Consider the following 144,179-nt stretch of genomic DNA (forward strand, 5'->3'; position numbering starts at 1 on the left):
CAAGAAGATTATTACCAGAGGAAGTTTTCCCTACCCAAGGATAAAGCCAGCAATAGGGCATATGGGCCTTGGAGGAAGCCAGACAGGATCTGAGGAAAAGTGCAGCCTGATCTGTAAGTGTTATTTCCTCTGAGTATCTTGCAAAGACTTTGCCTGCCATTTATATGAAGCCTGCCTGTTACCAACATTTTACCTGTAGAACTAATTGAAACCTATACATAGTTGGAGTGTTCAGTAAAAGAAGTTCTGGTTTACTGCAGCTTTGTGTACCTCAATTATTCCTACAATAAATTGGTGTGCCACCGTTACCGGCACTGGCGTCACAAACTATAAGGGATCTTGCCACAGGCACACTAAACCTACAACACCCATGGCACCTCACCTACCACCTGGCCTGGTCCCTATACACAGAGAGTGCCCCAGAGGATCCATGTGCCAGCCTCTCCAACACTGCTGTACGCCTGCCCAGGGTATATAAAAACTGTGAGTACCAAGAGCAACCCTCGGTTTGTTAACTACCCCTCTGACCTCACATTCGCTCACCCTGCAGGACTGCGTACTGCAGAGCCCTAAGAGTTTGTCAGATCAGTCTCTTTACAGAACTAGGACACAGCCACATAGCTGTGCCAGCATAGTGATCAATGTAAATGAAGTAGAGCGAGCCATTGACCTGTAAAGCATTACATTCTATGTTCAACAGATCCAATGTGTGCTTTTTATTTAGCTTGTCTACAACAGAATTGGCATTGATCTTGACTCCAGGCTTGTACCAGCTGACTTAAATGCCTGGTTTCCATGCACAATACAGTGTTACAGAATACTGATGATGTATTATTGTATAGTTTTTGTTTCTCAGCTTGCTACCAGTTTTATTGTTGTGGATATAAGATACTTAAGAAGATGAAGACTGCAAAAGAAACTTTCTTCCTACATCTGCTAATTACATTGTTTGAGATTTCACTCCGGAGCTGCCGTTTGCGGCTATACCCACCACCCTCAGCGGCCAAGGTCTACATAATTTTGAAGGTTCAGAGATTTCGCTGACACGTCGTTTGTGATACACCAACTTGCTGAGTCAGTCTTTGAGTTGATTTTTGGGGGTGCTTGCAATCCGCTACTGAATTTCATCATGCACAACTTCAGCCGTCCTGATCGATGGAGGCCTTGGTTTGTCATGTTTGCAACAGAGCCAGTTTGATGCCATTTCCGAACCAGACTCTGAATACAACGTTTAGCTGGTGGTTTTGTTCATGGGTAATTGTCAGCAAAGGTCTTTTGCGTTACCTTAATCGATCTGCTTGGCACATAGCCTTCCAGAATCACTATTCACTGTTCCTGGGAGAACACCATCTTTCTGACACAATAGGCCACTTTTATCAAACTGAACAATAAATCTGTCTTGCCCATAGCAACCAATCAGAACTCAGGTTTCAGTTCCTACAGGGGTCTGAAAAAATGAAAGATGGCATCTGATTGGTTGCTATGGACAACTAAGACAGATTTACTATTAGGCAGTTTGATTTGGAGATATTGGAAGCGGGCTTCTTTTTCATGAGCCACCCTCTATTTTATATTATTATATATTTTACTTAAAAAAAGAAGAATTCCAAGATTTGATTTAATTTTTTAACTTTTGGAATGCACTAATGAAAGCAAATATATAAAAATTGTCATTGTGCATTGGCTCTACCGGTCAGAAATCCTGGCACCTCCTGGAAAATACACTGGGGAGTGGGGAGCAGCCAACTAAAATTTCAAAATTCTTAACCACTGCTCAGTGGAAGTAAAGCTTACTGCAGCTGGCTTATTGGACTTGAAGGAGCAGAACACCGCCTCCTCAGAGCAGCTTCTGAGTGCAGTGTGTGAAGTGGCATCAGCTGCATCGAGAACCCTAAGATTGCTTCATGAGCCCGTTCTAGGCTTCAACCCTTGCTGATTAGCATTTGTTACTGAAATGGCCCCCATCAGTCCTGCTCTATGGCTCAAGGCTGTGTCTGCCTCTTCCCCTTGGACTTTCCAGGAACACACAACTAGAGTGATACCAGGTGCAGCTCCCCCACTAGCCTTGGACCGCAGTGAGCATCACCTAGGCTGCCTGCCTGTGGGCTCCGGCTGCATCAGCTGCATTCCTTGACTAATGCATGCTGCATTGGGAGGGAGAATAACATTCATGATTAATGCTTAAAGTATTATCCCCACATTGCACCCATCCTCAACTGAGCCCCTGTCACCTTCTGTCATGGGTCGATTGCCCATAGACCCTACATGGAAATTTCCCGGTGGGCCACTCCCCAGAGGGCCGCCCAAGCCATTCTTTTGCCCACCAGCCAAATCTGAAAATCATAAAGATCTGATGCTTTCAGCATTAATTCCTGTAGGATTATCAGGCACTTTTGCACCTGGCCAGTAGCCGCAGGTGCCCTCCTGAATTAAACTGTGTTGCCGTCCTCAGGACAATGATACAGTTTCATACTGTGGTGCGGGTAGCAGTATTTTTTACTGCACTGTGGTATTTGATTCTGCTGGGGCGGTATTTTGTTCTGCACTGTGGTATAGCACCATCTACTTCTGTTGTCTAGCCTTATGTGAATTTGGACTCATTTACATGGGACCACCTTTAGGTTTTTTTCCAGGGCCACTTTAAGTTCCCAGCCCGCCTCTGCCTTCTGTTCTCGTAGTCTGTCACTCCACAGGGCCCATGCGACTTTCTGTTAACCTTTCCCCTTCTTATCCCCAGAGACTCAGTCTCCCTTTTTCTTCCCAACCCCCCCATGGGGCATGACTACTCTGTGTTATAAGGTGTAGCATTGAGGTGTGTATAGTGAGGCGAGGTGTACAGTATGTGGTTCTGAAGCATCTTAGGTGTGTACTATGAGACAATGCAGTAGCTTAGCTATGAAGTATGAGGTTCTTTAGCATCAGAAGTATTTAGTAGGAGTTATGGTAAAGCTGATAGATAGCACTTTAGATAGCTGTCAGACAGCTATTCCTCTTGACTCTCTATATAGAAGTATACTTGGCTGGGTTTTGCTTTGTTGGCCCCACCTGCTGCCAAGTTGGACCCACCTACAACATGAACACAGCTTTACTTTGCATAAACTTTCATCAAGTAAAAATTCTCCAACTTTTTCTTGGTCATCAGAAGATTTTATCATACGTTTGGCAGGCAAACACATTTGGCTCTGCTACATCTGTCACTCTTTCAGCTCTGCTATGCTGACTAAATTAAATAGAAACTTTTCCTCTTCTGCTGTAGGCTGCAACTTAGCTTTCTGTAGTCTGACTGTCTTTATCTTGTTCTGTATCTTTAGCTTTATCTTTATCCAGGGAATCTTTCCTCCTCGCTCTGAAGCTCTTTACTCTTTTTCTTGGGCCTAGCCGTGCAGACAGTGCTCTGCTGGCTGGCACACATCCTTCCCCTTAAAGAAGGTAAGCTGGACACCACCTCTCCTAGAGATGGGGTAGGGAAGACCGACCTTCACTAACACTGAACTCCTCCCTCTCTAGAGAGGGCCGGAATGGAATTGAAGGTTCCATTCCAGGGAAACTAGCTCTGCCAAGATTGCCTCCATCTTCTGGTAGACCAGGTACATTACACTTAAACATAACATTTGCAAGTAAATAGACATACAGTACAGACCAAAAGTTTGGACACACCTTCTCATTCAAAGAGTTTTCTTTATTTTCATGACTATGAAAATTGTAGATTCACACTGAAGGCATCAAAACTATGAATTAACACATGTGGAATTATATACATAACAAACAAGTGTGAAACAACTGAAAATATGTCATATTCTAGGTTCTTCAAAGTAGCCACCTTTTGCTTTGATTACTGCTTTGCACACTCTTGGCATTCTCTTGATGAGCTTCAAGAGGTAGTCCCCTGAAATGGTTTTCACTTCACAGGTGTGCCCTGTCAGGTTTAATAAGTGGGATTTCTTGCCTTATAAATAGGGTTGGGACCATCAGTGGCGTTGAGGAGAAGTCAGGTGGATACACAGCTGATAGTCCTACTGAATAGACTGTTAGAATTTGTATTATGGCAAGACAAAAAGCAGCTAAGTAAAGAAAAACGAGTGGCCATCATTACTTTAAGAAATGAAGGTCAGTCAGTCAGCCGAAAAATTGGGAAAACTTTGAAAGTAAGGGCTATTTGACCATGAAGGAGAGTGATGGGGTGCTGCGCCAGATGACCTGGCCTCCACAGTCACCCGACCTGAACCCAATCGAGATGTTTTGGGGTGAGCTGGACCACAGAGTGAAGGCAAAAGGGCCAACAAGTGCTAAGCATCCCTGGGAACTCCTTCAAGACTGTTGGAAGACCATTTCGGGGGACTACCTCTTGAAGCTCATCAAGAGAATGTCAAGAGTGTGCAAAGCAGTAATAAAAGCAAAAGGTGGCTACTTTGAAGAACCTAGAATATGACATATTTTCAGTTGTTTCACACTTGTTTGTTATGTATATAATTCCACATGTGTTAATTCATAGTTTTGATGCCTTCATAGTCATGAAAATAAAGAAAACTCTTTGAATGAGAAGGTGTGTCCAAACATTTGGTCTGTACTGTACATATTTTGCAGGACATGACAATAAATATGCAGGATGACCATAGGAGATAGTGGGGGTGTGCAAAAAGTAGTAATGCCACTCTGGTTAGAAGCCCAGTTAAGAGAGGCAACTCATATGGCTGCAGGATGACCTGTACATATCAACGACTAGGGGTGACAGCAAAGGCAGGATTAAAACATGATCACGATGCGTCCTCCATACTCAAATATGACTGTTTTTGGATTCCAAACATAATCTTGATTTGTTGTTAAAGTTCAAGTCCACAGCAGTTCAGGTTTCTTGTTTATGACATCACTGCATACGAAAGCAACGGTGGCTGGCTATTAATGACTGGACCCACATAATCAGTGCCATGCACAAAATTTCCTACTGATTGGAAATGGTCCGGGCAGAGACAAGGGTGTGTAATGAAGGTGCCACCCGTGTTTGGATGGTGGACAATGAAACTGTGGGAGCTGCTTATGCTTGATGGTGGATCAAACAATCCTCTCTACTGGTAGTCTGTCCGGAGCCTGTTCACTTTGTGTGTTTGCCCTCATGTAACCACTGTAGCAGAACTAGAAGAACAGGGGACAATCCCAAATTATTTGTCACAATACTAAAAATAATTTATTTTGATCTGTTTTGCAACTGTAACATGGACCTACCCATGAATAAAAGAATAGCCAGTTGTATTAAAGGAATAAAAAAATGTGCACCAGTATACACATTATGATGTGTTGAAGGTGGTAACATTAAAATATCAGGCAGAAGTTACTGCCGTTATGGAAAAACACAGGCGAATAGAAGCATCTATATTGCCTATACTGAAATGGACTAGTATGGATTTTCTTAACATTACATTTTGCATATATTCATTGTTTGAACTGATCCTTTACGGAAAAATCTATTGTTGTAAAAAAAAAAATACAAAAAAACCTTCTGTCTGTGATAAATGATTATCCTGTGCCACCTAGTGCCCACTCTATACAATTACACATTGTTTTTATCTTTTTTTTATTACACTAATGTAATACCTTATACAGTGCCTTGCAAAAGTATTAACCCCCCCAGAACAGAACATACCCACAACTTTGAAGATGTTTTTTTTTTTTTATTGTGACGCAAACAACAAATAGGACAACATAACAGAAAAAGTCAATGTGCATAACTATTCACCCCCCTAAAGTCAATACTTTGTAGAGCCACCTTTTGCGGCAATCACAGCTCCAAGTCGCTTTGGATAAGTCTCTTTGAGCTTGCCACATCTTACCACTGGGATTTTTTCCTATTCCTCCTTGCAAAACTGCTCCAGCTCCTTCAAGTTGGATGGTTTGGGCTTGTGAACATCAATCTTTAAGTCTGACCACAGATTTTCTATTGAATTGAGATCTGGGCTTTGACTAGGCCATTCCAACACATTAACATGTTTCCCCTTAAACCACTCAAGTGTTGCTTTAGCAGTGTGTTTGGGGTCATTGTCCTGCTGGAAGGTTAACCTCCGTCCTAGCCTCAGATCACACACAGAGTGGTGCAGGTTTTGCTGAACATTATCCCTGTATTTAGCACAATCCATCTTTGCCTCAACTCTGACCACTTTCCCAGTCCCGGCTGCTGAAAAACATCCCCACAGCATGATGCCGCCACCACCATGTTTCACTGTGGGGATGGTGTTCTTTGGGTGATGTGATGTGTTGGGTTTGCGACAGACATAGCGTTTTCTTTGATGGACGAAAAGTTCAATTTTAGTCTCATCCGACCAGAGCACCTTCCTCCATACATTTTGGGAGTCTCCCATATGCTGGTTCGCAAACTCACAACGTGCCTTTTTGTTTTTTGCTGAAAGTAATGGCTTTCTTCTGGCCACTCTGCCATAAAGCCCAACTCTATGGAGCGTACGGGTTATTGTTGTCCTATGTACAGATACTCCAGTCTCTGTTATGGAACTCTGCAGCTCCTCCTGGGTTATCTTACATCTCAGTGCTGCCTCTCTGATTAATGCCCTCCTTGCCCAGTCTGTGAGTTTTAGTGGACCGCCGTCTCTTGGCAGGTTTGCTGTTGTGCCATCTTCTTTCCATTTGGTTATGATATATTTCATGGTGCTCCTGGAGATCATCAAAGATGTGGATATTTTTTTTATAACCCTGACTTGTACTTCTCAACAACATTGTCCCTTACGTGTTTGGAGAGTTCCTTGGTCTTCATGGCAGTGTTTGGTTAGTGATGCCTCTTGCTTAGGTATTGCAGCCTCTGGGGACTTTCAAAAAAGGTGTGTATATGTAATGACAGATCATGTGACACTTAGATTGCACACAGGTGGACATCATTTCACTAATTATGTGACTTCTGAAGGTAATTGGTTGCACCAGAGCTCTTTATGGGCTTCCTAACAAAGGGGGTGAATACATACGCACATGCCAATTTTCTGTTTTCTATTTCTAAACAATAGTTTTATTTATATATTTTTCTCATTTCACTTCACCAACTTAGACTATTGTGTTCTGATCCATCACATAAAATTCTAAATAACAAAACATTGACCTTAAGGCTGTAATGTAACAAAACACAAAAAAAGTCAAGGGGGGTGAATACTTTTGCAAGGCACTGTACGTATTTACTTCACCGAGAATAAAAGCAGTTTCCAGAGAAGAATGTAATCACCTCCTTTGGGATTGTTTTGCTTGTTCCTTTGATTTTTTAAATGGACAAAAACAGGTGGTAGAGTAGATGCCATTGTGTCTTTTTATATTTTCTATTTAATTTTTAAAGCCATATGAAATAGAATGTGCCACCATAAAATTATTTTTTAAATTAATTCACTAATGAAAGTTAGTTCACGTTGAGCAGAAATGATGGCTGCCAATGATGTTGGAGAAATCAAGGAGAGTGCTATACATCAGCCACTGTTGTCACCAGACAAATCTTTGGTGGTGGTGTTACAGTGTAGGTAGGTGTGTCTAGTCAATACATCATTAATCCAGTCACTCTGTACCCCAGAACCTCCATAACCTGAGGGCCGCCCTTTAAGAAGAGTGGGATGCCATGCCTTAGTAGAAAATTAGTCGATTTGTGAACAGCATGAGACGTCCTTGTCAAGCTGTAATTAATGCTTAAGGCCACATGACAAGTTATTGAGACATTGTCATTTTTGGGGAATATAGTTACCACTATATATTGTGTGAAGATGCACCATTGTGTCAGATAACCAAAATGTGGTGCTCACAGTTGAATAGTATCACCCATTCTACATAAAATGCAATAAAATAATGACTGGGCACTTACTGACAATGGGGTCAAATAAAAAGCAATTTATTAATACAAGTATAATAAATTAGTGATAGTGATAATGGTACAGTTAAGGTAAAATAATATAACCGGAACTAAGGATAGCAGCAATCCTATGTGGTAACCTCGGATGGTCAGAAAAAAAGGGTCTCTGAAGACCATGCAGTGTATAACTAACAGTAGAATTAAAAAAATTGAATATCCTAAGTTAAATACATAAAATCGATTGTCCCATAAAATCAATTTGAAAATATGTGCAATATAAAGAGATAATAGCAGTCCAATAGTAGTCAGGAACGTTGGACCCTCCAAACTATGTACTTAAAATAGTATGAGTTATATTCGGATCCTTCCAAAAGTACATGAAAATGTCTTCAAAATTCGAGAGTGAACCAATGTTCATATATGGCCATAAATTCGTATAGTTATTGGTATAGTGACGATTATTCATGTGAGTTAGGCTACTTTCACACTAGCGTTCGGAGCGGATCCGTCTGATGTTTCATCAGACGGATCCGCTCCGATAATGCAGACGTTCGCATGCGTCTGCATTAAAACTTAGAAAATTTTCTAAGTGTGAAAGTTGTCTGAGCGGATCCGTTCAGACTTTACATTGAAAGTCAATGGGGAACGGATCCGCTTGAAGATTGAGCCATATGGTGTCATCTTCAAGCGGATCCGTCCCCATTGACTTCCATTATAAGTCTGGACGGATCCGCTCGCCTCCGCACGGCCAGGCGGATGCATTCTCAGTGGATCCGCCTCCACTGAGAATGCATTGGGGCCAGACGGATGCGTTCTGGGCCGCTCGTGAGCCCCTTCAAACGGTGCGCACGAGCGGACACCCGAACGCTAGTGTGAAAGTAGCCTTAGTGACGTCCTGCTACTCTGATTACACAAGCGGCGTCCCGCTTCACAGGAACTTGGTAAGGCTACTTTCACACTAGCGTTCGGAGCGGATCCGTCTGATGTTTCATCAGACGGATCCGCTCCGATAATGCAGACGTTCGCATCCGTTCAGAACGGATCCGTCTGCATTAAAACTTAGAAAATTTTCTAAGTGTGAAAGTAGCCTGAGCGGATCCGTTCAGACTTTACATTGAAAGTCAATGGGGAACGGATCCGCTTGAAGATTGAGCCATATGGTGTCATCTTCAAGCGGATCCGTCCCCATTGACTTCCATTATAAGTCTGGACGGATCCGCTCGCCTCCGCACGGCCAGGCGGATGCATTCTCAGTGGATCCGCCTCCACTGAGAATGCATTGGGGCCAGACGGATGCGTTCTGGGCCGCTCGTGAGCCCCTTCAAACGGTGCGCACGAGCGGACACCCGAACGCTAGTGTGAAAGTAGCCTTAGTGACGTCCTGCTACTCTGATTACACAAGCGGCGTCCCGCTTCACAGGAACTTGGTAAGGCTACTTTCACACTAGCGTTCGGAGCGGATCCGTCTGATGTTTCATCAGACGGATCCGCTCCGATAATGCAGACGTTCGCATCCGTTCAGAACGGATCCGTCTGCATTAAAACTTAGAAAATTTTCTAAGTGTGAAAGTAGCCTGAGCGGATCCGTTCAGACTTTACATTGAAAGTCAATGGGGAACGGATCCGCTTGAAGATTGAGCCACATTGTGTCATCTTCAAGCGGATCCGTCCCCATTGACTTACATTGTAAGTGTGGACGGATCCGCTCGCCTCCGCACGGCCAGGCGGACACCCGAACGCTGCAAGCAGCGTTCAGCTGTCCGCCTGGCCGTGCGGAGGCGAGCGGAGCGGAGGCTGAACGCCGCCAGACTGATGCAGTCTGAGCGGATCCGCATCCATTCAGACTGCATCAGGGCTGGACGGAAGCGTTCTGCTCCGCTCGTGAGCCCCTTCAAACGGAGCTCACGAGCGGACAGCAGAACGCTAGTGTGAAAGTAGCCTAAGGCTACTTTCACACCTGCGTTTGGTGCGGATCCGTCTGGTATCTGCACAGACGGATCCGCACCTATAATGCAAACGCTTGGATCCGTTCAGAACGGATCCGTTTGCATTACCATGAAAAAAAAAAAATAATTTTTTTTTTTTTTGTTCATGATAATGCAAACGGATCCGTTCAGACTTTACATTGAAAGTCAATGGGGGACGGATCCGTTTGAAGATTGAGCCATATTGTGTCCTCTTCAAACGGATCCGTCCCCATTGACTTACATTGTAAGTCTGGACGGATCCGTTTGCCTCCGCACGGCCAGGCGGACACCCGAACGCTGCAGGCAGCGTTCAGGTGTCCGCCTGCTGAGCGGAGCGGAGGACAAACGGTGCCAAACTGATGCATTCTGAGCGGATCCGCATCCACTCAGAATGCATTAGGGCTGGACGGATCCGTTCGGGGCCGCTTGTGAGAGCCTTCAAACGGAACTCACAAGCGGAGCCCCGAACGCTAGTGTGAAAGTAGCCTAAAAGAGACTCTAATTGCTGGTCTTATTCTTGTATATTTTCGAATACAGTCTTAACTAGAATGTCATGCGATCTCTATTAATTTGTGAGAAGTATTACATTTTAGTGCGATTGTTAAACTCACGATTTGGCGTCCTCACCGCTTCTCTCTCCCATGCTGGCTAGCACCACACTCTGGTGCTATGTGGTCTTCTCCTCTCCAGTCCCTATGTATTTTATCAATCGCAGCAAATTTTAGTCCAGATGGGTTCTGATTGTGTGCCAATTTAAAATGGTTGGATAGTTTGAAGACCACTGAACCTCCTATAAATAAGGAGGCATCATGGGAGGAAAACAACCACTGAAGAAGCCGCCGTAGTCCCCGAAACGCGTTTGGTGCAATCCCCCATGAAAGATTAGGAAGACTCTTACTGCCAAATATTGCTGGTCTATCAAAAAGCACAAAAGAACTTCGAAAACCATCCTTACCTCTCAACACAGATTTACCTGCGCGTGAGAAAGCATCGGTCATACATGAACCGACACCAGAACACAGACAGAGGTCAGAGTGTGGTGCTAGCCAGCATGGGAGAGAGAAGCGGTGAGGACGCCAAATCGTGAGTTTAACAATTGTAACACCCCAGAGTGGGGTTGCTAACGCTTTTACCCCGCTACAATCTGCTAAGAGCATTAATATTGTCATCTGATGTGATTTTCCTCATGTCATTCACAACTGTGCATATGAAACCATTTTAAATGTGATATTTCCTTTGTAATGTTTCAGGTCTACCAGCAGGTGGCGGCATCGTTGGTAGGATTAGTTTTAATGTTATGGCCATTCAGAATGGAACATTCCAGTTCTGTTCTGCCGCCCTGCTTAAGGGAAGGGGAGTTTCCCACATCCTGCAGCAAGGGAGGGGAAAAAACAGTTAGAGCCGTTGTGTTCCAGCTCTCCCTGCAAGGGGAAGGCTGTGCAAGTAGGACCTCCCAGAAATAGGGATCCCAACCCAGGATCGAGTCTTGGCTGAGACCAAAGATCTTCATCCCCAGTGTGAGCCCTTCAGCCTCAGATGGTTGACAAGCAAGCAGCACCTCCAGATCTCCAGGAAGAGCCATTCCCTGTGAGCTAACTGTGAGTAACACCCAGAGACCAGGAGAAGCCAAATTCCTCCTCAGCTAGTCAGTCCCATACCAAGCAGAAGATAGACAGAGCAGAAGACAGATTCCTGCCATATTCTCCAGGCATATTATAGATGCAAAAGAGATATTGATCCCTGCCACATATTGCCAATACCTGCTGGGACCCAAGACTATTGCTGTATCTCATGTTGATTAATGCTGCCTCCAGTAAAAACAAGTTGAATTATATTCCAAGTCTGGAACTCATTCATTACTACCCAAACACTCAATTACTCCTACTAGCAACACACTCATTTATTGCAAGTGAGCCAGGATCCAGGAGTCCAGCCATAACCAGGTAGGAGACACCGTTGACACTATACCTACTACCACACAGAGACATTACACCACTCTGGCATTCCTCACCTGGTACGTGAGTTGCAACATCTTAAAGGGCCCTGTGTTAGTACCCTGCGCACGCTGCATTTGGCGTCATGAACAAAACTATAGACTTATATACCCATATCCGGACCCACTGCATAATTTGGCGTCCGTGTAACTGTACCACGGTCCTGCTCATTGCACAATCGCACTAAAGTGTAATACTTCTCACGAATTAATAGAGATCGCATGACATTCTAGTTAAGACTGTATTTGAAATTATACAAGAATAAGACTAGCAATTAGAGTCTCTTTTACCAAGTTCCTGTGAAGCGGGACGCCGCTTGTGTAATCAGAGTAGCGGGACGTCACTAACTCACACGAATAAACGTCACTATACCAATAACTATACGAATTTATGGCCATATATGCACATTGGTTCACTCTCAAATTTTTAAGACATTTTCATGTACTTTTGGAATGATCCGAATATAACTCATACGATTCTAAGTACATGGTTTGGAGGGTCCAACGTTCCTGACTACTATTGGACTGCTATTATCTCTTTGTATTGCACATATTTTCGAATTGATTTTATGGAACAATCGATTTTATGTATTTAACTTAGGATATTCGATTTTTTTAATTCTGCTGTTAGTTATACACTGCATGGTCTTCAGAGACCCTTTTTCCTGACCATTGGATGTTACCACATAGGATTGCTGCTATCCTTAGTTCCGGATATACAATTTTACCTTTTAATTGTACCATTATCACCATCACTATTTTATTATACTTGTATTAATAAATTTCTTTTAATTTGACCCCATTGTCAGTGAGTGCCCAGTCATTATTTTTATATAGCCACCACTGTTTTGTTTCAATAAATTGTTTGAGATGAGGAAATCACCACTGCATGCTTCTACTTAAAGAGGACCTTTCACCAGTCCTGACATGCTTATTTTAATTGATACATGTGTTCCCCATGTCATAACAGTTCTGAAGCATCTAAACTTATGACTCTATGTTGCTCCATTCCTTTATTATTTCTACTAGAAGTTATGAATTAATTGCTATTATCCTTCAGTAAGTGTACAGAGGGGAGGTAACCAGTTGGGGGTGTGTATCTGCACAAAATCATTTTATCCAATCAGTGCTGCCATTTTCAGCCTGTGCAGGTATACCCCCCCCCCTCCCCCAACTGGTTACCTCCCCTCTGTACCCTTACTGAAGGCTAATAGCAATTCAATTATAACTTCTGGTAGAAATAATAGAGGAATTGCACAACATAGAGTCATAAGAATAGATGCTCCAGAATTGTTATTACATGGGGAATGCATGAAGCTATTAAAACATGTCAGGACTGGTGAAAGGTCCTCTTTAAATGCCCTTCTTTCATGATATAATATCACTGTAGCCTGAACTTTTTATGTTTTCCATAAATTTCACCCGAATATCCCTAACTTTTTGTGAGTATTGTATGTCAAGACTTCCTATTCTTCAAGGGCAGTCACAGGGACTATAGACACAATGGACAGGAGAGGATCTTATTGTCCTCCATGGGAGAGCCTTGTAGGCATGATCTGTGACCTGTGCAAAAGTCGGGAGGGAGCAATTAAAGGGGTTGTCCTGGTTCAGAGCTGAACCCGGACATACCCATATTTTCACCCAGGCAGCCCCCCTGATGCTAACATCGGAGCATCTCATGCTCCAATGCGCTCCCTTGTCCTATGCTAGATCGTGCAGGGCACTGGCTTTTTTGTTTACAACACACTGCTGGGCGGAAGCTTCCGCCCGGCAGTGTGTTCGGTGATGTCACCAGCTCTGATAGGCGTGCTTTAGCGCTAAAGCCCGCCCATCATTGCCGGTGATGCCACCGGGCTTCCTGGCAGCCCCATGGAAAGCCCGCTTCGTCACCGGAACTCCTGAAAATGCCTTTGCCCTGCACAATTTAGCGCAGGGCAAAGGAGAACATCGGAGCATGAACTGCTCCAATGCTCAAGTCAGGGGGGCTGCCTAGGTGAAAATGGAGGTATGTCCGGGTTCAGCTCTGAACCCGGACAACCCCTTTAAGCTGTGATATCATATATTGTGAATGCTGAATCCTTTGTTATCTATACAGATTATACATCACTAGTGATGTTTGTCATTTTAATTTTGCCTGTGATGATAATGCGATGGCTGCTGAAAAGTTACCTGTACAGAACCAGAAATCTCAACATAATATTAGGCCTATTGACCAGTGTGAAAACTGCAAAGCTTAAATACCCACTATACTACATTGCGCCATTGAGTCCCGTAGTAATATTAACTGTGAGTAACATAACCTGTGAAAAAGGTGAGGAACAGCCTGACATTGGGGGCTGCCCCATGGTTGCATGTGGAAAAACAAGTGGATGCTTATGCTAAAGTCTGCTAGAGAAGTTCAGTGTGAGGAAGATTGGTTTTAAATGACACATTGGTTTATAACAGGGATGGCCAACCTGAGGCTCTCCAGCTGTTGCAAAACTACAACTCCCAGCAGGCCCAGTCTGCCTACAGCTATCAACCTACAGCAGGGCATGGTGGGAGTTGTAGTTTTGCAACAGCTGGAGAGCCTCAGGTTGGCCATCCCTGGTTTATAAACTAACTTTGCAGCCTGGGACTTGTAAGATCTGAGAACTGTAACTGATGTGCAGCGTTCCGCCCTCCAGGGCCGATCATGTCCCAGGTTTATCGGAGTGGTGTGGTGTGGGTTCAATAGTTTTCTGTGTGTGTCACGGTGCTCCTACATGGATTCCGTTGATCCCCAAGTTTAGGCTCCAAAGAAATAAAAGGGAGAGTAGTGGTGGAAGTGGAGAATAAGTTGAGTCCAGACTTCATAAAGTTCAAGAGCTTTACTTGAATCAACTTGCATCCTGACAGTATGCAGTCTTTTTCTTGGTTCCAGCAGGTTTTAGGGTAAAGTGGCAGACAAACCTGAATATTCTGCTTGCTTTCCCTGCTGTGCTAAACTCTGCTTTAGTCTGGTTTCTGGACTTTAGGACTGTTCTGGTACCTTTGGAATGAGGTGCCTTTGGCTGTTGACCCCCTCACAACACTGTTGGTTAATCTGTAAGGATTCGGGGTAATTCTCCTCTCCCTCCAACTCTAGACTAGACTGCACTCAAGATTGACTTCCCTTGGTAGGAAACAAGACTTACTACAAGGCTGGAGTACCCCTCAGCTACAGGTCTCAGCAGAGGCTAAATAGCCTAAATGGCAACACACACACAGACACACACTGGAAAGGGAATTAACCCTTCCAATACCAACCAGGGGAGTGAAACCACTTAAAGGGAAATACACACACAATAAACCGCGTGCACACCAGACAGGGAAAGTGCACACATACAAAGAGAGGTTGCCAGGTGTAACCGCATGCACTTGACAGCAAGCTGCCTAACAACAGCTCAGGCTGCTATACTGCCAAATACAGTCATGTTGCCGGCAGCAACCACACGTGAGGCAACCACAAGCAGCCCTCACCATGTGGTTGACAATAAAACCAAACCGCAGGCAACTGCATGAGGATCCGGGAGTCATGACCATAAACATGGGCGTGACACCCACTTCGTCCCAAAAGGGGGAGAATGGAATTGTAAGTTCCATTCTATCTAAAGATCTCTCTGCCATATATGCTGCCACCTGCTGGTGAACCAGGCATATAACATGTAATACAACAAATAACAGTTATATAGCAGAACAGTGTAAGAGGACCTGGGATAAATACACAGATTACATTATGGTTAGCCCATAGTAGCAGGGTATAGAGACAGTAGCAGGGTATAGGAATGGTAATACCACTCCTGGGTATTACAGATGTGCTTGAACTTGATCTGCAGTAACCGCCTCCACCACTGCAGGGTATCATGCCTTGCACTTTACAATTCATCTTCACCAAGGGCACCCCAAATAACCATCAGGAAGGAGTAACCACAGAACAAAAGTGTGATTCTTGCTATGATCACTTCTATGCTCTCCACTCACCTCTCCTGGGCTTTCTGCACTATGCCAAGCATATTTTAATATCATGACAGTCATAAATCCTACAAAACCAGAAGCCATGATACTAGTGTGAACAGAACCTTTAATACAGATGCCTTCAGTCCGATCGCACTGACAACACGAATAGCAGGAAGTATGTTCTTCTCCCGGAATGTGGTCCTTCAGGGCATATACTCTTCTCAGAAGTTTTCACTTATATTCCACAGTTTACCACTTTCATAAACCCTTCTCTGCTTTCTAACTTTTTTCTACATTTCTGCCTGTCAGAATGACACTTGAGAATTTTAATTATTACCAAAGGCTGTCATTAAAGAATTTTAAACATCTTAAATCTAGGCAAAGCTGCTTGTGGAGTCAAGGCTATACTTGTTAGATGCAAAAGTTCTTTAGTCTTTTTTCTGCTAGCAAACAAATTTGTAAACTCCCTCTTTCCATTGGTTGTCTGACTTTACAAATCACAGAAAACCACACATAGATAAATACAAAAAGAACATCTTTATTAGTCAATACAACAATGAGTAAAAAATGCAGGGAGTGTTGAATAGTAGAGAAAACAGGCAAACCCCAAAGCAGAGGTAATATGTGGTAATAAATATTTCATAGGTATATAACCATAACTTGAGACATATTGTATCACCAGTTAATCCAACACTGAAAGTACTGATCAATGAGATACAATAAAACAGTAGTGTGGGGATAGCAGGTATTGATAGTGGGGTGACAATGAACATAAATCATCTACCCCATAAATGGATCATCCCTTATCCCAGTGATACAATATGTCTCAAGTTATGGTTATATACCTATGAAATATTTATTACCACATATTACCTCTGCTTTGGGGTTTGCCTGTTTTCTCTACTATTCAACACTCCCTGCATTTTTTACTCATTGTTGTATTGACTAATAAAGATGTTCTTTTTGTATTTATCTACACTCACCTAAAGAATTATTAGGAACACCATACTAATACGGTGTTGGACCCCCTTTTGCCTTCAGAACTGCCTTAATTCTACGTGGCATTGATTTAACAAGGTGCTGATAGCATTCTTTAGTAATGTTGGCCCATATTGATAGGATAGCATCTTGCAGTTGATGGAGATTTGAGGGATGCACATCCAGGGCACGAAGCTCCCGTTCCACCACATCCCAAAGATGCACTATTGGGTTGAGATCTGGTGACTGTGGGGGCCATTTTAGTACAGTGAACTCATTGTCATGTTCAAGAAACCAATTTGAAATGATTCGAGCTTTGTGACATGGTGCATTATCCTGCTGGAAGTAGCCATCAGAGGATGGATACATGTTCTCATTCTGTTTACGCCAAAATCGAGACTCATCAGACCAGGCAACATTTTTCCAGTCTTCAACAGTCCAAATTTGGTGAGCTTGTGCAAATTGTAGCCTCTTTTTCCTATTTGTAGTGGAGATGAGTGGTACCCGGTGGGGTCTTCTGCTGTTGTAGCCCATCCGCCTCAAGGTTGTGCGTGTTGTGGCTTCACAAATGCTTTGCTGCATACCTCGGTTGTAACGAGTGGTTATTTCAGTCAACATTGCTCTTCTATCAGCTTGAATCAGTCGGCCCATTCTCCTCTGACCTCTAGCATCCACAAGGCATTTTTGCCCACAGGACTGCCGCATACTGGATGTTTTTCCCTTTTCACACCATTCTTTGTAAACCCTAGAAATGGTTGTGCGTGAAAATCCCAGTAACTGAGCAGATTGCGAAATACTCAGACCCATCTGTCTGGCACCAACAACCATGCCACGCTCAAAATTGCTTAAATCGCCCTTCTTTCCCATTCTGACATTCAGTTTGGAGTTCAGGAGATTGTCTTGACCAGGACCACACCCCTAAAGGCATTGAAGCAACTGCCATGTGATTGGTTGACTAGATAATTGCATTAATGAGAAATAGAACAGGTGTTCCTAATAATTCTTTAGGTGAGTGTATGTGTGGTTTTGATTACTTTTAGGTTTTCTGATATGATCCCACACATATTTTGTTATATTGTGTATCTATAGATAAATCACAGAAATGGTAGCAGCCAGGCTGCCTAATAAATGGTTATTTGATTATAAAAATAAGTCTAAATACATTTATATTGTATGATAGCAATGTGGACTACAGCCTACATGCAGCCAATTGATTTCAAAATCAATTAACCACTTGTAGACCTGGGGAATTCAACCAAAGACCCCTCCCCCACGACCAAGTGCATTTTCTATTTTTTTCAGTACATGCGACTTTCAAAACCATAACTTTTTTCCTGTTCAGTAATGTAAATAACTTTTGTGCCTTTTTTCTGTCATAAGTAAGGCCCCTTGCAGACGAGCATGTCCGGATTAGGTCCGGATGCGTCCCGGTGCATTGCGGCAAACCCGGGTGAGTAGGAACGCAATTGCAGTCAGTTTTGACTGCCATTGCGTTCCGACGTTCAGTTTTTATTGCGCGGGTGCAATGTGTTCTGCACGCGCGTGATAAAAAACTGACTGTGGTACCCAGACCCGAACTTCTTTACAGAAGTTCAGGTTTGGGTTAGTTGTAGTGTAGATTATATTATTTCCCCTTATAACATGGTTATAAGGGAAAATAATAGCATTCTGAATACAGAATGCTAAGTAAAATAGGGCTGGAGGGGTTAAAAAAAAATATATATATTTTTAACTCACCTTAATCCACTTGTTCGCGCAGCCCGCATCTCTTCTGTCTTCATCTGTGAGCAATAGGACCTTTTTTAATTTTTTTTAACCCCTCCAGCCCTAATTTACTTAGCATTCTGTATTCAGAATGCTATTATTTTCCCTTATAACCATGTTATAAGGGAAAATAATAATGATCGGGTCTCCATCCCGATCGTCACCTAGCAACCGCGCATGAAAATCGCACCGCATCCGCACTTGCTTGCGGATGCTTGCTATTTTCACGCAACCCCATTCATTTCTATGGGGCCTGCGTTACATGAAAAACGCACAAAGAGGAGCATGCTGCGATTTTCACGCAACGCACAAGTGATGCGTGAAAATCACCGCTCGTGTGGGTCCGGATTCAGTGCGGGTGCAATGCGTTCACCTCACGCATTGCACCCGCGCGGAATACTCGCCCGTGTGAAAGGGGCCCAATGTGCAACTAAAATATTTATTTTAAATATGTCCCCTTTCTATGCCGTAATTTTGATATATGCGGTGTATAGGTTATGGTCTCTAGGGGCAGAGCTAGAAGTTGTGGTTCGGCGTGCAGTGGCATTTTTCAGGACATTTAACTTTACTTTTTATTTATTTTTATATTACTGACTTTATTGTCAGGGCCCCCTCAACAGTATTATACAATACATTACAGGTTATACAATGACATGACATACAGTATATACGTGTAGGAAACAGATGGAGCAGCTGCTATGCCTTGCCAGAGAGAGTGACTAGGTACAGAGTGGGGGTTGCATGGTAGAAGGGGGTTGCAAAGAAGTTGCTGGGGGTTAGCCTAAGGCTACTTTCACACTGGCGTTTGGTGCGGATCCGTCATGGATCTGCACAGACGGATCCGTTCAGATAATACAACGGTCTGCAGAACGGATCCGTTTGTATTATCTTTAACATAGCCAAGATGGATCTGTCTTGAACACCACTGAAAGTCAATGGAGGACGGATCCGTTTTCTATTGTGCCAGATTGTGTCATAGAAAACAGATCCGTTCCCATTGACTTACATTGTGTGTCAGGACGGCTCAGTTTCGGCTGTATCTGTTTGGCTCAGTTTCGTCAGACGGACACCAAAACGCTGCAAGCAGGAATGGAGACGGAACGGAGGCAAACTGATGCATTCTGAGCGGATCCTTTTCCATTCAGAATGCATTAGGGCAAAACTGATCCGTTATGGACCGCTTGAGAGAGCCCTGAACGGATCTCAGAAACGGAAACCAAAACGCCAGTGTGAAAGTAGCCTAATTCAAAAATTTGCAGTGGGGCCCAGTCATTTCTAGTTACGCCACTGAGTCTGCCCAAGCACTGAAGATTGAGGATCAGTGTCAGTTCTTTTGTCCCACCAGAGAAAAGCATGATATCTACTTTTAATTCCATTGTACATTTTTTTTTATCTTTTTTTAAGGTACACACTAAATATCAATTCAATAAGGTGTAAGATTATTTGTAAATCCGCTATGTAATAAATTTCATTCAGATCAAGTTGGAGTTGTCATCTGCTGGACCTCTGGGATCCTGTTATATTAGGGAGTGGGGCCCATTATTGAATAAGACTCAGGATTCTCTGATATTCTCATGTACCAGGCGACTCTTCGTTCAGATAACTATGTAAATATGTATATTAATAAACTGAGTGTGCCTTTTTATTTGGAAGTTAAAATGTAACTTTTATTTATTTCTGATAAAATAAATGAGACACTAAATGAAGTATGTGACTGCACTATTTAGAGGGTGAGCAAAGGGATACGGTCACATATATGGCCTGATTCAGTTCCTTGTATCGAGGGGGAATGGCCTAGTAATAAATAATGAGGCGGGTAACTCTCAACCTATGAACTTTCCCTGTATCAACTTGTCTGTGGACAGGGAATCCCTCAATGTCAGCGCTTCTGCTTGCATACACGGCAGTGGCAAAGTATTCACTTACTGGTGTCCTTTTTATGGCGCTAGGCTCCACCTATCAGCTTTACCAGCCAATGGGCATTGTAGGTGTGCCGCACACTGACTACTCCCACTAACCTGCCAACCAATTCCGCACAGAGACGCGCAGTCTTAAGGCGCCGCCTACTGCAGGGCCGGGCTCGCTCCGCTCCGCTGCTTGCCGGAAGTGACGTGGTCAATGGCCGTACATGTTACCATGGGGACCTTTCACCGCATCCCCGGCTGATTCCATAATCTGCAAGTCTTTCATTACGATCGCGTCGTATCAATGTAATTTTTTTCTTTTTTTAGGCAGAGCATAGAGGAAAGGAAAAGGTATTCTAACAGGCTAAGAATAGCCCGTATTTCATTAACCCTGTCTGTCCCGGTAAATAAAACAATTACATAAGAGCAAAAACAGGGTATATTAATGAATCTATATATATATATTCTAGCCAGTTGTTAATTGTTACTATTCATCAGCATCATTTAAAGAATAAATTACTGTTCGATATTAACAGACATATTTTAGATGGCACTGATAATATGTATATATCACAGCACCCAGTTTTTACAATTCAGTGGTATCTTATTACGTATTAGGGATATAGCCCCAAACAAATACACAGAAAAAACTGATGGGGGGTGTATAATTATATGGCGTGCCACGTGCCGTACATTTACCGCATTTGAATGTTCCTAGGGGTTTCCTTGAAAGCCAGTTACCTGGATTCACTGGGGGCTGATAATGGCTATTTATTAGTCTGTCCCGTGCATCCAGAAACGGTAATGATTCACGATGATGCTCAGAGGTAAACTTTAAACCTAGATCATTATTATTAATCACCTCCATAAATTCCATGAATGAATCTTCAGTCCCTCTCCAAAGAACAAAGATATCGTCTTTGAACCTTAGCCAAAGAACTACCATATCCTGCCACTTCTCCAGCATTTCGGATCCAATATAGTTAGCTTCCCACCAGCCCAGGAGTAAATTTGCAAAAGACATCGGCATCTATTTTGACAAACTAATTCGACCCTTTGTGGAATCACTTCCATCATACATACATGATACATCAGACTTGTTATTGAGACTTAATGGCGTATGTATGGATGATATAACAATGTTTGCCTCCATAGATGTCGAGGCTCTATATAGCTCCATAAAACATCATTTGGGTCTGAAGGCAGTGGAGAGTAATCTATCCATGAGGGACAAAAGACGCTCAATATATAATCAGTTTATATTGGATCTATTGAACTTTAGCCTAACTAAGAACTACTTTATCTTTGATGACCGTTACTACCACCAGCTCAGGGGTACCGCGATGGGCAGTTCTTGCGCACCGTCTTACGCAAATTTACTCCTGGGCTGGTGGGGAGCTAACTATATTGGATCCGAAATGCTGGAGAAGTGGCAGGATATGTTAGTTCTTTGGCTAAGGTTCATAGACGATATCTTTGTTCTTTGGAGAGGGACTGAAGATTCATTCATGGAATTTATGGAGGTGATTAACAATAATAATCTAGGTTTAAAGTTTACCTCTGAGCATCATCGTGAATCATTACGGTTTCTGGATGTATGGGACAGACTATTAAATAGCCATTATCAGCCCCCAGTGAATCCAGGTAACTGGCTTTCAAGGAAACCCCTAGAAACATTCAAATGCAGTAAATGTACGGCCTGTAGGCAGGTATTGAAAACTAAGATGTTCACTGGCTCCAATACCAACGGAGAGTATTTTATTCATGATTTTGTGAATTGTCTAACTACAGGTGTAGTGTACCTGGCACAATGTTCTTGCCCCCTTGATTACGTGGGTAAAACTAGGAGAGAGTTTAGGCGCCGCATTAGAGACCATGTAAATGATGTTCAAAATAAAAAAAGATACTTCAGTGTCACGCCATATAATTCAGTGTCACAGTGAGGATATTACTTGTCTTAAGGGCTCTTTCACACTTGCGTTGTCCGGATCCGGCGTGTACTCCACTTGCCGGAATTACACTCCGGATCCGTAAAAACGCAAGTGTACTGAAAGCATTTGAAGACCGAACCGTCTTCAAAATGCTTTCAGTGTTACTATGGCACCCAGGACGCTATTAAAGTCCTGGTTGACATAGTAGTAGTGGGGAGCGGGGGAGCGGTATACTTACAGTCCGTGCGGCTCCCGGGGCGCTCTAGAATGACGTCAGAGTGCCCCATGCGCATGGATGACATGTCCAATGCTTGGGACGCCCTGACGTCACTCTGGAGCGCCCGGGGAGCCGCACGGACTGTAAGTATACCGCTCGCCCGCTCCCCGCTACACTTTACCATGGCTGCCAGGACTTTAGCGTCCCGGCAGCCATGGTAACCATTCAGAAAATGCTCCAAAACTACGTCGAAACTACGTTTAGCTTAAGGCCGGATCAATGCCTTTCAATGGGCATTAATTCCGGATCCGGCCTTGCGGCAAGTCTTCCGGATTTTTGGCCGGAGCAAAAAGCACAGCATGCTGCGGTATTTTCTCCGGCCAAAAAACGTTCCGTTCCGGAACTGAAGACATCCTGATGCATCCTGAACGGATTTCACTCCATTCAGAATGCATGGGGATAATCCTGATCAGGATTCTTCCGGCATAGAGCCCCGACGACGGAACTCTATGCCGGAAGAAAAGAACGCAGGTGTGAAAGAGCCCTAAGTTCATAGGCATTCAACATGTCCCTAAACCAAGGAGAGGTGGAGACTGGGATAAAATGATCCTAAGGGCAGAAACAAAGTGGATACACAGATTGAACTCTGTGACCCCCTAATGGTTTAAATTAATATTTGTCATACAAGCCTTTTTTGTAAATATCCATCCAAAAAGTAAAATGAGTATCTGCAACAATAATACCCCCCCCCCCATCTGTTTTTCCTGTGTATTTGTTTGGGGCTATATCCCTAATACGTAATAAGATAATACTGAATTGTAAAAACTGGGTGCTGTGATATATACATATTATCAGTGCCATCTAAAATATGTCTGTTAATATCGAACAGTACTTGCTTCTTTGAATGATGCTGATGAATAGTAACAATTAGCAACTGGCTAGAATATATATTTATAGATTCATTAATATACCCTGTTTTTCCTCTTATGTAATTGTTTTATTTACCGGGACAGACAGGGTTAATGAAATTTGCAGAGTCTGGAATCAGCTGGGGACGCGGTGAAAGGTCCCCATAGTAACATGTATGCCCATTGACCACGTCACTTCCGGCAAGCAGCGGAGCGTAGTGAGCCCGGCCCTGCAGTAGGCGGCGCCTTGAGACTGTGCATCTCCATGCGGAATTGGTTGGCAGGTTAGTGGGAGTAGTCAGTGTGCGGCACACCTACAATGCCCATTGGCTGGTAAAGCTGATAGGTGGAGCCTAGCGCCATAAAAAGGACACCAGTAAGTGAATACTTTGCCACTGCTGTGTATGCAAGCAGAAGCGCTGCCACTTCTTATAGTGCTTTGCGATACCAACATATCCATGTCCCTGAAGAGCCAATCTTCACTTGGCGAAACACGTCGGATAATGGAACAAGTCTACTAGGAAGGTAAGCGTCTAGGGAACTTTAGCACAGGTCCGAGGTTCCAGAGGCCGGGGCGGGTGCTCCGATCACAGACATTGAGGGATTCTCTGTCCACAGACTAGTGTCACGGCGGACGTGCACAGTATAACAGATAACACACCAACCAGGCTCTGGACGAGAGACAGGGGAAGGGTCACCTCCTAGTATATCCCTGACCTCTTTCCCTGCACTGCTCAGCCCACAGACAAACCTTAAAGGTAGGTTTGCTGTGTCCTCCAGCCTGTACTGACAGAACCTTGAACTCCCTGAGATGGTGAAGTGGGGAGAAAGGAGCAGCCTTCTCGCACAGAACCTGGATGGGATAGATGACATAATCAACCAAACAAGAAATGACACTTATCTGCTGAGAGCAGGAACTGACAGCCAACCTTCCCTCCAAACTTCCCAGACCAAAATGAACAGTATAATCCGCTCAGAGCACTTAGCTGGAGACCATTTAAACTAATGACTTCACCCAGTGCACCTGATGCGAGGCGGATCCAGAACGGCATCAAAACAAAAACTAAACTCGTGCTGCAATTCTGGCTGACCTCCGCACATCGTCAGAGTGGGGCATGACAGTACCCCCCCTTCTACGGGTGACCTCCGGACACCCTGGACCAACCTTATCCGGATAGAACCTATGAAAGGCCCTCACCAGTCGGCTGGCGTTAACATCTGACGCCGGAACCCACATCCTCTCCTCAGGACCGTATCCCCTACAGTGCACCAGGTACTGGAGGGAACACTGCAGAACTCTCGAGTCGAGAATCCTGGAGATCTCGAACTCCAAGTTTCCCTCGACTAGAACAGGAGGGGGAGGCAATGGCGATGGTACCACCGGTTTAACATATTTTTTTAGTAAAGACTTGTGGAAGACATAATGGATCCTCCAAGTCTGCGGCAGATCCAGTCGAAAGCCACAGGATTGATCACCGCAGAAATTTTATACGGACCAACAAATCTTGCACCCAGTTTCCAAGATGGCACTCTCAACTTGATATTCCTAGTGGACAACCACACCAGATCACCCACACACAGGTCCGGACCAGTCACACGTCTCCTGTCAGCCATTCGTTTATACCTCTCACCCATCCTCTCCAAATTCCCTTGAATCCTCTGCCAGATAGAGGATAAGGCAGAAGAGAATCTCTCCTCCTCTGGCATCCCGGAGGAACCAGACCCAGAAAAGGTACCAAACTGAGGATGGAAACCGTATGCGCCAAAAAATGGCGACTTACCCATGGACTCCTGCCTACGGTTATTCAATGCAAATTCTGCTAAGGACAAGAATGAGGACCAGTCCTCCTGATTCTCAGCCACAAAGCACCTCAAGTAGGTCTCCAGGTTTTGATTGGTACGCTCCGTCTGACCATTCGACTGTGGATGAAAAGCCGACGAGAAAGAATGTTGAATGCCAAGTCGAGAGCAGAACGCCCTCCAAAACCTGGAGACAAACTGCGTGCCCCTATCAGAGACCACATCCGAAGGAATACCGTGCAATTTCACAATATTATCCACAAAAATCTGCGCAAGAGTCTTAGCGTTAGGCAGACTTGTTAGTGAGCCATTTTACTGAAACGATCGACTACCACCAAAATCACTGTTCTCCCGGAGGAACTCGGTAGGTCCGTAATAAAGTCCATGGACAAATGCGTCCAAGGACGAGATGGAATAGACAATGGAAGAAGTGAACCAGGCGGTCGAGTATGAGCAACCTTAGACCGAGCGCAGGTTTCACAAGCTGTCACGTAATTCTCAATACTCTTACGCAACCCTGGCCACTAGAACCTCCGGGACACCAGATCACAGGTGGACTTACCACCAGGATGTCCAGCGAGAACAGTATCGTGATGTTCCTTAAACACCTTGTATTGTAGGCCCTCAGGAACAAACAACCTCCCTGGGGGACACGAACCAGGAGCCCCCTCCTGAGCTCCCAACACCTCCATCTCCAATTCAAGGTACAGAGCGGAGACCACCAATCCATCCGCCAAAATCGGCGCTGGATCTTCTGAATCACCTCCCCCAGGGAAGCTGCGAGACAAGGCATTTGCCTTGACGTTCTTGACCCCTGGGCGAAAGGTAACCACGAAATTGAACCTGGTAAAAAACAATGACAATCTGGCCTGTCTAGGGTTCAAACGCTTGGCAGATTGCAGGTAAGCCAAATTCTTATGGTCTGTATACACAGTAACAGGGTGAGAAGCCCCCCCTAACCAGTGACGCCATTCTTCAAAGGCCAACTTGATCGCCAACAACTCCCTATCACCAACATCATAATTCCTCTCGGCGACCGAGAGCTTCCTGGAGAAGAAGGCACACGGGACCCACTTGCCAGGAGAAGGACCCTGCGAAAGCACCGCCCCAACCCCCACCTCTGATGCATCAACCTCGACCACGAATGGCTGAGATACATCCAGCTGCACCAGAATGGGAGCAGACGCAAAACGCTCCTTAATAGCCGACGTACAGGCGTGACCCTCATGTCATTCACTTATAATGGCCTGCCAAATACAGCAGTCCCATATAAGTGAATAGAGTGGTGGTTACACACATGCACCACTGCTCCATTCTCATGGGACACTTTGAAACTTTCGGTCTCATGATCACTGGGGTCCCAGTGGTTGGACTCACAGAAATGAGATACTTATCCTTTATCTTGTGTATATTGAATAAGTATTATTATAGGGATAACCCTTTTAATTTTTATTTGTGCTTATTAATAGCGTCAGGGAGGATATGGGACCATGTCTGCCTGCTGGAGCTTTCTTTTAAAGATCATGCTCTGGTATTAGCATCATTGCACTGCATGTTGCTGTTTGCTTCTAAAATAATCTGTAATACTGTATTTTGAGGCTATACCTGCATTATTATGTACACTTAAATCACAAACTGGATCTCAATGAACGAAAGTAGAAAGTCTTTACTGATATAAATTGTGTAATTTATTAAGAACAAAATGACATGCCAATGGAAACCAAAATTATCAACCAATTGAAAGCTGGTTTCAAAATGACCCAAAAAATCTAAGTAGAAATGTCAAATTACAGGTGGATCCAATTTGCATGAATTTCATCTTGCCAACTCGTAACGTGACTCAGTATTGTGTATGGCCCCTATGTGCAATCCAAACAACATATGGCCATGCTCCTGATGAGATGGGAGAGGGGATCCTCCAAGATGTGGTTTGGGGCATCAGTGAGCTTCTGGACAGTCTGTGGCATTACTTGGTGTAGTGTCAGATGCACTGATGCAGAATTTACAGTCGTGGCCAAAAGTTTTGAGAATTACATAAATACTGGAAATTGGAAAAGTTGCTGCTTAAGTTTTTATAATAGCAAATTGCATATACTCCAGAATGTTATGAAGAGTGATCAGATGAATTGCATAGTCCTTCTTTGCCATGAAAATTAACTTAAATCCCAAAAAAACTTTCCACTGCATTTCATTGCTGTCATTAAAGGACCTGCTGAGATCATTTCAGTAATCGTCTTGTTAACTCAGGTGAGAATGTTGACGAGCACAAGGCTGGAGATCATTATGTCAGGCTGATTGGGTTAAAATGGCAGACTTGACATGTTAAAAGGAGGGTGATGCTTGAAATCATTGTTCTTCCATGGTTAACCATGGTGACCTGCAAAGAAACGCGTGCAGCCATCATTGCATTGCATAAAAATGGCTTCACAGGCAAGGATATTGTGGCTACTAAGATTGCACCTCAATCAACAATTTATAGGATCATCAAGAACTTCAAGGAAAGAGGTTCAATTCTTGTTAAGAAGGCTTCAGGGCGTCCAAGAAAGTCCAGCAAGCGCCAGGATTGTCTCCTAAAGAGGATTCAGCTGTGGGATCGGAGTGCAACCAGTGCAGAGCTTGCTCAGGAATGGCAGCAGGCAGGTGTGAGCGCATCTGCACACACAGTGAGGTGAAGACTTTTGGAAGATGGCCTGGTGTCAAGAAGGGCAGCAAAGAAGCCACTTCTCTCGAACAAAAACATCATGGACAGCTTGATCTTCTGCAGAAAGGTGAATGGACTGCTGAGGACTGGGGAAAAGTCATATTCGCCGATGAAGCCTCTTTCCGATTGTTTGGGGCATCTGGAAAAAGGCTTGTCCGGAGAAGAAAAAGTGAGCGCTACCATCAGTCCTGTGTCATGCCAACAGTAAAGTATCCTGAGACCATTCATGTGTGGGTTTGCTTCTCATCTAAGGTAGTGGGCTCACTCACAATTTTGCCCAAAAACACAGCCATGAATAAAGAATGGTACCAAAACACCCTCCAACAGCAACTTCTTCCAACAATCCCACAACAGTTTGGTGAAGAACAATGCATTTTCCAGCACGATGGAGCACCGTGCCATAGGGCAAAAGTGATAACTAAGTGGCTCGGGGACCAAAACGTTGACATTTTGGGTCCATGTCCTGGAAACTCCCCAGATCTTAATCCCATTGAGAACTTGTGGTCAATCCTCAAGAGGCGGGTGGACAAACAAAAACCCACTAATTCTGAAAAACTCCAAGAAGTGATTATGAAAGAATGGGTTACTATCAGTCAGGAATTGGCCCAGAAGTTTATTGAGAGCATGCCCAGTCGAATTGCAGATATCCTGAAAAAGAAGGGCCAACACTGCAAATACTGACTCTTTGCATAAATGTCATGTAATTGTCGATAAAAGCCTTTGAAACGTATGAAGTGCGTGTAATTATATTTCACTACATCCAGGGCTTTTTTTCTCAGAGAAAAGGTGGTGGAACTCACCCCCCCTCCCCTGGCCACGCCCCTACCCAACCCTAGGACCGCCCCCCCTACCCGCCCCTAAGACCGCCCCCTACCCACCCCTAGGACCGCCCCCTCTACCCAACCCTAGGACCGCAAGTAAAATTTGGGGGGGGGGGGGGGGCTATAAAAGTCCAGCCCAGCAAAGAAACCCCCCAGATGGGGATGGCACTGGATCTGGGGATGGCACTGTTAATGGGGGGATCTGAGGATGGCACTGTTATGGGGTGGAGGATCTGGGGATGGCATCCACAGATCCCCCATCCTATAACAGTGCCATCCACAGACCCCCCCCCATCCTATAACAGTGCCATCCACAGACCCCCCACCCCATAACAGTGCCATCCACAGACCCCCCCCACCCCATAACAGTGCCATCCACACACCCCCCCACACCCCATAACAGTGCCATCCACACCCCCCCCCACCCCATAACAGTGCCATCCACAAACCCCCCCACCCCATAACAGTGCCATCCAGAGACCCCCCCACCCCATAACAGTGCCATCTACAGACCCCCCCACCCCATAACAGTGCCATCCAGAGACCCCCCCACCCCATAACAGTGCCATCCACAAACCCCCCCACCCCATAACAGTGCCTTCCACAGACACCCCCACCCCATAACAGTGCCATCCACAGACACCCCCACCCCATAACAGTGCCATCCAGAGACCCCCCCACCCCATAACAGTGCCATCCACAAACCCCCCCACCCCATAACAGTGCCATCCACAGACACCCCCACCCCATAACAGTGCCATCCACAGACCCCCCCACCCCATAACAGTGCCATCCATAGACCCCCCCCCCATAACAGTGTCATCCATAGACCCCCCCCACCCCATAACAGTGCCATTCACAGACCCCCCACCCCATAACAGTGCCATCCATATACCCCCCCACCCCACCCCATAACAGTGTCATCCACAGACCCCCCATTGCCGCTCCAGTACAGTTATACAATGTGTAATGAAATGAATAATGATTCCTGCTGCCCCTCAGTAGTATAACATTCAATGTATTTGTACTCACAGCCGGCTACTGACATCGTAATCCAGGCAGGCCGGGCAGACGAGCGGCAGCGTCACTGACTGACGTCACGTGAGTGCGCCGCCTACTTTATGAATGAAGCAGGCGGCCCAGGCAGGTGACGTCAGTCAGTGACGCTGCCGCTCGTCTGCCCGGCCTGCCTGGATTACGATGTCAGTAGCCGGCTGTGAGTACAAATACATTGAATGTTATACTACTGAGGGGCAGCAGGAATCATTCATTTAATTAAACATTTTATAAGTCTCTACTAGAGCTGCGGGGCCGGAGCACAGTGAACGCACCGGCCCCCAGCTCCTCCTCCCAGTCCCTCCCCGCTGATACATCGCAGCTTGCGATGTCAAAAGGTGGCGGAACGCCGTTCCGGTGCGTTCCGCCAGAAAAAAAGCCCTGACTACATCACAGAAACAACTGAAACAAAGATCTAAAAGCAGTTTAGCAGCAAACTTTGTGAAAACTAATATTTTTGTCATTCTCAAAACTTTTGGCCACGACTGTACAAGAGGTTATTAATTGGAATCAGTTCTAGGGAATGTTGCATTGTCCTGCACCAGGAGGAACCCAGCGTCCCCTGGGTGCTGTGACCCACTGCACCAGCTGTAGCACAGGTCACAGCACCCTTGTGCCAGCCTCATGACGGTTTGGTCAGAAACATGCAGACCAGTAGCCTTCGGGAGTTCATGTTGTAGTTTTTTTTTCAATGATCCTCCTGTTCCGCTTTGCATAAAGAAGTAGATTCCTGCCTTGATGTTTGGTTTCTAGTGTAAAGGGCCGTGTAATGATATCATCTCCATGCTCTTCAGACTGTGCTGGGAGACAGCAAACCTTCTAGAGATGGCATGTATGAATGTGCCATCTAGGAGGTTACCTATGTAACCTGATTGGGCTGCAGTTACTGCTTCATGCTACCAGTAGTGACAAGGACACTAACAATATGCAAAACTAGAACAAAAATGAAGCAGTAAGGATAAGGAAAGTGGTTGTCTGTGACCTCTACCTACAAAACTGTTCCCTTTTTGGGAGTTGTCTTGTTGTTGCTTCTCCATTGTACATGTCACTTTCATTTGCACCAAAGCATTTGAAAACTGATTCATAATCACTTTGCTTCCTTACCAGACAGATTGCTATCCCTAAGGTTTAAGTGACTTGGGTTATACTGTGATGCTTAAGTGTTCCCTTAAAGGGGTTGTCCTATGACAGCAACTTATCCCTTATTCACAGGATAGATCGGTGGAGGTCCAACCACTGAGGTCCTCCCTGATCACTATAATGGGGGCCTGCACTCCATTCAACTCTATGGGGCTACCAGAGACAGCCGAATACAAGCAGTCTGCTATCTTCACCAGCCCCATAGAGGTGACAGAAGCAGTGGGCATGCATGTGTGTCTGCGGCTCCATTCAAATGGTGGAGCACAGATCCCCTATTTTAGTGATTGGGGGCCCCAGCAGTAAGACACATGCTGATCAGACACTATTCTGTGGATATAGAATAGGTTGTTGTGATGGGACAACCCCTTTAATTTTTTGTGAGCAGTGAATTTATTGATATATGCAATGTGAATTTGTGAGCTTCTTTTTGCTTTGAAGCAGTGTTATACAGGCTGGAAGCTTTGACTCTGCATCATAAGATCATACATTATATAAGTAGGGCAATCTTTGTTCCAAGGGACTGCATATTCTGCAAACTGTGTGGTTTATGCTCCAGATTCTGAGGTTAGGTCAATGCAACACAGCGAGATTACATGGGCTACGAACAGCAGATGCTACCTATTAATATTACCTATAAATCACATCGGCCCAGAATAACTGCCTGAAGCAGAAAACATGTATCGCTCATGATGAGAAACAAAGAATGAGTGAATCGATTTGTAACAAACCTGTTTCATTACAAGTTTCACAAAAAATTCACCCCCAAAGCTTTTGTGATTCGTTTTGGATGAAGCACATAAAACGGCGCCCAATTTGCTCGGAAAATTGTGGGCAAAACCACAAGGTAGAAAGAAGAAGCATTCTAACATGACATTGGGAGCAATGGGAGGAAGCCCTGATTGGCTCACAGACGGACAGCCTAGATCAGCCAAAACAGCAGGCGGAGAGGTGCCTGTGCAGAACAAGCAGAACGTCATTCCCCTATGTGCTTGCGACCTGGCAGGAAGCTATGCTGTGGCTCTGCCTCGGCTGACTGAAACTCCTACAGCATAAGATGTCAGTGAGAACTGGTCAATATCAAGTGAATATTCTGGCAGGCTACCGTCAATCTTTTGGCAATTAGTTCTACATTACATATGCCTGCCAAATATTATTATTATTTTTTTAAGTTTCTTTCACAACTGTGTTAGTCAAGGCATACTGCATCATAGCATCTAGCTTAAAGGAGTGTTGTACAGTATCATCTCGTTTTCACTTTAAAAACATTGCACGAGTTTTAGTGAACACGTTATTCTGTGAAAAAGCATTCAATAATTGTATCGCATTTCATATCCGAAATGCAAAGTACACACAGGTGAAGGCATACTGCATGACAGCGTCTAGTTGAAAAGACATGTTGTGTATCATTGCTGCAAAAATATTGCACAAGTTTTAATGAATGCATGTTATTTTGTGCAAAGAGCATTCAAAAATACTACCGCATTTCACATGCGTGACGTAAATTACAACTATGTTGGTGAAGGCATACTGCATTAAAGGTTCTAGTTGAATATACATTTTTCATCACTGCCCTAATACTGCATCGTCACATCTGAGTGTTAGTCAAGTGCTGGTATTACTGCATCAGGGCTCATTCACATGACCATATGGTCTCCCTACCCGTGTTGTGGTCTGCAATGCACGGGCACCAGCCGTGTGAATCCCGTATTGTGGTCCATACCCATTGACTCGAATGGGTCTGGGATTCCCAAAATAAAAAAACATAATTATTGAGGATAAATAGGAGAAGATTGTCGACTGAATGGCTCACTCCTCCTCTCACAGCACAGCAGGGTGACTTGGAGGCCACATCTGAGTCTGACACCTTGCCGTGGCACCAGGGGTCACAGCATTCCTCCTTGGTCCTCCTAATTGCAACCCCATAGAAGCCTTTCAGTTACATCATCTCTGTCATCATTGCCCCCTCTTAGTGGGGCACCTTCATTTTTCCTAAAAAGAGGCAACACAACCCAATCACGCACTATAAGATATAGTCAAGAGAGTGTCCCCATTGATGAATTGTGTGAGAATAGTCAACGTTTGGACAGCCATGAGGAAGAGGTTCAGGACGAGGCAGGGGACTCTATGCATAGCTGTTTTAGTGGTGGTTGTAGCGGTAAGAGGATTTTCACACTCCTCCGCCTGAGGCCGATAAATAGATCAAACCATTGTGCTGTCTGCATGCCTACCATCATGTTTTGTACCATCACAGCTGCAGCTGCCATTCTCTTCTACTAATGCCCTACTGCCACTTCCATTACCCTTACTGCGACTACACACATATACTGCCTTGTCTGTTCCACGCTGTGCTGCTACTGATGCCGCTACTGTTGCTGCTCCACATGCCACGATTGCCCTGCCATGGTACTAATCCCCCTACTGTAACTTCTATTACCCTTAGGCCTCTTGCACACAAGCGTGACGGATTTGGTCAGGATGCGTTCAGGGTGTATTCTGTGTAATCGCACAATTTTGTTTGTATCTGGTGTCCGTTTTGTATGCGACTGCTTTGCATTATTGCCTTTTCCCCGCGCGGATGACATGCGGATTGCATGCGTTTTTAACGCACGTGAAAAAAACTGATCCATCCGCTAGATTCGCCTGTTACTGCAAACACATATAAATACCCCCAGCATGCATTAGTTTTTTGGACAGCTCCATTTGTTTGGGGAGTTTTGATCATTTGGCTGGTTTGTGTGTTTGGTTATTGTATTTCCCTTTGCAGGATATCCACTTTCACCGTATCATCCACTGACCATATGTTCTTGCACTGGCTGGTCTTCCGCTGTTTTGGAGAGTGGCCAGAAATGAGGAGGAACCATGGAGGAAGCGTATGTGGGTGCATCCTATCATTTCGGAGCGGGCCAGCAAAGGTCTCTCTGAAGAACGTCTCATTATTACGTTAAGGTAAGACTATATATATTATCATACTCATAAATGAATAACCCACTGTTTGCCAATACATAGCAGTTTTGTCTATGGCCTGTGTATTCTGAACTTGACCTGTTCTATGTATAAGTACTTAATAGTAGTACACATGTATTGTATATTGTGCATTTTGAGTAAGAAACTGTGTGTGGTTTTGTGCCGCCCACTTTGTATAAAGTCACTTGGTGTACTACCAAGTCATTGATTAGTCACACCAGATTCAAGTTCCGCGGGGGAACTTAATCCTGGCTGTAATGATGAGGATACGTCACCTGTGTGTATATGGTAATGGTCTGGAAGTTGATTTAGCTAAACGGTTTTCCTTACTTTGACCCCTTCACTACCGAGCGACTATTCACCTTAAATCGCAGGCCGATTTTTGCAAATCTGACATGTGTCTCTTTATGTGGTAATAGCTTTAAAACACTTTTACTTATCCAGGCTATTCTGAGATTGTTTTCTCGTCACATATTGTACTTCATGACAGTGGTAAAATTGAGTCAAAAAATGTCATTTTTATTTATACAAAATACCAAATTTACCAAAAAAAATTAAGAAATTAGCAAATTTCCAAATTTCAATTTCTCTACTTTTATAATAGATAAATAATAGTTATTCGTAGACTCAAAATGGTGGCTCACTTCAGGCAGGGTTCTGGATTAGGTGCTTCTAGCCCAGTATAGAGGAACACCCCCCCCTCTAGTAGTAAATGTGGCTAAAATCAAAATTAGGGCGAGCACTCAACACTTGGACCAAAGTAGCAGTTTAAATAAAATTTAATTAAATCACAATAGTATAACACGTGTATATTTATACCAAAAAATCTACAATTAACATATAAAATCTAAAGTTAAAATGCATAATATTGAATTCCACAGATAGGGGTGGTTATATAATGTCAATCTCTTATATTCAGAAACGCTAAAATATAAATGTATCTGGATCAAAGGAATTGTTAGTAATGTTGCGCTTCACTGTCCAGTGCGCACACTCGAATAGTTAATGGAGTTGCAAGCTCTTGTGCACTAGTCCAATGTTAATATAGCAATTAGGCAAATGAGCCAAGCAGCTCCTGCTCATATGAGAACGCGTACCTCAATGTCCTTAGGTACAGGTAATACAATAGAGTTACCGTACTCGTTCAGATGGTATGCCCATCACATACGGTTCACAGATGGAGTCTTCCTACCTTCCCCTCAATGTATCTCGTAGGAGCCTCTATGGACGTAAGCGGCGTGGAACAATTCCGGCGTCTCGCTTGTAACTCCTGTAGTTTGCTAATCCCGAATCTCGCGGGATTTCGAATGTGGTCTATGTCCGGACAATGAAGAGCAGTAATTGGCAGATTCTGTGCTCTGCGTCCTGGATATCTGAATTCTTCCGTTATAATGTTATTTTCATGGCCATTCATAAGGTGCGGAGGTGCTTCTTTCACAGGTGTGCAGTCCAGACGCGTTTCGGGAACTCTTTCCCTTCGTCAGTGGTACAGCATCACCTGTCTGCCTCCGCCTTTTATATCCTAGACTAGCACCAAATCCTGGATCACTGGATTCACTTTAAACATAGAGAAATCGCATGCGTTTTTTGTATGCGTTTTCAATGCGGTTATTTTGCAAACATGCATTTTTTTATGCTATGAATTCATATATCATTCTATATACCCTGTAAAAGTCCAATTTATAGTTACGGATTGCATATATGAATTATTGTCATTTTTTTGAATCTACAACATAAAATCATAACACAATAAAGAAAAAGAGTGCATAACACACCGGTATGAGAAAATGCAAATCAATTTTATTACAATATCCATAAAAGACATACATGATACATAATATATAACAATAAATAAGCAGGGACAACCACAATCCTGCATCACGCTGCTACCTGCCCCATCAAATAGATGGATATTATAAGATCTCCATATGTATATAGTATCTGAATGGCCAATTATCCAAATAGATATAGTGCCAGGTGGATGGGAGATCTATAGCAATAGTATGCTTGCCTCAAATTACCGGAATGCATAAATACCAAAGTTGCAGACACAAAGTCACAAGAGTACTCGGTAGTGCAAAGTAAATAGGGCTACATACCAACAGAGCTAGGACAGGTACCAGGGCAATGGCGCTCCTCAACGCGCGTTTCGCGTATAGTTTGCATCCTCAGGAGGAAGCAAACTCCAGCATAAAACTCCAGCATAAAATGATACAGATAAATTATATTCCACCATATTATAACAATATGTGTACCATTAATTTTTTTTAGTATGAGATGACGGTTTGATTGGTACTATTTTAGGGTGCATATGACTTTTTGGTCGCTTGGTATTACACTTTTTGTGATGTAAGGTGACACATTTGGTTAGGTCATGTGATATTTTTATAGAGCAGGTTGTTACGGACGCGGCAATACCTAATATGTATACTTTTTTTTATTTATTTCACTTTAACACAATAATAGCATTTTTGAAGCCAAAAAAATCATATTTTTGTGTCTCCATTGTCTGAGAGCCATAGCTTTTTTATTTTTTGACCGATTGTCTTAGGTAGGGTCTAATTTTTTGTGGGTTGAGGTGATCGCTAGATTGGTACTATTTTGGTGGGCATACGCCTTTTTGATCGCTTGGTGTTGCACTTTTAGTGATGAAAGGTGACAAAAAAATGATATTTTTTTAGCATAGTTTTTTTGTTTTTTTTTACGGTGTTCACCTGAGGGGTTAGGTCATGTGATATTTTTAGAGCCGCTCGATACGGATGCGGCAATATCTAATATGTCTACTTTTCTTTTTTTCCCTATTTTTTTACTTTATTTTTAGAAATGCACGCTTTTTTTTTACTTGAAACTTTATTTTTTTACTTTTTTATTCCCTTTAGTTTTTGTCTCACTCTGGGACTTCAACTTTTGGGGGTCTGATCCCCTTTACAATGCATTACAATACTTCTGTATTGTAATGCATTGGCTGTAAGTGTATTACCACTGTAATACGCTTGCAGCCTGCTTGCCTGTGAGATCCAGGGGGCTGGATCTCACAGGCTCTCCCGGAAGGCAGCCGTGATGCCTAAGGAAGGCATCGGGCTACCTTCCCTGCCATGGGGTCCCCGTGACAGCAGCGCGGGGACCCCATGGACACCCACACCCGTGAGGATACTGCACGTGCCGTGGTCAGCGCTGAACACGTTTGTGCAAGGGTTAATGTGCCAGCATCGGTGATTTCCTGCACCCGCCCGATCAGTACCTGTACTGCGTTGATATTTGTGTCCCACATTTCTGCGCCGTACATGTACGGCGCTGGTATCCTAAGGGTTAAAGTATATATCAATATAAAGTATTGAGTCCCAATCTTGGAATATGGCCTATATTTATTTCAACTTGCTAGACACATTGCCATTAAATAGTGTAAAGTAATGTAGTACATTTTAAAACACATGATATTTTGTGTATTTATTTTTTTGTATGTTTTTTCATTTCAGATATCTGGCGACTGGCAATTTTTTTTCTTCGGGAAAATAGAACTCTTTATTTCACAGACAAAATAGTCAACTCAACTAATTGTTTGGGTCAGTGTAATTAAATAACATAAATAAAGCAGAAAAAAAATAAAATTCACAAATGAAAACAATGCCCAGATGGCGAGGGTGGACCCTGATACTGCATACCAGGTTAGGCTGGTTGGGAAGGGGGGCCTGAGTACTGTGATGGGCCAGCTTGTGAGGAGGAGGGGACAGGCTGCCCATAAGATGATTCCCCCTGATACTGTGGGCCATATGGTCGAATAGGTGGCCCATAATGATCCCTTTGAGGAGGGAACTGTGGGGGACCCTCTGAGCCCTGGGAAATTGGCATTGGCCGGTGGCCAAACATGTGCACATGGAGGCGCCAATTTTCCAGGGCCACAAACATTTCAGTAGGGTCGTTGGGGGGAGTGGCTGCATTCAGAGACGATTCAGAGAGCCGATTTGGTTCTCAGTAATCGTTCTAGAGGCAGCCGGTGCAAATAATGGGCCAGACTAAGGGCAATAAAGTCTAAATGATCCTCCTGCCGGGCTCTAGATAAATACTTCAGAACCTGGGTATTTATCAGAGATTCGGCAGGAGGTATTGCCCGTCGTCTGGCCCGGCAGGGTAGAGCCAAAGAGGAGGGGGGGAATCGCCTCTGGAAGCAGCTGGAGGTCTGGATGGTGCTGTGCTGGGTCCTGGGGCACTCTCCGCCTGTGCTGGCCCAGAGGGAGTGTCTTCCTCACAGGTGCTTAATTGCTGCGGAGCCAACTCATCCCCTTCCTCCTCTAGGTTGTCCTCCGTTCTTCAAAAAAATAAAACATAGTACATTACTATATGAACACTATTTTGTTTTAGAAATATTCACGTCACATATTACTATCATCATAAAAATACTTTTTACACATAGTACTACATGAACTAACCAACATATTACATATGGGGTCATTCAGCAACATTGGGGAAATTTGAAGTGTCATAGCTGGCCATAGCAACAATTCCTAATCCACTTGTCATGTTGTTCACCTACTTTTGCTAATGAAAGGAGGAATCGGAGTGGTTGCTATCTGCAACAACGTATGACATTTCAAAATGAACAATTGTTACCAATCACATTACCTACATAGTCAACATACAGTGTGTATCGATAAACATGTAGTGGTCAGTGTGTAGAATTAACTTACGGACGCAGCTCCATGACCTCACAGAGGAACATCAGTTGTTCCTTAAACATATATGGCCTTTTCTTTAGGGGCCCGGAACCACTTCGCCCCTGGTGCCGCATCTCTTTGCAGAACAGGTCCCTGCAGCTCCCCCAACGATTCTTGACCTTATCGACTTGTAATAAAAAGGAAAATGTAGCCAAATATACAATCCTACAGAGGATATCCTATGACATGTGCTATACTAGGCAGGATAACCTATGACATGTGCTATACTAGGAAGGATAACGTATCATATGTGCTATACTAGGCAGGATAGCGTATCACATGTGCTATACTAAGGAGTATATCCTATGACATGTGCTATACTAGGAAGGATAACGTATCACATGTGCTATACTAGGGAAGATAACGTATCACATGTGCTATACTAGGGAGGATAACCTATTACATGTGCTATATTAGGCAGGATAACGTATCACATGTGCTATACTAGGGAGGATAACCTATTACATGTGCTATACTAGGGAGGATAACCTATTACATGTGCTATACTAGGGAGGATAACCTATGACATGTGCTATACTAGGGAGGATAACGTATGACATGTGCTATTCATGCATCCTTATAAGAAACCATGAGATATTTAAACACGCTTAAAGGGGTTTTCTGGGATTTTAATATTGATGACCTATCCATGGGATAGTTCATCAATATCAGATCAGCGGGGTCCAACCCCAGGGACCCCCACTGATCAGCTGGTTGAAGAGAAAGCCGCACTCTGTGAGAGCACAGCCTTCCCTTCATTGTTTACCTGCTCACTGTTGACAGCAGTAAACAGGTGTAATTACAAGCCCTAACATTCACTTCTATGAAACGGCTTTGTAATATACACTTGAATAGGAATAAGTGTGATATCGACGGCGGCCAGGTAAACAATAAAGGGAAGGCTGCGCTGCGCAAAGTGCTGCCTTCTCTTCAAACAGCTGATTGGCTCGGGTGCCAGTGTCGGACAGTCGCCTGAGAATAGGTCATCAATATTAAAACCCTGGAAAACCCCTTTAACATTAGGTTATGCTCTAGCCTCTGTTCTACTGAATTCAATGATCTTCTTTCTTTCATTTTATTAAATGGGTTTTTACAAGATTTTTTTTAAATTTTGCAGAGAGCAGGGGTCTGTGTAAAATAAAGAAAAAAACACTGCCACATTGATCTTTATGTGGCCTGCAGTGGTCATGTGCCAGTCATCATTCATGTGGTCACTGCAAACAATCATTGGTCTCGGTGGTTATTTGTGCATGAATGGCACATGACAGCTGAGGCCAATGATTGGCTGTGTCAGTCACGTGAATGATGAGTGTCATGTGATTGTTGCAAGTCCATTGTGTAAAAGTGGCCAGGGTGGTAGTGTGGGAGAGAAGGGACATTTACCTCTATAATGACCAAGCACCACACATGTATGGTGCTGGGCTTTATCCGGGATGCCATACATGTCTGGCACGGGATTAAAGCTCCTTCTCCTTCAATTTAGCAGGAGAAGGTTGGGTCCCTGGCTGTTATTGACCCTGAGGATCATGCTATGCAGTAAATAGAGCCATTAGCTATGCCACTTCCTATATTGGACTTGGCGATCACGTGATCACTGTTTGTTTTGAGAAGGGAAGAGCTGCTCAGTCTTAGCAGACCCTGATCAGCTCTGCTTTCTGTTACAGTCCCCCTACAAGGGGCTGTTTTTCCCTGTGACTGGGGCTCCTTTGGATGCTCCATCCACAGTGGAAAAGCACAAACACAAAAAAAAAAGTGTCAGTGTTCTCTAGAGGTATTTTAATGACATCTTAGGGGAATGTTAGGTGTCAAAAATATACACTGCTCAAAAAAATAAAGGGAACACAAAAATAACACATCCTAGATCTGAGTTAATTAAATATTCTTCTGAAATACTTTGTTCTTTACATAGTTGAATGTGCTGACAACAAAATCACACAAAAATAAAAAAAATGGAAATCAAATTTTTCAACCCATGGAGGTCTGGATTTGGAGTCACACTCAAAATTAAAGTGGAAAAACACACTACAGGCTGATCAACTTTGATGTAATGTCCTTAAAACAAGTCAAAATGAGGCTCAGTAGTGTGTGTGGCCTCCACGTGCCTGTATGACCTCCCTACAATGCCTGTGCATGCTCCTTATGAGGTGGCGGACGGTCTCCTGAGGGATCTCCCCCCAGACCTGGACTAAAGCATCTGCCAACTCCTGAACAGTCTGTGGTGCAACGTGATGTTGGTGGATAGAGCGAGACATGATGTCCCAGATGTGCTCAATTGGATTCAGGTCTGGGGAACGGGCGGGCCAGGCCATAGCATCAATGCCTTTGACTTGCAGGAACTGCTGACACACTTCAGCCACATGAGGTCTAGCATTGTCTTGCATTAGGAGGAACCCAGGTCCAACCGCACCAGCATATGGTCTCACAAGGGGTCTGAGGATCTCATCTCGGTACCTAATGGCAGTCAGGCTACCTCTGGCGAGCACATGGAGGGCTGTGCGGCCCTCCAAAGAAATGCCACCCCACACCATTACTGACCCAATGCCAAACCGGTCATGCTGGAGGATGTTTCAGGCAGCAGAACGTTCTCCACAGCGTCTCCAGACTCTGTCACGTCTGTCACATGTGCTCAGTGTGAACCTGCTTTCATCTGTGAAGAGCACAGGGCGCCAGTGGCGAATTTGCCAATCTTGGTGTTCTCTGGCAAATGCCAAACGTCCTGCACGGTGTTGGGCTGTAAGCACAACCCCCACCTGTGGACGTCGGGACCATTTGAGCAGACACATGCACATTTGTGGCCTGCTGGAGGTCATTTTGCAGGGCTCTGGCAGTGTGCTCCTCCTGTTCCTCCTTGCACAAAGGCGGAGGTAGCGGTCCTGCTGCTGGGTTGTTGCCCTCCTACGGCCTCCTCCACGTCTCCTGATGTACTGGCCTGTCTCCTGGTAGCGCCTCCATGCTCTGGACACTACGCTGACAGACACAGCAAACCTTCTTGCCACGGCTCGCATTGATGTGCAATCCTGGATAAGCTGCACTACCTGAGCCACTTGTGTGGGTTGTAGACTCCGTCTCATGCTACCACTAGAGTGAAAGCACCGCCAGCATTCAAAAGTGACCAAAACATCAGCCAGGAAGCATAGGAACTGAGAAGTGGTCTGTGGTCACCACCTGCAGAACCACTCCTTTATTGGGGGTGTCTTGCTAATTGCCTATAATTTCCACCTGTTGTCTATCCCATTTGCACAACAGCATGTGAAATTGATTGTCACTCACTGTTGCTTCCTAAGTGGACAGTTTGATTTCACAGAAGTGTGATTGACTTCGAGTTACATTGTGTTGTTTAAGTGTTCCCTTTATTTTTTTGAGCAGTGTATAAAAAGAAATACTATAAGTAAAAAATGTAAAATACAAATAAGAGAAAAAAAATAAAGAAACAAAAAACATCTACTCCAACCAAAATTGCTATACCTGTACATGTTGTATATCAAAATGACTGATAAAAAAAATCATATTTTATGCACTGATAGTATATAATTTATTTTGGCGTCAGTTTGCATACTTAAAAATAAAAAGTGATATTTTTTTAAACAAAATGACTTTTTTTTTTTTTTTACTTGCCTTCTCATATGAATTCTCGTGTGTACATCCAAGCCTTTTATACCTCTTATGTATCAGTGTGATGTCATTCTTAGGTCCCTTGCACATCAACATTGTGCATCCGTTCCGCGCATTGGGGACCGCAATTTGCACGGGCAACGTCCGTGTGGCGGCCGGGACGGATCGAGACCCATTCAACTAGAATGGGTCCGTGATCCGTCCGCACCTCAAAAAGTCCTATTTTTTGCGGTGCGGAGGCACGGACAGAAACACCACGGAAGCTCTCCGTAGTGCTTCTGTCACAACGGGGAGCTGGGAAAACCCCCCACCGGCAGTGGCTGCAACGCAAGATAGCAGGGCACAAGGAGCTGGTCACCCCCTAAAGTAACCCTGAGCTCTCCCTGGACTCCTAGCGCATGAGCCTCCTCAGATGGTAATGGGGCTCATGCTCACGAACCTAGGACCCTACTATCCCTGTAATGCCCTAGGCCAAACGACAGGGCAGAGACCACCCATTCATCCTACACCACGGATGAAAAGGTGTCTCCAGAGACCTAGTGGCAGACAGGAAGCAAGACCATGGGATAAACAGTACGGCAGGTAAGTTACACAGCAACATAACTATGCAATCCACACTTACCTGCCGTGGCCAAGATGGAATGCGGCTCAAGGCTGGGAAACCCACAGTCTTGTTTTCGCTTAAACCCCTCCGGGAAAGCACGCCCCTTGCGGAGCCCAGACACCACCAGAAAACCTCCATACACCAACCACACCAATACAACATACACCAGGTGCATAGGCGTGCGCACGGGGTGTGCCGGGTGTGCCTGGGCACACCCTAATCATCACCTCCGTGCTGCACTGCCATCTGCCAACTCCTGATGCGATCCTTCACATAGGCTTCAGGCTAAGGGTCTGAAGCCTATGAGACAGTAGAGCGCTAGAATGGATTTGCTCTAGGGAGGTATGATGTCGGGAAAGAGGCGGAGTCTCGTCATACAGGGGGCGGGGCCTCAAGATATGCAGGAAATTCAACAGAGCAAGTTGCAGAGAGGAGCAGATTAAGGTTAGAGGTGTCTGAAGAGAGGGGGTGAAGTGATATTTTTTACCTGGGGACTGTATGCTGGAGGGGCTAAAGGCAGAGATAGTGATGTATTTTACATGGGACTGTATGCTGGAAGGGCTGAAGGCAGGAGGGGTGATATTATTTTACATGGGACTGTATGCTGGAAGGGCTGAAGGCCGGGGGAGTTTTGTATTTTACATGGGACTATATGTTGGAGGGGCTGAAGGCAGGGCGTGATGTATTTTACATGGGACTGTATGCTGAAGGGGCTCAAGGCAGGCAGCGAAGAGAGGAAGGGTGATATTATTTACATGGGACAATGTTGGAGGGGCTGATAGCGAAGGAGTGATGTATTTTACATGGGACTGTATGCTGGAGGGGCTGAAGAGCGCCATAATTATTACTATTAGGGTTCATTCACAAGTCCGCAGTGTTTTGCGGATCCGCAACACACCCGCCAGGCACCCCCATAGAACAGCCTATTTTTGTCCACAGCTGCGGACAAGAATAGGACATGTTCTATTTTTTTCCAGAGCCGCGGACCGGAAGTTCGGCATGCCGCTCCGGAAATGCGTATGCGAAGAGCACACTGTGTGCTTTCCGCATCCATTCCGTCCCCATGGAGAATGCATGGGTCCGCACCCGTTCCGCACAATTGTGGAATGGATGCAGACACATTTTGCGGACGTGTGAATGGAGCCTAATACAGAGGGGGCCATTATAATATTAAGAATAACAACAACACAGAGGGGCCAGTATATATTATAATTATACGGAGGGCATTATACTTATGGGCACTACGGGTGGAGGGGGGGTCTGTTATCTGAGGATGATAGTAAAGTGAGAAATCTAAACATTTTTCTGTGAAACTCAGCAGAGACGCGGCTGAAAGAAGGTATCATGGCGGTCTTATCTCCGAATGAAGACGTTGAGGAAGGTCTACATCAATGGAGATGTCACTGGATGTAACAGGTATGTGCTGCTGTACTCTTCTGTATAGTGTGCACCATTATATGTAATGTCCATCCACATATCTGGGGAGGGGGGGTGGCTATAGGATTTAGCTCACACGGCCGCAGTCCGGTCCCAGACTTCAGGTCACACTGTGCGTGTTCTGAATTCTGGGGCCTCATACCCATCTACTACCTTATCTGTACTCAGAGAGTTACCACTGTGTCATCTGTGTTATTACATAGGACTGCAGGTGACATCTACTACATTATCTGTACTCAGAGAGTTACCACTGTGTTATCTGTGGTATTACATAGGACTGCAGGTGACATCTGCTACATTATCTGTACTCAGTTATCACTGTGTTATCTGTGGTGTTACATAGGACTGCAGGTGACATCTGCTACATTATCTGTACTCAGTTATCACCGTGTTATCTGTGGTGTTACATAGGACTGCAGGTGATATCTGCTACACTATCTGTACTCAGTTATCACTGTGTTATCTGTGGTGTTACATAGGACTGCAGGTTACATCTGCATTATTTGTAAAAAGGGGCGTGTCCACAGATTGGGGGGAGAAATACTTGGCTTGCCCCGGGTGCTAACAACCCACGCTACACCACTGGAATCTGCCCTGTATGTTCCCTGCTGCTTGCTACCCCTCCTCAATTACACCCCTGTTTAATGTACCCTGATACCCCTCAGTTATATGATACTGTATAACTGAGGGGTATCAGGGTAAATTACAGGGGGTAATATAACTGAAGGATCAGGGTAAATTATACAGGGGGTAAAACTAAGGGGTATTATGGTACATTATTATACAGGGGTAATATAACTGAGGAGGGCTATCTCAGGGGACATGATGAAGGGGTAATATAACTTATATAATATAAGTTATATTACCCCTGTATAATGTCCCTGATAGCCCTCCTTAGTTATATTACTCCTGTATAATAATGTACCCTGATACCCCTTAGTGTATTTGTGTGTGTGTGTGTGTGTGTATATATGTGTGTATATATATACACACACGCGCGCGCGGTGTGTGTTTGTGCTTTAGGGTGCACACCCTAATGCAATAGGCTGCGCACACCTATGACCAGGTGGGGGAGGAAAACAGAGACACACCGGAGGGGGCACACAGCCAGGGCAAGGAATCAATATAATAAATAAGGGTGACTCACACAGACACAAAGACATACCGCCAGGGAGCAGAGCAGACAACAAAATAAGACTGACCACAGGCTCCAACACACCAACATATAAAGAGGCCTGAGGTCACACCCACCACACCTAGCAGACACACCAAAGTAACCCCGTGACAACCAAAACGGGGAAAACACCAAATAAAGGAAAGTATACGTGCAAATAGCAAACTACTCGTTGCCCCCGGCAACCAGTCTGTATGCAACAGCGTCACATTCAAACAGTTATTTGACCGTGACAGCTTCCCTGGGGTTCCGATCCATGCTTCCGTTCCGCATCTCCGTGATTGCGGACCCATTCGAATGAATGGATCCGCATCCGTGATGCGGAGTGCACACGGGCCGGCGTCCTTGTATTGCTGATGCGCCGTATGCGGGTCGCAATACAGCCACGGGTACACTACGTTCGTATGCAGGAGGCCTTAGGCTTATTTACCTTGTTTGAGATTTGCAGCTAGTCCAATTGACTTGCATTTATCATGTAGACAAAGTTAATACAAGGCACTTACTAATGTATTGTGTCCATATTGCCTCCATTTTTCCATCACATTATACACTGCTCATTTCCAAGGGTTACTGCCACAGCTACAATCCTGCTTACAATACTACAAGTGCCTTGTATTAACATGATACATGATAAATGGTATTTGCTGAAGTGAGACAACCCAATCAACTACTTACCATACTGTTTTGCAGTTATTGTAGTTTCCAGACAGAACTGGTAAGCATAAAATCCAGCAGATGGCAGCAATGTATAAATATAAAAAGCAACTTTACACTATATGGTTACATTTAATTGAAAAATTAAACCTCATGAATGTAAATACATTCATTTTATGATTGATGCTATATTTTTAGATACAGATGTTAAATGTTATTGTTTCTGTACACTTCATATTTTATGCGTTGATAGTATATTGAGAAGCAGCAGAACCAATATTGCTTACCAGGTAACTATTTGAGTCAAAAGGGCTGTCTCATTAGAGATCACCCTTTTCAAAATGCAATGCTAGTGGCATCGGTTCATCAAGCAGGCTTCTGCAGTTGAATGTCTGTAGAAGCCACAGTAGACAGTCACCCCTTCAGAGGAAATGTGGTATTATAAATCAGATGAATGGCAATGGCTATCCATCCATTAATATGAGTCTACTGCAGCGACCCACTGGGGAGTGTGTGGAGGACAATGGGAGTGGTAGTGGTCGCCCAGATGGTGTTTTTAGTACTAACAGGTCACAGTGGCAATCTCCTTCTTAGGCTGTCGCTGGGAATGAGCAGTGACACAAAAAGGGTACCCTTTCTTCCACTCCCAGGAGTTGGGACTCCTGCCTGGTGGTAGTTGGTGTGCCCTTGATGTTAGGTATTTGTCTGGGTGCAAGTTAGGAGAGCAAGTGTAATGATCGACGGCTGGTGGGGTAAGTAACCAGGCAAGTTGGTATCAATAAATAGGTCTCTTTACTTAATTAAAGAAAGGGAATAGTATTACATCCGGCCAGAACAAGGCACAGTTTCAAAGCATATAACACAATGCAGTCCTTCCCCAATAGCAATGTATGGACTACTACAATAATAGAGGTTGTAGTACTCCTTCTCTCTGTCTCTCTAAGGTCTCTCTGCAGAACCGTAGGCATGCAATTAGGTTATTTTTTAATATTTCTGCAATTCCAAGGGTGAGGACTGTGGATATAGGATACAGTTGGACAAACCATCTTAAAGTGTGGAAGGATGTGTTAGCAATGTTCCTTCTCACAGCAGCAAAGTCTTGTGGCCATAAACATGCACAATCTTTTACAGTTTTATTTACTCATTCCTACATGAGCCATAAACTAAGATATGTAAGTCAATACCAAAAAGATGTGAACCTTTATTATTTCAGTCCCAGCGTGCCAACCAATAGCATTCAGTCTGCACCCGTTAGGGGGTCAGGTTTTAATGATGACCATCCTCATCTTTTGCTGGCTTTACTTCTTCCAAATCATCCTTTAAAGTCTCCATGTACTAGAAAGGTCAGCAAGATACAGAGAGAGGATGAGCTGGGTGTTCCTGATGACATATTCTCATTTATATTAGATGATGTGGAAAAGGAGGAAAAGCAGATAGCAGAAGAAGGGCTCCCACCTGCAGGGCAGGAGAGTGCTGGGGTTGGAGAAGAATGGTGTCACGGATGTAGTAGGGGAGAACACCAAAAGACAACAAGAAGGAAGGGAAAAGACACTAGGCCTCACCGCTAGGCAAGGAAAAGGGTCACCACCTATAAAACCCTGTTCCTGGCCCTAACTCCTATCCGTATGGGCACCTCTCGATGGTAGAGATGCCCATACACAGGAACCTAGAAAACCCTGGTGGCCCTCGGATGCCCTAATGGTAATGACAGGGCAGAGACTACCCGCGCATTCCCTGGTGAAGGAACCAGCGTCTCGCTGAGGCCTAGTAAACAACTAAGGTGGGGGGGGGGAATACAAAATACAACAAACGGAACACTTAACTTCTGAGGCTGATGAATGATGGATGAACAGGACTTCAACTAGAACCACACTCCAGCTCTTCCAAAAACCAAATGAAGCTATCCAGAGCAAGGAGTGATGGGTAAAGTCAGACTAAATAGGGCGAGGTAAAGGTCACATAATCCACACCTGAACAGGAGGTGTGGACATACAAGCAACACACGGACAAAGTGAAACCAAAACCAAAAGAGGCTGTCAGATCACTAATTTGCAGATAATCTTTCAGACCTTCTAAAACCTGTCACCGGTGTGACAAATGGCCATCCATTGCCTGCGGCTGTCATCATGCCCCATGTTTGAGAAGCCAGGAAGTTTTATCTAGCTCTCCCTGTACCCTTGTCTCCTTACATCGTTTGGGTGGTGAGGTGTGTTAAAACTGGTATCACCTCTCCATCCACAGAGGGAACATTTTATCACACTGTTGACTGTGCGGGGCTTTTGTTTATATAGCCCCACTGCGATCTTCCCTTGTCTTGTTACTTGCCTAAAATATCCTGATGATTCCCCTGTAGAGTGAATACGAAAAGTGCATGTAGGGATTGGGATTAGGATAAGGTTGTATCAGGGCCAGTGAACAGGGAAAGGTTCCAGATGGGGTCACCCTTTTGAAGGACAAGTGCCCCGTGGTTAAGTCTGCTCTAATATCTAGAAATTAGGGTCATTCCACCACAGGTCTATAAAAGAGATAGAATAGACCGCAAATCCCTACAGGTATTGCAGTATACATCTCCTTTAAAGGGGTTGTCCGAGTTCAGAGCTGAATCCGGACATCCCTCCATTTTCACCCCAGCAGCCCCCTGACATGAGCATCGGCGCAGTTCATGCTCCAATGCTCTCCTTTGCCCTGCGCTAAATTGCGCAGGGCAAAGGCATTTTTTGGAGATCCGGTGACGTACCGGGGCTCTCCATGGGGCTGCCAGGAACCCGGGTGACGTCACCGGCACTGATGGGCGGTATTTAGCTCTGCCCTAGCTAGTAAAACGGCTAGGGCAGAGCTAAAGCCCGCCCCTCAGAGCCAGTGACGTCACCGAACACACTGTCGGGCGGAAGATGCTCCGATGCTAGCCTCATTGGGGCTGTCTGGGTAAAAATAAGGGTATGTCCAGGTTCAGCTCTGAACTCGGACAACCCCTTTAAGTGGACTCATTGATACTTATTTGGATTCTGGCCGCACACTGGATCCTGACGACAGAGTGGTGGGAACAAGGTTTTCCATATCAAGTGCCGCCGTGCACTAAGTTTCCTATCCATGAGAATATTTATGTGTTTTGCTTACTAGCAGCTATTTAGATTTATCCTATTATCATAGGGCCTAATTTATTGATGTAAATATTAAAAGTTATATTTTAGCTTAACAATTGATCACTGTTCTCAGCAGCTACTTTGACTTTTTCCCAGTGACTTTAATACATTTGTGATATTTTCTTTTTGAGGTATTTTTAAATATATTATGGCTAAAAACATATATATATATATATATATATATGTTTAAATTAAGTTTAGCCTCTATTTCTTAAAAAGTTTGTGATGGAATTGGAACTCTCAGCTTCTGCATCACAGCCCAGAACTTTAACCACTACACTATATAGCTGCATAGTCAGTCACTTAAAATAAAAAATATGAGACCTCTACTGTATACGTCTCAGTAGAAGTATAGTACAGTAGAAGTCTAATTTATTTATTTTAAAGTAACTGGTTATGCAGCTATTATAGCTGAGTGGTTAAGTGCCTTGAATCTAATACAGAAGGTCGTGAGTTTGAATCCTGGTAGAAACACTGGTAGACACTGGGGTGTCCCCAAGCATTGACTCCATTAAAGGACAGAGCTATATATGGAGTCAGAGCAGGGACTCTTAAGCTGAACTAGAGTCATGACACCCTCCCCTCTTCAGAGCAGGGGGTGCCTGGTTTAATGCTGATGTTCTCCCATTGACTTACATTGTGCTCGGGTGCTCGGTAGAGAACACGAGCACTTTGGTGCTCGATCAACACTAGTGTTGTGTGCAAAATGAAGGGGAAACTTTTTTTTTATGTTGGCACAAAGCCACAACAAAACAAAATGTGAAAAAAGTTAAAATATCTGAAATAGAGATGAGCAAATTAGAATTAGTTTTTTACGCCTGATTTGGTAATTAAAAAAATAAAAAATAATTTGAGGCTAAACCAATTCTACACAAATCAAAAATGCCCCAATTGGCCTGAAAATTGATAGGAGGCCTCAGATTGTTATATAAGACTGACATTTTCAATGTCTGTTAATTATATTAGAATTAATTTTTTTTTACAAATTTTTGCTCTTTCTCTCTCCCACCCCTTTTAAGCTCTTTAACGCATTGACAGCAATAGCAAATAATGTCAGTGATAGGGATGAGCGAACCCGAACTGTATAGTTCGGGTTCGTACCGAATTTTGGGGTGTCCGTGACACGGACCCGAACATTTTCGTAAAAGTCCATGTTCGGGTTCGGTGTTCGGCGCCTTCTTGGCGCTTTTTGAAAGGCTGGAAAGCAGCCAATCAACAAGCGTCATACTACTTGCCCCAAGAGGCCATCACAGCCTTGCCTACTATTGGCATGGCTGTGATTGGCCAGTGCAGCATGTGACCCAGCCTCTATATAAGCTTGGGTCACGTAGCGCTGCACGTCACTCTGCTGATTCAAGCATAGGGAGAGGTTGCAGCTGCGACGTTAGGGCGAGATTAGGCAGATTAACTCCTCCAAAAGACTTCATTCTGTGATCGATCTGCAGCTGTGGATCATTGAAGTGCTATTATTGACTTGCTCACTTTTTTGAGGCTGCCCAGAGCGTTTTTAGATCACTTTTTTTCTGGGGTGATCGGCGGCCATTTTGTGACTTGTGGTGCGCCAGCACGAGCTATCACCAAGTGTATTTAACCATCGATAGTGTGGTTATTTTGTGCTATATCCTACATCAGCTGCAGGCTGAGCCTGTGTCACCGAAGTGCATTTAACCATCAACAGTCTGGTTATTTTTTGGCCATATACTACATCAGCTGCAGGCTGAGCCTGTTTCACCCAAGTGCATTTAACCATCAACAGTCTGAATATTTTTTGGCCATATACTACATCAGCTGCAGGCTGAGCCTGTGTCACCCAAGTGCATTTAACCATCAACAGTGTGGTTATTTTTTGGCCATATATTACATCAGGGGCAAGTTGAGCCTGTCACCCAGCGCCTAAAAAATAGACCTGACATTTCTATTCAACCAAATCTGCACAGTTTTAGCTGGTCAAGTTATTTGTAGTGACCGTCAAAGCAGACTGTTTGTTCTGGGTTGAAAAAGCATTCCCAAATTTGCCATTCTGAAAATAACTAGTTTGTGGTATTTGAGGCCTACTTGAAATCTATCCCAAAAAGAAAATCTTACATTGAAGTTATAGATAGTGTCATTCAGAAAAACCTAAGACACACGCTAGCGTGCTGATAGAAGTGTCATTCTGTGATTAAACCTATAACTGTCACACAGCGCAAAAAAAAACAGGTCTCACATCTCTATTCAACCAAATCTGCACAGTTTTAGCTGGTCAAGTTATTTGTAGTGACCGTCAAAGCAGACTTTTTGTTCTGGGTTGAAAAAGCATTCCTAAATTTGCCATTCTGAAAATAACTAGTTTGTGGTATTTCAGGCCTACTTGAAATCTATCCCAAAAAGAAAATCTTACATTGAAGTTATTGATAGTGTCATTCAGAAAAACCTAAGACACACGCTAGCGTGCTGATAGAAGTGTCATTCTGTGATTAAACCTATAACTGTCACACAGCGCAAAAAAAAACAGGTCTCACATCTCTATTCAACCAAATCTGCACAGTTTTAGCTGGTCAAGTTATTTGTAGTGACCGTCAAAGCAGACTTTTTGTTCTGGGTTGAAAAAGCATTCCCAAATTTGCCATTCTGAAAATAACTAGTTTGTGGTATTTCAGGCCTACTTGAAATCTATCCCAAAAAGAAAATCTTACATTGAAGTTATTGATAGTGTCATTCAGAAAAACCTAAGACACACGCTAGCGTACTGATAGAAGTGTCATTCTGTGATTAAACCTATAACTGTCACACAGCGCAAAAAAAAACAGGTCTCACATCTCTATTCAACCAAATCTGCACAGTTTTAGCTGGTCAAGTTATTTGTAGTGACCGTCAAAGCAGACTTTTTTTTCTGGGTTGAAAAAGCATTCCCAAATTTGCCATTCTGAAAATAACTAGTTTGTGGTATTTCAGGCCTACTTGAAATCTATCCCAAAAAGAAAATCTTACATTGAAGTTATTGATAGTGTCATTCAGAAAAACCTAAGACACACGCTAGCGTGCTGATAGAAGTGTCATTCTGTGATTAAACCTATAACTGTCACACAGCGAAAAAAAAAAACAGGTCTCACATCTCTATTCAACCAAATCTGCACAGTTTTAGCTGGTCAAGTTATTTGTAGTGACCGTCAAAGCAGACTTTTTGTTCTGGGTTGAAAAAGCATTCCCAAATTTGCCATTCTGAAAATAACTAGTTTGTGGTATTTGAGGCCTACTTGAAATCTATCCCAAAAAGAAAATCTTACATTGAAGTTATTGATAGTGTCATTCAGAAAAACCTAAGACACACGCTAGCGTGCTGTTAGAAGTGTCATTCTGTGATTAAACCTATAACTGTCACACAGCGCAAAAAAAAACACGTCTCACATCTCTATTCAACCAAATCTGCACAGTTTTAGCTGGTCAAGTTATTTGTAGTGACCGTCAAAGCAGACTTTTTGTTCTGGGTTGAAAAAGCATTCCCAAATTTGCCATTCTGAAAATAACTAGTTTGTGGTATTTCAGGCCTACTTGAAATCTATTCCAAAAAGAAAATCTTACATTGAAGTTATTGATAGTGTCATTCAGAAAAACCTAAGACACACGCAAGCGTGCTAATAGAAGTGTCATTCTGTGATTAAACCTATAACTGTCACACAGCGCAAAAAAAAACAGGTCTCACATCTCTATTCAACCAAATCTGCACAGTTTTAGCTGGTCAAGTTATTTGTAGTGACCGTCAAAGCAGACTTTTTGTTCTGGGTTGAAAAAGCATTCCCAAATTTGCCATTCTGAAAATAACTAGTTTGTGGTATTTCAGGCCTACTTGAAATCTATCCCAAAAAGAAAATCTTACATTGAAGTTATTGATAGTGTCATTCAGAAAAACCTAAGACACACGCTAGCGTGCTGATAGAAGTGTCATTCTGTGATTAAACCTATAACTGTCACACAGCGCAAAAAAACAGGTCTCACATCTCTATTCAACCAAATCTGCACTGTTTTAGCTGGTCAAGTTATTTGTAGTGACCGTAAAAGCAGACTTTTTGTTCTGGGTTGAAAAAGCATTCCCAAATTTGCCATTCTGAAAATTGTGGTGAACGGGAACAATGAGGAAAACATCTAATAAGGGACGCGGATGTGGACATGGTCGTTGTGGTGTTAGTGGACCCTCTGGTGCTGGGAGAGGACGTGGCTTTTCTGCCACAGCCACACGTCCTAGTGAACCAACTACCTCAGGTCCCAGTAGCCAGCAGAATTTACAGCGATATTTGGTGGGGTCCAATGCCGTTCTAAGGATGGTAAGGCCTGAGCAGGTACAGGCATTAGTCAATTGGGTGGCCGACAGTGGATCCAGCACGTTCACATTATCTTCCACCTAGTCTTCTGCAGAAAGCGCACAGATGGCGCATGAAAACCAAGCCCATCGGTCTGTCACATCACCCCCATGCATATCAGGGAAACTGTCTGAGCCTCAAGTTATGCAGCAGTCTCTTATGCTGTTTGAAGACTCTGCTGCCAGGGTTTCCCAAGGGCATCCACCTAGCCCTTCCCCAAGGGTGGAAGAGATAGAATGCATTAACGCACAACCACTTATTTTTCCTGATGATGAGGACATGGGAATACCACCTCAGCACGTCTCTGATGATGACGAAACACAGGTGCCAACTGCTGCGTCTTTCTGCAGTGTGCAGACTGAACAGGAGGTCAGGGATCAAGACTGGGTGGAAGACGATGCAGGGAACGATGAGGTCCTAGACCCCACATGGAATGAAGGTCGTGCCACTGACTTTCACAGTTCGGAGGAAGAGGCAGTGGTGAGACCGAGCCAACAGCGTAGCAAAAGAGGGAGCAGTGGGCAAAATCAGAACACCCACCGCCAAGAGACTCCGCCTGCTACTGACCGCCGCCATCTGGGACCGAGCACCCCAAAGGCAGCTTCAAGGAGTTCCCTGGCATGGCACTTCTTCAAACAATGTGCTGACGACAAGACCCGAGTGGTTTGCACGCTGTGCCATCAGAGCCTGAAGCGAGGCATTAACGTTCTGAACCTTAGCACAACCTGCATGACCAGGCACCTGCATGCAAAGCATGAACTGCAGTGGAGTAAACACCTTAAAAACAAGGAAGTCACTCAGGCTCCCCCTGCTACCTCTTCTGCTGCTGCCGCCTCGGCCTCTTCTGCTGCTGCCGCCGCCTCGGCCTCTTCTGCTGCTGCTGCCGCCGCCTCGGCCTCTTCCTCTGCCTCTGGAGGAACGTTGGCACCTGACGCCCAGCAAATATGGGATGTACCACCAACACCACCACCTGCGTCACCAAGCATCTCAACCATGTCACACGGCAGCGTTCAGCTCTCCATCTCACAAAAATTTGAGAGAAAGCGTAAATTCCCACCTAGCCACCCTCGATCCCTGGCCCTGAATGCCAGCATTTCTAAACTACTGGCCTATGAAATGCTGTCATTTAGGCTGGTGGACACACACAGCTTCAAACAGCTCATGTCACTTGCTGTCCCACAGTATGTTGTTCCCAGCCGCCACTACTTCTCCAAGAGAGCCGTGCCTTCCCTGCACAAACAAGTGTCCGATAAAATCAAGTGTGCACTGCGCAACGCCATCTGCGGCAAGGTCCACCTAACCACAGATACGTGGACCAGTAAGCACGGCCAGGGACGCTATATCTCCCTAACTGCACACTGGGTAAATGTAGTGGCGGCTGGGCCCCAGGCGGAGAGCTGTTTGGCGCACGTCCTTCCGCCGCCAAGGATCGCAGGGCAACATTCTTTGCCTCCTGTCTCCTCCTCCTCCTACTCAGCTTCCTCCTCCTCTTCTACCACCTGCTCATCCAGTCAGCCACACACCTTCACCACCAACTTCAGCACAGCACGGGGTAAACGTCAGCAGGCCATTCTGAAACTCATATGTTTGGGGGACAGGCCCCACACCGCACAGGAGTTGTGGCGGGGTATAGAACAACAGACCGACGAGTGGTTGCTGCCGGTGAGCCTCAAGCCCGGCCTGGTGGTGTGCGATAATGGGCGAAATCTCGTTGCAGCTCTTGGCCTACCTGGATTGACGCACATCCCTTGCCTGGCGCATGTGCTGAATTTGGTGGTGCAGAAGTTCATTCGCAACTACCCCGACATGTCAGAGCTGCTGCATAAAGTGCGGGCCGTCTGTTCGCGCTTCCGGCGTTTACACCCTGCCGCTGCTTGCCTGTCTGCGCTACAGCGTAACTTCGGCCTTCCCGCTCACCGCCTCATATGCGACGTGCCCACCAGGTGGAACTCCACCTTGCATATGCTGGACAGACTGTGCGAGCAGCAGCAGGCCATAGTGGAGTTTCAGCTGCAGCACGCACGGGTCAGTCGCACTGCGGATCAGACACACTTCACCACCAATGACTGGGCCTCCATGCGAGACCTGTGTGCCCTGTTGCGTTGTTTCGAGTACTCCACCAACATGGCCAGTGGCGATGACGCCGTTATCAGCGTTACAATACCACTTCTATGTCTCCTTGAGAAAACACTTAGGGCGATGATGGAAGAGGAGGTGGCCCAGGAGGAAGAGGAGGAAGAGGGGTCATTTTTAGCACTTTCAGGCCAGTCTCTTCGATGTGACTCAGAGGGAGGTTGTTTGCAACACCAGAGGCCAGGTACAAATGTGGCCAGACAGGGCCCACTACTGGAGGACGAGGAGGACGAGGATGAGGAGGAGGTGGAGGAGGATGAGGATGAAGCATGTTCACAGCGGGGTGGCACCCAAAGCAGCTCGGGCCCATCACTGGTGCGTGGCTGGGGGGAAACTCAGGACGATGACGATACGCCTCCCACAGAGGACAGCTTGTCCTTACCTCTGGGCAGCCTGGCACACATGAGCGACAACATGCTGCAGTGCCTGCGCAACGACAGCAGAGTTGCCCACATTTTAACGTGTGCGGACTACTGGGTTGCCACCCTGCTGGATCCCCGGTACAAAGACAATGTGCCCACCTTACTTCCTACACTGGAGCGTGATAGGAAGATGCGCGAGTACAAGCGCACGTTGGTAGACGCGCTACTGAGAGCATTCCCAAATGTCACAGGGGAACCAGTGGAAGCCCAAGGCGAAGGCAGAGGAGGAGCAAGAGGTCGCCAACGCAGCTGTGTCACACCCAGCTCCTCTGAGGGCAGGGTTAGCATGGCAGAGATGTGGAAAAGTTTTGTCAACACGCCACAGCTAAGTGCACCACCACCTGATACGGAACGTGTTAGCAGGACGCAACATTTCACTAACATGGTGGAACAGTACCTGTGCACACCCCTCCACGTACTGACTGATGGTTCCGCCCCATTCAACTTCTGGGTCTCCAAATTGTCCACGTGGCCAGAGCTAGCCTTTTATGCCTTGGAGGTGCTGGCCTGCCCGGCGGCCAGCGTTTTGTCTGAACGTGTATTCAGCACGGCAGGGGGCGTCATTACAGACAAACGCAGCCGCCTGTCTACAGCCAATGTGGACAAGCTGACGTTCATAAAAATGAACCAGGCATGGATCCCACAGGACCTGTCCATCCCTTGTGCAGATTAGATATTAACTACCTCCCCTTAACAATATATTATTCTACTCCAGGGCACTTCCTCATTCAATACTATTTTTAATTTCATTTTACCATTATATTGCGGGGCAACCCAAAGTTGAATGAACCTCTCCTCTGTCTGGGTGCCGGGGCCTAAATGTGTGACAGTGGCCTGTTCCGGTGGTGGGTGACGTGAAGCCTGATTCTCTGCTATGACATGAATACAGATTCTGCGCTGACATAAGGCCAGATTCTCTGTTACGGGACCGCTCTCCTCTGTCTGGGTGCCGGGGCCTAAATGTGTGACAATGGCCTGTTCCAGTGGTGGGTGACGTGAAGCCTGATTCTCTGCTATGACATGAATACAGATTCTGCGCTGACAAAAGGCCAGATTCTCTGTTACGGGACCGCTCTCCTCTGCCTGGGTGCCTGGGCCTAAATGTGTGACAGTGGCCTGTTCCAGTGGTGGGTGACGTGAAGCCTGATTCTCTGCTATGACATGAATACAGATTCTGCGCTGACATAAGGCCAGATTCTCTGTTACGGGACCGCTCTCCTCTGTCTGGGTGCCGGGGCCTAAATGTGTGACAGTGGCCTGTTCCCGTGGTGGGTGAAGTGAAGCCTGATTCTCTGCTATGACATGAATACAGATTCTGCGCTGACATAGGGCCAGATTCTCTGTTACGGGACCTCTCTCCTCTGCCTGGGTGCCTGGGCCTAAATGTGTGACAGTGGCCTGTTCCAGTAGTGGGTGATGTGAAGCCTGATTCTCTGCTATGACATGAAGACAGATTCTGCGCTGACATAAGGCCAGATTCTCTGTTACGGGACCTCTCTCCTCTGCCTGGGTGCCTGGGCCTAAATGTGTGACAGTGGCCTGTTCCAGTGGTGGGTGACGTGATGCCTGATTCTCTGCTATGACATGAAGACAGATTCTGCACTGACATAAGGCCAGATTCTCTGTTACGGGACCGCTCTCCTCTGTCTGGGTGCCGGGGCCTAAATGTGTGACAGTGGCCTGTTCCAGTGGTGGGTGACGTGAAGCCTGATTCTCTGCTATGACATGAATACAGATTCTGCGCTGACATAAGGCCAGATTCTCTGTTACGGGACCGCTCTCCTCTGCCTGGGCCTAAATGTGTGACAGTGGCCTGTTCCAGTGGTGGGTGACGTGATGCCTGATTCTCTGCTATGACATGAAGACAGATTCTGCGCTGACATAAGGCCAGATTCTCTGTTACGGGACCGCTCTCCTCTGCCTGGGTGCCTGGGCCTAAATGTGTGACAGTGGCCTGTTCCAGTGGTGGCTGACGTGAAGCCTGATTCTCTGCTATGACATGAATACAGATTCTGCGCTGACATAAGGCCAGATTCTCTGTTACGGGACCGCTCTCCTCTGTCTGTGTGCCGGGGCCTAAATGTGTGACAGTGGCCTGTTCCAGTGGTGGGTGATGTGAAGCCTGATTCTCTGCTATGACATGAAGACAGATTCTGCGCTGACATAAGGCCAGATTCTCTGTTACGGGACCTCTCTCCTCTGCCTGGGCCTAAATGTGTGACAGTGGCCTGTTCCAGTGGTGGGTGACGTGATGCCTGATCCTCTGCTATGACATGAAGACAGATTCTGCGCTGACATAAGGCCAGATTCTCTGTTACGGGACCTCTCTCCTCTGCCTGGGTGCCTGGGCCTAAATGTGTGACAGTGGCCTGTTCCAGTGGTGGGTGACGTGATGCCTGATTCTCTGCTATGACATGAAGACAGATTCTGCGCTGACATAAGGCCAGATTCTCTGTTACGGGACCGCTCTCCTCTGTCTGGGTGCCGGGGCCTAAATGTGTGACAGTGGCCTGTTCCCGTAGTGGGTGACGTGAAGCCTGATTCTCTGCTATGACAGGAATACAGATTCTGCGCTGACATAAGGCCAGATTCTCTGTTACGGGACCTCTCTCCTCTGCCTGGGTGCCTGGGCCTAAATGTGTGACAGTGGCCTGTTCCAGTGGTGGGTGACGTGAAGCCTGATTCTCTGCTATGACATGAATACAGATTCTGCGCTGACATAAGGCCTGATTCTCTGTTACGGGACCTCTCTCCTCTGCCTGGGTGCCTGGGCCTAAATGTGTGACAGTGGCCAGTTCCAGTGGTGGGTGACGTGAAGCCTGATTCTCTGCTATGACATGAAGACAGATTCTGCGCTGACATAAGGCCAGATTCTCTGTTACGGGACCTCTCTCCTCTGCCTGGGTGCCTGGGCCTAAATGTGTGACAGTGGCCTGTTCCAGTGGTGGGTGACGTGATGCCTGATTCTCTGCTATGACATGAAGACAGATTCTGCGCTGACATAAGGCCAGATTCTCTGTTACGGGACCGCTCTCCTCTGTCTGGGTGCCGGGGCCTAAATGTGTGACAGTGGCCTGTTCCAGTGGTGGGTGACGTGAAGCCTGATTCTCTGCTATGACATGAATACAGATTCTGCGCTGACATAAGGCCAGATTCTCTGTTACGGGACCGCTCTCCTCTGTCTGGGTGCCGGGGCCTAAATGTGTGACAGTGGCCAGTTCCAGTGGTGGGTGACGTGAAGCCTGATTCTCTGCTATGACATGAAGACAGATTCTGCGCTGACATAAGGCCAGATTCTCTGTTACGGGACCTCTCTCCTCTGCCTGGGCCTAAATGTGTGACAGTGGCCTGTTCCAGTGGTGGGTGACGTGATGCCTGATTCTCTGCTATGACATGAAGACAGATTCTGCGCTGACATAAGGCCAGATTCTCTGTTACGGGACCTCTCTCCTCTGCCTGGGTGCCTGGGCCTAAATGTGTGACAGTGGCCTGTTCCAGTGGTGGGTGACGTGAAGCCTGATTCTCTGCTATGACATGAATACAGATTCTGCGCTGACATAAGGCCAGATTCTCTGTTACGGGACCTCTCTCCTCTGCCTGGGTGCCTGGGCCTAAATGTGTGACAGTGGCCTGTTCCAGTGGTGGGTGACGTGAAGCCTGATTCTCTGCTATGACATGAAGACAGATTCTGCGCTGACATAAGGCCAGATTCTCTGTTACGGGACCTCTCTCCTCTGCCTGGGTGCCTGGGCCTAAATGTGTGACAGTGGCCTGTTCCAGTGGTGGGTGACGTGATGCCTGATTCTCTGCTATGACATGAAGACAGATTCTGCGCTGACATAAGGCCAGATTCTCTGTTACGGGACCGCTCTCCTCTGTCTGGGTGCCGGGGCCTAAATGTGTGACAGTGGCCTGTTCCAGTGGTGGCTGACGTGAAGCCTGATTCTTTGCTATGACATGAATACAGATTCTGCGCTGACATAAGGCCAGATTCTCTGTTACGGGACCGCTCTCCTCTGTCTGGGTGCCGGGGCCTAAATGTGTGACAGTGGCCAGTTCCAGTGGTGGGTGACGTGAAGCCTGATTCTCTGCTATGACATGAAGACAGATTCTGCGCTGACAAAAGGCCAGATTCTCTGTTACGGGACCTCTCTCCTCTGCCTGGGCCTAAATGTGTGACAGTGGCCTGTTCCAGTGGTGGGTGACGTGATGCCTGATTCTCTGCTATGACATGAAGACAGATTCTGCGCTGACATAAGGCCAGATTCTCTGTTACGGGACCTCTCTCCTCTGTCTGGGTGCCGGGGCCTAAATGTGCGACAGTGGCCAGTTCCAGAGGTGGGTGACGTGAAGCCTGATTCTCTGCTATGACATGAAGACAGATTCTGCGCTGACATATGGCCAGATTCTCTGTTACGGGACCTCTCTCCTCTGCCTGGGTGCCTGGGCCTAAATATGTGACAGTGGCCTGTTCCAGTGGTGGGTGACGTGAAGCCTGATTCTCTGCTATGACATGAATACAGATTCTGCGCTGACATAAGGCCAAATTCTCTGTTACGGGACCGCTCTGCTCTGCCTGGGTGCCTGGGCTTAAATGTGTGACAGTAGCCTGTTCCAGTGGTGGGTGACGTGATGCCTGATTCTCTGCTATGACATGAAGACAGATTCTGCGCTGATATAAGGCCAGATTCTCTGTTACGGGACCGCTCTCCTCTGTCTGGGTGCCGGGGCCTAAATGTGTGACAGTGGCCTGTTCCCGTGGTGGGTGACGTGAAGCCTGATTCTCTGCTATGACATGAATACAGATTCTGCGCTGACATAAGGCCAGATTCTCTGTCACGGGACCTCTCTCCTCTGCCTGGGTGCCTGGGCCTAAATGTGTGACAGTGTCCTGTTCCAGTGGTGGGTGACGTGAAGCCTGATTCTCTGCTATGACATGAATACAGATTCTGCGCTGACATAAGGCCAGATTCTCTGTTACGGGACCTCTCTCCTCTGCCTGGGTGCCTGGGCCTAAATGTGTGACAGTGGCCTGTTCTAGTGGTGGGTGACGTGAAGCCTGATTCTCTGCTATGACATGAAGACAGATTCTGCGCTGACATAAGGCCAGATTCTCTGTTACGGGACCTCTCTCCTCTGCCTGGGTGCCTGGGCCTAAATGTGTGACAGTGGCCTGTTCCAGTGGTGGGTGACGTGATGCCTGATTCTCTGCTATGACATGAAGACAGATTCTGCGCTGACATAAGGCCAGATTCTCTGTTACGGGACCGCTCTCCTCTGTCTGAGTGCCGGGGCCTAAATGTGTGACAGTGGCCTGTTCCAGTGGTGGCTGACGTGAAGCTTAATTCTCTGCTATGACATGAATACAGATTCTGCGCTGACATAAGGCCAGATTCTCTGTTACGGGACCGCTCTCCTCTGTCTGGGTGCCGGGGCCTAAACGTGTGACAGTGGCCAGTTTCAGTGGTGGGTGACGTGAAGCCTGATTCTCTGCTATGACATGAAGACAGATTCTGCGCTGACATAAGGCCAGATTCTCTGTTACGGGACCTCTCTCCTCTGCCTGGGCCTAAATGTGTGACAGTGGCCTGTTCCAGTGGTGGGTGACGTGATGCCTGATTCTCTGCTATGACATGAAGACAGATTCTGCGCTGACATAAGGCCAGATTCTCTGTTACGGGACCGATCTCCTCTGCCTGGGTGCCTGGGCCTAAATGTGTGACAGTGGCCTGTTCCAGTGGTGGGTGACATGAAGCCTGATTCTCTGCTATGACATGAATACAGATTCTGCGCTGACATAAGGCCAGATTCTCTGTTACGGGACCGCTCTCCTCTGTCTGGGTGCCGGGGCCTAAATGTGTGACAGTGGCCTGTTCCAGTGGTGGGTGACGTGAAGCCTGATTCTCTGCTATGACATGAATACAGATTCTGCGCTGACATAAGGCCAGATTCTCTGTTACGGGACCGCTCTCCTCTGTCTGGGTGCCGGGGCCTAAATGTGTGACAGTGACCTGATCCCGTGGTGGGTGACGTGAAGCCTGATTCTCTGCTATGACATGAATACAGATTCTGCGCTGACATAAGGCCAGATTCTCTGTTACGGGACCTCTCTCCTCTGCCTGGGTGCCTGGGCCTAAATGTGTGACAGTGGCCTGTTCCAGTGGTGGGTGACGTGAAGCCTGATTCTCTGCTATGACATGAATACAGATTCTGCGCTGACATAAGGCCAGATTCTCTGTTACGGGACCTCTCTCCTCTGCCTGGGTGCCTGGGCCTAAATGTGTGACAGTGGCCTGTTCCAGTGGTGGGTGACGTGATGCCTGATTCTCTGCTATGACATGAAGACAGATTCTGCGCTGACATAAGGCCAGATTCTCTGTTACGGGACCGCTCTCCTCTGCCTGGGTGCCTGGGCCTAAATGTGTGACAGTGGCCTGTTCCAGTGGTGGGTGACGTGAAGCCTGATTCTCTGCTATGACATGAATACAGATTCTGCGCTGACATAAGGCCAGATTCTCTGTTACGGGACCTCTCTCCTCTGCCTGGGTGCCTGGGCCTAAATGTGTGACAGTGGCCTGTTCCAGTGGTGGGTGACGTGATGCCTGATTCTCTGCTATGACATGAAGACAGATTCTGCGCTGACATAAGGCCAGATTCTCTGTTACGGGACCGATCTCCTCTGTCTGGGTGCCGGGGCCTAAATGTGTGACAGTGGCCTGTTCCAGTGGTGGGTGACGTGAAGCCTGATTCTCTGCTATGACATGAAGACTGATTCTGCGCTGACATGAAGCCCGATTCTCTGCTATGGCATGAAGAGACTGATTCTCTGCTGACATGAAGCCAGATTCTTTGCTATGGCATGAAGAGACTGATTCTCTGCTGACGTGAAGCCAGATTCTCTGCTATGGGACCTCTGTCCAATTGATATTGGTTCATTTTTATTTTTTTTATTTTAATTTTAATTCATTTCCCTATCCACATTTGTTTGCAGGGGATTTACCTACATGTTGCTGCCTTTTGCAGCCCTCTAGCTCTTTCCTGGGCTGTTTTACAGCCTTTTTAGTGCCCAAAAGTTCGGGTCCCCATTGACTTCAATGGGGTTCGGGTTCGGGACGAAGTTCGGATCGGGTTCGGATCCCGAACCTGAACATTTCCGGGAAGTTCGGCCGAACTTCTCGAACCCGAACATCCAGGTGTTCGCTCAACTCTAGTCAGTGACACTGACATACGGTATATAGCTTTGGGTAAACGCATGGTTAATGGTGTTAACAAACAGCGTGTTTAAAAGCACAGCGTTGTCGCATGTGTTATGCTTTTTCATATTAGAAACCTACCAAAAATCGTCCATAATAACGGCACCAATAATTGCAGCATCAGTAGCAGTACAGCATGGAACAGACCAGGCAGATAAGAATATGTGTACACAGCTATGTTGGGGTGGTAGTCGTAGTAGTGGCAATGATACTGGCAGTAGGGGGATTAGCAGCAGGGAGTAGCAGCTGTGGCAGTGGCAGCACCAGCAGCAGCCATAGAGTCAGGAACATGATAGCAACGGCGGCATGATGGGGCACCATTAGCAAGGGCAGATCTGTTCATTGGTTTCAGAAGGAGGATTATAAAAATCCTAATGGATCCATGCCTCCAAGTTGACAAAAGTGATGTTTTGCACACTGGCAGGACAACTTTGTTTGGGTGTCACAATGCCATCTGCAGCTCTGAAAAACTTCTCTGAGATGCCACAGGAGCCTGGACAAGACAGTACAGATTGAGCAAACTGGGCCAGTTATGGCCACTGTCCTGCCGCTATGGGCTGTAAGTGTATGCAGTCAGGCAATGAGGTATGTGCCAGGGAAAGGCCATAGTCATTTAGAAAACGGGAAAATTAAAAAAAATTTTTTTAGAAATTTGTACTGCTCGGCAAAAGTATTACTATCATATGGCAGAATTCAATTCTGATCAAGGTGCGAAATTAGACCACATTTGCATAATGATGAGATAGTGTACATTTTACAAACGTCTGCCTGGCAAAAAAGTCCAACTGATGGCATACAGAATAATTCAATTTTGTGGATGAGACAATTTTTATGGATGTCTGCCTGGCAAAAAGGCCAACTGATGGCATTCAGAAGAAATCAATTTAGAGAATAATTACATTTCGAGGAAGGTGTGGAACTGTGCCACTATGGACACCTGGTCAAAAGTCCAACAGATGGGATATGGCAAAAACTGCGGCTGATGGCATAGAGAAGAACTTAATTTTAAAGAAGAATTAAATGTTGAGGCCACATTTAACACAACTAAGTAGTACGGCAGCAAATTTCTGCACCACATTTACTACAACAAGTGGTAGAGCAGCAACTGTATCCCCAGCAACTTAGCCAGGTGAGAGTTCAGCTTCCACACAAGCTAATTGTTTGTCATGAATAGTTTTTTCATGACCACACATTTTGTTATGGATGTCTCACGATGGAGCAGAGAACAAGGAGGAGGAGCCTGAGTAGGAGAAGATGCAGCTGATGATGATGACCAGTGATGAGCGGCAGGGACAATATTTGAATTCGCGATATTTCGTCAAAATTTGGGTGGATATTCATCATATATTTGCGAATTCGTGATCTCCAGTCATTATTTTCTTGATTTCGAAAATCGGTAATTGCAAAAAACTTGCGATACGAAAATTTGCGATCAACACTACTCCTAAAGTCAAAGATATTACAGCCTTCTCATTGGCCCACAAGCAAAGAAGCAGTGAGGGATCATGGGTAGAGTTGAGCGAACACCTGGATGTTCGGGTTCGACGAGTTCGGCCGAACTTTCGAAAAATGTTCGGGTTCGGGATCCAAACTCGACCCGAACTTCATCCCGAACCCGAACCCCATACAAGTCAATGGGGACCCGAACTTTTGGGCACTAAAAAGGCTGTAAAACACACCCGGAAAGGGCTAGAGGGCTGCAAAAGGCAGCAAAATGTAGTTAAATCCCCTGCAAACAAATGTAGATAGGGAAATGATGAGTTAACATAAAATAAATAAAAATTAAACAATATTAATTGGAGTGAGGTCCCATAGCACAGAATCAGGCTTCAAGTCACCCACCAATGGAGAAGGTCACTTACTATTATTTTGACCACAGCACCCAGACAAAGGAGAGAGGTCCCACAGCAGAGAACCAGGCATCATATCACCCACCACAGGAGTAGGCCACCATTTAGTTACTTTGACCCCTACACCCAGACGGAGGAGAGAGGTTACACAGCAGAGAATCAGGCATTTAGATCACCCACCACAGGAGTAGGCCACCATTGAATCAGACCCCGGCAACCATGTCAGATGGCACAAGCATAAGCTTTATATCAATCAGCACAGGAGAAGGCGACTTTGACAGACTTTGACCCCTACACCCGGACGGAGGAGAGAGGTTTCAAAGCAGAGAATCAGGCATTTAGATCACCCACCACAGGAGTAGGCCCCAATTTAATGGGACCCCCGGCAACCATGTCAGATGGCACAACCATCAGCTTCATATCAATCAGCACAGGAGAAGGCGACTTTGAAAGACTTTGACCCCTACACCCAGACGGAGGAGAGAGGTTTCACAGCAGAGAATCAGGCATTTAGATCACCCACCACAGGAGTAGGCCCCCATTGAATCAGACCCTGGCAACCATGTCAGATGGCACAACCATCAGCTTTATATCAATCAGCACAGGAGAAGGCGACTTTGAAAGACTTTGACCCCTACACCCAGATGGAGGAGAGAGGTTTCACAGCAGAGAATCAGGCATCATATCAACCACCACAGGAGAAGCCACCATTTAGTTACTTTGACCCCTGCACCCAGGAAGAGGAGAGAGGCACCACAGCACATATTCTGGCATCATATCAGCCACCACAGGAGAAGCCACCATTGAGTTACTTTGACCCCCGCACCCAGGAAGAGGAGAGAGGCACCACAGCACATATTCTGGCATCATATCAGCCACCACAGGAGAAGCCACCATTGAGTTACTTTGACCCCCGCACCCAGGAAGAGGAGAGAGGCACCACAGCACATATTCTGGCATCATATCAGCCACCACAGGAGAAGCCACCATTGAGTTACATTGACCCCTGCACCCAGGAAGAGGAGAGAGGCCCCACAGCACATATTCTGGCATCATATCAGCCACCACAGGAGAAGCCACCATTTAGTTACTTTGACCCCTTCACCCAAACAGAGGAGAGAGGTTCCACATCAGAGAATCAGGCATCATATCAACCACCACAGGAGTAGGCCACAATTTAATGGGACCCCGGCAACCATGTCAGATGGCACAACCATCAGCTTCATATCAATCAGCACAGGAGAAGGCGACTTTGAAAGACTTTGACCCCTACACCCAGACGGAGGAGAGAGGTTTCACAGCAGAGAATCAGGCATATAGATCACCCACCACAGGAGTAGGCCCCCATTGAATCAGACCCTGGCAACCATGTCAGATGGCACAACCATCAGCTTTATATCAATCAGCACAGGAGAAGCCACCATTGAGTTACTTTGACCCCTGCACCCAGGAAGAGGAGAGAGGCCCCACAGCACATATTCTGGCATCATATCAGCCACCACAGGAGAAGCCACCATTGAGTTACTTTGACCCCCGCACCCAGGAAGAGGAGAGAGGCACCACAGCACATATTCTGGCATCATATCAGCCACCACAGGAGAAGCCACCATGGAGTTACTTTGACCCCTGCACCCAGGAAGAGGAGAGAGGCCCCACAGCACATATTCTGGCATCATACTAACCACCACAGGAGAAGCCACCATTGAGTTACTTTGACCCCTGCACCCAGGAAGAGGAGAGAGGCCCCACAGCACATATTCTGGCATCATATCAGCCACCACAGGAGAAGCCACCATTGAGTTACTTTGACCCCCGCACCCAGGAAGAGGAGAGAGGCACCACAGCACATATTCTGGCATCATATCAGCCACCAAAGGAGAAGCCACCATTGAGTTACTTTGACCCCCGCACCCAGGAAGAGGAGAGAGGCACCACAGCACATATTCAGGCATCATATCACACACCACAGGAGAAGGCCTCTTTCAGTGATTTAGGCCTTTGGACCCAGACAGAGGAGAGAGGCACCACAGCACATATTCTGGCATCATATCAGCCACCACAGGAGAAGCCACCATTGAGTTACTTTGACCCCTGCACCCAGGAAGAGGAGAGAGGCCCCACAGCACATATTCTGGCATCATATCAGCCACCACAGGAGAAGCCACCATTTAGTTACTTTGACCCCTGCACCCAGGAAGAGGAGAGAGGCACCACAGCACATATTCTGGCATCATATCAGCCACCACAGGAGAAGCCACCATTTAGTTACTTTGACCCCTTCACCCAAACAGAGGAGAGAGGTTCCACATCAGAGAATCAGGCATCATATCAACCACCACAGGAGTAGGCCACAATTTAGTTTATTTGACCCCTGCACCCAGGAAGAGGAGAGAGGCCCCACAGCACATATTCTGGCATCATATCACACACCACAGGAGAAGGCCTCTTTCAGTGATTTAGGCCTTTGGACCCAGACAGAGGAGAGAGGTCAGAGATTAGCTTCATATCCCCCAGCACAGCAGAAGACCGCTTTATTTGACTTAGGCCTCAGCACCCAGACAGAAGACAGAGGTAGCATGGCAGAGGTTATGGCTTCATGTCACCCGTTAGTTTAACCGGCCACTTTCATCTGGTTAGGCCCCGGCGCCCAGACAGAGAAGAGTTTCATTCAACTGTGGGTTTCATAAAATTTGTATCAAATAAAGAAGTGGCCCGTAGCACAACAAGACATGTTTTAGGCAGTTAATAAGGACTACTCTGCACAAGGGAGGGACAGGTCCTGTGGGATCCATGCCTGGTTCATCTTTATGAAGGTCAGCTTGTCCACGTTGGCTGTGGACAGGCGGCTGCGCTTGTCAGTAATGACGCCCCCTGCCGTGCTGAATACGCGTTCAGATAAAACGCTGGCCGCCGGGCAGGAAAGCACCTCCAAGGCATAACATGCTAACTCTGGCCACGTGGACAATTTCGAAACCCAGTAGTTGAATGGGGCCGAACCATCCGTCAGGATGTGGAGGGGTGTGCAGACATACTGTTCAACCATGTTAGTGAAATGCTGCCTCCTGCTAACACGTTCCGTATCAGGTGTCGGTGCAGATAGCTGTGGCGTGGAGACAAAACTTTTCCACATTTCTGCCATGCTAACCCTGCCCTCAGATGAGCTGGCCGTGACACAGCTGCGTTGGCGACCTCTTGCCACTCCTCTGCCTTCACCTTCCACCTGTTCCCCTGTGACATGTGGGAATGCTCTCAAGAGCGCCTCTATCAGCGTGCGCTTGTACTCGCGCATCTTACGGTCGCGCTCCAGTTCAGGAATTAAAGTGGGCACATTGTCTTTATACCGGGGATCCAGCAGGGTGGCCACCCAGTAGTCTGCACACGTTAAAACGTGGGCAACTCTGCTGTCGTTGCGCAGGCATTGGAGCATATATTCGCTCATGTGGGCCAGGCTACCCATGGGTAAGGACAAGCTGTCCTCTGTGGGAGGCGTATCGTCATCGTCCACCGTATCCCCCCAGCCACGCACCAGTGATGGGCCTGGGCTGCCACCCCGCTGTGAACTTGCGTCATCCTCGTCCCCCTCCACCTCCTCCTCCTCATCCTCCTCGTCCTCCAGTACAGTGCCTTGGCTGGCGACTTGTGAACCTGTCCTCTGCTGCTTAAACAAACCTCCCTCTGAGCCACTTCGAACAGACTGGCCCGAAAGTGTTAGAAACGAGCCCTCATCCTCCTCCTCCTCCTCCACCTGGGCCACCTCCTCTAACATCATTGCCCTAAGTGTTTTCTCAAGGAGACATAGAATTGGTATTGTAACGCTGATAACAGTGTCATCGCCACTGGCCATGTTGGTGGAGTACTCGAAACAGCGCAGCAGGGCACACAGGTCTCGCATGGAGGCCCAATCATTGGTGGTGAAGTGGTGCTGTTCGGCAGTACGACTGACGCGAGCGTGCTGCAGCTGAAACTCCACTATGGCCTGCTGCTGCTCGCACAGTCTCTCCAGCATGTGCAAGGTGGAGTTCCACCGGGTGGGCACGTCGCATATGAGGCGGTGAGCGGGAAGGCCGAAGTTCCGCTGTAGCGCAGACAGGCGAGCAGCGGCAGGATGTGAACGGCGGAAGCGCGCACAGACGGCCCGCACTTTATGCAGCAGCTCTGACATGTTGGGGTAGTGGTGAATGAACCTCTGCACCACCAAGTTCAGCACATGCGCCAGGCAAGGGATGTGCGTCAAACCGGCTAGTCCCAGAGCTGCCACGAGATTTCGCCCATTATCGCATACCACCAGGCCTGGCTTGAGGCCCACCGGCAGAAACCACTCGTCGGTCTGTTGTTCAATACCCCGCCACAACTCCTTTGCGCTGTGGGGCCTGTCCCCCAAACATATGAGTTTCAGAATGGCCTGCTGACGTTTACCCCGGGCTGTGCTGAAGTTGGTGGTGAAGGTGTGTGGCTGACCGGATGAGCTGGTGGAAGCAGTGGAGGAGGAAGCCGAGTAGGAGGAGGAGGCTACAGGAGGCAGAGAATGATGCCCTGCGATCCTAGGGGGCGGAAGGACGTGCGCCAAGGAACTGTCCGCCGGGGGCCCAGCCGCCACTACATTCATCCAGTGTGCAGTTAGTGAGATATAGCGTCCCTGGCCGTGCTTACTGGTCCACGTATCTGTGGTTAGGTGGACCTTGCCACAAATGGCGTTGCGCAGTGCACACTTGATTTTATCGGACACTTGCATGTGCAGGGAAGGCACGGCTGTCTTGGAGAAGTAGTGGCGGCTGGGAACCACATACTGCGGGACAGCCATGGCCATCAGCTGTTTGAAGCTGTCTGTGTCCACCAGCCGGAATGACAGCATTTCAAAGGCCAGCAGTTTTGAAATGCTGGCGTTCAGGCCAAGGGCTCGAGGGTGACTCGGGGGGAATTTGCGCTTCCTCTCTAAGGTTTGAGATATTGAGAGCTGAACGCTGCTGTGTGATATAGTGGAGACGCTAGTTGACGGTGGCGGTGGTGGTGGTGTCGGTGGCACATCCTCTGTTTGCTGCTCGGCAGGTGGCAACATTCCTCTCGAGGCGGAAGCCGAGGCAGCAGCGGTAGAGGGAGCAGGGGGAGCCTCAGCGAGTGCCTGGTTTTTAAGGTGTGTACCCCACTGCAGTTCATGCTTTGCATGTAGATGCCTGGTCATGCAGGTTGTGCTGAGGTTCAGAACGTTAATGCCTCGCCTCAGGCTCTGATGGCAGAGCGTGCAAGTCACTCGGGTCTTGTCGGTAGGACATTGTTTAAAGAAGTGCCATGCCAGGGAACTCTTTGAAGCTGCCTTTGTGGGGCTGGGTCCCTGTTGGCGATGTCCAGTAGCAGGCGAACTCTGGGGGCGGCGGCTCGTCTGCTTTGGCCCCCTGCTCCCTCTTTGGCTTCGCTGTTGTCTCGGTCTCACCACTACCTCTTCCTCTGAACTGTGAAAGTCATCGCCACGACCTTCAGTCCATGTGGGGTCTAGGACCTCATCGTCCTCTGCATCGTCTTCCACCCAGTCTCCCTCCCTGACCTCCTCCTGTTCAGTCTGCACACTGCAAAAAGACGCGGCAGTGGGCACCTGTGTTTCGTCATCATCAGAGAGTCGGTGACTCTGCTGTGGTGGTATTCCCATGTCCTCTTCATCTGGAGACATAAGTGGTTGTGCGTCAGTGCATGGTATGTCTTCCTCCACTGGGGAAGGGCTAGGTGGACGCCCCTGGGAAACCCTGGAAGCAGAGTCTTCAAACAGAAGAAGAGACTGCTGCATAACTTGTGGCTCAGACCGTTTCCCTGATATGCTTGGGGGTGATGTGACAGACTGATGGGCTTGGTTTTCAGGTGCCACCTGTGCGCTTTCCGCAGAAGACTGGGTGGAAGACCATGTGGTGAACGTGCTGGAAGCACTGTCGGCCACCCAATCGATTAATGCCTGTACCTGCTCAGGCCTTACCATCCTAAGAGCGGCATTGGGCCCCACGAGATATTGCGGTACATTCTGCCGGCTAGTTGAGGGAGTTCGTTCCCTACTGTGTGCGCCTGGGGCCGAACGGCCACGTCCTCTACCAGCAACAGAGGCTCCACGGACACCACCACGACCGCGTCCTCGTCCCTTAATAGTATTTTTCTTCATTGTTGCGATTCAACTCGCACCACAATGAAATATATTATTTTTTATAAGCAAAATCCCCTCACTGGAATACTTTCAGTCTTTTGACTGTATGGATTACAGATGGAATGACTGTTATATGTGAGTACCCGCTTTCTTTGACAGATTCTAGTATGGGTACATATATGTTTTCCCAACCCCAGCACATTAGTTTGCTAATTCCAGATGTATGAAACGCAGGCCTAACTGTATCTAGTATATTGAACGCCAGATAAACTAACTTGGCCTTTTTTAAATAAAAAAAATCCCCTCACTGGAATACTTTCAGTCTTTTGACTGTATGGATTACAGATGGAATGACTGTTATATGTGAGTACCGCTTTCTTTGACAGATTCTAGTATGGGTACATATATGTTTTCCCAACCCCAGCACATTAGTTTGCTAATTCCAGATGTATGAAACGCAGGCCTAACTGTATCTAGTATATTCAACGCCAGATAAACTAACTTGGCCTTTTTTAAATAAAAAAAAAATTCCCTCACTGGAATACTTTCAGTCTTTTGACTGTATGGATTACAGATGGAATGACTGTTATATGTGAGTACCGCTTTCTTTGACAGATTCTAGTATGGGTACATATATGTTTTCCCAACCCCAGCACATTAGTTTGCTAATTCCAGATGTATGAAGCGCAGGCCTAACTGTATCTAGTATATTGAACGCCAGATAAACTAACTTGGCCTTTTTTAAATAAAAAAAATCCCCTCACTGGAATACTTTCAGTCTTTTGACTGTATGGATTACAGATGGAATGACTGTTATATGTGAGTACCGCTTTCTTTGACAGATTCTAGTATGGGTACATATATGTTTTCCCAACCCCAGCACATTAGTTTGCTAATTCCAGATGTATGAAACGCAGGCCTAACTGTATCTAGTATATTGAACGCCAGATAAACTAACTTGGCCTTTTTTAAATAAAAAAAATTCCCTCACTGGAATACTTTCAGTCTTTTGACTGTATGGATTACAGATGGAATGACTGTTATATGTGAGTACCGCTTTCTTTGACAGATTCTAGTATGGGTACATATATGTTTTCCCAACCCCAGCACATTAGTTTGCTAATTCCAGATGTATGAAACGCAGGCCTAACTGTATCTAGTATATTGAACGCCAGATAAACTAACTTGGCCTTTTTTAAATAAATAAAAAATTCCCTCACTGGAATACTTTCAGTCTTTTGACTGTATGGATTACAGATGGAATGACTGTTATATGTGAGTACCGCTTTCTTTGACAGATTCTAGTATGGGTACATATATGTTTTCCCAACCCCAGCACATTAGTTTGCTAATTCCAGATGTATGAAACGCAGGCCTAACTGTATCTAGTATATTGAACGCCAGATAAACTAACTTGGCCTTTTTTAAATAAAAAAAAAATTCCCTCACTGGAATACTTTATGGCTTTTCACTGTATGGATTACAGGTAGACTGGTATTAGTAGGGGTGACACAAGCACACCCAAGTCCCTGATGTAGGATTTCTATGGCACAGACCACTATTACAAGTGATTAATGGACGTTGGGAGAGATTGTGCTGCAGCACTAGTCCCAAGATGGCCGCCGCCTATCAGCCCAGTAACATGTGCCACAAAATGGTCTGCACAACCTTTAAAAAAAATAGCCTTGGACTGTGCTGCTAAATCGCTATTGGTCTGAATCCCAGGTGTAGATGTCTGACTTGTTTGGAGCTTTGGAATGCACACTGTGGCAGCTTCTGCTGCAGCACTACAAGTCGCAAAATGGCGGCCGGCGGTCAGCCCAGGTACATGTGGATGGAAAAATCACTCTGGCCACTCTAAAAATAGCCAATCCCTATCAAAAAAGCAGCTCAGCTGCAGTTGTTCAGATGAATCACAGGTGGAGGAGAGAAATTTGCTTCCAGTTATTCAATTATCCCTGCCTATTCTCGCCCTAGCATCAGCTGCGTCTATCCCTGTTCTATTCACATCGGGAGTGAGCACGTCCCGACGTGCGCACAAGCTTATAAAGAGGCTGAGTCACATGCTGCACTTGGCCAATCACAGCCTTGCCAATAGTAGGCATGGCTGCGATGGCATCTTAGGGCAAGTAGTATGATGCATGTTGATTGGCTGCTTTGCAGCCTTTCAAAATGCGCCAAAATACATGCCGAACGACGAACCCGAACCCGAACTTTTACGAAAAAGTTCGGGTTCGGGTCCGTGTCACGAACACCCCAAAATTCGGTACGGACCCGAACTATGCTCGAACTGTTCGCTCAACACTAATCATGGGTACTGATGGAAAAAAATCTAGAATATTCGCGTTTATGAAGATAATAGCACTATATTCTAGATATTCGCGAATTCTCAAAGTGCCAATATTCGCAATAAAAATTTGCAATTAGAATATTCGTCATCAACACTAATAATGACATGGACACTATACTGTTTGGGGATGCAGCCTTGCTGCCACAAAGAAGACCAGGAAAAGGATGACTGGCTTGTTCACATTCGGAATGCTGGCCAGTTCCATTTTCCTACAGGATCCGGTGATGCCTCCTTATCTGCTGCAATTAAACCCCGGTACCTATGTTTGTTTTTGAACACCCATGGTTTATTTTAACTCTTCAGATCTTGCACATGGCTATGGTTTTGTGTGCTGGCCTTGCAGAGAAAAATCACCATACAGGAGATACTCGCACAGAGCTAGTGGCAGCCAAGCTTGTCCTAAGTGTGGCATGTTTTCATTCTGCACCCACAGTATCAGTGGCATCACCAGTTACTGAGCTGACCACTATAGAAGCAGATCTGGCCCTGACAGTTTTTTGGGAGGTTATGGACATATGTTGCCTTGACTAGAGAATGTATTCACTAATACGGGTATATCAAGACAATTTTGCAGTAAAATGTGTTTGAACTACACAACATATTGCTGTAATAGTATGTGTTCACTAATATGAGTATAACAATGCAATTTTTGCACTAAAATGTATTTGAACTGAACAGTATCTTGCAGTAATACAAAACCTTTTTGCAGTAAAAATTAAATGTGTTTAATAACATGGGTTTAACAGCATTATTGCAGTATTGGTTTTGCTGTAACTACCGGTTATCTTGAAGTAATATGCAACACATGTAATAACACGCGTAAAAAATGGCATTATTGCAGTAAAATGCTTTTGCTGTAACTACCTGTTATCTTACAGTAATATAAAACCTGTTCAATAACATGAGTTTAAAGGGATATTCCCATCACAATGATCACTGTTAAGTCTCTTAATGATTTGACAGTAATCATTTTTCTAAATACATTTTATTACCCAATTCCCACACTTTTTGAGAAAATAAGTCCCCTCTTACCTGATTGTTGTCTTCCGTCTCCCCTGGTTACGCCCACCTCTCCTGTCGAATCCCGCCAGGCCGTGCTTGCGTGCGCATTCAGGACATTGCGCGGCCCGGCCGGGAGAAAAACTTCAGTCTTCTGCGCAAGAACTAGTTTAGCTGTAACTACATGTTATTTTCCAATAATAATTTTTCCATAAAAGGCTGTCTGGCTTTTCATACAGAAAAATATGATTTTCTTGCAGGATTTAGTAATGCAGAACTAGTTGTCAACATGCTGCATGAAACAACTGAGACAGTGACCAGTCCCTCACTCTATCTACATACTTTCCCTGATCAAACCCTAAAATCTACCGAATTATATCTCCATATTCTCTCCCTATGGGCTTGTGTCTGTAATAGCTTTTTGTCAGACACTGCCAAAAGACATCCTTTCAGGTCACAAGTTGAACTCAGAATGGCATTCTATTAGAGTCTCTCGGCAAAAGGACCTTCCTGCATCTTGCCTATGATTGCTTGATCAGGCTGTCTCTCAGGCTCTGAGCCAATGAGGGGAGACTCTTTCCCCCACTTCCACCCAGAATTTATATGATCCTCCATCTTCTTTCTCCCTCCTGGTTTTTCCTGTCAATTTTCACAGTAAAATGGAGCTGGCTTCCATTTTTACGCGTTTTGCTCTAAATGAATCGCTAAAACTTTGATGACAATTTTTTATTTTTATTCTTCTAATTAATTTAGAATCAATTTGTTCTCTGGTCTGAAGACATTGCAAATGCAATGTGCAGTACCCCAAAACAGGGTCACTGCAAAGGGTAAATTGCTGTAATGTTATGTTACTACAGGGAGTGCAGAATTATTAGGCAAGTTGTATTTTTGAGGATTAATTTTATTATTGAACAACAACCATGTTCTCAATGAACCCAAAAAACTCATTAATATCAAAGCTGAATATTTTTGGAAGTAGTTTTTAGTTTGTTTTTAGTTTTAGCTATTTTAGGGGGATATCTATGTGTGCAGGTGACTATTACTGTGCATAATTATTAGGCAACTTAACAAAAAACAAATATATACCCATTTCAATTATTTATTTTTACCAGTGAAACCAATATAACATCTCAACATTCACAAATATACATTTCTGACATTCAAAAACAAAACAAAAACAAATCAGTGACCAATATAGCCACCTTTCTTTGCAAGGACACTCAAAAGCCTGCCATCCATGGATTCTGTCAGTGTTTTGATCTGTTCACCATCAACATTGCGTGCATCAGCAACCACAGCCTCCCAGACACTGTTCAGAGAGGTGTACTGTTTTCCCTCCTTGTAAATCTCACATTTGATGATGGACCACAGGTTCTCAATGGGGTTCAGATCAGGTGAACAAGGAGGCCATGTCATTAGATTTTCTTCTTTTATACCCTTTCTTGCCAGCCACGCTGTGGAGTACTTGGACGCGTGTGATGGAGCATTGTCCTGCATGAAAATCATGTTTTTCTTGAAGGATGCAGACTTCTTCCTGTACCACTGCTTGAAGAAGGTGTCTTCCAGAAACTGGCAGTAGGACTGGGAGTTGAGCTTGACTCCATCCTCAACTCGAAAAGGCCCCACAAGCTCATCTTTGATGATACCAGCCCAAACCAGTACTCCACCTCCACCTTGCTGGCGTCTGAGTCGGACTTTAGCTCTCTGCCCTTTACCAATCCAGCCACGGGCCCATCCATCTGGCCCATTAAGACTCACTCTCATTTCATCAGTCCATAAAACCTTAGAAAAATCAGTCTTGAGATATTTCTTGGCCCAGTCTTGATGTTTCAGCTTGTGTGTCTTGTTCAGTGGTGGTCGTCTTTCAGCCTTTCTTACCTTGGCCATGTCTCTGAGTATTGCACACCTTGTGCTTTTGGGCACTCCAGTGATGTTGCAGCTCTGAAATATGGCCAAACTGGTGGCAAGTGGCATCTTGGCAGCTGCACGCTTGACTTTTCTCAGTTCATGGGCAGTTATTTTGTGCCTTGGTTTTTCCACACGCTTCTTGCGACCCTGTTGACTATTTTGAATGAAACGCTTGATTGTTCGATGATCACGCTTCAGAAGCTTTGCAATTTTAAGAGTGCTGCATCCCTCTGCAAGATATCTCACTATTTTTGACTTTTCTGAGCCTGTCAAGTCCTTCTTTTGACCCATTTTGCCAAAGGAAAGGAAGTTGCCTAATAATTATGCACACCTAATATAGGGTGTTGATGTCATTAGACCACACCCCTTCTCATTACAGAGATGCACATCACCTAATATGCTTAATTGGTAGTAGGCTTTCGAGCCTATACAGCTTGGAGTAAGACAACATGCATAAAGAGGATGATGTGGTCAAAATACTCATTTCCCTAATAATTCTGCACTCCCTGTATGTGAAATGTTGTGGTCTACTTTATTTGTATACCTAATAGCAATGAAGGGATGGTTTTGGGCTCATCCCCATAGGTTGCCAGGAGATGGACATAGTCTACCCCCTGTTTAGTGAGTAGTGAAAGTCCAGCTGAGGAAAAGAAAAGAGCTACTTGTGCAAGCTTCTCAGACCTAGGTTTGAGAGGACCTTCATCTCTGAGACAAGCCAAGGAAGCAACTTTATCAAAAGTACTTCAGAGAGAGAGAGAGAGAGAGAGAGAAAAGATGAAGTTAGAAGGTCAAGAAGTTAGAGAAGAATCTGCAAGGCCATGCATTGAGTCAGCCATCATGGTATTCTGCTTGTTTATGGCAGAGAGACGTTGCTGTTGTTGCCCTTCAACACTTTGAGATGGTTTGGCCAGCCGTATCTTAAATCATTACCCCTCATCCCAGTAATTACAGAAACATTTACAAGGAATTTCATGCCTAAGGTTCTGCAGAAAGACTTTAGAGAGACTGAGAGAAGGAGTATTACAACCCCCATCATTACTGCCATCCTTATACTGCTATTTGGGGGAAAATGGCACTGTGATCTACTTAAAACTGTGCCTTGATACTGTCAGATGTACTTCTACTCCTATTCTGCACTTTAGTAAAGAGAAACTTATTTATTGATATTAACTGGCCTGGTTACTTACTCCTCCATCATCCTCCAGCCATTTCATCCACACTCCTACCTTGCGCCCAATCACCATTAGGCAGGAGCCCCAAGACCAATGTGTGCCTTGAGGGAAGAAGAGGGTGCATCCTCCATTTTCATGGCCTAGGGAGAGCCAGAGTCAGAGGTGCCACTGTGAATTATGGAGACTACTGACACCAACATAGCTACTACCACTAATCCCCATTCTCTGCTCCCCTCTCCTAGGTTGGCTGCAACAATCGTATAAGATGATAACCAGAGACAATAAAAAATGGGATGTAATGTACCAGGTGGTCACCTTGACGAAGCCTCTGGTAAAATGTGTCAGGTGTGGGTCATCTGCTGGTGGTTGTCCAGCCATTTAATAATTTGTTCTAGGTGTTGTCTCTGAGTATTTTTTGAACTGCATTGTTTGTACTTTAGGTGACATTTTACCCCATTTTTGATTGTCTCTAGTTGTTGCAGTGCATCTTCTATACTTTATCCATCTTTTGCTGGCACATATATTTGTACCACTAGATGTCCTTCTTGTGCTGTAGTGTGTGGATTCTTTTATTTATGTATTTTTTCATATCACTATTAATAAAGTGAGATAACTGGTGTCCCGCATTAGTGTTGCAGTAATTTATATTTATGTATTTATGGGACTATTATTGCTGGACTTCTTTTGGTTTCCATTTGTATTGCTTAGTTTCTTTCTCCAAAAAACACATTCTGTTTCTACATTAAAATCAGGTATGCCAAATGTCAGACTTAGACCTGCTACCTCTCTCTATCAGAGGCAGTAACACTACTGTTTTGACCACCCTCAGTGGCACTACTTTGTTATTCACCTTAATATGAATAGAAATAGGTAACAGAGCAAAAATTAAATCAAACCCCTATTTTGGAGCCAGTTTTCTTCATCCAGGCAAGAAGGGCCTGTTGTTTATTTCAAGAATTATGTCCATGAAAAGAGTTGGGACCAAAAAAAGCCACATACAGTCTCTCGACAGAGTGAAAGTCATATCTATGAGTAAGGCTACTTTCAGACTCGCGTTTTGGCTTTCCGTTTGTGAGATCCGTCATGGACTCTCACAACTGGTCTAAAACGGATCAGTTTTGCCCTAATGCATTCTGAATGGAAAATGATCTGCTCAGAATTCATCAGTTTGCCTCCGTTCAGTCTCCGTTCTGCTCTGAAAGCGGACACCAAAAACGCTGCCTGCAGCATTTTGCTGTCCGCCTGACGAAACTGAGCCAAGCGGATCTATCCTGGCACACAATGTAAGTCAATGGGGACGGATAAGTTTTCTCTGACACAATCTGGCACAATAGAAAACGGATCCGTCTTCCATTGATTTTCAATGGAGTTCATGACGGATCCGTCTTAGTTATGTTACAGATAAACGGATCCGTTCATGACGGATGCATGCGGGTGTATTATTGTAACGGATCCGTTTTTGCAGAACCATGACGGATCCGCCCAAAATGCGAGTGTGAAAGTAGCCTAAGACCTTTAACAAAACTGATCAAACAATAGCAAAATTAAGGATTTGATGCAATCGCAAATTCATATTTGTTCTAATGAGAGAATATTCAAAATCCAGTCCTATAAAAATACACGTAATAAAATAGATTGATTTTCTGTATCTTTGGCAGCAATGTACTGAAACAGCTGCTGAGGCTGGCGTAATTATTAGTGTTAGTAACATCATCTATATTACATATGACTCAGAAAAAAGGAAACTTAACTATGGACGTAAATGAATTGATTTCACATTGTGAAAGAGGCAGTAATATATTAGACCCTTCAAATTAGTAACAGCTGGAATTCGCCACCTGGGGACAATGTGGCTGATGTCAGAAGCCGATTATTACAAAAAAACAAATATAGACAGAAGTCTGTTGGCAATACTCTGCCGCTAGGGTAGCCGTTGTCTGAAATTAATGAGATTTTGCCAAGAACACAAACAAGTTTTAGCAGGCACTCAACACCCATATAATCTGTAAATGCAATTACCCACAATTGTACATCATTACACATCTAGGGGCTGCATTAGGCAGATGAGCTTTACGATTGTCGGAAAGGACAATCGCCTGCTCGTCAGTGAAGGAGACCACTGCTATTACAATCAGTCATCTACTCCACTGTATGGGGAGGAGTGATAGCTAATGCCATCGCACATCCCCACATAGAATCATTATTTGCCGGCAGCAGAGCGGGATAAGACAGCACAATCTGCTGCCGGCAAAGAATGATTTTTTTAGCCTGCATAAAAGATATGATTGCCTGACAAACAAGAGTTTGCTCCTTCATCAGGTAATCGGAGGCACTTTTATACAGGCAGATTATTGCTAAAGAGTCTCCTACGAACTCTTATTAATGACGATCTGGCTGACCCTGATCTGGCCAGTGTAATTCAGGTCTAACATAGTATGGCTGTGTTCTTCTCCTTCCCTAAATATACATAGTCTAGGCATATTTCAGGTGCAGATGGCGGCGCAACTAACTAACTGGCGAACTATTGGCGTAACTATCTGTGACTTCGCCTGCTCAAGCCAGGTCTAAAATTGTGGGTGTAGTGTGGGCGGGGAAAGGCACAGGCCGGTTTTCCCGTCTTATTAATCATTTTCTATGCCTGTATTAGGTGTAACAAGTGGTCTTGTTAAATGTAAGACAGCTCGGAAGCTGTCTTACATTTATAACTGGTGTTGTGCCTCTTCATAACTTCGGCGAACCCTCCACCAGCTATGGGGCTTTATTAAGACCTGTGTCTAAAATGCCAGACTTAATAAATGTACCCCATAGTTTCTACTATATGTTGAAATGTTTCTGCAGGAATATTGGCCCATACAAAGATGATAGCTTCTCATAGTTTCCTCAAAGTAGATGGAGATACTTATGTGCTCTCAATAGCCAATTTACCACTTCCCACAGAGATGCCATATAGGATTAAGATCTAGGGACTGTGTCATCCAAGGAAACAAGTAAAACTGATTGCGGTTCCTGGAACCAATCCATGACTTTAAAACCCTTGTGGCATTGTGCATCTTCTACTGAAAGAGTCCTTTTGCCATAGAATATACAGTGTCTTGCAAAAGTATTCACCCCCTGGACTTTTTTCATATTTTGGTACATTACAGCCTTAAGTTCAATGTTTTGTTAATCTGAATTTTATGTGATGGATCAGAACACAATAGTCTAAGTTGGTGAAGTGAAATGAGAAAAATATATAAATAAAACTATTATTTAGATATAGAAAACAGAAAATTGGCATGTGTGTATGTATTCACCCCCTTTGTTAGGAAGCCCATAAAAATCTCTGGTTCAACTAATTACCTTCAGAAGTCACATAATTAATTAAATGATGTCACCTGTGTGCAATCTAAGTGTCACATGATCTGTCATTACATATACACACCGTTTTTGAAAGGCCCCAGAGGCTACAACACCTAAGCAAGAGGCATCACTAACCAAACACTGCCGTGAAGACCAAGGAACTCTCCAAACAAGTAAGGGACAATGTTGTTGAGAAGTACAAGTCAGGGTTAGGTTATAAAAAAATATCCAAATCTTTGATGATCCCCAGGAGCACCATCAAATATATCATAACCAAATGGAAAGAACATGGCACAACAGCAAACCTGCCAAGAGACGGACCCCCACCAAAACTCACGGACCGGGCAAGGAGGGCATTAATCAGAGAGGCAGCACAGAGATCTGAGGTAATCCTGGAGGAGCTGCAGAGTTCCACAGCAGAGACTGGAGTAACTGTACATAGGGCGACAATAAGCCGTACGCTCCATAGAGTTGGGCTTCATGGCAGAGTGGCCAGAAGAAAGCCATTACTTTCAGCTAAAAACAAAAAGGAACGTTGTGAGTTTGTGAAAATGCATGTTGGAGACTCCCAAAATGTATGGAGGAAGGGGATCTGGTCTGATGAGTCTAAAATTGAATTTTTCGGCCATCAAAGAAAATGCTTTGTCTGGCACAAACCCAACACACCACATCACCCGAAGAACACCATCCCCACAGTGAGACATAGTGGTGGCAGCATCATGCTGTGGGGATGTTTTCCAGCAGCGGGGACTGGGAAACTGGTCAGAGTTGAGCAGGGCCGGCCTTTGGGGTGTGCGGGCTGTGCGGCCGCACAGGGCGCCATAGTAACAGGGGCGCTGGGCGGCCGACAGCTCGCAATGTAATCTGCGGCAGGCGAGGCTGTACTTGTGTTCTCCCTCGGGGCGCCCCCTCCATCTCCCCCTCCCCTGTCTGACCTGCCTGCTGCCCCCGCCGCTGCCAATAAGAAGAGAGACAGGAGGAGGAGGGGAGGGGCTGTGGCCACTGCGCCACCAATGAAGAAAACTGACCTGAAATACAAATACAGGAGACGGGTGCCGGAATCAAATAGCCGGCACCCGACCTCTGTGACAGGGAGCTGCGATCAGCTGCAGTTGAGTTAACCCTTCAGGTGCGGTACCTGTGGGGTTAACTGCCGCTGATCGCAGCTCCCTGTCACAAAGGTCGGGTGCCGGCTATTTGATTCCGGCACCCGCCTCCTGTATTTGTATAAGAAACGTTGGTGGCACAGTGCGCCCCCCCCCCCCCCCCAAACACCCCAGTATAATAAACATAATTGGTGGCTCAGTGCGCCCCCCCCTAGTATAAGAAACGTTGGTGGCACGGTGCGCCCCCCCCCCCCCCCAGTATAAGAAACATTGGTGCGGTGGCTCAGTGGGAAGAGCCAATGAGGGTTAAAAAATAATTTAAAAAAATTAACTCACCTCCTCCAGTTGATCGCGTAGCTGCCGGTCTTTCTTCAGGACCTGTGGTGACGTCACTGAGCTCATCACATGACCCATTACCATGGTGATGGATCATGTGATGAGCACAGTGATGTCACCACAGGTCCTTTGACAGGTCATAAAGAAAGAACAGAAGACGATCAATTGGAGGAGGTGAGTTAATTATTTTTTTATTTTTTAACCCTCATTGGCACTGCCCACTGCGCCACCAATGTTTATTATATTGAGGGGGGGCGCACTGCGCCACCAATGTTTATTATATTGAGGGGGGGCGCACTGCGCCACCAATGTTTATTATATTGAGGGGGGGCGCACTGCGCCACCAATGTTTATTATACTGGGGTGCTGGGGGGGCGCACTGCGCCACCAATGTTTATTATATTGGGGGGGCGCACTGCGCAAATGTTTATTATACTGGGGTGTTGGGGGGGCGCACTGCGCCACCAATGTTTATTATACTGGGGTGTTGGGGGGGCGCACTGCGCCACCAATGTTTATTATACTGGGGTGTTGGGGGGGCGCACTGCGCCACCAATGTTTATTATACTGGGGTGTTGGGGGGGCGCACTGCGCCACCAATGTTTATTATACTGGGGTGTTGGGGGGCGCACTGCGCCACCAATGTTTATTATACTGGGGTGTTGGGGGGGGGCGCACTGTGCCACCAATGTTTATTATATTGGGGGGGCGCACTGCGCACAACGATGGGTTAGGGAAATTTCACAGCAGAGTGCGCATGCGCTGGGAGCCTCGCCGGCTCTAACCGCCGGCGAGACTCCTGGCGCATGCGCACTCTGCTGTGAAACTTCCCTAACCTGACGTTGTGCGCCTGCGTGGCGCTGCACACCTCCTCACGTCATATCCATGACGAGGGTAGGGAAATCTCACGAAGTAGGGAAGTATAACATTACACCGGCCTTTAGGTTGTGTGGGCTGGTAACTACTTGGTTGGATAGTCAGCCAGCCTATGCCATGATGCCAGCAACAAGCAGTGTTTTATTTTTTTTTTGGGGGGGGGGGGGGCGCCACAAGGTTAGCTCGCACAGGGCGCCTGGACACCTAAGGCCGGCCCTGGAGTTGAGGGAGAGATGGATGGTGCTAAATACAGGGATATTCTTGAGCAAAACCTATACCACTCAGTACTTGATCTGAGGCTAGGACGGAGGTTCACCTTCCAGCAGGACAATGACCCCAAACACACTGCTAAAGCAACACTTGAGTGGTTTAAGGGGAAACATGTAAATGTGCTGGAATGGCCTAGTCAAAGCCCAGGTCTTAATCCAATAGAAAATCTGTGGTCGGACTTAAAGATTGATGTTCACAAGTGCAAACCATCCAACTTGAAGGAGCTGGAGCAGTTTTGCAAGAAGGAATGGGCAAAAATCCCAGTGGTAAGATGTGTCAAGCTCATAGAGACTTATCCATAGTGACTTGGAGCTATGATTGTCGCAAAAGGTGGTCTACAAAGTATTGACTTTAGGGGGGTGAATAGTTATGCACATTGACTTTTTCTGTTATTTTGTCCTATTTGTTGTTTGCTTAACAATAAATAATTTAAAAAAATCTTCAAAGTTGTGGGCATGTTCTGTAAATTAAATGATGCAAATCCTCAAACAATCCATGTTAATTCCAGGTTGTGAGGCACCAAAATACGAAAAAAGTCAAGCGGGGTGAATACTTTTGGTGTGAGTTAGAATCAAATTTTCCTCACTTTAGGGGGAAAAAATTCCTTCCTGACTCCAATCAGGCAATCAGAATAACTCCCTGGATCAATGATCCCTTTCTAGTAACTATAACATGTAATATAATTACACTCCAAAAATACATCCAGGCCCCTTTTGAACTCTTTTAGTGAATTCACCATCACCACCTCCTCACACAGGAGGTCTCATTGCTCTTACCGTAAAGAATCCTCTTCTATGTTTGTGTGAGCAATAGCTGAGCAATTGTTTTTATGTTCAGTGCATCATATCTGCATTGTTTTTAAACGTGTTGCATTGTAGCAAAAGCAATAACACCATTTATCTACCAGCAAAATTGAATGTAAACTACACCGTACACAGAAATCAAACTGCATTCCCTGCACAGTTCAAGTTTTGGTGTGGAGGGAGGATTCACTGCAATACTAAGGTGCGACGCGTGTTTTACAATCCAGAGAGTACCGTTTGAAAACACCTGAAATAGTAGTCCAAAGTCTGGGACAGGGCATCTCCAGACAGTTCAAATGTTGGTGTGGGGGTTAAAAATAGCAATGCAAGTACAACGCATGTTTTAAATCTGAGTGAAATATTTTTTTCGGAATCTGTATTTTTGACACACAATATGCATTATTTCCAAAGTAAATAGTCAATAGCAGTGTCTTCAATGTTTTTGTAGAAAGGGAAGGGCATTTCATTGTGCCTCTCTGTCTTTAAGTTCCAGAAAACAGACTTGCAAACTGTTCCATATAGGGGCGTTGCTAGGGTCTCAAAAGATCCGGGGCCCAAGCCCCAATGAATATGGCCCAGTTCTCTAAGTCGTCCCTCCTCCCCACACACCACATTTTGCTGTACTTGCTATACAGCAACACATACAGTACCTCTCACATCCAGGGCCTCCCAGGTGACGTCTCCTCGGATGTAGATCTTCTCTGTCATCATTTTCTCCATTCGGTCTGTACAACTTCTCTCAGCCGCGCCTCGTCTCTGCAGAGTGTGACACACAGACATCTTTGCTTCCTCACATTTCTATCATCATCCCCCAACCTGGAGTCCCCACAGTGTTATCCTGCTGCTCGCTGTGCCCCCCAATACCCCCAGATACTTTACTGAAGAAAATTTTGTGCCCCCATAGTAATACTGCCCCCTACAGTGCCCCCAACCGTGATAATGCTCCCCAAGAGTGCCAATTAGTAGAAGAGCTCTCCAGTATTAATAATACCCTCACAGAGCCCACAAATAAGGCCCTCTATTGTACTCCCAGTGGTAATTAAAGGGCTTCTGTCACCCCCCAAAAGTCATTTTTCATTTTTGGGCTAATTAAAATCCTTATAGTGCGATTATTCAATATATAGTGCTCTTACCCTTATCTGTTGTCTAGTTTCTTTAAAAAACTCACTTTTATAATATGTTAATTACCTGGCTACCAGCAAGTAGGGCGGTTACTTGCTGGTAGCCGCCGCATCCTCCTTTCAAAAAAACGCCCCCTCCTCTTGTTGATGACAGGGCCAGCGAGCGCTCTCCTCCTCTGGCTGGCCCTGTCTGCGTTCTAAATCTCGCGCCTGCGCCGTACCGGTCTTCAGCACCTAAAGGTGCTCTTTGGAATGTGGGCCCCTTTGCCCACCTAGGCTGCAAAAAAGTGTCACACATGTGGTATCGCCGTATTCAAAAGACAACTTTTCCCATTTTTTTATACAAAGTTGGCATTTGACCAAGATATTTCTCTCACCCAGCATGGGTATATGTAAAATGACACCCCAAAACACATTCCCCACCTTCTCCTGAGTACGGCGATACCAGATGTGTGACACTTTTTTGCAGCCTAGATGCGCAAAGGGGCCCAAATTCCTTTTAGGAGGGCATTTTTAGACATTTGGATACCAGACTTCTTCTCACGCTTTGGGGCCCCTAGAATGCCAGGGCAGTATAAATACCCCACATGTGACCCCATTTTGGAAAGAAGACACCCCAAGGTATTCAATGAGGGGCATGGCGAGTTCATAGAAATTTTTTTTTTTTGGCACAAGTTAGCGGAAATTGATATTTTTAATTTTTTTCTCACAAAGTCTCCCGTTCCGCTAACTTGGGACAAAAATTTCAATCTTTCATGGACTCAATATGCCCCTCACGGAATACCTGGGGGTGTCTTCTTTCCGAAATGGGGTCACATGTGGGGTATTTATACTGCCCTGGCATTCTAGGGGCCCTAAAGCGTGAGAAGAAGTCTGGAATATAAATGTCTAAAAAATTTTACGCATTTGGTTTCCGTGAGGGGTATGGTGAGTTCATGTGAGATTTAATTTTTTGACACAAGTTAGTGGAATATGAGACTTTGTAAGAAAAAAAAAAAAAAATTCCGCTAACTTGGGCCAAAAAAATGTCTGAATGGAGCCTTACAGAGGGGTGATCAATGACAGGGGGGTGATCAATGACAGGGGGGTGATCAATGACAGGGGGGTGATCAATGACAGGGGGGTGATCAATGACAGGGGGGTGATCAGGGAGTCTATATGGGGTGATAACCACAGTCATTGATCACGCCCGTGTAAGGCTTTATTCAGAAGTCCGTATGCGTTTTGCGGATCCGATCCATCTATCAGTGGATCCGTAAAAATCATGCGGACGTCTGAATGGAGCTTTACATGGGGGTAATCAATGACAGGGGGGTAATCAATGACAGGGGGGTGATCAGGGAGTCTATATGGGGTGATCACCACAGTCATTGATCACGCCCCTGTAAGGCTTCATTCAGACGTCCGTATGCGTTTTGCGGATCGGATCCATCTATCAGTGCATCCGTAAAAATCATACGGACATCTGAATAGAGCTTTACAGGGGGGTAATCAATGACAGGGGGGTGATCAGGGAGTCTATATGGGGTGATCACCACAGTCATTGATCATGCCCCTGTAAGGCTTCATTCAGACGTCCGGATGCGTTTTGCGGATCCGATCCATCTATCAGTGGATCCGTAAAAATCATGCGGACGTCTGAATGGAGCTTTACAGGGGGGTAATCAATGACAGGGGGGTGATCAGGGAGTCTATATGGGGTGATCACCACAGTCATTGATCACGCCCCTGTAAGGCTTCATTCAGACGTCCGGATGCGTTTTGCGGATCCGATCCATCTATCAGTGGATCCGTAAAAATCATGCGGACGTCTGAATGGAGCTTTACAGGGGGGTAATCAATGACAGGGGGGTAATCAATGACAGGGGGGTGATCAGGGAGTCTATATGGGGTGATCACCACAGTCATTGATCACGCCCCTGTAAGGCTTCATTCAGACGTCCGGATGCGTTTTGCGGATCGGATCCATCTATCAGTGCATCCGTAAAAATCATGCGGACATCTGAATGGAGCTTTACAGGGGGGTAATCAATGACAGAGGGGTGATCACCACAGTCATTGATCATGCCCCTGTAAGGCTTTATTCAGACGTCCGGATGCGTTTTGCGGATCGGATCCATCTATCAGTGCATCCGTAAAAATCATGCGGACATCTGAATGGAGCTTTACAGGGGGGTAATCAATGACAGGGGGGTGATCACCACAGTCATTGATCATGCCCCTGTAAGGCTTCATTCAGACGTCCGGATGCGTTTTGTGGATCGGATCCATCTATCAGTGCATCCGTAAAAATCATGCGGACATCTGAATGGAGCTTTACAGAGGGGTGATCAGGGAGTCTATATGGGGTGATCACCACAGTCATTGATCACGCCCCTGTAAGGCTTCATTCAGACGTCCGGATGCGTTTTGCGGATCGGATCCATCTATCAGTGCATCCGTAAAAATCATGCGGACATCTGAATGGAGCTTTACAGGGGGGTAATCAATGACAGGGGGGTAATCAATGACAGGGGGGTGATCAGGGAGTCTATATGGGGTGATCACCACAGTCATTGATCACGCCCCTGTAAGGCTTCATTCAGACGTCCGGACGTCCGGATGCGTTTTGCGGATCCGATCCATCTATCAGTGGATCCGTAAAAATCATGCGGACATCTGAATGGAGCTTTACAGGGGGGTGATCAATGACAGGGGGGTAATCAATGACAGGGGGGTGATCAGGGAGTCTATATGGGGTGATCAGGGGTGATCAGGGGCTAATAAGGGGTTAATAAGTGACGGGGGGGGTGTAGTGTAGTGTAGTGGTGCTTGGTGCTACTTTACTGAGCTACCTGTGTCCTCTGGTGGTCGATCCAAACAAAGGGGACCACCAGAGGACCAGGTAGCAGGTATATTAGACGCTGTTATCAAAACAGCGTCTAATATACCTGTTAGGGGTTAAAAAAAACACATCTCCAGCCTGCCAGCGAACGATCGCCGCTGGCAGGCTGGAGATCAACTCTCTTACCTTCCGTTCCTGTGAGCGCGCGCGTCTGTGTGCGCGCGTTCACAGGAAATCTCGGCCATCGCGAGATGACGCGTATATGCGTGACTGTGCGCAGCGCTGCCACCTCCGGAACGCGATCCTGCGTTAGGCGGTCCGGAGGTGGTTAAAGAAACTAGACAACAGTTAAGGGTAAGAGCACTATATATTGAATAATCGCACTATAAGGATTTTAATTAGCAAAAAAATGAAAAATGACTTTTGGGGGGTGACAGAAGCCCTTTAAGCTTTCTACAGACCCCTCAGTAGTAATAAGGCCCCCCATAGTACTCTTAGTAGAAATAAGGTGGATCTATAAGTCCCTCCTATAGAGCCGTCAGTAGTAAAAAAAAACGCCTATAATGTCTGCTGAATTTGAAGTGCCCCCTGTTGTTATATTCCCACCTCCACCATACAGTTCCATGTAAATAACATCACAGCATCTCTCCTGCCCCTCCAAAATACAGTCTTATGTAAATAACATCACTCCCCTCTCTTCACTCCCTCCAACATACAGTCTCATGTTAATAACATCCCTCTCTATGTACAGCCCCTTCCAACATACAGTCCCATGTAAATAACATCACCTCCTCCCTAGCTGCCTTCAACATACAGTCCCAAGTAAATAATATCACCCCCTCCCCAGACACCTCCAACATGCATTCCCATGTAAATATCACCCCCTCAACATTCAGTCCCATGTAAATAACATAAATCGCCCCACCAGCCACCTTCAACATACAGTCCCACGTAAATAGCATCGCCCCCTGAACATTCAGTCCCATGTAAATAACATCACTCCCTCCCTCAGACCCCTGCAACATTCAGTCCCATGTAAATAACATCACTCCCTCCCACAGCCACCATCAACATACAGTTCCAGGTAAATAGCATCACTGCCTCCCCCAGCCCCCTCCGACATACAGTCGCATGTAAATAACATAACTCCCTCCCACAGCCGCCTCCAACATACAGTCCCATGTAAATAACATCCCTCTGCCCAGCCCCCTCCAAAATACAGTCCCATGTAAATAACAGAATCACCTACCGCAGCCGCCTTCAACATACAGTCCCATGTAAATAACATCACCCTGCCCAAGCCCCCTCCAACATACAGTCCTATGTAAATAACATCACTTCCTCTTACAGACACTATCAACATACAGTCCCATGTAAATAACATGACCCCCTCCCCAGCCACCTCCAACACACAGTTCCATGTAAATAACATCCCTCCCTTGAGCCCTAACATACAGTCCCAGTTAAATAACCACAACTCCCAGCATTGCTCTGCCTCTCCCTTCACTTACCTCTCCTGATGTAGCAGACATCACCTCAGCTTCTTCTCCTCTTCGCTACCATCCTCTCCTGCACTGGTCACATGATGGTGACATCATCGCAGGTCCTTCTCAACCACTGACTGTTTTACTAGTCACATGACACAGGTCCTTCAGCTCTTCCACCGTATTAGATTCAATTGTATTGCCGTCCTGTGGATGGCGCAATACAGTTGTATTTAGCAGGTATATAGGATATCCGGGGCCTGGGACAAAACATCAGGGGCCCAGGCCCCGAATGTTTTAACCTAGCAACTCCCCTGGTTCCATACTTTGTGTGACTGTGTACATTAGGCCAAATGTCAGGAATACGAAACGGTTCCAAATGAAAGATCCAGCGCCAAGCTTTGTCCTCTCAGAATCAGAATGTGGGTAGGGGCAGCACCAGCTATTCGGCCAGAAGTAGTATTAGTAGAAGATCACAGTTTTCCCTGGCTTTTGAAAGGCGCAACAATGTCATTAAGGAGAAAGAGGATGAGATTGTGGATTGGATGGCTCACTCCTCCTCTCAGTCACAGCAGGATTACTTGGAGGTGACTTCTGTCTTCACTGCCCCTTCCTAGTGGGTCAACTTCTTTTTTCCTAGGAAGAGGTAACAAAACACCACCACACTCCAACAGCAGATATGTCAAGAGAGTCTCCCTACTTGTGTGAGAGCAGTTAGCATTTGGACTGTCCTGAGAAGGCGGTTCACTAGGATGATGGGGACCCATGCATAGCTGTGTTGATGATGGTAATAGTGGCACCTGTAGGCATGGTATTGGCAGTTGCTGGATGTGCAGTTGCTGCCATGCCATTGAATAAAGTCTACTGCCTTAAAGAGGACCTTTCACCTGGATATCTATAATCAAATTATTATACTACCTTATAATGCGTCCCCCAGTGATGTCTTGGCATTTTTATTTTTCTAAAGACTGCACCTAAATTCCTATGACTAGAAGTGGGGTTCTACCACGTTTGCTTTCTTCTAAGTTATAAGTAGTATCTATACATAACACTGTCATGCCTACCTCTACATCTAGAGGAGAGTCCACAATGTTGATGTGTAGTGATAAATACTTGATAGTTATCCCGATCCTCCTGTCCAGTGGAAACAGTCAGGCTGTGTAGTTGGAAAACGTGCCCCATCCGGCAGCATGTTTCCTTTTCAAAAAAGCTTGCACAGGCTTTTTTTGAATAGGAAATGTGCTATCGGATTGATATATATTTTTTGGGAAAATATTCAGCAAAACCTTTATTTTATACATTTACTGTATATATTTGCTTTTTACACCTCCTGTGAACAACTATTAGAACAGGAAGGAGGTGTTATCAGTGATTGATAGCATTGTATGCATAAGTGTGTATACAGAGATAGCTATCAGTCACTTATAACACCTTCCTCCTGTATCAATAGCTGTTAGAAAAAGCTAAGATATAAATGTAACAGGTTTTACTGAATCTTTTCCCACAGAAATATATATCAGTCTTCTCAGCTTCTCCTGCTCTTTAACATGGTGCTTTCAGATTACATAGCATTTTGTGGTGACAGCTTCTCTTAATAACTCACTGAACTGTCAGATTTTATTTTTAAAGGGGTCTGAGACACCAGAGACCTCCCACCGATCAGCTGTTTGAGAGCTTTCCCTAGGCCATGTGATGTCAAGTCCATTGGTCACATGGCCTAGGTGCAGTTCAGCCCCATCTAAGTGAATAGGCCTTAGCTGCAACAGAGGATAGGTCATCAGTATAAAACTCCCAGAAAACCCCTTTAAATAAAAAACAAACATGAAAAATGATAACTTTTTGTGTCAGATGACTTCTTTTCTGTCTTCTGATCTGTACAATGGTGTAAAATTGAGTGATTCGTGTGGGACGAATCACGAAAATTTGGATTCACAGAAAATCTAATTTTTGGGGTAATTCTTAATTAATTAGATTTGTGCAGAATCGACACTCTCATCTCTAGCTGTAATATATCTTCTTATAATTTGAATTGTGGTACAGTTTTTTTTACATGAGACCTTAAAAGACTTGTCTGACAACACAAAAAGTTCTGGAGTTGTTGCCAAATGGAATTTAATTATTGGGACAGTCATGAAATGTATTAATATACTTTAAATCTCAAAACTGCGCAGATGGTCCAATTTTAGAACTCCCATCACGAGGTCTTGGAATTGTAGTTGCATCTGTGTCGTTCACTGCGCCATTCTTAGGCGAGGGATTGAGTGAAAGCCAGAGTTGAAGGGCCAATACAACCCCTTACAAGCAAGTGGAGGCTGTAAAATGGGGCCATGTGCATGAGGTATAAAGTAAATGTTATTACTGAGAATGTGAAACAAGGTTACAAAGGATTTAGAGGACAACTATACTCAAGATGTGTTCCAGTGAGGAATATCCCATTTTTTTTTATTAACAAGCTTTGCTGCTTTTTGAGGTGCCAACTAATTGGCAGCAATGATTCTAGTACTATATTTGCATACTAAAGGAAGCTCAAATAACTTTAAACCATGATCCAATCAATCTTGTAATTGTGAAACGGGAAAAACTTAGTTCAGTTTCTTTGACAATAAACTGTCGGATCCCAGTGTGTGCCGGCTTACTTTGATCATTGCCCTTTTACAAACACATTAACATGCAATTTCAGATGAGCTAATGGTCACACCCAAATCTCACATTTTTAATCAGTCAAGTGAATGGGATGTGAAAAGTAGAGAACATTTTCCTCTGTGGCTGGGTCTCTGTAAAATGGCAGAAGAGAGCAGAAAATAACAACCCCAAAAGGATTGCATATTTGAACAAGTTTACGAACTGACAGTTAATCAGACCCTGCCCAGCTTGTAAATACGTCAACCTTGGGGAAGAGAAGGCTGCTTGCCAAAAGTCTAAGAAGGATCTAAACAGCTGATATATGCTTGCCGTTCACCAAGCTGTATGTTTAATATTAGCAAACGACAGCTAGTGTGATTGTGAGGCTCGCAGTAGCCACTGAGATGTAGTGAAACGTAGCAATGCTGTTGAAATATACAGGTACTTTGTTACTTTGAGTATTATGTATTATATTGCCTTTTACCTTGACATATATGATACATAAATATTGTCTGTGCAGGGGAAATGTTATCTTTCATTCTGTAAAAATTATTATACAACATCATAAGGGTAGCGGGTGACATTTTTATGTCGTTCTGATTATATGTATATGCATTTTCTGACATTTTCAAATACATAGAATTCCCATAATCCACCCTATTTTACAAAATAATGCTTTACTTTTATTGTAATTAGTTAAGAGAACTTCCCCACTATATATAAAATCCCTAGCAGCCAGCCTGTGTTGATCAATGTGTGTTATGGGCACTGAGTGTGGAACCACTGTGCCAACAAAGCAGTTCCTAAGGGAGTTATCCTGATAGTCCCCTGGTTGTCACTCTTTAACCTTTATACAGAGATCTGGACTTGCCTCTTGAATATTGTCCTGGTATTGTTGACCCACCGGGGCCAGAGACAGTGGTGTGAAGTACGAAGGGATCAGGAAATACTCATAGTCAGGAAACATGAAGAGCTCAGGACAGGCAGAGTACATGCAAATCTGCGAGGTCTGGGCAGGCAGCAAAAGTTCAATACAGTAAACAGGCAATGGTCGGGTCAGGAAGGTCAGAATCGGTAGACAGGCAGAGGTCAGTACACATCCAGACAAACAGAACAGCACACCTTTGCAGGAAACTGACAAGTTAGACATCCTAAATCTCAGGCACCCTCCCCTAGGGGAAGGTACCTTTAATACCATGAGGTGACTGGTAGTGATGAGCGGCAGGGGTCATTTTGTAGAATATTCGCAAATTCAAATATTCGCTATATTCTATGATTTTTTTACTCGAAAAATCGACAAGGTAATGATCGCGTAATATTCGAATTTTCGTAATGCGAAGTTTTTGTAACGCAAATTTTTATCGCAAATTTTTCAATTGCCGATCAAAAACATGCTTCCTCCCTGCTTCTTGCTTGTGGGCCAATGAGTCATAGCACTATATCGAAAATATTAGTTTTTTCATATATTCGTAATATTCTAAAACAAGAATATTTGTGTAAGGGGCTTACGGTAGTACAGTGAAGAGCCCTGGGAAAGCAGGGAATGAGTGCAGTCGGTTGTGGTGTGCCGAAACCGAGGATGAGGTAGGCCTGAGAAAGAAGAGGGCCTACCCAAGGAAAAGATATGGAAGAAATGAGTTGTAAATGAGTGGAGTGGTGGGAGGGTCAAAAGCTCAGACCTCAATGATGCAGGAGCCAGGTAAGGGGAGTGCCCTAAATAGGCTGGAGGCGGACCTCAGCCCCTCCCACAAATCCAGGCAATCTGCCTTAATACTTGTGTAAGGGGCTTACGGTAGTACAGTGAAGAGCCCTGGGAAAGCAGGGAATGAGTGCAGTCGGTTGTGGTGTGCCGAAACCGAGGATGAGGTAGGCCTGAGAAAGAAGAGGGCAAAAATGGAAATAAACCAGTTTATTGTAGCCAATTGATGTATCAATAGCTTGACCCGACATGTTTTGGAAAGCCACTCTTAACTCTTGTGTTGGATTGGGAATGTATTGCGCGTAAGCGGATGACTCCCAGCGACCCAATTCCCTGATGACATGAGTGAGGATGTTGGCACTGGAGGCCGTGAACGTGGCTCCAATGCGAAAGGAGTGCCCTGAGTAGTTGGCTGCGTTGAGGCCTAGTTGTGTGAGGGATGACCCGACATGGGTCATGAAGGTGGTAGTGGTGAGTACCGAACCATGTAGTTGAAGTAGCAGTTGAGAGGGTAGAACTTGTGACGCTGATTGTAAGCATCCAGGACCCTGACTGGACACCATCTGTTGTGCGTGTGGTAATATGAAATGTTGACGGGTAAGTGCTGACTATTCTTGGAGTGAGGTAAGGACAGGATGTAGTGAACCATGTGTTTTGACAAGTGAGAGACAAGGTGAGGTTCGGGTCGTGGAGGCTGTAGTGAATTTCCCGGAACTCAGGAATCCGTAGAAGGCCAAGTAAATTGCCGTTTTGATGATGGAGTTGGTATCTGTTTCAAGAGGCGTGGCGTCCAGTAAGTCGGATAATGCTTTGAAGATATGATTGATTATGGGTAGCCTCTGGGCTGGACGTGCGGGTTCCGTTTCCTGAATACCTCTGAGTATGGATTTGATCTGGTGCGAGGACATGAAGCTGATGTTATTGGGGTGTATGATTAGCATATGATGTTGAAATGCCAGTGAGATATAGTTTGATGGTGTTGTGTGACATTTGAGTTTGAGGTGGCAAAAAGAAGCCAACCCCAGAAGAGACGTCATGACAAAAGGGTGCGTGATGTTGTGTTCCAACAGGGACCTGTTCAATAGTGTGAACGCTCTGTTGTATGTTCTATGTGTATTGTCTGATAGTGCTAAGTGGGACAAAGACTGGCTATGCCGCATGATGCCTTCTAATCCAGAATGAGCTGCTTGAAATGGAGTGATGGAGGCCGTGGGTGACACTGATGAGAGAGCTTGATGAAATGCCTGAAATTTGACGCGAGACAGATTGTCAGCTGCCGTATTGCACACCCCCCGGGACATGGAAACAATGTAAGAAGAAATCATTGCAAGCGGCCAACCAAGGAAGTCTCCGCAGAAACCTCACGATTGTGAGAGATTTGGAATGATCCTGTTGATGAACTGGCAGGTCGTATGGTTGTCTGAATAGCACCGGACCGACATGTTTGCCCATGAATGACCCTACGCTACAGCAGCCGCCACGATGGGGTAGATCTTGAAAAGCGCTGAGGCAGTGGAGAATCCCTCCAAACCCCGGACCGCAGGAGGCCAGCTGCCCCACAGCCAATCGTTCCCAAAAATGGCCGCGAAGCCTGTGGTAGATGCCGCATCTGACCAGATAGAGGGGGAAGAGTCCGACGGCTGAGGGAGAAACAAGCTCCCGCCATTCCAGGTGGACAGAAAACTCCCCCACATGCCCAGACCTGCCGCAGCGTGGGCATCCAGGGACAACCTGTGCGAGTCGTGTAGGAAAAAGGGGAGAGGTGCAGAAGCCGTGATATAAATGAGCGACCCTGAGGTGGATGCGCATGGCAAAGATCAGGGAGCCCAGCAGGGACTGCAGTTCTTTGCGGTTGCCGGTGCTGAGTTGAAGGTAGTTGTCTATGTGGGTGAGAATGTCCTGGATCTTCCCGGATGGCAAACTGGCTTGCATTGAGGCTGAATCCAACTGGGTACCCAGGAAAGGTGATGACCGTGTCTGGCCCTTCTGTCTTCTTGGTGGCGATGGGTACCCCAGGTTCCTCCTCCGGTATTATGTGCGCCGGGCTGACTTCTTGGTCCTCCAGGCTAACGGTCGACGTGATCACTGGCAATCCGGCCGGCGCCGGTGACGCTGCCGGCCCTGCCAAGGAGAGGGTCGCGGTGACCGATTCCAGCCTCTCCAACCTGGCGTTGACTTTAGACATGGATGACATTTAGAGAGGACAGCATGGTATGTATATCCCCTGTGCTGGACTGGCTAGGTCCTTCCCTTGCCTCCCTGTTATCGATTGGCGTGCGCAGCAGCCAGAAAAGCTCTGCTTTCCTCGCCGTAGCGGGGAAGGGAACAAGCCGTCACCTTAACTCAGTCATTATGCGCGGGATTGTCCAGGATCTGATGGGTGCTGGACTGGCTAGACCGTCTCCCTGGGTAGCAGTGACGGATCTAGCAGGGGTGCCAGGTAGGGAGAAGTTCTCTATCCCTTCCAGAGACATGGTAAAACAAAACAGTTGATTAGCTTGGGGAAACACAGGATCGTGCTGGCAAGCTAGCTAGGCCGGATGGCGAAAAAATTATACTTGCATGGTGACAGATGAGGCCCTGCTAATTTGCCAAGCGGCTTGAGAGGCTCTACCTATGATTTGGCGCGAGGGGTTAATGAGGCCACTTGTGGTAGTGGCAGGAGCGTTGGCCTCTCGGTGACTGTAAGACAGGACTAGGGGAAGGGAGTGACAGGTGAGGCCCTCTCTATGCAACACGCGAGGCGGCTTACTAACGAGGTGGCGCGTTGGGCGGGTGCCTCTGTACGTTTGAGGCGGGGTGTCGGCCTCGCGGGACCACTAACTGCTGGCGAAGCCAAGAAGGGGGTAACCTAGTGGGATGATGGTGCCCCTAAAGCCAGCACGCTGACCCTAACGGGATCATTCGAAATGTAAGGAAGACTTTTGTTAAATGAGCAGGTGAACGTACCTGGTAGTAAGAAAAAATTCTCCGGATACATGGTAGTGCAAAATACAATATAGGTTGACCGCCTGAAAAAGGGGGAGGGTAGACATAAAATAGTGTGATGAAATGTGACAATGTACATGGAACATATGCATGACCCGGAGGATCATGACGGTTGTTCATGAAATGATAGCTTGCGCCTGGTGTGAGAAGAGACCAGCGCGTGGCGCATGGCCGTGCACAAGTGGGAATGTGCGTTTTGCAATCCAATGGAACGTATTGGTCTGTGTCCTTTAATTATTTATTTATTTATTTTTTTTTTTTTTTTGGTGACCAGCTGATATCTCTTCCCCCCCCCCTTTTTTTTTTTTTATCTTTTCTTTATTAGTAACCAGACGATAACTCCTCCCCCTTTTTTTTTTTTTCTTTTCTTTTTTTGTTGTTTTTAATTATTGTGTGGGGCTGCTGGGGTGATGTTTGACTTTGGAGGGGCGTGCTGGAACCCCCCCTGCAACCTGCGCAGGAGGGGCCCCCTGTGTGTCCGGCGCCCCCTGAGCTTTTGTTGGGGCTGCTGGGGTGATATATGACTTGGAGGGGCGCGCTGGAAGGCCCCCCTGCTGTCCGACGGCGGCCCCCCGCATCAGATGCGGCGCGCACGGCCGCCGGGACACCGCGCACGCGCCGACGAAATCGCCGCGCATGCGCAGACCAGGCACCAGGACGCGGCCGGGCGCCATCGGCCGCGCGGCAGGAGGAGCGGTAAAACAGGCAGGAGGCGGTTGGGAGGGGATGTCTGTGCAGCGGTCAGCCCAGAGGAGGTTGAAATGAATAGGGGGTGTGCCGGTTGCACCGCCCCTGGCCCCTGTAGCTGCGCACGTGAATACACGGGGGGGGGGGGGGCCCATGAACGTTGCTGGCGAAGTTAAGTGAATCATGTGGATCATGCTTGGAAGTTTATGTGATTGTTTGTAAGGAGTAACATTTTGGAGCATATGAAAATGAAAAGCCATTTATTTTGACCCCATTCGTCCGGAGTCCCCCCACGGCCGCCGGGACACCGCGCATGCGCCGACGAAATCGCCGCGCATGCGCAGAACCCCGGCCGCACATGCGCAGACCAGGCACCAGGACGCGGCCGGGCGCCATCGGCCGCGCGGCAGGAGGAGCGGCAAAACAGGCAGGAGGCGGTGGGGAGGGGATGTCTGTGCAGCGGTAAGCCCAGTGGAGGTTAAAATGAATGGGGGGTGACATGGGTGTACCGCAGCTGGCCCCTGTGCTGTGTTGTACATGAATACGAGGAGGGGGGGGGGGGGGGGAGGGCATGAATGTTGGATGTTGAGGGGTGAAATGAAATAACCAGAAATGGGGAATGGGGCTGGAACCATCAGGGAGCTGACCGGAGTGACGGTCCTGTGGGGAGACGCCAGAATAGGCATGAGAGCAATGAGCTGCTGGTGATTGATGCGAGAAGCCGTGACATGGGTGCAGCGTGTGTGATATAAACAACAGAAATGGGGGATTGATCCAGGCACTATTGGCCGCCTGCTGCAGAGCTGTTGACCGAAATGGTGGTACGGTTTGTGAACAAATGCGCATGAACAGGTGTGACAGAAATGAATACTGGTGACTTTGTATGAAAACCGTGACATTGGTGCGCATTGATGACATGAACCGGTACAGGGGCAACCGTGAGGCCCTGCCTGTACCGTATGAATGACTCATACGCATTTGTGCTCCTGCAGCAGTGCACATGAACATGAGGAGGGGGGGGGCATGAATGTGGATGATTGTGGGGTGATATGGACTGAAAAAGAAATGGGGAATGAGCCTGGAACCACAGGGGTGCTGACCGCAGTGTTGTTTCTGTGGGATTGCTTGAACAAGACATGACAAAATGAGATGCTGGTGACTGTGAGAAATCCGTGACATTAGCGCAGCGTCCATGAAATGAAATGAAACAGAAATGGGGGATTAGGCCAGAAACCATTGCCGCATGCTGCAGAGGTGTTGACCGGAATCGTAGTACGATGTGGACAAATTGCGCATGAACAAGGCGTGACAGAAATGAATACTGGTGACTTGTATGAGAAAAACCGTGACATTGGTGCAGCGTATGATGAAATGAAATGGTACAGGGGGCAACCGTGAGGCCCTGCCTGTACCGTATGGATGACTCAGAAAACCACTGCCTGCATGCCGCAGGGGTGTTGACCGGAGTGGTGATACGGTGCAGATAAATTTATGTATGAACAAGACATGACAGAAATGAAATGCTGGTGACCTGGGCGAGAAAGCTGTGACATTAGTGCAGCGTTTGGTGAAATGAAATGAACAGAAATGGGGGATTGCCCAGAAACGACTGCATGCCTGCCGCAGGGGTGCCGACCGGAATAGTGGTACGGTGTAGACAAATTTTTGTATGAACAAGACATGACAGAAATGAAATGCTGGTGACCTGGGCGAGAAAGCTGTGACATTAGTGCAGCGTTTGGTGAAATGAAATGAACAGAAATGGGGGATTGCCCAGAAACGACTGCATGCCCTGCCGCAGGGGTGCCGACCGGAATAGTGGTACGGTGTAGACAAATTTTTGCATGAACAAGGCGTGACAGAAATGAAATACTGGTGACTTGTACGAGAAAACAGTGACATTGGTGCAGCGTATGATGAAATGAAATGAACCGGTACAGGGGGCAACCGTGAGGCCCCGGCTGCACCGTATGGATGACTCGCAGTTTAACGGGCAAACGTGACCCACAGTGAACCTGAGTAAAGCCGGAAAAATAGAACCGAAATGCTCCAAATCCAGAACTGATGGCAACGAAAAACTCCCAGAAAATCAGCGACTCGCAGGCAACTCTCCAGACACTCCACAAGCGACCTCCTCTCTCAAAAGCTCAGACCTCAATGATGCAGGAGCCAGGTAAGGGGAGTGCCCTAAATAGGCTGGAGGCGGACCTCAGCCCCTCCCACAAATCCAGGCAATCTGCCTTAATACATATCAATATAGTGAATATTCGAAAAAAAACTAATATAGAGCAATTTAGCTAATATAGTGCTATAATCTTTTTTTTTAAATGACAACTATTAGACAAAGAAGATTAAGGCACTATATTAGCTAAATTGCTCTATATTCATTTTTTTTTCAAATATTCGTTATATTGCTATATATTCTTGTTTTAGAATATTACAAATATTAGAAAAACGAATATATTCATTTTTTGAATATTTGTAATATTCTAAAACAAGAATATATAGCAATATAGCGAATATTCGAAAAAAAAAACTGAATATAGAGCAATTTAGCTAATATAGTGCTATAATCTTTTTTTTCAATAGTTGAAATATTTTTCCACTCTGAACTTCAGATGAGAAAAAATTACAACTATTATGCAAAGAAGATTATAGCACTATATTAGCTAAATTGCTCTATATTCGTTTTTTTCTAATATTCGCTATATTCCTATATATTTGATATAGTGCTATATATTAGTTTTTTGAATATTCAGAATTTTTCCCATTTAAAGTCATGATTCCTCCCTGCTTCTTGCTTGTGGGCCAATGAGTCATTAGCCCACAAGCAAGAAGCAGGGAGGAATCATGTTTTTACTCGGCAATTGAAAAATTTGCGATAAAAATTAGCATTAAAAAAAATCGAAAATATTCGAAATTACGAATATATCACTATATTCTAAATATTCGCAAATTTTCGAAGTACCTATATTCGCAATAAAAATTCGCAATTCGAATATTCGTGATCAACACTAGTGACTAGCCATTGGCTGGAGAAGACCAGGGCCTGCACATGCTAGCCGTTTAAGAACTGGACAGCATGCATGCCCTAAAAAACAGACCAGGGAGGCCTGACATGGAATATGTCAATACTTGCAGAAGGGAGAGCGTCATGGGATGTTATCGATTGGGCCCACTGCTGATGGGCAGAGAAGGACAAACGGTTCTGCAGGATCAAGACAGTGTCAGCCACAGACCACAAGCATAAGAAAGTGTTTTGAAACACAGAATCTTTGTCTATTCAGAGCACTCAAATAATGTGCAGTGGTAGTTTGCGTCCCCATCCACTTATTTGAATTTATATTCTTTGCCATATGCCTATTTTAATATCTCACATATTCTTGCTATTTAATCTTAGAGCGTTCCTATTCACCATCACAAAGTACAAAAAAGCCGTACTGGTCAACTGCAGTCCGACATAGCTCTTTATGTGCGAATTGACAGACACAGGATGGTTGCTAGCTAAACCTTTCCCTCACCAGCTCCCCCCACAACATGTTTCATCGCATGTTCAGGGGTAAAATGGCTAATGGTCGTATTCAGCCTACCCAGATGTATATATAGGGTCTCATGAGGTCATGGTGCACATAACTAAAGTGATCTCCCACTCACAGGGATATCAAATCTCTCTCATCTCTAAAGATGGACAGGTGCCCCTGAATTGCAGATGGAATTTTTTCAGCGGATTAGAGTACCAGCAAAGTGAACGAGACTTCCATGTGCGGAAAATGGCCTGCTGTCCGAATTTTCAAATACACAGCATTCTCCTTTCTGGCATGGAATTGACATGGGTTTGTTTGATGTTCCCTATTGAGTTTTAAGGGGAATTGATAAGCCTTCCTAAAAAGATGTGTTTTTATGGCATGTTTGAAACTAAGGAAGTTCGGAATTTACCTGATTACCCAGGGCAGTGAATTCCAGAGAACTGGTGAAGCTCGAGAAAAGTCTTGAAGATGGGAGTGAGAGGTTTGAATGGAGGATGTTAATCTTAGATAGTTAGCAGAATAGAGAGTGTGAGTAGGGTGGTAGACAGAAATGAGGGAGAATATGTATGGATGTGCAACACTGTGGAAAGCTGTGTGGGTGAGAGTGAAAAGTTTGAACTACATTATATGGTGAATGGGCAACCAGTAAGGTGACTGGCTAGAGTCATCAGTGTAGCGGGTGGACAGATAAGCCTGACTGCTGCATTTGGGGGGGGGGGGGGGGGGGGAGTTAGTGAGGGGAAGACTGATAAGTAATGAGTTACAGTATTCAAGATGAAAATAATTGAAAGCAACAAGAGATTGCAGTGGTTGCATGGGACATTATGTCATTGCAGGAGGCCAGGTTGTATGGAGGATGGCAACGGACACAGAAAATGTTGTTGTTGTTGTTTATTTTCACTGCTCACCTGTTTTCCATAGGTGAGGTCTGCATCAAAATGCTCATGATCTGGGTGGATTTGCGGCTGCAGACTTTCCTGTAAATTAGAGATAGAGACAGGTCCTATATTGGGTCCTTAGTCCCAAGCAGAGCATCCCCCTCCATGACATCCATATGCCCTTACCTTGTTGAGGCAAGTATATGTAAACAGGTATTGCATTTTGTATCCAAGTTTAAGTAAAACAATGAACATAAGGGTTATGGCTCATGCACATAACCGTATGTTTGGTCTGCATCCGTATGTTTGGTCTGCATACAGATTTTTTGCAGATTGGATGCAGACCTATTTATTTCAATGGGGCCGCAAAAGATGCAGATTGCACACCGTGCTCTGTCCACATCTGCACATCCGTTCCAAATCACCACAAAAAAAGATAGAACATGTCCTATTCTTGTCCATTTTGCGGACAAGGATAGGACATTTCTATTGAAGTAATAAAGAAAATGGCAGCGTCCAAGATCCATTTTTTGCAGATACACGATTGGCAGACTGCAAAACACTTACGGCTGTGTGCAAGAGTCCTGAAAGAATCTTAAAAGAGGATCTATCATCAGTCCATAATGCCATTTTTAAGGTCTACGCCCAAATGGGAAAAAATATAGTACATTCATAGTTATAAGTCCACTGTAGTCATGAAGGGAGATACACCTCGGTGACACTGACATGGAAAAGGATCTAGGAATTTTAATAAACAGCAAACTAAGCTGCAAAAACCAGTGTCAGGCAGCTGCTGCCAAGGCCAATAAGATAATGGGTTGCATCAAAAGGGGCATAGATGCCCGTGATAAGAACATAGTCCTACCACTTTACAAATCTCTAGTCAGACCACACATGGAGTACTGTGTACAGATCTGGGCTCCTGTAAACAAGGCAGACATAGCAGAGCTGGAGAGGGTCCAGAGGAGGGCAACTAAAGTAATAACTGGAATGGGGCAACTACAGTACCCTGAAAGATTATCAACATTAGGGTTATTCACTTTAGAAAAAAGACCACTGAGGGGAGATCTAATTAATATGTATAAATATATCAGGGGTCAGTACAGAGATCTCTCCCATCATCTATTTATCCCCAGGACTGTGACTGTGACGAGGGGACATCCTCTGCGTCTGGAGGAAAGAAGGTTTGTATACAAACATAGAAAAGGATTCTTTACGGTAAGAGCAGTGAGACTATGGAACTCTCTGCCTGAGGAGGTGGTGATGGTGAGTACAATAAAGGAATTCAAGAGGGGCCTGGATGTATTTCTGGAGTGTAATAATATTACAGGCTATAGCTACTAGAGAGGGGTCGTTGATCCAGGGAGTTATTCTGATTGCCTGATTGGAGTCGGGAATAAATTTTTTATTCCCCTAAAGTGGGAAAAATTGGCTTCTACCTCACATTTTTTTTTTGCCTTCCTCTGGATCAACTTGCAGGATAACAGGCCGAACTGGATGGACAAATGTCTTTTTTCGGCCTTGTACTATGTTACTATGTTACCTCCAGCTGTTAACCTCCCTGCAACCTGTTCATCAGTGGCTGACTGGCTGCCTATACAGTGCAAATACATTGCAGCCCATCAATGAATGCTCAAAATGAATTTAAAGAGATGGGTTCTCAACTAACTGCTCTTTAGTTGTTTCTGGACTCTTAGGAAAAAGACACAGATGGATTAATTTTTTAAGCCCCTTCCCCTTCATATAAACTGTGCTACAATTTTGATTTAGTCCTAAATCATTTCAGAAGATTGTTCAGCAGAGGAATAAGAAGGGCTGGAGACCAAGCTGTCAGGAAGTAAGTCTGACAGATTAACTAGTGAACAGCATTCTGCAGCTTGATTTGAAGTGTATATACATTCCAGCTACAGAATCCAAACCAGCAAAAAATTTTATTAAACCCAAATAGACTTTTTTTTAACAAAATACATGCTATTCTTAAAAGAAAATGGATGCAGTTGTCCCCATAGCTTTTAAGATATTCCCAGCATAAATCTCAACATAACTAACCCGCCAACCTAATATATCGAAATCACACTTCTGAACTTTGACTCAGTCACGTTGTTCTTTTAGCTTTTTTGCTTGTTTCTTTCACACACTTCTTAGGTCATTACAATTCTGTATTTTGGACTGTTACAAATTAAGATTAACTATAAAAATCTTTGCTCTTCACTTTCAAGTTGCTCCCGAGGTACTTCAGCCCACTATAAAACAGGACATTTACTGTATGTCTATGTTCTGCTTCGCGTTATTGAACTGTTGTATAACACTAGTGAGACAGCTTAACAATAATTCAGAAGTCAAGAAACGTGAGACATCAGATCTGTATGTATTCTCTTTTCTGAATAACTTTGTAAAACTACAATATAAACATAAACAAAACATATGTGTCAGTACATTACATATAATACAGCAGCCTCACTCCATCAGTGAGAGTACTCACAGACAATTCCATCATTAGTCCAGGAATAGATCAAGAGCTCCTCTGCATGCAGCCTGCTACATCCAGGAGCAGTGATGAAATGGAGGAAATACAGTTCCAGGTTAAAGGTTACCGCCTCTGACTCAGAGAACAATACACTTCCTGTAAAGTTCTGGCGAAGTAGAAACTAACTCTGACCACTAGATGGCAGCAACGTCAAACATAACATTTCAGTATAATCTTTACAGCACATTACATCCATTTATTATGCACAAAATGAGCAGAACAGTCTAAATGTCTAGACCAGGTATCCTGTCCTGTCATGTTGAGAAACAACGGATGCTGTGTACCGGTAGTTTTAGAAAAAGACCACAATTTATGCTACTTCTTCCCTTTTATATAGCAGCTTACTATAGAAAATAATGTTATTGGAAAATTATAAATTTTTAATATGCAGTAACCCTTAATTCGAATCCTAGAATGTCCCAAGATGAATGAAAATCACCCACTCAATAATTTGACAAATTCAAAAAATGAGCTGCATAATTGTTTAAAAAAAACAACAACCCATAAAATAAAAAGACGAGTTAAGGCAGTGTGTCTTTCCCCACAAATTATATATATATACATATATATACATATATATATATATTATATATAATTTAATGAATAGAATAATTCACCAATAAAGACCGTATATACTTACCGTAAAAATTAAGAAAAGAACAAGTAGAGATGACCGAATCACTTGAGATTAGTTTCGGCTCTGGGTTGCAAAATTTTTGAATCGTATGAAGTTGCTTCAATTGCCCTGAAAGTTGGTATATAACCCACCTCTAGCCTCACAAGAGTCATAATTTTCAGGAAAACTTGTTATCTCTTTTCATTTTTATTTTTTATGATTTTTTTTTCTCCTCCCTCTTCCCCAAACTTTGGAACATAATGACAGCAATAGTAAGTGATGTCTGAGAGACAATGCAGGGCCGGTACAAGGCAGGGGCCGAAGGAGCGGGTGCCCTGGGCGCTACCATTTGCGGACAGGAGGGGGGCGCAGGTGAAGTGCCAGCAGCAGTGGCGTCGCCAGGGGGGGGCCAGAGGGGGCCACGGCCCCCCCTACATCATGCTGTGCCCCCCCATGTGCCCCCCCAACTAAAATGACCCCCCCCCCCAAGTGAGCAGCCGCCGCCGGGCACAAGGAGATGAGCGCTTCCATTGCGCTCATCTCCATTGTAAACTGTCTGTGCCAGCGGAGGTGCAGGGGAGGGAGAGGCGTGTCCCTTCCCTTTCCTCTGATAGGCTGCAGGCAGGCACCGAAGTGGAGGAGAGGCCCCGCCCCCTAATTACTCCTGTTTACCTTTCTAAAGCTAAAGGACCTTTGATGATGTCATCACAGGTCCTGTAAGGGAACTGCACAGTGTAAAGTGTAGTTCCCAGGTTAGAACAGTGCATCTGCCAGGACCTGTGATGACATCATCTTCAACATCACAGGTCCTGCGGAATCTAGCAAAGGAACTGCACCAAAAATGGTGTAGTTCCTAGGTTTCAAAGGTACATCTGCCAGGACCTGTGATGACATCATCACAGGTCCTTCAACCCCTAACAGCAAGTATTAAAAGTTCACAAGCAGCTCTGTATTGATCCATACAGACTGGAATTGAGAGGTAAGAGGAGGTCCTCCACTTTTCATCATTTACCCCCCCCCCCCCTCCATGCCCTGTTTTTACTCATTGCTCACTCATGTATACTACTTCAGACAGTTACCACTACCTCATGTACCTCACAGTGACTATAATGCATAACTGACCACATATTTCTATAAACACTGCATCTACAGTATTATACCTTCTATGTGTCACATCAATACACTGCTCTGTATATATATATATATATATATATATATATATACACACACATACATGCACACACACTGCATATATTACACAGTATTATACATGCAAGATGTACAGATATATAGTATATACCGCAGTGCACTGATATGTGAGGTATGAGGTATAATAGATGCTGTGTGTACAGATATCAGTACACTTCTGTATATACTATATATGTGAGGTACGAGGTATAATAGATGCAGTGTGTACAGATATATAGTATATACAGCAGTGTACTGATATGTGAGGTACGAGGTGTCAATACACTGCTGTATTTACTATATACCTGTACACACTGCATCTATTATACCTCGTACCTCACATATTACACTACTGTATATACTGTATACACTGCATATATTATACCCCGTACCTCACATATCAGTACACTGCTGTATATACTATATACCTGTACACACTGCATCTATTATACCCTGTACCTCACATATCAGAACACTAGGGAATATACTATATACCTGTACACACTGCATCTATTATACCGCGTACCTCACATAACTGTACACTGCTGTATATAATATACATCTGCATCTATTATACCTCTTTTGTGTGCCAGGGCTGTTTTGTAATCCCATTCCGGCCCTGATGGCATAAATTATAAAACGCAGCAGCAAGAATAGTTCATGGAACAAAGGGAGGGGCTATAAAAGGGGAATGGGGGCCCAATTTAGATTCCTGCTATGGGGCCCAGTGATTTTTATGTACGCCCCTGGCTGCAGGCACTAGGCCGGCAGCCTATCAGAGGCCGGCGCAATGACGTCATCGTGCCGCCTGAGCCTTACATTACAGCGTGGGACACAGGAAGAGGCTGCATCGCATCGCTGACACTTAGGTAAGTATAAGTTTTTTTTTTTTGTTTTTTTTTTTACAATAGTGTTACTGGCACATTGGGGGTGCTTATTACAAAACTGGCACATGATGATGGGGGGGACTTTATACTGGCACATGATGATGGGGGGGAACTTTATAGTGTCTGTGACTTTCAAAGTCCCACAGTCCTTTGTTCTATTGCTTTAAGTATATTCTTGTTTTGAAACAACATTGATTCTTTCTTAAAAACGGGGGGGGGGGGGGGGGGGGGGGGCGCAGTTTGCCATCTTCGCCCTGGGCACCAAATGGCCTTGTCCCAGCCCTGAGACAATGACATACATAGCTATGGGTAAACGCATATTAGACAGTATTAACATACAGCCTGTTTAAAAACACACCGTGCTGGCACATGTGTTATGCTTTTTCATGATGATGTTTAAAAACACACGGTGTTAGGAGATACAAAAATAAAAGGGTGTCTTGGGGGACCAAGCGTTAAAAAAAAATGCTGTTACATGTTCGGAATGCCTGTGCATATGACACATACAATAGTAGTGATAGTGGCGGCAGATGCTTTGCGATAATGGTGGTGGCAGTAGGGGATTAATAGTGAGGAGCAGCATCAGCTGAGGCAGTGTGGGCTGCAGCAGGAGCAGCAGCCATATGTTCCATGGCAGAAATGCAGCAGCATGATGAAGGCTGTCTGACATCCTGGGAGCCAATTAAGGCAAGCCTCCCCCCCACACTTCCTCTCAGGGTCATGTGAGACTCCTTCTTCTTCCTCCCAAGTGCTTTTTCCCGTCAACATATACACTAAAATGGCACTACATGCTGTTTTCGTGGATTCATCCAAAATGAATCCAGAAAGATTTGGGTTCATTTGCTGTCCAAAAAATTGCAAAATCCGGACCGAACTTGGCTCCCTCATCCTTACCTAGAAGTTAAGATAAAAGGCCTATTTTACAATATGGTAGTGCTGGAGGGTAGGGATGAGCGAACCCGAACTGTATTTTCTTAAAAGTCCATGTTCGGGTTCGGTGTTCGGCGCTTTCTTGGCGCTTTTTGAAAGGCTGCAAAGCAGCCAATCAACAAGCGTCATACTACTTGCCCCAAGAGGCCATCACAGCCTTGCCTACTATTGGCATGGCTGTGATTGGCCAGTGCAGCATGTGACCCAGCCTCTATATAAGCTTGGGTCACGTTGCGCTGCACGTCACTCTGCTGATTGAAGCATAGGGAGAGGTTGCAGCTGCGACGTTAGGGCGAGATTAGGCAGTGATTAACTCCTCCAAAAGACTTCATTCTGTGATCGATCTGCAGCTGTGAATCATTGAAGTGCTAATATTGACTTGCTCACTTTTTTGAGGCTGCCCAGAGCGTTTTTAGATCACTTTTTTTCTGGGGTGATCGGCGGCCATTTTGTGACTTGTGGTGCGCCAGCACAAGCTATCACCAAGTGTATTTAACCATTAATAGTGTGGTTATTTTGTGCTATATCCTACATCAGCTGCAGGCTGAGCCTGTGTCACCGAAGTGCATTTAACCATCAACAGTCTGGTTATTTTTTGGCCATATACTACATCAGCTGTAGGCTGAGCCTGTGTCACCGAAGTGCATTTAACCATCAACAGTCTGATTATTTTTTGGCCATATACTACATCTGGTGCAGGCTGAGCCTGTGTCACCCAAGTGCATTTAACCATCAACAGTGTGGTTATTTTTTGGCCATATACTACATCAGGGGCAAGTTGAGCCTGTCACCCAGCGCCTAGAAAATAGACCTGACATTTCTATTCAACCAAATCTGTACTGTTTTAGCTGGTCAAGTTATTTGTAGTGACCGTAAAAGCACACTTTTTGTTCTGGGTTGAAAAACTATTCCCAAATTTGCCATTCTCAAAATAACTAGTTTCTGGTATATGAGGCCTACTTGAAATCTATCCCAAAAAGGATATCTTACATTGAAGGTACTGATAGTGTCATTCAGAAAAACCTAAGACACACGCTACCGTGCAGATAGAAGTCTGATTCTGAGATTAAACCTTAACCTGTCACACAGTGCAAAAAAAAACAGGTCTCACATTTCTATTCAAGCAAATCTGTACTGTTTTAGCTGGTCAAGTTATTTGTAGTGACCGTAAAAGCACATTTTTTTTTCTGGGTTGAAAAACTATTCCCAAATTTGCCATTCTCAAAATAACTAGTTTCTGGTATTTGAGGCCTACTTGAAATCTATCCCAAAAAGGATATCTTACATTGAAGGTACTGATAGTGTCATTCAGAAAAACCTAAGACACACGCTACCGTGCAGATAGAAGTCTGATTCTGAGATTAAACCTTAACCTGTCACACAGTGCAAAAAAAAACAGGTCTCACATTTCTATTCAAGCAAATCTGTACTGTTTTAGCTGGTCAAGTTATTTGTAGCGACCGTAAAAGCACTTTTTTTTTTCTGGGTTGAAAAACTATTCCCAAATTTGCCATTCTCAAAATAACTTGTTTCTGGTATTTGAGGCCTACTTGAAATCTATCCCAAAAAGGATATCTTACATTGAAGGTACTGATAGTGTCATTCAGAAAAACTAAGACACACGCTACCGTGCAGATAGAAGTCTGATTCTGTGATTAAACCTTAACCTGTCACACAGTGCAAAAAAAAACAGGTCTCACATTTCTATTCAAGCAAATCTGTACTGTTTTAGCTGGTCAAGTTATTTGTAGCGACCGTAAAAGCACATTTTTTTTTCTGGGTTGAAAAACTATTCCCAAATTTGCCATTCTCAAAATAACTAGTTTCTGGTATTTGAGGCCTACTTGAAATCTATCCCAAAAAGAAAATCTTACATTGAAGGTACTGATAGTGTCATTCAGAAAAACCTAAGACACACGCTACCGTGCAGATAGAAGTCTGATTCTGTGATTAAACCTTAACCTGTCACACAGTGCAAAAAAAAAAACAGGTCTCACATTTCTATTCAAGAAAATCTGTACTGTTTTAGCTGGTCAAGTTATTTGTAGTGACCGTAAAAGCACTTTTTTTTTTCTGGGTTGAAAAACTATTCCCAAATTTGCCATTCTCAAAATTGTGGTGAACGGGAACAATGAGGAAAACATCTAATAAGGGACGCGGACGTGGACATGGTCGTGGTGGTGTTAGTGGACGCTCTGGTGCTGGGAGAGGACGTGGCCGTTCTGCCACAGCCACACGTCCTAGTGTACCAACTACCTCAGGTCCCAGTAGCCGCCAGAATTTACAGGGATATTTGGTGGGGCCCAATGCCGTTCTAAGGATGGTAGAGCCTGAGCAGGTACAGGCATTAGTCAATTGGGTGGCCGACAGTGCATCCAGCACGTTCACATTATCTCCCACCCAGTCTTCTGCAGAAAGCGCACAGATGGCGCATGAAAACCAAGCCCATCAGTCTGTCACATCACCCCCATGCATATCAGGGAAACTGTCTGAGCCTCAAGTTATGCAGCAGTCTCTTATGCTGTTTGAAGACTCTGCTGGCAGGGTTTCCCAAGGGCATCCACCTAGCTCTTCACCAGGGGTGGAAGAGATAGAATGCACTAACGCACAACCACTTATTTTTCCTGATGATGAGGACATGGGAATACCACCTCAGCACGTCTCTGATGATGACGAAACACAGGTGCCAACTGCTGCGTCTTTCTGCAGTGTGCAGACTGAACAGGAGGTCAGGGATCAAGACTGGGTGGAAGACGATGCAGGGGACGATGAGGTCCTAGACCCCACATGGAATGAAGGTCGTGCCACTGACTTTCACAGTTCGGAGGAAGAGGCAGTGGTGAGACCGAGCCAACAGCGTAGCAAAAGAGGGAGCAGTGGGCAAAATCAGAACACCCGCCGCCAAGAGACTCCGCCTGCTACTGACCGCCGCCATCTGGGAACGAGCACCCCAAAGGCAGCTTCAAGGAGTTCCCTGGCATGGCACTTCTTCAAACAATGTGCTGACGACAAGACCCGAGTGGTTTGCACGCTGTGCCATCAGAGCCTGAAGCGAGGCATTAACGTTCTGAACCTTAGCACAACCTGCATGACCAGGCACCTGCATGCAAAGCATGAACTGCAGTGGAGTAAACACCTTAAAAACAAGGAAGTCACTCAGGCTCCCCCTACTGCCTCTTCTGCTGCTGCCGCCTCGGCCTCTTCTGCTGCTGCCGCCGCCTCGGCCTCTTCTGCTGCTTCTGCCGCCGCCTCGGCCTCTTCCTCTGCCTCTGGAGGAACGTTGGCACCTGCCGCCCAGCAAACATGGGATGTACCACCAACACCACCACCTGCGTCACCAAGCATCTCAACCATGTCACACGGCAGCGTTCAGCTCTCCATCTCACAAACATTTGAGAGAAAGCGTAAATTCCCACCTAGCCACCCTCGATCCCTGGCCCTGAATGCCAGAATTTCTAAACTACTGGCCTATGAAATGCTGTCATTTAGGCTGGTGGACACACACAGCTTCAAACAGCTCATGTCGCTTGCTGTCCCACAGTATGTTGTTCCCAGCCGCCACTACTTCTCCAAGAGAGCCGTGCCTTCCCTGCACAAACAAGTGTCCGATAAAATCAAGTGTGCACTGCGCAACGCCATCTGTGGCAAGGTCCACCTAACCACAGATACGTGGACCAGTAAGCACGGCCAGGGACGCTATATCTCCCTAACTGCACACTGGGTAAATGTAGTGGCGGCTGGGCCCCAGGCGGAGAGCTGTTTGGCGCACATCCTTCGGCCGCCATGGATCGCAGGGCAACATTCTTTGCCTCCTGTCTCCTCCTCCTCCTACTCAGCTTCCTCCTCCTCTTCTTCCACCTGCTCATCCAGTCAGCCACACACCTTCACCACCAACTTCAGCACAGCCCGGGATAAACGTCAGCAGGCCATTCTGAAACTCATATGTTTGGGGGACAGGCCCCACACCGCACAGGAGTTGTGGCGGGGTATAGAACAACAGACCGACGAGTGGTTGCTGCCGGTGAGCCTCAAGCCCGGCCTGGTGGTGTGCGATAATGGGCGAAATCTCGTTGCAGCTCTGGGACTAGCCGGTTTGACGCACATCCCTTGCCTGGCGCATGTGCTGAATTTGGTGGTGCAGAAGTTCATTCGCAACTACCCCGACATGTCAGAGCTGCTGCATAAAGTGCGGGCCGTCTGTTCGCGCTTCCGACGTTCACACCCTGCTGCTGCTCGCCTGTCTGCGCTACAGCGTAACTTCGGCCTTCCCGCTCACCGCCTTATATGCGACGTACCCACCAGGTGGAACTCCACCTTGCATATGCTGGACAGACTGTGCGAGCAGCAGCAGGCCATAGTGGAGTTTCAGCTGCAGCACGCACGGGTCAGTCGCACTGTGGATCAGACACACTTCACCACCAATGACTGGGCCTCCATGCGAGACCTGTGTGCCCTGTTGCGCTGTTTCGAGTACTCCACCAACATGGCCAGTGGCGATGACGCCGTTATCAGCATTACAATACCACTTCTATGTCTCCTTGAGAAAACACTTAGGGCGATGATGGAAGAGGAGGTGGCCCAGGAGGAAGAGGAGGAAGAGGGGTCATTTTTAGCACTTTTAGGCCAGTCTCTTCGAAGTGACTCAGAGGGAGGTTTTTTGCAACACCAGAGGCCAGGTACAAATGTGGCCAGACAGGGCCCACTACTGGAGGACGAGGAGGACGAGGATGAGGAGGAGGTGGAGGAGGATGAGGATGAAGCATGTTCACAGCGGGGTGGCACCCAAAGCAGCTCGGGCCCATCACTGGTGCGTGTCTGGGGGGAAACACAGGATGATGACGATACGCCTCCCACAGAGGACAGCTTGTCCTTACCTCTGGGCAGCCTGGCACACATGAGCGACTACATGCTGCAGTGCCTGCGCAACGACAGCAGAGTTGCCCACATTTTAACGTGTGCGGACTACTGGGTTGCCACCCTGCTGGATCCCCGGTACAAAGACAATGTGCCCACCTTACTTCCTACACTGGAGCGTGATAGGAAGATGCGCGAGTACAAGCGCACGTTGGTAGACGCGCTACTGAGAGCATTCCCAAATGTCACAGGGGAACCAGTGGAAGCCCAAGGCGAAGGCAGAGGAGGAGCAAGAGGTCGCCAACGCAGCTGTGTCACGGCCAGCTCCTCTGAGGGCAGGGTTAGCATGGCAGAGATGTGGAAAAGTTTTGTCACCACGCCACAGCTAACTGCACCACCACCTGAACGGAACGTGTTAGCAGGAGGCAACATTTCACTAACATGGTGGAACAGTACCTGTGCACACCCCTCCACGTACTGACTGATGGTTCGGCCCCATTCAACTTCTGGGTCTCCAAATTGTCCACGTGGCCAGAGCTAGCCTTTTATGCCTTGGAGGTGCTGGCCTGCCCGGCGGCCAGCGTTTTGTCTGAACATGTATTCAGCACGGCAGGGGGCGTCATTACAGACAAACGCAGCCGCCTGTCTACAGCCAATGTGGACAAGCTGACGTTCATAAAATTGAACCAGGCATGGATCCCATAGGACCTGTCCATCCCTTGTGCAGATTAGATATTAACTACCTCCCCTTAAAAATATATTATTCTACTCCAGGGCACTTCCTCATTCAATACTATTTTTAATTTCATTTTACCATTATATTGCGGGGCAACCCAAAGTTGAATGAACCTCTCCTCTGTCTGGGTGCCGGGGCCTAAATGTGTGACAGTGGCCTGTTCCAGTGGTGGGTGACGTGAAACCTGATTCTCTGCTATGACATGAAGACTTATTCTGTGCTGACATAAGGCCAGATTCTCTGTTACGCGACCTCTCTCCTCTGCCTGGGTGCCTGGGCCTAAATATGTGACAGTGGCCTGTTCCAGTGGTGGGTGACGTGAAGCCTGATTCTCTGCTATGACATGAAGACAGATTCTGCGCTGACATAAGGCCAGATTCTCTGTTACGGGACCGCTCTCCTCTGTCTGGGTGCCGGGGCCTAAATGTGTGACAGTGGCCTGTTCCAGTGGTGGGTGACGTGAAGCCTGATTCTCTGCTATGACATGAAGACAGATTCTGTGCTGACATAAGGCCAGATTCTCTGTTACGCGACCTCTCTCCTCTGCCTGGGTGCCTGGGCCTAAATGTGTGACAGTGGCCTGTTCCAGTGGTGGGTGACGTGAAGCCTGATTCTCTGCTATGACATGAAGACAGATTCTGTGCTGACATAAGGCAAGATTCTCTGTTACGCGACCTCTCTCCTCTGCCTGGGTGCCTGGGCCTAAATATGTGACAGTGGCCTGTTCAAGTGGTGGGTGACGTGAAGCCTGATTCTCTGCTATGACATGAAGACAGATTCTGTGCTGACATAAGGCCAGATTCTCTGTTACGCGACCTCTCTCCTCTGCCTGGGTGCCTGGGCCTAAATGTGTGACAGTGGCCTGTTCCAGTGGTGGGTGACGTGAAGCCTGATTCTCTGCTATGACATGAAGACAGATTCTGTGCTGACATCAGGCCAGATTCTCTGTTACGGGACCTCTCTCCTCTGCCTGGGCCTAAATGTGTGACAGTGGCCTGTTCCAGTGGTGGGTGACGTGAAGCCTGATTCTCTGCTATGACATGAAGACAGATTCTGTGCTGACATGAAGCCAGATTCTCTGCTATTGCATGAAGAGACTGATTCTGTGCTGACATGAAGCCAGATTCTTTGCTATGGCATGAAGAGACTGATTCTCTGCTGACGTGAAGCCAGATTCTCTGCTATGGGACCTCTGTCCAATTGATATTGGGTCATTTTTATTTTTTAAATTTTTATTTTAATTCATTTCCCTATCCACATTTGTTTGCAGGGGATTTACCTACATGTTGCTGCCTTTTGCAGCCCTCTAGCTCTTTCCTGGGCTGTTTTACAGCCTTTTTAGTGCCCAAAAGTTCGGGTCCCTATTGACTTCAATGGGGTTCGGGACGAAGTTCGGTTCGGGTTCGGATCCCGAACCCGAACATTTCCGGGAAGTTCGGCCGAACTTCTCGAACCCGAACATCCAGGTGTTCGCTCGACTCTACTGGAGGGTATTACAAGTAGTGAGGCCAAAGTTCCAAGATCCTTACTTTACATAAAGATGTTCCACAGCCTTATTTGTCTGATAACACTGTTTTTCATCTTCTCTTTTACGTGATTATTGTCACTACCAGAGCTTTGGGACGTTCTCACAGCTCTGTTTCTCCACCCCTGTGATGATGTCACTACTAGAGCTGGGAGGAGTTCTCACTGCTCTGTTTACTTTTGGTTTCCTTCCTCCCAGCTGTTCCTCATGCGTTTGATTTCCCTCTCTTTATATCACCCCTCCTCCTATTGTAGGGCGTGGATTATAGTTCTCATTTCAGTTGTAGCTCTGGCTTTAGTATCTTCACTTGTAGCTTTCAGTTCACTGGACCTGTGTTCTGCTGCAGCAAGCACTCCGGATATTGCCAGCTGTCCTTGGATCCGTCTTCTCTGCGGCTGCAACACCTTCAGCTAAGTGTACAGACATTGTTGTGTACCTGATTATTTTCTGACTGGATCTGAGGTGGCCACGGTTCCCTCCATATACTGAGTAGGGCACCGGTGGCCGTGCCCCTTCCACTATTGTAGGGGTTACAGTGGTCATCAGTCTTAGGTACGTGGGCATGCCTCGTTCCGCCATTTGGATCCGGGCATGTGCTTTAGCAGAATAGGGAGAGCTTTGAGGGTCTGACAGGGGTCACCCTTTATCCTCCCTAGTTTGGGTCCGGTCAGTAGCTCTTTTACTGTGTATACTATTGTTGCTCACATACAGCCGTGACATTATAATCCACCAAAACCGTCCTTTTTTGACATGGATCCGCTTTCTGGCCTGGTTGACCGCATGCAGGGTCTTTCTTTGGAAGTAGCGGATCTCCGTCAATCTATGACTCAGCTTCAAGCATTGGGCTCTGCTCCGGCTCATGGAGTCTGTTGCGAGCCAAAGGTCTCACTTCCGGAAACGTTCTCCGGGGGCAGCGAGAATTTTGTTTGCTTCAGAGAGGCATGCAAACTCCATTTTTGCTTGTGTCCCCACTCCTCTGGTAAGGAGGAGCAGAGGGTGAGGATTGTCATCTCCCTGCTCAGGGGTAATGCTCAGACTTGGGCTTTTTCGCTGCCATCAGGGGATCCCTCCCTTCGATCCGTGGAAAGATTTTTTGTGGCCCTGGGGCAGATTTATGATGACCCGGATCGTGTTGCTCTGGCCGAATCTAACTTACGTGTTTTATGCCAGAACAAACTGTCTGCGGAGCTTTATTGTTCTGAATTTCGGAGATGGGCAGCTGATTCGGGTTGGAATGATGCTGCACTCCGGAGTCAGTTCTGTCATGGTCTCTCAGAGAGATTGAAAGATGCGTTTGCTTTCCATGAGAGACCAACGTCCTTAGAGTCTGCCATGTCATTGGCGGTACGCCTTGACAGGCGTCTAAGAGAAAGAAACGAGACCTCTCTGTCCAGCCATTGTCAGTCTAGGGGCAGTGGTGCGGACTCATTCAGTGTGCAGGGGCATCATCCTGTCTCGCTCCCCTCTGAGGAGGAGCCCATGCAGCTAGGTCGACTTGCCCCTGATAAAAGAGGATTTAGTCCTCAGAGTATGGTGTGTTTTTGTTGTGGGGGCATAGGTCATTTGGCAAATGTTTGTCCGTCTAGGAGATTCTTGAACTGTACTAAGAGCGATAATAAGAGAAAAACCTCAAAAGGTAAATCATCAAATTCTGCTTCATCTGCTACTTTGGGCAAAGTTGATGTAGGAATTGATGCTTTTCCTCTGACCTGCAGTTCCCGTTTTCTCCTGTCTGCCAGGGTGGCGCTAGAGAGCAAAGTCATTTCTTGTGAGATTTTTGTCAATAGTGGAGCGGCCGTCAATCTTATTGACACTCAATTTGTAGCCATGCATGGTTTTCAGGTTTGCACATTAGAAAAGGATATACTTGTTTTTGCTATTGACTCTGCTCCACTCTCACAGAGATCTCTGAAGGGCATTGTTCACAATATCCGGCTAGCTGTAGGTGACACTCATGTGGAGGATATATCTTGTTTTGTCCTTAACGGATTGCCTTCTCCTCTAGTTTTGGGGTTACCCTGGCTCACTAGACATAACCCCACTATTGATTGGCAAGGAAGGCAAATAAATGAGTGGAGTGACTTTTGTAGAGAGAATTGTCTCACAGCGACTTTTGCAGAGCTGTCTACTAAAACTGTGCCATCATTTCTCTCTGATTTCTCGGACGTGTTTTCCGAGAGCGGTGTTCAGGAGCTACCTCCTCACCGGGAGTTTGACTGTCCCATTAACCTCATTCCCGGCGCCAAGCTGCCAAAAGCACGCCTCTACAATCTCTCACAACCGGAAAGAATCGCAATGCAAACTTATATCTTCGAGAGTCTCGAGAAGGGGCATATTCGTCCCTCAAAGTCACCTGTGGCCGCGGGTTTTTTTTTTGTTAAAAAAAAAGATGGCTCTCTGAGACCTTGCCTAGATTTTAGGGAGCTGAACCGTATCACGATTCGCGATCCCTATCCCCTTCCTCTGATCCCGGACCTCTTCAACCAAATTGTTGGGGCCAAGGTGTTTTCCAAATTGGATTTGAGAGGCGCGTACAACCTGGTCAGGGTCAGAGAGGGGGATGAATGGAAAACGGCCTTTAATACCCCTAACGGGCATTTCGAGAATCTCGTTATGCCTTTCGGCCTGATGAATGCTCCGGCCGTCTTTCAGCATTTTGTTAATAGTATTTTCTAGCATTTAATGGGGAAATTTGTATTGGTGTATCTTGATGATATTTTGATTTTTTCCCCTGATGTTCAGACCCATCAGGATCATCTTTTTCAGGTTCTGCAGATTCTGCGGGAAAATAAATTGTACGCCAAGCTGGAGAAATGTCTTTTTATGGTATTGGAGATTCAATTTCTGGGTTTTCTCCTCTCTGCTTCTGGTTTTCGCATGGATCCGGAGAAGGTCCGTGCTGTACTTGAGTGGGAGCTTCCTGAGAATCAGAAGGCATTGATGCGCTTTCTGGGTTTTGCGAACTATTACAGAAAGTTTATTTTGAATTATTCCTCTGTTGTCAAACCCCTTACTGACATGACAAAAAAGGGGGCGGATTTTTCCTCTTGGTCGGAGGAGGCGCTTGCAGCCTTTTCTAAGATTAAAGAGAGTTTTGCGTCTGCTCCCGTCTTGGTGCATCCCGATGTTTCCTTACCTTTTATTGTTGAGGTGGATGCTTCCGAGGTGGGTGTGGGTGCGGTTTTGTCCCAGGGCCCTTCTCCTGCCAAATGGCGACCCTGTGCCTTTTTCTCTAAAAAACTCTCCCCGGCAGAGAGAAACTATGATGTGGGAGATAGGGAGTTGTTGGCCATCAAGTTGGCTTTCGAGGAATGGCGCCATTGGTTGGAGGGGGCCAGGCACCCTATCACCGTTTTTACCGACCATAAGAATCTGGCATACTTGGAGTCGGCCAGGCGTATGAATCCGAGACAGGCCAGATGGTCTCTGTTCTTCTCCAGATTCAATTTTGTTGTTACATTCCGACCTGGGATAAAAAAATGTGAAGGCTGATGCTCTCTCTCGCTGTTTTCCGGGAGGAGGAAACTCCGAGGACCCGGGTCCCATTTTGGCGGAGGGGGTAGTTGTTTCTGCTCTATATTTCGATTTGGAGGCCGAGGTCCAGGCTGCCCAGACTGAGGCACCTGCCCGTTGTCCTTCTGGGAAGTTGTTCGTGCCTCCTGAGCTACGTCACAAACTCTTTAAGGAGCATCATGATACGGTTCTTGCTGGTCACCCCGGGAGTAGAGCCACAGTAGATCTCATTGCTCGGAGATTTCGGTGGCCGGCTCTTCGTAAGTCGGTGGAGGGTGCTTGTGAGACGTGCGCTCGCGCTAAGGTCCCTCGTTCACGGCCTTCAGGTTCCCTTCTCCCGTTACCCATACCTTCCCGTCCTTGGACACACCTGTCCATGGACTTTATCACGGATCTTCCTCGTTCCTAGGGGAAGTCGGTTATCCTGGTGGTGGTGGACCGTTTTAGCAAGATGGCTCATTTCGTACCTTTCCCTGGTTTACCCAATGCTAAAACGTTGGCGCAAGCTTTTGTCGACCATATTGTTAAATTGCACGGCATTCCCTCTGATATTGTTTCCGATAGAGGCACGCAGTTTGTGTCCAGGTTCTGGAAGGCTTTCTGTTCTCGCCTGGGGGTTCGGCTGTCCTTCTCTTTTGCTTTTCACCCGCAGTCGAATGGTCAGACTGAGCGCCTCAATCAGAATCTGGAGACATATTTGCGCTGTTTTGTGGCAGAGAACCAGGAGGATTGGTGTTCATTTCTCCCTCTTGCTGAGTTTGCTCTGAACAACCGTCGTCAGGAATCTTCTGATAAGTCACCATTCTTTGGTGCATATGGGTTCCATCCGCAGTTTGGGACATTCTCGGGAGGGGCTCTTTCTGGTTTACCTGAGGAGGAGAGATTTTCCTCGTCTTTGTCTACCATTTGGCAAAAGATTCAGAGTAATCTTAAAAAGATGAGTGAGAGGTATAGGCGTGTGGCTGATAAGAGACGTGTGCCTGGTCCGGTCCTGAATGTGGGTGATCTGGTGTGGTTGTCTACAAGAAATATTAAACTGAAGGTTCCCTCCTGGAAATTGGGTCCCAAGTTTATTGGGCCTTATAAAATCTTGTCAGTCATCAATCCTGTTGCCTTCCGTCTTGATCTTCCACGGGTTTGGAAGATACATAATGTATTTCACAGATCTCTCTTAAAACCATATGTCCAGCCCACGGTACCCTCCTCTTTGCCTCCTCCTCCGATTTTGGTTGATGGCAATCTGGAGTTTGAGGTTTCCAGAATTGTGGACTCTCGCATTGTCCGCGGTTCTCTTCAGTACCTCGTTCATTGGAAGGGTTATGGTCCTGAGGAGAGGATGTGGGTTCCGGTGTCGGACATTAAAGCCACTCGCCTCATCAGGGCATTTCATAGGGCTCATCCTGAGAAGGTGGGTCCTGGGTGTCCGGAGTCCACCCGTAGAGGGGGGGGTACTGTCACTACCAGAGCTTTGGGACGTTCTCACAGCTCTGTTTCTCCACCCCTGTGATGATGTCACTACTAAAGCTGGGAGGAGTTCTCACTGCTCTGTTTACTTTTGGTTTCCTTCCTCCCAGCTGTTCCTCATGCGTTTGATTTTTCTCTCTTTATATCACCCCTCCTCCTATTGTAGGGTGTGGATTATAGTTCTCATTTCAGTTGTAGCTCTTGCTTTAGTATCTTCACTTGTAGCTATCAGTTCACTGGACCTGTGTTCTGCTGCAGCAAGCACTCCGGATATTGCCAGCTGTCCTTGGATCCGTCTTCTCTGCGGCTGCAACACCTTCAGCTAAGTGTACAGACATTGTTGTGTACCTGATTATTTTCTGACTGGATCTGAGGTGGCCACGGTTCCCTCCATATACTGAGTAGGGCACCGGTGGCCGTGCCCCTTCCACTATTGTAGGGGTTACAGTGGTCATCAGTCTTAGGTACGTGGGCATGCCTCGTTCCGCCATTTGGATCCGGGCATGTGCTTTAGCAGAATAGGGAGAGCTTTGAGGGTCTGACAGGGGTCACCCTTTATCCTCCCTAGTTTGGGTCCGGTCAGTAGCTCTTTTACTGTGTATACTATTGTTGCTCACATACAGCCGTGACAATTATTGATTGAATGTTGTTAAAGTGTTCACTATGCCCGCTCGACTAAGACGTAAACCATTTGTGCAATTCATACACTGTGAAAAGAGCAAAATAGTAGGACTTGGGGAATCAGCATGAGCCATACGTCAAATATCGGAAAGTTTTTTTGGTGCATCAGTGGTGTTGACAGTGGTCAGAGGTGGGCACTCACATGCGTAGAGCGGGTTCTAGATGGTCAAGACAGATGCATGCCAAGATTTCTGTATAAGAAGAGCTGCTGTATCAGCCGCGGCATCACAAATTGGTTCTGCAGTAGAACCTGTGGTGACCATCCGGACCATAAGAAATGGCACTGGTGCCATGAGAGAGCCCATTAGAGGCATGTATGGCAAACGATAGTGTTGAGTGAGGAAAGAATGTTTTGCTTTCGTACTAATGGTGCTTTATCAGAGTTCACAGGAGAGCTGGAGAACACCTACTGCCATCTTGCATAGTATGGTGACACACAGAACATATAACAGGTGTCATTTGTGGGTAAATCTATTAGCTACCATGCCTGTTTCCATCTGGTATTCGTGAAGGGAACACTGACCAACCTTTGGTATGTCTGGAAATTGTGGAAACAGTCCTACTGCCACTTTTTTTATTCAAGAAACATGGTGTTCAAGCAAGATAACACTGCCTCTTTAGTGTACCAAGCAGTTCTCCTGACCAGCTTGATTGCCAGATCTCTGTTCCATTGAGCATTTCTGGAACTTGATGGGGTGATGGATCTCCTGTGTACAGCAGTCAACAATCACCTTCGCAGAACTCTGGCAACCATGCTCTTTCAACTTAGAGCCTGAGTCGCAGCCTGTACCACAGCAAGGGGAGATGCCACCCAGTATTAATGTGACCCTTCCTCAACATATAACCTGCTGCAGAACCCAAAATAAAGGGTACACCAATTTGGTTCTGTGATCCTTGACAAAGCACCACTAGCAGTTTATCATGTGTCAATATTAGCCCAATTGTATTAAAGGGGTTGTGCATGTTTTTTTTTTGTTTTTTTTGGAAAGGGAGAGGGGAGTCGGGAACTAGACTTGGGAAGCAGTTAAGCATGCTTTCCTTCACAGGTCTGCCCAGGAGGGGAGTTTGCCAACTTCCCTCCCCCCCTGGAAATGTGCACAACTTCTTTAAGTTTTTCAGATGATCTTTTTTTATTTTCCACTAGTTGTATATATAATTAACAAGTCTCAATATTCTATACGTCATAGTAAAGAAAATGAACATATACCAAGAAAGTAGTGAATCAAACTAAATGCTCCATGTAGAATAATATCTTAACCACATTTTTTTTTAATTGCATTCCATGAGCTATAACTTTTTTGTTTTTTTATCCATGTACTTGTATGAAGTCTTATTTTTTGCAGGATAAGTTATAGTTTTTAATGCACCATTTTGGGAACATGTAATGATTGATTAAAGCCAGCTGTTTAGCTAAAACTCCTGTTGTTTACGTCAGTAAAAAGGTGTATTAGTGGTCACTAACGGGTTAATAGCCTCCTCATTGTTATGTCTGGAATAGAAATCCAACAAGACCAACTCACCTTTTTGTGGGCTCCACCCTCAGCTATCTGCACGCAATGGAAGTGACATTAACCCATTGTCCTTGGCAGAATTTCTACAAGACTGTTTCAGGAACTGCAGAAAGTGTGCTCAAATGTATCTCCTGTGATATGCCCACTATGCTTATCCAAGCAGGCAGACTATTGATTCCACTTCAGTGGTTGAGCACTAACTCTCCCACCTTAGATCAGTGGTTTGTCAAAGTGGACCAGATATATAATGGAGAAGTTAGCTGGATGGGCTAACAGAGCACATGCTAAGTATGTTAAGCTGTTGAATCCTTGGAAAGCTTTTAGACAACTTCATAGCTTGTCTCCACCACAATAGGTGGCAGTTGGGAGCCTGTGTCTATTTGAGTCGCTTCTGTCTTTGCCTCTGCCTTTGCTTCTGCATTTGCCTTCGTCAAGGAAACTTACCTTTTCTGAGATCTATGCCTTTGTCCAGGCTTTAATGATGATATGTCACCTCATTTTCGGCTTTGTATCAGCTGCAACTGGAAAATGTCCATGATTGTTTATCCCTGTTCCCCCCTCCCCCCCTTACTTGTATCTGTTTCATTGTGTATGTCTTCCCCCTCCCGCCCAATTTGTCTCTACTCATTTCCCAAAAAAAGAGATTTGATAAAAATAAAAAGTGTATCTCCTGTTTACTTGTATCATTCATTTCTAGGTTGTGTTTCTTTAATTCTTAATATTATTTTAAGTTAGAAATTGCAGGGTCAGATAAAGTCAGACTGATGAATGATGTAAACTAGTTGTCCTTAGCTTGCCTATGCTACTAGCATTCCTTTTTGTGTAATAATCACCTTCCCACAGTAGACTGCACTTTCCCACGTAGCTGATGCAATAGGGTGGACATGACTTGTTGAGAATAAAAGTGGTACAGCTCCTTCACTAAAGCCTGTTAAGTAGGTGTAAATCTATGTCAGCTGTACATCACAACATTTCATCCTCCCAGTATCCTAAATCCAATGAACCTCTCTCTCTGGTAATTATATTGCTAAAGAAATTAGCCCACAAAAAATATTACAATGCAATGAATAGAGCATTTATTATTTAAACATACAATAAAAATATTGATTTTTTTTGTGTACATTACATTGTATTCTCTGCTAATTATCCTTCTTATCCACCCTCTCTTGCATTCAGTGGTGGACTAACATGCTCAGCAGCTTCCCTGCCCCCTTCAGCTCCCCTCAGTGCTAGTGTAGGAATCTTATAGTGAAACAGGAGAAGCTGTGCAGGCACCTCTCGTTAATTCACTCATACTTCTAATTTCATACAGAATTTACACTGCTCAAAAAAAATAAAGGGAACACTTGAACAACACAATGTAACTCCAAGTCAATCACACTTCTGTGAAATCAAACTGTCCACTTAGGAAGCAACACTGAGTGACAATCTATTTCACATGCTGTTGTGCAAATGGGATAGACAACAAGTGGAAATTATAGGCAATTAGCAAGACACCCCCAATAAAGGAGTGGTTCTGCAGGTGGTGACTCCAGACCACTTCTCAGTTCCTATGCTTCCTAGCTGATGTTTTGGTCACTTTTGAATGCTGGCAGTGCTTTCACTCTAGTGGTAGCATGAGACTGAGTCTACAACCCACACAAGTGGCTCAGGTAGTGCAGCTTATTCAGGATGGCACATCAATGCGAGCTGTGGCAAGAAGGTTTGCTGTGTCTGTCAGCGTAGTGTCCAGAGCATGGAGGCGCTACCAGGAGACAGGCCAGTACATCAGGAGACGTGGAGGAGGCCAACAACCCAGCAGCAGGACCGCTACCTCCGCCTTTGTGCAAGGAGGAACAGGAGGAGCACTGCCAGAGCCCTGCAAAATGACCTCCAGCAGGCCACAAATGTGCATGTGTCTGCTCAAACGGTCAGAAACAGACTCCATGAGGGTGATATGAGGGCCCGACGTCCACAGGTGGGGGTTGCGCTTACAGCCCAACACCGTGCAGGACTTTTGGCATTTGCCAGAGAACACCAAGATTGGCAAATTCGCCACTGGCGCCCTGTGCTCTTCACAGATGAAAGCAGGTTCACACTGAGCACATGTGACAGACGTGACAGAGTCTGGAGAAGCCGTGGAGTAAGTTCTGCTGCCTGCAACATCCTCCAGCATGACCGGTTTGACATTGGGTCAGTAATGGTGTGGGGTGGCATTTCTTTGGAGGGACGCACAGCCCTCCATGTGCTCGCCAGAGGTAGCCTGACTGCCATTAGGTACCGAGATGAGATCCTCATTACCCCTTGTGAGACCATATGCTGGTGTGGTTGGCCCTGGGTTCCTCCTAATGCAAGACAATGCTAGACCTCATGTGGCTGGAGTGTGTCAGCAGTTCCTGCAATACGAAGGCATTGATGCTATGGACTGGCCCGCCCGTTCCCCAGACCTGAATCCAATTGAGCACATCTGGGACATCATGTCTCGCTCTATCCACCAACGTCACGTTGCACCACAGACTGTCCAGGAGTTGGCAGATGCTTTAGTCCAGGTCTGGGAGGAGATCCCTCAGGAGACCGTCCGCCACCTCATCAGGAGCATGCACAGGCGTTGTAGGGAGGTCATACAGGCACATGGAGGCCACACACACTACTGAGCCTCATTTTGACTTGTTTTAAGGACATTACATCAAAGTTGGATCAGCCTGTAGTGTGTTTTTCCACTTTAATTTTGAGTGTGACTCCAAATCCAGACCTCCATGGGTTAAAAAATTTGATTTCCATTTTTTTTTTGTGTGATTTTGTTGTCAGCACATTCATCTTTGTAAAGAACAAAGTATTTCAGAAGAATATTTAATTAACTCAGATCTAGGATGTGTTATTTTTGTGTTCCCTTTATTTTTTTGAGCAGTGTATAAGTACTTAGTTATATCTGTCTCTAGACAGTGGATGAGAAAATTAGGAGGGGGAATTATATACCATATGTATCTCAGGGACTATATGTGAGGAAGTATTATTTGTGCAAGAATTAATTGTAGTGCATCCTGTGAGATACAAATGCTTGATGAGCTGCTGACCACCCTCAGAAAGGCAAACAAGTCCTCTAGATATCTGTGTAAAACTGTTTTAAATTAGTGGGATAACCCCTTTGAAGATTTTAAATCATTCAACACTAATATGCAACCATGAATAAAATAAACTACATGTAATGATAAACTATATTCACTGTCTGGGGCCACAACCACTGAACTCAGAAATTGCAAATCTTCTTAAACCTCTCCAGTTGGTAGGAAGTAAAAGCTACCCTTTGATATTCATCAGAGGTTGCTTCAAAGCAGTATACACTTGACTGTTAGGGATCCAGATTACGTCTGCATTGTAAGGTAGTGGATTACTGGTGCAAACTCGCTAGGAGCAGACGTACCAGAATAACTGCCATGCAAAGAGTAGTCGACAAGCAGGGTCAAAGCCAGAAGAGACAGATAAAGCAAAATCAGCAGCCAAGAGGTTAATAAATAAAAAAAAGCCACTGTCAAGATACCAGGAGATAAGTTTAATCCAGAAAACAGGCCACAGACAGACAGACAGATACCAGGAGTTCAAATAAAGTAGTAGTGAGAAGAGCACTGCTTCAATATAGAATATCACATGCAAGTCAATAAGTCTATATAGTCAATAATATAGTCAATAAATAAGTAAGTATACCTCTATACATCATTTGTGAACTTTACATTCCCATGCAATGATAATACAGGGAGTGCAGAATTATTAGGCAAGTTGTATTTTTGAGGATTAATTTTATTATTGAACAACAACCATGTTCTCAATGAACCCAAAAAACTCATTAATATCAAAGCTGAATATTTTTGGAAGTAGTTTTTAGTTTGTTTTTAGTTTTAGCTATTTTAGGGGGATATCTGTGTGTGCAGGTGACTATTACTGTGCATAATTATTAGGCAACTTAACAAAAAACAAATATATACCCATTTCAATTATTTATTTTTACCAGTGAAACCAATATAACATCTCAACATTCACAAATATACATTTCTGACATTTAAAAACAAAACAAAAACAAATCAGTGACCAATATAGCCACCTTTCTTTGCAAGGACACTCAAAAGCCTGCCATCCATGGATTCTGTCAGTGTTTTGATCTGTTCACCATCAACATTGCGTGCAGCAGCAACCACAGCCTCCCAGACACTGTTCAGAGAGGTGTACTGTTTTCCCTCCTTGTAAATCTCACATTTGATGATGGACCACAGGTTCTCAATGGGGTTCAGATCAGGTGAACAAGGAGGCCATGTCATTAGATTTTCTTCTTTTATACCCTTTCTTGCCAGCCACGCTGTGGAGTACTTGGACGCGTGTGATGAAGCATTGTCCTGCATGAAAATCATGTTTTTCTTGAAGGATGCAGACTTCTTCCTGTACCACTGCTTGAAGAAGGTGTCTTCCAGAAACTGGCAGTAGGACTAGGAGTTGAGCTTGACTCCATCCTCAACCCGAAAAGGCCCCACAAGCCCATCTTTGATGATACCAGCCCAAACCAGTACTCCACCTCCACCTTGCTGGCGTCTGAGTCGGACTGGAGCTCTCTGCCCTTTACCAATCCAGCCACGGGCCCATCCATCTGGCCCATCAAGACTCACTCTCATTTCATCAGTCCATAAAACCTTAGAAAAATCAGTCTTGAGATATTTCTTGGCCCAGTCTTGACGTTTCAGCTTGTGTGTCTTGTTCAGTGGTGGTCGTCTTTCAGCCTTTCTTACCTTGGCCATGTCTCTGAGTATTGCACACCTTGTGCTTTTGGGCACTCCAGTGATGTTGCAGCTCTGAAATATGGCCAAACTGGTGGCAAGTGGCATCTTGGCAGCTGCACGCTTGACTTTTCTCAGTTCATGGGCAGTTATTTTGCGCCTTGGTTTTTCCACACGCTTCTTGCGACCCTGTTGACTATTTTGAATGAAACGCTTAATTGTTCGATGATCACGCTTCAGAAGCTTTGCAATTTTAAGAGTGCTGCATCCCTCTGCAAGATATCTCACTATTTTTGACTTTTCTGAGCCTGTCAAGTCCTTCTTTTGACCCATTTTGCCAAAGGATAGGAAGTTGCCTAATAATTGTGCACACCTAATATAGGGTGTTGATGTCATTAGACCACACCCCTTCTCATTACAGAGATGCACATCACCTAATATGCTTAATTGGTAGTAGGCTTTCGAGCCTATACAGCTTGGAGTAAGACAACATGCATAAAGAGGATGATGTGGTCAAAATACTCATTTGCCTAATAATTCTGCACTCCCTGTAGCTTCTGCTGCAGGTTTTTCATGTGTACCAGGTTCACCTCCTTTTCCAGCTTCAATAATGTCTATGTCTATCACTATCAAGACTCATAATGTGATATACAGTTGAAACCAGAAGTTTACATACGCTATATAAAAAGACACATATGCATGTTTTTCTCAATATCTGACATGAAATCAGAATAAACCTTTCCTGTTTTTGGTCAATTAGGATTACCATAATTATTATTATTTGCCAAATGGCAGAATAATGAGAGAGAGATAATGTTTAAGGCATTTTTATTACTTTTTGCAAAGTCAAAAGTTTACATACATTTCATTAATATTTGGTACCATTTCCCTTAAACTGTATGACTTGGGTCAAACATTTTGGATATCCTTCCACAAGCTTCTCACAATAGTTGGTCAGAATTTGGACCCATTCCTCCTGACAAAACTGGTGTAACTGAGCCATATTTGTTGGTCGCCCTGCTCGCACCTGTCTTTTCAGCTTTGCCCATAAATTTTCAATAGGATTAAGATCAGGGCTTTGTGATGGCCACTCCAAAACAATGACTTTGTTATCCTTAAGCCACTTTGGGAGTATGCTTCGGGTCATTGTCCATTTGGAAGACCCATTTTCGCCCAAGCTTTAACTTCCTGGTTGATGTCTTGAGATGTTGCTTCAGTATTTTCACATAATCTTCTTTCCTCATGATGCCATCTATTTTGTGAAGTGCACCAGTCCTTCCTGCAGCAAAACAACCCCACAACATGATGCTGCCACCCCCGTGTTTCACAGTTGGGATTGTGTTCTTAGGCTTCCAAGGTTCTCCCTTTTTCCTCCAAACGTAACGTTGGTCATTATGGCCAAAAAGTTAAATTTTAGTTTTGTCAGACCACAGGACAGGTCTCCAAAAATGTAGGTCTTTGTTCCTGTGTGCATTTGCAAACATTAATCTGGCTTTTTTATGCTTCTTTTGGAGTAATGGCTTCCTGATAGAGTGGCCTTTCAGCCCATGTTGACACAGTACTCGTTTCACTGTGGATCTTGACACAATCTTACCAGCTTCCGCCATAATCTTCAGAAGGTCTTCTGATTTTGTTCTTGGGTTGATATGCACATGTCGGACCAAAGCGCGATCATCTCCAGGATACATAACCCGTCTCCTTCTTGAGCGGTATGATGGCTGAACATTCCCATCTTGTTTGTACTTGCGTATAATTGTTTGTACAGATGAACGGGGCACCTTCAGGTATCTTTAAATTGCAACCAAGGTTGAGCCAGACTTGTGCAAGCCCACAATTCTCTTCCTCTTGGCTGATTTCTTTAGACTTTCCCAAGAAGCAGTGTGTTTCAGGTGTGCATTTAAATACATCCACAGGTGTGTCTCTTATTAACTCAGATGTTGCCAACCTAACAGAATCTTCCAAACATATGACATTATCATATGGGCAGTCCAGAATTATTTAAAGGCATAGTAATCTTAGTGTATGTAAACTTTTGACATTGCAGAAAGTAATAAAAATGCCTTAAAACATTCTATCTCTCATTATTCTGGAAATTGAAAAATAATATTAACTAGAAAAGCTACAATTTCTGGGGAAATTGTGTGAAGTGTTCTTGCCTCATTCAGTAGTCTACAACTGGAGTTGGCGGAGTGGCTTGAGTAACTTTTGTGTGGTTGGAGTGGCTGGAGTAATTGTGGAAAGGTTGGACTGGGCAAAGTAACTGTGTGGAGTGTTTGGAGTGAGAAAAGATAGTAAACATTACACTAAGCAATTGATTGATCAAATTTAAAAAGTGCACATGGCAAGCTTGATAGAGTAAGAAATGCATTTCAACTTGTATTTATTTATATAGCACATTTAATTGCAATGTTGTTGCCCAAAGTGCTTCACAGTTACATTACAACATTTATAAAAAACATTAGCAGCCGATTTGTGTAGGTGGGCTTGAAAATGAGGGAGTGGTGGCAGTTTAGAAATCATGTCCTGATTTTTAGCTTACACTCTAGCTTTTGTCACTTTGCTGGCCGCTCACACACCTGGGTTCCTATGGCAACTCACTCTACAGCAAGGGCAGAGAACAGTGGTTAAAAACAAACTGCTCCAACTTCACTGGCGGTTGCCATCTTCAAATGGTTGTAGTTTAAAAATTATAAATCATACAGCGAAGAGCTTTATATTGTGAGAATCACAAGACCCAGACCTACAAAACTATCAGGACTATGACTTAGCCGTGGACATTTTTAGTGGCAGCAGGGATAGATGAACATTTTGATATAAGATTTGTGTAGGTGGGCTTGAAAATGAGGGAGTGATGGCAGTTTAGAAATCATGTCCTGATTTTTCAGCTCACACTCAAGCTTTTGTCAGCTCACACTCTAGTTAAGTGTTCGTGCATGGCAAGACTACTTACTGTTATCTCACATATATATTCTTATTATAGCCAAATTTACCACCCTAACAGCTCTCCCACAGTTTTTACACTACATAGACAGTAATATACCAAAACTTACGTATTGTTCCCAATTGGTGTGCTATTACTTTGTGGAACGTTTCGCCGAATGGTTCACGAGATATCAGTGTTTTTGTGGCGAAATTGGTCCCATAGGAATGAATGGCGGAATGTTCAAAACTAGAAAAGCTACCATTTTTGGGGAAATTGTGTGAAGTGTTCTTGCCTCCACCAGTAGTCTACAACTGGAGTGGGTGGAGTAACTGGGTGGAGTGGCTTGAGTAACTGTTGTGTGGTTGGAGTGGCTGGAGTAACTATGGAAAGGCTGGACTGGGCAGAGTAACTTTATGGAGTGGGCAGAGTAACTGTGTGCAGTGTTTGGAGTGAGTAAAGATAGTAAACATTACACTAACCAATTGATTGATAAAATTTAAAAAGTGCACATGGCAAGCTTGATAGAGGGAGAAATGCATTTCAACTTGTATTTATTTATATAGCACATTTAATTGTAATGTTGTTGCCCAAAGTGCTTCACAGTTACATTAAAACATACATTTATAAAAACATTAGCAGCCGATTTGTTTACGTGGGCTTGAAAATGAGGGAGTGGTGGCAGTTTAGAAATCATATAGAAAAATAGAGGGGCACTCAAATATCGAGGAGCCTATGGTAGCAGGTGAACAAACAGTATTATTTATTGAACATGTTTGTCAGAAAGTATATTCCGACATTCTGGGAGGTGGAAAGTATATTCTGAAATCTTGGGAAGGGAAGGGCAGTCTGATAGGGAGGGGGATCCAAATGCTGATAAACAGCCAGACTTGGATCCCTCATCACCACCAGACATTTCCACCTCTTATAATGTCAGAATATACTTTCTACCTCCCAGAATGTCGGAATATACTTTCTGAAAAACATATCACAGTGTATGGCCCTATTGTATCCATTTAGTGTTAAACACGATTGCCTATATGATACAGCTAATCTGTTGTAATTTTATACTAAAAACGCAATGAAAACGCATATGCGTTTTTGTATTATATATGTTGTTTTTTATTATACATGTTGTTTTAAGTTTGTATATGTTTTTAACTATAAGTAGGTGATTGCTCACATCGCACATCTGGTACAATTTTAAACAAAGATATATTACAAATGCACATGCGTTTTTTTCCATTCCACTCCATTCCACTGCATTTAATTGTAATGTTGTTGCCCAAAGTGCTTCACAGTTACATTAAAACATACATTTATAAAAACATTAGCAGCCGAATTTGTGTAGGTGGGCTTGAAAATGAGGGAGTGGTGGCAGTTTAGAAATCATATAGAAAAATAGAGGGGCACTCAAATATCGAGGAGCCTATGGTAGCAGGTGAACAAACAGTATTATTTATTGAACATATGTGGGGGGTTCAGTCAGCACAACCCTGTATGCAGGTGCACATCGCTATGGCAAAATACACATACAAACGCAAAAACACAAATGCAATAGCACTCTGCAACCAGCACTCTGCCCTGCCTCTATGCTGGATGTTGAATGAGGCATTGGTGTACATTTTGGCCAAAGCGTAATAAGCCACTCACCACGTCAAGGTCGCCTCTATGAGTGGTCCCTAACACTAGTTCCTACCTGTTATGGGCCATGATAGCCACACAAAGTCCAGGGAGCGCAGGTACAGCATGCACGCCAGGCACACTCTGCTTTTAACCCCGTCCGGTGCCGTGACAGCTTTCATCGGATCCAGGGATGCAAGTACCAACATGCATGCTGAGCCCACTATATACTTCTCCTGGAGCCAAATGGCTACTGGTAGGCGCTGTAAAAGCAGACTCAGTTTTATACTGACTTTAAAACCAGCCTCCAGGGCAGACTAACTGGTCAGGTGTGCATGACTGCATGGAGATCGCCACGCCTCCAATATATACTACAAAGAAAAAATGTGGGGGGTTCAGTCAGCACAACCCTGTATGCAGGTGCACATCGCTATGGCGAAATATTGGAGGCGTGGCGATCTCCATGCAGTCAAGCACACCTGACCAGTTAGTCTGCCCTGGAGGCTGGTTTTAAAGTCAGTATAAAACTGAGTCTGCTTTTACAGCGCCTACCAGTAGCCATTTGGCTCCAGGAGAAGTATATAGTGGGCTCAGCATGCATGTTGGTACTTGCATCCCTGGATCCGATTTATTGAACATGTTTGTCAGAAAGTATATTCTGACATTCTGGGAGGTGGAAAGTATATTCTGACATTCTAAGAGGTGGAAATGTTGGGAAGGGAAGGGCAGTCTGATAGGGAGGGGGGATCCAAATGCTGATAAACAGCCAGACTTGGATCCCTCGTCACCACCAGACATTTCCACCTCTTAGAATGTCAGAATATACTTTCCACCTCCCAGAATGTCAGAATATACTTTCTGACAAACATATCACAGTGTATGGCCCTATTGTATCCATTTAGTGTTAAACACGATTGCCTATATGATACAGCTAATCTGTTGTAATTTTATACTAAAAACGCAATAAAAACGCATATGCGTTTTTGTATTGTATATGTTGTTTTTTTATTATACATGTTTTAAGTTTGTATATGTTTTTAACTACAAGTAGGTGATTGCTCACATCGCACATCCAGTCTGGTACAATTTTAAACAAAGATATATTACAAACGCACATGCGTTTTTTCCATTCCACTGCTACTACTCCGTGCCACAACTTCAGATGGATTATTTTCCCATCACTCCATGTCCAAAATGGAGTATTTAAACACTGCATTTCCTGCTTGCACAACACCGCCACTGAAGAAGGGAAGGTTCCCCGAAGCGCGTATGGTACATTTGGATGGAGTAGCAAGCAACCAGTGTATATGGTTGAGGCCATCAGCGATATTTGATACACATCGCATAGAAATATCCACTGGAAGACGCTGGAAATAGCACTTACAACTTCCTGAATCCTGATCACGTGGACTGTTTATTACGAGGCATCGCCGCAATTCACGTGGGACGCCACGTTGGTACCGCGAGACTACATGGGATGCCGGTAGCAGGTACACGCAAGATAGAAGACACCCGATACTTTATCCGGTGGTAAGATTCTTTTGAATTTTGGTTCTCAAGGGCAAGTGCTAATGGACTCTATGGCGATGTGGCAGATGGTTACCCATTTAGCCTAATAGATACGGACCGACATACATCCATCTTACTTATTTCAGTAGCGGCATACCTCCACTCACCTATATGGGACATTAGAACATAGTCTATGTTTACCACAACACTGCCTCGTATTAGGTGAAGATTTGATACTTTTTGGTATACCAGTCACCATCTGGATGTGTTGTATATCCATGTGAGCCATATACAGATGTCTTTTTATATGCTAATTTTATATGTCATTTTTATTATTTTTATTAATGTTCAATAAATAATACTGTTTGTTCACCTGCTACCATAGGCTCCTCGATATTTGAGTGCCCCTCTATTTTTCAATATCTTCCATACGGATCTCCTAGGTGAGCCGCCATTTCCTTTTTGCTTCAGTTTAGAAATCATGTCCTGATTTTTCAGCTCACACTCTAGCTTTTGTCTCTCTGCTGGCTACTCACAAACCTGGGTTCCTATGGCAACTCACTCTATAAAAAGGGCAGAGAAGAGCAGTTAAAAACAAACTGCTCCAACTTGCTCACTTCACTGGCGGTTGCCATCTTCAAATGGTTGTAGTTTAAAAATGATATATCCTACAGCGAAAAGCGTTATATTGTGAGAATCACAAGACCCAGGCCTACATTTTGATGCATAGTATGTCTCTGAAATATTAAAAATGAAGGCACAGTCAAAGTTTAGAAATGGCCCTTCAAATTTGAGGTGGCTAGAGTGGAGTTTCAATGAATGTCAATGGGCAGCGTGAGTTGCAAACAAATGGTCATATTGTGAAAACTATCAGTACTATGGCTTAGCCGTGGACATTTCTACTGGCAGCAGGGATAGCTGAAAGTTTTGATATAAGATTTGTGTAGGTGGGCTTGAAAATGAGGGAGTGGTGGCAGTTTAGAAATCATGTCCTGATTTTTCAGCTCACACTCAAGCTTTTGTCAGCTCCCACTCTAGTTAAAGAGCTTCTGTCACTCCACTAAAGTCTTTTTTATTTATTTTTGGCTACTTATAATCCCTATACTGCGATATATCAATACATAATGTTATTAATCATTTTGGTTCAGTAGTTAATTAAAAAAACTGACTTATCATATGCAAATTACCTGTTTACCAGCAAGTAGGGTGGCTACTTGCTGGTAGCAGCCGCATGCTCCTTTCATAATGACGCCCCCTCCTCATGTTGATTGACAGGGCCAGCGAATGCGCTCATCCTCTGACTGGCCCTGTCTGCGTTTAAAATCTCGCGCCTTCGCCGTACCGGTCTTCAGTTGGCGCATGCGCACTGAGAGGAGGATGCTCGCTCGGCCGCTCCTTCCTCAATGCGCCTGCGCCGATGACGTCACATCTACACCCGGCGCAGGCGCATTGAGGATGGAGCGGCCGAGCGAGCGTCCTCCCCTCAGTGCGCCTGCACCGACTGAAGACAGGTATGGCGCAGGCGCCAGATTTTGAATGCAGACAGGGCCAGCCAGAGAACGAGCGCATTCACTGGCCCTGTGTCACGACCGCTATCCCAGCAGCAGTCGTGTCGCACCAGACGGAGGGGAAGGGGGACCCTTATCTATGGATGGGAAATAGAATGGCCACCCCTGACTAACCCTAAGCTGGCACCTGTCTGCCCTGATACCCAAGACGGGGTGTGAACCCGTGCGGCGAGCAGGATGCCTAAACCCTCAGTCGCCCTAACAAGACTGGACTGGGGAAAGGCCGATGGGAGCGCTAGTCACCATCACTCACGTCTAGGAAAACAACAGGGGAAGACAGCAACAAACAAACAACAGCAGAGATAGACTTATCCAGTCACGAGCAGAGAAGGCGATCCCAAACACGACAGTCCACGCCGGACAAGAGCTCCACAGCAACACCATCAAACGATCTCTTTCCAAGGTCAGAGTAGCACTGGAAGTAAGGACTATATCTGGCAATGACTGCAAGTGAAAGTGAAACTAATATAGTAGCTGGGAGTGGCAGACAGGACTCACCTGAGAAGGATGCCTACAAACTCCCAGTCAGGACAAAAAGGTTCACAAGGCAAAACCCAGATGACATACCCTGAACCACGGAGCAAACTCACAAGCTATCGCGAGTAGCAAGTCGCTGCGACCTTCTCCTCCCAGACCTGTCTGGATCAGTCACAGTCGTGACTGTACCCCCCTTTCTACGAGGGGCCCCTGGACCCTCAAGACCAGGCCTCTCCGGATGGGAGCTATGAAAAGCCTGAATGAGTCTGTCCGCTTTTATCTCTGATGCTGGAAACCACATTCTCTCTTCGGAACCATAACCTTTCCAGTGCACCAGGTACTGAAGAGAGCGGCGAACATATCGTGAATCAACAATCTTTTCTACTTGAAACTCAAGACTGCCATCAACAACCACCGGTGGAGGCGGTAGTGGCAATGGTTCAGGTGGTTCTACATATCTCTTAAGCAGAGATCTGTGGAAGACATTATGGATCCTTAGAGTCTGAGGTAGCTCCAGACGAAAAGCCACCGGGTTAATGATCTTAATTACCCTATAAGGACCAATAAATCTCGGACCTAATTTCCACGAGGGAACCTTCAACTTGATATTTCTGGTAGACAACCACACCAAGTCATTCACCCCAAGGTCCGAACCTTCAGAGCGCTTCCTATCAGCCGCACGTTTGTATCTACCACCAATTCTCTTCAAACTTTCTTGCACACTCTGCCACACTGAAGAAAGTGAAGACGCAAATCGTTCCTCCTCGGGAATCCCAGACGGCCCCCCCTCACTAAACGTACAAAACTGAGGATGGAAACCATACGCACCAAAAAATGGTGACTTATCGGTGGATTCTTGACGACGATTATTAATGGCAAACTCGGCTAACGGTAAATAAGATGACCATTCCTCCTGATTTTCGGAAACAAAGCATCTCAAATATGTCTCTAGGTTTTGATTGGTGCGTTCAGTCTGACCGTTGGACTGTGGATGGAAAGATGAAGAAAACGACAGATGAACCCCTAAACGAGAACAAAAAGCTTTCCAAAATTTAGAAACGAATTGGGTACCACGATCCGAAACAATATCGGAAGGGACCCCGTGAAGCTTCACGATGTGGTCAATAAAAACCTGAGCCAGTGTGTTAGCATTAGGCAATGCGGCAAGAGCAATAAAGTGCACCATTTTACTGAATCTGTCAACAACTACAAGAATAACCGTCTTCCCCGCTGATACTGGTAGATCCGTAATGAAATCCATTGACAGGTGCGTCCAAGGCCTGTTGGGGATGGCCAGAGGTAAAAGACGCCCTGCCGGACGAGTATGATCTACCTTAGAACGAGCACAGGTAGCACATGCAGACACAAAATTCAACACCTCCTGGCGCCATTTAGGCCACCAGAACCGACGAGACACTAACTCAGAGGTTGCCCTACTACCTGGGTGTCCTCCCAGTGTGGAGTTATGGTGTTCTTTTAGTATCTCCAGTCGTAAATTTTCTGGCACAAACAGTTTACCCGAGGGGCAGGAGGCCGGGGCGTCCCCCTGAGCTTCCAACACCCTCCCCTCCAAACCTGAGTGTAATGCAGAGACCACCACCCCCTTTTGCAAAATGGGCTCTGGTACCTCAACATCACCCCCTCCAGGAAAACTTCGAGACAATGCATCCGCCTTAGTATTTTTTGCCCCCGGGCGATAGGTTATTATAAAATTAAAGCTAGTAAAAAATAACGACCACCGAGCCTGTCTAGGGGTGAGACGTTTAGCAGACTCCAGATATAATAAGTTTTTGTGATCAGTAATCACCAGGACGGGATGAACCGCCCCCTCCAAAAAATGACACCACTCCTCAAAAGCCAACTTAATAGCCAAAAGTTCCCTGTTGCCAATATCATAGTTCCTTTCTGCAGTAGACAATTTCTTCGAAAAGAAAGCACACGGACGCCATTCACCAGGGGACGGGCCCTGAGATAGTACCGCTCCCATCCCCACCTCTGATGCGTCAACCTCTACAATAAAAGGAAGCGAGACATCTGGCTGTACGAGAATAGGGGCCGAGGTGAATCTCTCCTTCAGAGATGCAAAGGCAGTTTTGGCTGCATGTGACCATTTGGAAAAATTGGATCCCTTTCGGGTCATGTCCGTCAGTGGTTTGACCACCAAGGAATAGTTCTTTATAAACTTTCTATAAAAATTGGCAAACCCCAGGAAGCATTGCAATGCCTTCAGGTTCTCAGGCAGATCCCAGTCTATAATCGCCCGGACTTTCTCTGGATCCATGCGGAAACCTGAATCTGACAACACATACCCCAGAAATGGCAGTTCTTTTACGGCGAACACACATTTTTCTAACTTAGCAAACAATTTGTTGGCCCTTAATATCTGCAGCACTTGTCTCACATGGATCTTATGTGTATCTAGATCCGGGGAATAGACCAGGATGTCATCAAGATATATCACAACAAATCTCCCGATAAGGTGACTAAAAATATCGTTGACAAAATGTTGGAATACCGCAGGCGCATTAGTAAGACCAAATGGCATGACCAGATTTTCATAATGCCCTTCCGGAGTATTAAAAGCCGTCTTCCACTCATCCCCCTCTTTGATGCGAACCAGGTTATAGGCTCCTCTGAGATCCATTTTGGAGAACCATTTAGCACCAGCAACCTGATTAACGAGGTCGGGAATGAGAGGAAGAGGATAGGGATCTCGGATAGTAATCCGGTTTAATTCCCGGAAATCCAGGCAAGGATGTAGGCCCCCATCTTTCTTTTTAACGAAAAAGAACCCTGCAGCCACGGGTGAAGAAGAGGGTCTGATGTGTCCCTTAGCCAAACTCTCCGAAATATAATCTTTCATAGCCTTCCTCTCCGGGCCGGAAAGATTGTATAACCGAGTTTTAGGTAGTATTGCCCCAGGTAATAGATTAATCGGGCAATCATATGGACGATGAGGTGGTAACCCCTGACAACCCTTCTCAGAGAACACATCCATAAAATCTGACAGAAAGGCAGGTAAAGATGTTACAGAGAGTGTAGAGCACCTACTACTCAAGCAGTTGTCCTTACAATGTTCACTCCACTCCACAATCTCCCCGGCCTGCCAATCCACCACTGGATTGTGAGTCACCAGCCAGGGAAGCCCCAATACCATAGGAGCCGGAAGACCGTCCAGGACATAACAAGAGATATGCTCTTTATGGAGGTCCCCTACCTGCAGATGGATATTATGGATGATCTGAGTTAACTCTCTCTGAGTAAGAGGGGAGGAGTCGATGGTAAACACAGGAATAGTTCTGCATACCGGTTCCAGAGTAAAACCCAGAGCCTGAGCAAACCGTGAATCCACCAAGTTGACCCCCGCCCCACTGTCCAAAAAGACGGAACAGATCTCAGTTTTATTGCCCGCCTCAACGGTAGCGGACAACAAAAACTGAGACATGCGTATGGAGGAAACGAATACGCCCAGACTGTTCTCCTCCGCACAATCTGGGGACTCTAGTTTTCCGGCGGCTCCTTTGTTTGTGGTCTCTTGGGTTCTGAGGGACAAACCTTTACAAAATGACCCCTCCCCCCACAACGAAAACAAACCTCTGACCTACGGCGGAACTTAGGAGGATTCACCCATCTAGTGGCGCCCCCTATTTGCATTGGTTCGACTGGACCATAACAGACCGATCCCTGCCCTATAGAGGCCTCCGTAAAATTTAATAGTCTCTCCCTGAGTCGTCTGTCGATTCTTATGGACAGAGACATAGCAGCCTCAAGAGACCCAGGGACCTCGTATACCGCCAGTGCGTCTTTTAATTTTTCAGACAACCCCTGGCAGAACTGACTCCTAAGGGCCGAGTCGTTCCATAACGTATCAGTAGCCCACCTACGGAATTCGGAACAATATAGTTCAGCAGACCGGTTCTCTTGCCGAAGTCTACGTAGCTTAGACTCAGCCAGTGAGACCCTGTCCGGGTCATCATATACGAGACCCAGGGCTTCAAAAAACTCCTCCACTGATCATAAGGCCGGAGAGTCTGATGGTAGGGAGAAAGCCCAAGCCTGCGGATCTCCTTGCAGGAGAGAAATTACAATGCCCACCCGTTGTTCCTCACCGCCGGAGGATCTAGGGCGTAACCTGAAGAACAATTTGCAAGCTTCTCTGAAGGTTACAAATTGGTCTCTCCCTCCAGAGAACCTATCAGGTAAAGCCACTTTTGGCTCAGGAGTACCTTGGTTTCCCGTAGCAACGGTGGAACCCAAGGATTGCTGCTGCAGCACTTTAATCCTGCCACTTCAAGGGATACCCCCTGTAATTGTTTCGCCAAAACCGAAACCGGATCCATAGTGGAACAGACAAAATACAAAGCAAAACAGCAAGCAAAAAAGAAAAAAAAAAAGAAATGTCATTTTTTTATTTTTTTTTAAAAGGCCAGATATACTGTCACGACCGCTATCCCAGCAGCAGTCGTGTCGCACCAGACGGAGGGGAAGGGGGACCCTTATCTACGGATGGGAAATAGAATGGCCACCCCTGACTAACCCTAAGCTGGCACCTGTCTGCCCTGATACCCTAGACGGGGTGTGAACCCGTGCGGCGAGCAGGATGCCTAAACCCTCAGTCTCCCTAACAAGACTGGACTGGGGAAAGGCCGATGGGAGCGCTAGTCACCATCACTCACGTCTAGGAAAACAACAGGGGAAGACAGCAACAAACACACAACAGCAGAGATAGACTTATCCAGTCACGAGCAGAGAAGGCGATCCCAAACACGACAGTCCACGCCGGACAAGAGCTCCACAGCAACACCATCAAACGATCTCCTTCCAAGGTCAGAGTAGCACTGGAAGTAAGGACTATATCTGGCAATGACTGCAAGTGAAAGTGAAACTAATATAGTAGCTGGGAGTGGCAGACAGGACTCACCTGAGAAGGATGCCTACAAACTCCCAGTCAGGACAAAAAGGTTCACAAGGCAAAACCCAGATGACATACCCTGAACCACGGAGCAAACTCACATGCTATCGCGAGTAGCAAGTCGCTGCGACCGTCTCCTCCCAGACCTGTCTGGATCAGTCACAGTCGTGACAACAGGCCTCTAACTGTTCAATCGTCTTGGGCCTTCTTTGTTGCACCTTCCTCTTTATGATGCGCCAAATGTTCTCTATAGGTGAAAGATCTGGACTGCAGACTGGCCATTTCAGTACCCAGATCCTTCTCCTACGCAGCCATGATGCTGTGATTGATGCAGAATGTCGTCTGGCATTATCTTGTTGAAAAATGCAGGGTCTTCCCTGAAAGAGATGACGTCTGGATGGGAGCATATGTTGTTCTAGAACCTGAATATATTTTTCTGCATTGATGGTGCCTTTCCAGACATGCAAGCTGCCCATGCCACACGCACTCATGCAACCCCATACCATCAGAGATGCAGGCTTCTGAACTGAGCGTTGATAACAACTTGGGTTGTCCTTGTCCTCTTTGGTCCGGATGACGTGGCGTCCCAGATTTCCAAAAAGAACTTCGAATCGTGACTCGTCTGACCACAGAACAGTCTTCCATTTTGCCACACTCCATTTTAAATGATCCCTGGCCCAGTGAAAACGCCTGAGCTTGTGGATCTTGCTTAGAAATGGCTTCTTCTTTGCACTGTAGAGTTTCAGCTGGCAACGGCGGATGGCACGGTGGATTGTGTTCACTGACAATGGTTTCTGGAAGTATACCTGAGCGCATTCTGTGATATCCTTTACAGTAGCATTCCTGTTTGTGGTGCAGTGTCGTTTAAGGGCCTGGAGATCACGGGCATCCAGTATGGTTTTACGGCCTTGACCCTTACGCACAGAGATTGTTCCAGATTCTCTGAATCTTCGGATGATGTTATGCACAGTTGATGATTATAGATGCAAAGTCTTTGCAATTTTTCGCTGGGTAACACCTTTCTGATATTGCTCCACTATCTTTCTGCGCAACATTGTGGGAATTGGTGATCCTCTACCCATCTTGGCTTCTGAGAGACACTACCACTCTGAGAAGCTCTTTTTATACCCAATCATGTTGCCAATTGACCTAATTAGTGTTAATTGGTCTTCCAGCTCTTCGTTATGCTCAAATTTACTTTTTCCAGCCTCTTATTGCTACTTGTCCCAACTTTTTGGGGATTTGTTGACACCGTGAAAATTGGAATCAACGTATTTTTCCTTTAAAATGATACTGTGGCAGTCCGTTATTTAGCTCACCTTTCCAGAGGTGAAAAGGTAGGGGGATTAGTCAGATTATTTCGCAGAAGGAGACCTCAGGAGACAGAAGTGCATTTCAACTGGCGTCCTGCCAGCTTTATTTCACAGGTTGCATTAAAACACAATAACATAAACGGAACACCTAGCCTTGTCCAGGCTCTAACTAAACAATAGGTCCCTCTCTAGGACGTGGATGAGCTATCCTCAGTCCACCCAAAATAAGCACGCTGTCTGAACAGCAACCTGTGATACTTGCAGTTTGCAGGCTCTGGACCTTCAGGGTCCCTCAGTGAGATGTGGCTTCTCTCACTCCCAGGAAGTTCTGAGCAAGTGTGTTGACAGCCCAGTTTTCTAGCAACTCCCCAGGTGCAGCTCATCAGGACCCAGGCTTAGGTTTTTTAACCCTTTCCTAAATAACTTTCTTCAGCATATGCTAAGAACCTGGGAGACACATATATACCCTCAATTACTTCACCCTGTGAGACACCACATTTCCCCTCCTTTTGCACTAACCTATGGGTTGGGGCACCCTGGCTTGACAAACAGTAAGTACGAGACAAACCATCTACATTTCCCTGGAGGCTGCCTGCTCGGTGCTGTACTGTGAACCTAAAAGGCTGGAGGGACAGAAACCACCTGGTAACCCTACTATTCTTTTCCTTGTTATTCTGCATCCACTTTAGGGGTGCATGGTCTGTGATGAGGGTGAATTCTCTGCCCAGTAGGTAGTATTTGAGAGCGTCCAGGGCCCATTTAATGGCCAAAGCCTCTTTCTCTACAGTGGCATACCTCTTTTCATGGTCATTCAGCTTCCGACTTATGTATAAGACAGGGTGTTCTTCCCCATCAATTATTTGTGATAACACTGCTCCCAACCCAGCCTCCGAAGCATCAGTTTGCAGTGAGAAGGGTTTATGAAAATCCGGACATACCAGTACCGGCTGGGAGCACAGGGCTTGTTTCAAGGATTGGAACGCCCTCTCGGCCTCTGGGGTCCATTTTATCATCACCGAATTTTTTCCTTTTGTAAGATCGGTTAAGGGAACCGCCATAGATGCAAAATTAGGGATAAACCTTCTGTAATACCCTGCAATTCCCAAAAACGACCTCACTTGCTTCTTGTTTAGGGGTCTAGGCCAGTTTTGTATTGAGTCTATTTTGTTTAGCTGGGGTTTGATCAGATCTCGCCCAATGGTGTATCCCAAATACTTGGCTTCTTCCAAGCCGATGGCACACTTTTTAGGGTTTGCGGTGAGACCCGCCTGTCTTAGTGAATCCACGACCGCCTGCACTTTTTGTAGGTGAGACTCCCAGTTGCTACTGTAAATTATTACATCATCCAGATATGCTGATGTATAACCAATATGTGGCCTTAGGATCCTATCCATCATACGCTGAAAAGTCGCCGGGGTCCCATGGAGGCCAAATGGCAACCTAGTGTATTGGAAATGACCACTGGGTGCAGAAAAAGCCGTCTTTTCCTTGGCCCTTTCAGTTAGCGGAATTTGCCAGTACCCTTTAGTTAAGTCCAATGTTGTTAAGTACCGAGCACTACCCAGCTTGTCTATTAGTTCGTCTACTCTCGCCATTGGGTAGGCGTCAAACTTTGAGACCAAGTTTAACTGGCGATAGTCATTACAGAACCTTATGGACCCATCAGGTTTGGGAATTAAAATGATGGGACTAGACCACTCACTTACGGACTATTACCCCTAGGTCTAACATCTTGTTAATCTCTTGGGTAATGATCTCGCGCCTCGCTTCGGGGACCCGGTAGGGCTTAATCTTCACCTTAACACTGGGTTCTGTGACAATATCGTGTTTTATCACATGAGTGAGGCCTGGGAGTTCTGAGAAGAAATCGTTATTTCTCATAACGAATTCCTGTGATTCCTGTTTCTGATGGGGAAACAGGGACTCAGCAATTCTAACCTCAGGTACGGTGTAACTTCGTGGTACCGAGTTTACCACCAGAACTTCCCTATCTTTCCAGGGCTTTATCAAGTTAATATGATAGTTCTGTTCGGGTTTTCTCTTCCCGGGCTGATGAACTAGATAGTTCACGTTGCTTATCTTTTTAACAATTGTGAAGGGCCCTTGCCATTTTGCTAAGAATTTGCTCTCTACTGTGGGTATTAATACAAGCACCCGGTCCCCTGGACTAAAATGACGCAGTTTCGCACCCCGGTTATATATTCTACTTTGGGCCTGTTGGGCTTGCTGCATATGTTCTCGAACCAAGGGCATGACTGCCTTGATCCGGTCCTGCATCTGTGACACATGCTCAATTATACTGCGGTACGGGGTAGATTCGTG

The sequence above is a fragment of the Bufo bufo genome, chromosome 2, assembly GCF_905171765.1.
Source record: "Bufo bufo chromosome 2, aBufBuf1.1, whole genome shotgun sequence".
Taxonomy (NCBI): Eukaryota; Metazoa; Chordata; class Amphibia; order Anura; family Bufonidae; genus Bufo; species Bufo bufo.